This window comes from Hyperolius riggenbachi, chromosome 1, assembly GCF_040937935.1.
Source record: "Hyperolius riggenbachi isolate aHypRig1 chromosome 1, aHypRig1.pri, whole genome shotgun sequence".
NCBI lineage: Eukaryota > Metazoa > Chordata > Amphibia > Anura > Hyperoliidae > Hyperolius > Hyperolius riggenbachi.
Window position 1 is genome coordinate 85,980,948 of NC_090646.1, and position 144,179 is coordinate 86,125,126.

Sequence of the window (144,179 nt, forward strand, 5' to 3'; positions counted from 1 at the left end):
TGCTAAGGCTTTAACTAAGCAGGCACAGAACACTCCCAGTCATGGGAGCACGATCGGGGGGGGGGGGTCGCATGTCCGGGACCCCGCGTATGCAGTGGAGCGTGACTGAGGGCAAGTGAAGAATTTACCAGAGCTGACTGCAGGAAAACAGGCCGGCCTGTGAGGATGGTGAGGGAGCCCACAGCCTATGGGGGTTTGGGGGAAGCACCAGGTAAGTATAGATGCTTCTCTTTTTCTCCTTATTTGATCTCAGGTACACTTGAAAGGGCTCCAGAGCTGCTTTAGGTACTACTATACCACATCTTTACATATATTTTTTTTAGGACATACCCTGTTTATAATAAATGTAACTTTATACATAGGCATAACTGCATCAACTGGTAAAACCCATTTACACATAGATGGAGGATCCAATTTAACAACATTTCTCAATTGGAAAGAATACAGGGGGACTGGCACTCAATGCTGGCTGTGGCACTGTGACCTGGATCTGGGAGTGCCCCAGCAATCAGATTCCCAGGTATACTTGTAGGAGAAAAGCGTGTGCACCAAAACGTATGCTTCCAGATTTATTCCTTCACAGGGTTACATACAGAACATGCAGTACGCAGTAAGAGATGACCTAACAGGCGTTCCGCAGGATAAAATTTCTTTCCTCAGAGATCAAAGTTAAAGGGAACCAGAACTGAATACAATTATTTAAAATAAACACGTGAGGTAACTTCAAATGGTCATTAAATAGTTACCGTGCCATCAGTTCCTCTCTGCTGTCAGTTATATATCAGTTGCTGTCAGTTATAGCTGAGAAAACAACTGTGCCAGGTAATGTCCATGTTTCCCTATGGCTCAAGTGGGCCATGTTTGCTGACCAGAAAGCTGTTATGGGGTAATGGCCATTTTCAAATTGGAGGACGGAGAATTCCATTGATCACAGTGGATAAACAGGATGCAGGAGAGGAGAAAGAGATTGAGGAGTAGACTACACAGGAGGTAAGTATGACGTGTATGGTTATTTTGACTTTTAATTTTCAGTTCACGGTCTCTTTAAGTGTCTAGCAATCCTGCACCCGTAGCTTCAGGCATAAAACAAATACTTACCTTCTGTCCCTGAGGAAGCGAGCATAGCGCCCCCCCCCCCCTTGCTCCCCGCTTGACAGGAAGTATGTCACTGTTTTCCCCCAATCGATGCATGGAACAGCGACAGATGCTGAAACAGTGTCTGTCCCTGTTCTAGGCTACCTCTCTTTTTAAGGCAATAAGGAACTTTAAATACATCTACGTGGTGCTGCTATTTACTTTGTACGTTGGGTCCTGAGGGCTACAGGACTATATCAGCGGAGCACACGTTTGTCCTCAGTCGGATGCTTGTCAACTTTGCTTATGTGAAAGTGGCTCAAAACTTAATGGGCCTGATCCAATTCACTTTTCACCCTAATTTTTTCTCTTAGGTGATATTTTCACATCGTAGATATTACACCTTTTAAGCTATCAGCAAGCAAGAAAATGCAATCATTTTACCAATACCTTCTCAGCTACTTTTTCATTTGCAGAGTGCAAAAGTTATTTTAAACAGGAGATGGAAAATTATCTCCTAGGAGAAAACGTGAATTACGTAGATCTGGCCCAATGCCTGTTAAATAATGCATAAAATAACGACTGGGCATTTTTCTCAGACCCTCCAATCCAAGTCCTTCCAGAGACACTCAGACCCATATGCAATTAACTTTTTATCCTAAGTTTTCTCCTAAGTGACATTTTCAAACTAGTCAACAAAATGAATTGTAAATCCCCAGCAAGCAAAGAATACTCAAAATAGTTTTGATAGTACTTTTCACCTACTTTTTTGTACTTTTTCCATTGCAAAATGCTAAAAAGTTATTCTGAATCAAAGATAAAAAATGATCACCAGGGAGAAAACTCAGGGGAAAAAGTTAATTGCATATGGCCCTCAGTGTGAATCAGGCCAAGTGATAGGACAGATAGGTAGGACTCCAGGTGATTGCTGTTCCTGTGTTGGGTTCCAGTGTGGAAATGCCTTTCATATCATGCAAGTTGCTCATTTTTTTCTGCTCCAGAATAAGTCTCGATCATCATACTTTCACCTCACTCTGTGCAAAACAGTCTGATTGCATATCTGCTCCTGATCTACATTCCCCCTGGAGCCAATAACTTCAAACTGTGACTCATCCATCCACAGAATGGTCTTCCTCTATTCCTTTGTCTAGTTCTTTGTTGTCTTTCAGGACTGTGATCTCATGTTAAGTGGGCAAGCTTCTCTTGTCTCTGTAAAAAAAAAAATAGAATAATCATACACTTATACTATAAAATGACAGGGTACGTCCTTACTTTTGGCAGGCAGTATAATCTAAGGGTTTCTGTAGTCTTGCTCCTCCCCATGGATTTGTTCTCATATCTAGTGATTGACCAAGTGTTACGCTGGATAGATGGTGCCTGCCAAGCTTGACGAGGAGGATGGATGGTGTTCTGAGCCTCCAGCTACAGTTCTGAACATTAAAATAGTTGTGTGACTGTCACAGCTGGCAGCCTGAGGTTTGCATGTCGTGGCAGCTATCTCCGTCTTTCACGATTACTAACCATGGCCTTTCCCTAAAGCTTATAGTGTACCAAAGCCAAAGCTTGAGTCAAAAAGGAAATGCTTACCTAAGAATTGGAAAGCCTCTGGATCCTGTAGAGGATTCCTAAGATGTCCTCTGGTCCCTCATTACCACTCATGGATCCACCAAAGTTTTCAGACAAGGGCTTGTCAGATATCTGATTGGAGCCGTGCTCATCTTCAGGCACAAGCATGGCGGTGCAGTGCCTGTGCGAGTATGGCTGTGCCTGCGCTGCTAGTGTACAAGTGGCTCTGTGCTACTGTGCGCAGGCGCAGCTATGCTTGCACGGGTGCACAATGGCTGCACTCATGCTTGAAGAGGAGTGGATCTTCTGGAGGGTCCCAACGACAAGAGCGAGGGGGACCCGGTAAGCCTCAATAGCAGGGATGTCCAAACTTTTTAGGCCACGGTCCATATCACTGTTCTTGAAAGTGCAAGCGGGCTGAACTAATGAAATTAAACACAATTTTTGTCAATTGCCGTTAGGTACATTATGCCTGAGACATTTTGTCAAAACATTTCCACAGGAGATAACCCACACACCGTGTGCAGTTAGCACAGTGGCAGCTTCTAATCTGTGGCTGTTACTGCTGCTGGCATAGTGGTGGCTGCAAATCCGTGGCTGTTACTGCTACGGTGGTAGCTGATAGGGTTAGCAGAGAGGGAGGCAGAGCGGAAACACAAGGCCCCTACATGCCACACCATAGCCACGACCTGCGGCCTGCATGGAATTAGCAACTGAAGAGAGCTTTGGGGGCCACCAGCAAAGGCTCAGCGGGCTGCATTTGGCCCCTGGGCTGTACTTTGGACATGCTTGCTCTATAGGATCCAGAAGCTTCCCTCTTCTTAGGTATTTATTTTTTGACCCAAGCTTCTTTGAAAGATCCCTAACACTAATCTCTCACATTATTGTTAGCCATAACCTAACCTGATACTCTCAACTAGCCCAGAGCAACCCAAACCCCGAACTCAGCGCCATCATAAGGGTTGTGCATGAAACATTCCTATATCAAGACCAGTGGTGGGACAAAATTTAGCAAATACGAAATTACGCATCGTAATCGTAATGCAAAATTTTTGAGAAAATCGTAATTAATTTCGTATGCAATAGTAATATTTCATAATTTCGCTTCACTTTCACTACATTTTGTGCCAACGTTAATGGTTAATAACAGCACCTATCCAGTGTTCAGGTCCAGTCCAACGCGGTTACAGTTCAGTCATTGGACAGAATGCAGTTTCAAGCAAGTTGGTTTCTACAGTGTAGTTCCTATCCATTTGGTGATTGCACTGCGGTGGGCATCCAAACACTAGTCACAGTGGATTTCCCATCCCCTCAGTGGATACAGTTCCGTTCCCATTCAATAAGTGGTTGCAGTGCAATGCCAGTGCAGTGAGTTGAGACAGAGCAGGTAGCTGTGGCATTCCAATCCCAGTGCAGTTAGTTGTGACAGGGCAGTTAGCAGTGGTAGTGCAGCCCTCCTGCAATCAGTGGTCACTGTTGGTCACAAGTGCCATCACAATACAGTTCAATCCAGGGGTTTAACCATAGCTAAATTCAACACACACAAGCAATAGAACACAGCAGTACATGCATCCAGCTACATTTGAAATTGGTCAGCAGGTGCTCGTCAGCCAATCAGGATGCACTGTCATACACCCTTTACCTGCCATACCACATCTAGCAGCCATTAGCATTCAGGTGGGAGGCTTCAGTTGGACGCCATCGCAAGATTGCGTCGCTAGCAGGACCGCCCCGTGCAGGCATCACTCCCACAGGGGTCCCTCCCTAACCACTCACCTGTCCGCCATGTCCTAGAGCTGAAAGAAAACGTTTAAAAAACACACGATTGGTTCACACGATGGCCAGGGGCCCCGGACCTCTCTCACTGGCCGGGGCCCCAAGGCCAACACGTGATACCTGGAGGGGAGTGCAGGTGGGCCTGGACCTCTCACACCCAGGCTCTGGACCTCTCACATCCAGAAAACCCACCAACACTGCCTCCATACTGAATGCTAAATTCAACACACACAAGCAATAGAACACCGCAGTACATGCATCCAGCTACATTTGAAATTGGTCAGCAGGTGCTCGTCAGCCAATCAGGATGCACTGTCATACACCCTTTACCTGCCATACCACATCTAGCAGCCATTAGCATTCAGGTGGGAGGCTTCAGTTGGACGCCATCGCAAGATTGCTTTGCTAGCAGGACCGCCCCGTGCAGGCATTCCTCCCACAGGGGTCCCTCCCTAACCGCTCACCTGTCCGCCATGTCCTAGAGCTGAAAGAAAACGTTTAAAAAACACACGATTGGTTCACACGATGGTCCGGGGCCCCTGGCCATCGTGTGAACCAATCGTGTGTTTTTTAAACGTTTTCTTTCAGCTCTAGGACATGGCGGACAGGTGAGCGGTTAGGGGGGGACCCCTGTGGGAGGGATGCCTGCACGGGGCGGTCCTGCTAGCGACACAATCTTGCGATGGCGTCCAACTGAAGCCTCCCACCTGAATGCTAATGGCTGCTAGATGTGGTATGGCAGGTAAAGGGTGTATGACAGTGCATCCTGATTGGCTGACGAGCACCTGCTGACCAATTTCAAATGTAGCTGGATGCATGTACTGCTGTGTTCTATTGCTTGTGTGTGTTGAATTTAGCATTCAGTATGGAGGCAGTGTTGGTGGGTTTTCTGGATGTGAGAGGTCCAGAGCCTGGGTGTGAGAGGTCCAGGCCCACCTGCACTCCCCTCCAGGTATCACGTGTTGGCCTTGGGGCCCCGGCCAGTGAGAGAGGTCCGGGGCCCCTGGCCATCGTGTGAACCAATTGTGTGTTTTATAAACGTTTTCTTTCAGCTCTAGGACATGGCGGACAGGTGAGCGGTTAGGGAGGGACCCCTGTAGGAGGGATGCCTGCACGGGGCGGTCCTGCTAGCGACGCAATCTTGCGATGGCGTCCAACTGAAGCCTCCCACCTGAATGCTAATGGCTGCTAGATGTGGTATGGCAGGTAAAGGGTGTATGACAGTGCATCCTGATTGGCTGACGAGCACCTGCTGACCAATTTCAAATGTAGCTGGATGCATGTACTGCTGTGTTCTATTGCTTGTGTGTGTTGAATTTAGCATTCAGTATGGAGGCAGTGTTGGTGGGTTTTCTGGATGTGAGAGGTCCAGAGCCTGGGTGTGAGAGGTCCAGGCCCACCTGCACTCCCCTCCAGGTATCACGTGTTGGCCTTGGGGCCCCGGCCAGTGAGAGAGGTCCGGGGCCCCTGGCAATCGTGTGAACCAATCGTGTGTTGTTTAACCATAGCTACCAACTGTCCCTCTTTTGGAGGGACAGTCCCTCTTTGGAAACCCAATCCCTCTTTCTCCCTAAATTGTCCCTCTTTCAGGACTGATGTGCAGATTTATGTAAGTATATGTAATTTTTCTACTGAAAATTGTGTTTAATTGACTCTAAACTTTGTTCCCATCCTTTAAATTGAAATATTTCTTGTATTCAAATGTTAATATAAAGGAAAATGAACCAGGATATAAAGGACCAGTGTGGTTTGAATTATAAAATAACATTTTTTTCTCATGAAATCTTTATAGTATATGTGAGTAGAGGTGCGTACACACATGCGACTATAGTCGTTTGAAACAATCGTTCCCCGATCGTTTCAAACGACGATCGTTTAAAAAAAAGCAACCAACGATCATTAAGTCTAAGGACGGACGAGCTAGATCGTTAAAAACGAACGATCTAGCTTGGCGGATTTTTACCAACGACGATCGTTTGCAAAAGTAGTACATCGTTGGAAACGGTCGTTCGTACTAGGCTTGACATGCGCATTTCGCTATTTCTCTATGAAACTTCTTATTTTTATGCGCAAGCGCAATAGTTGCTTTACGTGATGTAACGTTCGTTCTAACGATCAGATCGTTACACACATTTTAAAACTAACTTTACTTAGGTCGTTCTTTCATCAATTAAAAGTTTGTTCGTCGTTCTCAACGAACGATCGTTGTCGCATGTGTGTACGTAGCATTAGGGTATGTTGGGTGCGTTATTAGGGTTGTGGCAGGGAGGTGACTTAAAGAGAAACTGTCACCAAGAATTGAACTTCATCCCAATCAGTAGCTGATACCCCCTATCCCCTGAGAAATCTATTCCTTTTCGCAAACGGATGATCAGGGGGCTCTGTATGGCTGATATTGTAGTGAAACCCCTCCCCCAAGAAACTCTGAGGACCGTGGTACTTCTGGCAGTTTCCTGTCTGTGAACCTTGTTGCATTGTGGGAAATAGCTGTTTACAGCTGTTTCCAACTGCCAAAAAAGCAAGCAGCAGCTACATCACCTGCCAGCAGTAAAAATGTCACCATGTGATGAATGTCAGAATGTAAATCAGGGATTTAAAATATTTTACAATGGGCAAATACTGACTAAATAATTTATACATAATTATTGTAAAAATGAAGCATTTTTTTTATTACATTATTTTCACTGGAGTTCCTCTTTAAGTGTCCCTCTTTCTGATCTCAAAAAGTTAGGAAATATGGGTTTAACGCCAAATTATAGGGGCCCCCATAGAAACTTTAACTGGTTCCCACCAATGTTTACATGTCCTTCAACAGCCTGATGGCCTATTTTTTGGGGGGCTGTCATATAACAAGTGGGGACATCATGATGCCCTCTGCCCATAACAAGTGTGACCACAACAACAATTGCTATGGAGATGGGAGGCCTAACAACTGACGGGAGGAAGGTTGTGAGGCTGGAGCTGTCAAAACCCAGGGCCCTCCTGTAGCTGTAATGTCTGCTCCCTCAGTAGTTATGCCATTGGCTAAAACATTATCAGCGATCAAATCCTGTCAGTGTCACCATCTTGTAAGTGGTCAGAGTGAGGGTCCAGTCTCTGTCATTGATCATAGTGCACACAAATTTATGTCAGTGTAGACATAGTCTTGTTGTGGTCAGAGCAGGCCTGTATTCATATTACAGGAGCCTATAGGCACAGATGTCATGGCCCTAGACTTCACCCTTTATGAACCTGCAGACCTGCAATGAACCGCACAGCAAGTGTGCTGGCTGGTCATTGCCTATCATAGGAAGTTACAGGTGTCCCTTAGCATTACGTAGCCAGAGGCACCTTCAGTATTAAGCAGCTAGTGGAGCCGCGACTGAAGGGAAATCGTCAGTGGAATGCCAAGAGCAGGGTGACTAAACTCTCATTTACGCTCCGATCGAGAAAAGCATAGGGAAGGAGGGAGGGCTAGGGGAAAGGAGTAAGCCGCACCTCCATAATCAGGCTCCTGTAGGCACGTGCTTACAGTGCCTTATGATAAATCTGTCCCTGGGTCAGAGCCACTGTCATTTGTGGAGAAAGGGTTGGGGAAGGGGGTGGAGGCTGGACAACATTACACCTGTACTAAGAATATTTATGCAGAAGTCCTAGGAGCCAGGACATTTACATTGGGATACCCAAAACATTTACACAGAAGGCCTGGTACCAAAAAAAAAAAAAATGTATGCAGGAGCCGTAGAAACCAGCACATTCATCCTGCAAATTGTATCATTGGTGGCCACCTAAAATCTAGGTACTGGTGCCCCTACCAGTACCTAGATTTAAGGTGGCCACCAATAATACAATTTGCAGATCGATCATTTACCAATGAGTCTTGGTATGAACAATCAGAAATGATCGTTAGGGACCACTAATGGGCTAAAATCTCCTAACCAATCCGGCCACTTTAGGAACAGAGCCATTTTTACTGCCCATTCACTTCTCATTGACTTGCATAGATTAATATCTACGCACCTGGAGCAGTAAGTGGTTTTTAATTAAATCAATCGGATTTTCGGATCGATAGGCAAATTGTATCATTAGTGGCCACCTTTAGAACATTAACTACAAGAGTACCAGAACCCAGAACCTTTGCAATGAGAAGTGTCAATATTGCACAGAAGTTTGGCTGGAAAGGTATTCTAGGCAGGGCAGCCATCAGGGGGGGACAACTGACACTGCAGTGAGGGGCCCTGGGCCCCCCCAAAGCACTGGAATGGCCGCATGTGCTGGCTGCGGGCCTGTGGCTTACTCACCAGCACACCGCATTCCAGCACTAAGAGAAGAGTGACATCAGCACTTGAATGTGGGGAGCAGATTAGGAGTGAGCCCACTACAGCGGACTTTCTATACTGGGGCACCACCTATATCTGGCTACCTATACTGGGGCACCACCTATACCTCGCTACCTATACTGGGGCTGGAACCACCTATACCTAGCTACCTATACTGGGGCAATACCAATACCTGGCTACCTATACTGAGAGCACCACCTGTACCTGGCTACCTATACTGGGGAGCCTAAAGCTTGCTACCTATACTGGGGCACCACCTATACTCGGCTACTTATACTGGGGCGCCTATAGCTTGCTACCTATACTGGGGGCACCTGTACCTGGCTAACCTATACTGGTGCACCACCCATACCAGGCAACCTATACTGGGGGCAACTATACCAGGCTACCTATACCAGGGCACCACCTATAGTTAAATACCTATACTGGGGGCACCTGTATCTTGCTGGTCTATACTGGGGCACCAGCTATACCAGGCTACCTATACTGGGGGCATCTACACCAGGCTACCTATACTGGGGCACCTATGCCTGAATACCTATACTGGGGCACCAGCTATACCAGGCTACCTATACTGGGGGCATCTACACCAGGCTACCTATACTGGGGTAACCGATACCTGGATACCCATACTGGGGGCACCTATGCCTGGATACCTATACTGGGGGCACCTATACCTGGCTATGGCAGGGGGACGAGCTGAGACAGAAGGGGACAAGAGGTAACATGGGGATAAAAGAGGCACAGGGGGAACAGAGGCGGACAAAAGAGGCACCGGGACGGACACGGGGTGGGGTGGCTAGTGGGTGGGCACAACAACCAGTGGGTGGGCCCAGGGAGGGGGGGGGGGCCCAAATCTGATGATGTGTGAGGGGCCCCAAATTTTCTGATAGCGGCCCTGATTCTAGGGAATCTAGAAGTCTCCTGAGGTAATCTATGAACTCTAGCACAGGACTAGCACCATCAGAGAAGTAAACAGAACTTCTGGAAGTGTGACTTTGGTACATTGCTAATGAAGTCTCATGCTGGAGGGTCCCTATTGAAGTCATTATGAACACCCACCATGACACCTGGCAGGGAATGGGTTACTCCATATGCTAAACAAGAATCTGTGAGCATTTTTGTGGTGGTGGTAATGTGGTTATTGCTTTTCAGATCTTGTGCAACCTTACGAGAACAGTTAGCAAGGGAGACATATGCCTTGCCTCAAAGTCAGACCTCTATAAAGTGATACAAATGTCTCCTCTCCACACTATAACTCATCACCGCCCCTGCTTGCTGCCATCTCAGCAAACCTCTCCTAAATACCTACAAATGACTGGAATTACTGATTCCCCAGGTGGACAGAGAACGATTATCTCCAAACAGAGGGGAGCCGTGCAGTCGTGCAGAGCAGCCAGCTCGTAAATCTGTGAGTCTCCCTCCCCAGCAGGACTGTGTAACATGACCCCGGGGGACGTATTCAGCGCAACACGTGAGCAATCGGGCTGCCTGGAACAGAAAGAGAGTGTGGCTTGATAGAGCCCAGCAGGCTGCGAGTACTACTACTGCTGCTGAGTCTGCTGAGCCACATCAGTCTGCCATGGCAGCGCACAGGCATCCATTACTTGGCTTTCTGCTCACCCTTGCTGCGGGGGTCGTGAACTGCTCTCCCAGCTGCCCCCCTGGAGACCGAGACTTGGGTAAGACAAGCATAATAAGCTGCTAATACTGCTATTACTGACCATATGCTGCATGACTCAAGTGATCACTACAAGTATAACTGCTGTAGTTATGTTTTAAGGGGGAATTCCACTTTTGTTAGGGAAAACTTAATTTACTGTATGTTCGGCAGCACGTACTGCAGGGGTTAACTTTCTGGCTTTCGTCATTTTTTTTTTTAAATAAGAGCATATGAAGCAGTTATTCCACAGGTGTCCTAAAGCTGCAGGGAATAAGGATGGGGCTAAATTCCACTATAAATTGCAGATGCCAATTTGATCCTTTTTTGTGTGGCGTTATGTGCAATTTTTAAATTTACAGTTTTTTGTTTTGTTTTTTTAATTGGTTCAGCTAGGGAAATTACATTTAAACAGGGAAAATGAGAGAAAATCGCATAGCACCACGTTTTGTATGCAATTTTTTGGTGATCCCCATCGAACAGGGCTGGCACCCACAGAGCTGGGACAAGGTCCTCCAGCATCCAAGGCTGAGACACCAAAGTGCGGCCGTCCATCCCTCCCACCCCAGCCGTCACACACTGCTTGCTATTAGAGGGGCCCCTGGGCCCCAATCCCCCCTAGCTCAGTTATCTGGCTTGCAGTCACCGTCATGTATCCCCTTTTCTTATTTCTCTCTGCTTCAAACACAATAGGGGAATGGTAGCTGAGTGAGTTTTGCGCCCCCTCCTACACTGCGCCCTGGGGCTGGAGCCTCTCTTGTCTCGGCCCGGCCTGGCCCTGGGGACACAGAACGCATATGGGCACTTTTCAGAAATTATAAAGCGCCCACGACTTTTGTGGAAGAGCCATGATTTCACAGCGATTCCTGGAGCGATTTGGCTACTGTAGCTACTGATGTGATCACTCTGGGATGACTGCCAAAATGTTTTTTTGGATAGTTTGCTCCTCAATCCCAATGTTACTTGCGGGATCCACTGGAATAACCCTGTGCGATCGCCGGCAATCGGAAAGCACAGGAAAAGCACTGCTAGTGAGTCCCAGCCCCATTGGCTAGCACCAATGAGAGAAATGTTTTCAGACGTGCTTTGACTCCACAAATCCTTGCACATCAGATCCCTTAATAGATAAACGTCCAAACTGAGTCAGCACCGTCTTCTGTATAAATAAGCTCTTTTACTAATTAAAAAGCATAATGGCAAGCGTTTCCAGAGACTGCTCCGCTGTTTCAGGCGTACTTTGCATGTCAAGGGATTAGTTCCCCATTAGGTCCACCGGTCTCTGCCTTGCTCTGATTGGCTGTTGGGGGGTAAGCTGATTGGTTGCTCTGATGGTGTTAAACTATTTAAACTGTGATGTTGTGTGTTATTGCGTGATGACTATGCTGCCTGGCTTGACAAAGGGCTATACGCCCGAAACAGCGGAGCTGTCGCTGGAAACGCTTGCCATTATGCTTTTTAATTAATAAAAGAGCTTATTGATACAGTAGACGGTGCTGACTCAGTTTGGACGTTTAGCCCCATCAAAGACTGCAGCAGGCAGTGGGTTTGTGTAAAAATCGCACTGCGCAAGTGGAAATGCTGCTTTTCGATTTACATTTTAGCACCGGCATCATTGCCATAGGAAAACCTCACGTTCCAAAAATTAAATTGAGACGCTTCCAGAGGAAATGTGCTTGAGTGTAGGTCTTGATGCTCACTTCAGGTTTTCTTTAAGAATGTGCGGTACATTATTAGCCGAAAGCTTACTCTTTATTCAACACTAAGTTAGCCAATAAATGGTATCCTGATTCAAAACTCCTGTGCCTGCACAGTACGCCGCGGACAATGTGGGCTTGATTGACAGCGGCAGTTCACGCAGGCACAGTAAGGACAGGCTCCGACGACCTCAAGGTCGTCCTCTGCACCGTGCGGGGACTAGTGTTGGGCGAACAGTGTTCGCCACTGTTCGGGTTCTGCAGAATATCACCCTGTTCGAGTGATGTTCGAGTTCGGCCGAACACCCGATGGTGTTCGGCCAAACTGTTCGGCCATATGGCCGAACTAAGAGCGCATGGCCGAACGTTACCCGAACGTTCGGCTAGCGCTGTGATTGGCCGAACGGGTCACGTGGTTCGGACCCGAACGCGCTCTGATTGGCCGAACGGGTCACGTGGTTCGGGTAAATAAATACCCGATCCACGTCATTTCTCCGCCATTTGTCTGTGGGGTTAGCTTTGGGTAGGCAGGCAGGGTAGTTCTCTCTCCAGCCAGGCTAGCGAGGGTTCTCCGGTCATTGTGTCGCTGCTGGGAAAGTAGTACACCGCTCACCCACACTATATAGCATTGTGTTTACTGCCACTCTGTGTGTCTGCTGGGAACAGTAGTACACCGCTCACCCTGTATAGCATTGTGCTCTGTGTCGCTGCTGGGAACAGTAGTACACCGCTCACCCTGTATAGCATTGTGCTCTGTGTCGCTGCTGGGAATAGTAGTACACTGCTCACCCACACTATATAGCATTGTGTTTACTGCCACTCTGTGTCTCTGCTGGGAACAGTAGTACACCGCTCATCCTGTATAGCATTGTGCTCTGTCGCTGCTGGGAACAGTAGTACACCGCTCACCCTGTATAGCATTGTGCTCTGTGTCGCTGCTGGGAACAGTAATACACCGCTCACCCACACTATATAGCATTGTGTTTACTGCCACTCTGTGTGTCTGCTGGGAACAGTAGTACACCGCTCAACCTGTATAGCATTGTGCTTTGTGTCGCTGCTGGGAATAGTAGTACACCGCTCACCCACACTATATAGCATTGTGTTTACTGCCACTCTGTGTCTCTGCTGGGAACAGTAGTACACCGCTCACCCTGTATAGCATTGTGCTCTGTGTCGCTGCTGGGAACAGTAGTACACCTCTCACCCACACTATATAGCATTGTGTTTACTGCCACTCTGTGTGTCTGCTGGGAACAGTAGTACACCGCTCACCCTGTATAGCATTTTGCTCTGTGTCGCTGCTGGGAACAGTAGTACACCGCTCACCCACACTATATAGCATTGTGTTTACTGCCACTCTGTGTCTCTGCTGGGAACAGTAGTACACCGCTCACCCACACTATATAGCATTGTGTTTACTGCCACCCTGTGTGTCTGCTGGGAACAGTAGTACACCGCTCACCCTGTATAGCATTTTGCTCTGTGTCGCTGCTGGGAACAGTAGTACACCGCTCACCCACACTATATAGCATTGTGTTTACTGCCACTCTGTGTCTGCTGGGAACAGTAGTGCACCGCTCACCCTGTATAGCATTGTGCTCTGTGTCGCTGCTGGGAACAGTAGTACACCGCTCACCCACACTATATAGAATTGTGTTTACTGCCACTCTGTGTGCCTGCTGGGAACAGCAGTACACCGCACACCCTGTATAGCATTGTGCTCTGTGTCGCTGCTGGGAACAGTAGTACACCGCTCACCCACACTATATAGCATTGTGTTTACTGCCACTATGTGTCTCTGCAGGGAACAGTAGTACACCGCTCACCCTGTATAGCATTGTGCTCTGTGTCGCTGCTGGGAACAGTAGTACACCGCTCACCCACACTATATAGCATTGTGTTTACTGCCACTATGTGTCTCTGCTGGGAACAGTAGTACACCGCTCACCCTGTATAGCATTGTGCTCTGTGTCGCTGCTGGGAACAGTAGTACACCGCTCACCCACACTTTATAGCATTGTGTTTACTGCCACTCTGTGTGTCTGCTGGGAACAGTAGTACACCGCTCACCCTGTATAGCATTGTGCTCTGTGTCGCTGCTGGGAACAGTAGTACACCGCTCACCCACATTATATAGAATTGTGTTTACTGCCACTCTGTGTCTCTGCTGGGAACAGTAGTACACCGCTCACCCGCCACTGTATAGCATTTCTGTACTGCCACTGTACTGCTGCCAGTCAGCGTGTACTTTAAGGATAAGTGAAATGAAGAAGAAATCCTGTGAAAGAGGGAGGGGCAAGGGAAGAGGTGTTCCCCCTGACGGTTCACGTACAGGCCACAGTGGAGCACCGAAGAAAACAAACTCAATACAGCCCATGTTGTCCAGGAAATCAACCCTCACAAATCCAAAAGAACAGGACCAGATAATTAATTGGATGACCTCTAAAGCGTCCAGCAGTGGGTTAAGCAGCACCAGCACATCACGCACGAGGTCCGAGTCCTCAGCCAGTTACAAGGAGCCAGTGGGCACAAAGCTGACACAACCGGCAGCGACACCACGCACACAACTGCCAAATAACCAGTCCGAAGAATTTCCTCAGGACACAATGGGGTATTCGCAGGAGCTATTCCCAGCCCAACAAACTTCCACCTTTCAAAGGTCAATGGAAGAGCCAGAAATTTTGTGCACGGATTCACAACCATTGACTGTGGGAAATGCACCGCGCACTGAAATGCAAGGCGAGTCCGAGGAGGACTTTGAGACCCAAATCCCAGAGCAAGTTGGGCAGGAGGGGTTTCAATTGCAGGAGGTCGGCCGAGAAGATCTGGAAGACGACGTTGGAGTGTGCTGCGCAGAGGTTGTTGTGGGGAGCTCTACTCCACGACGGCGGCCCACAATCACATATGACGAGTTTGAGGAGATGGAAGAGGAGGAGGGTATGGACAATGTTGACAGAAACCCAGATTTTGTATGTGAAGGAGAACATCGCCGTCGTAGCAGCACAGATGAGTCTGTTGAAGAACCCACTGCTGCATGAGTTCGCCTTGTGCCACAAGGTAGGCGGCGCGAAATTTCAGGCACCACAAGCTTGGAAGTTCAAGTGAGACGCAAAAGAGGCGCAAACAGAAATCGCCAGCAAGGCAGGTGCTCCAAAGTCTGGCCTTTCTTTGAAGACTGCAGTGAGGATGGTACCATGGTGATTTGCAAGGTGTGCAAGACCCGCCTGAGCAGGGGGAAACATATTAACAACCTCTCCACCACCAGCATGACCCGCCACATGGTATCCAAACATCCCACTCTGTGGCCGCCAGGACAGGGTACCAGCAACACTGCCTCCCTTGGGGTCACCAGACTCACCACCAGACCCTCCTCAGCAGCAGCAGTAGCCCAGCCATTGCGTGGTTCACAACAACATTCACAAACATCAGACGACGCTGACACTGTCACTTTCCGGAATAGTGCTCTTGAGGTCTCCCAGTCATCAAACACAACAACCAACAGCCGTTCAGTGTGCAGCCCTACGGTTCAGTTGTCTGTCTCGGAGATGCTTGAGCGCAAGAGGAAATTGCCAGCAAATGACACCCGGTCAGTGGCACTAACAGCCAGCATAGCCAAGCTTCTGGCCTGCGAAATGCTGCCATATCGAGTGGTGGAAACAAACAGTTAGCGTGATGGGTTAGCGTTTCCGGTCCCTGTTTATTGAACCTCTTATCTGTATTACATTTATGACTGCATGGCGGTAAAAAGCATGCTATCCGCACGCTTCTTGTCCTCATGCAAGGCCTGGGTTGTTGTGTCTGAAAGCGTGGCCTTCTCCTCCTGCGCCTCCTCCTGTTCCATCACGTGTGCTGCTGCTGGGTTAGCGTTGCCGGTCCCTGTTTATGGAACCTCTTATCTTTATTACATGTATGACTGCATGGCGGCAAAATGCATGCTATCCGCACGCTTCTTGTCCTCATGCAAGGCCTGGGTTGTTGTGTCTGAAAGCGTGGCCTTCTCCTCCTGCGCCTCCTCCTGTTCCATCACGTGTGCTGCTGCTGGGTTAGCGTTGCCGGTCCCTGTTTATGGAACCTCTTATCTTTATTACATTTATGACTGCATGGCGGCAAAATGCATGCTATCCGCACGCTTCTTGTCCTCATGCAAGGCCTGGGTTGTTGTGTCTCAAAGCGTGGCCTTCTCCTCCTGCGCCGCCCTCCTCCTGTTCCATCACGTGTGCTGCTGCTGGGTTAGCGTTACCGGTCCCTTTTCCTGGAACCTCTTATCTGTATTACATTTATGACTGCATGCCGACAAAAAGCATGTTACCTGTGCAAAGAAAACAGACATTTCCCGCATTTAGAAGACAGTTTTCCCTTTGAAATTTTAAAAACGATTTTCTCAAAAACTATAAGCTCTTTTTGCTCATTTTTTTTCCTCTTGTACCCACTCCCAAGGTGCACATACCCTGTAAATTTGGGGTATGTAGCATGTAAGGAGGCTTTACAAAGCACGAAAGTTCGGGTCCCCATTGACTTCCATTATGTTCGGAGTTCGGCGCGAACACCCGAACATCGCGGCCATGTTCGGCGAACGTTCGCGAACCCGAACATCCAGGTGTTCGCCCAACACTAGCGGGGACCCCGGCCGGTGGCTGCGAATGGAGCTGTCAGCGTGGGGCAGACAGCTGTGAGGGGCTAGAGAAAGCCCCAGCTAAGTAAATCAGATTTTCTTATTTTTCCCTGATGATTTCTTTAAAGAGAGCCCGAGTTGGGCTCAAAAAATTGAAAAAAAAGTAGGCTACCTGGTTCGGGTGGCTGAGCGGATCAGGTAGCCGCAAAAACCGCCACTTCCGCCCGCCGCTCGTGGCACTGGTCCACTTTCACTTTTGTGACCTATCGGTCACGACGCTGCAAGGAGAGACTGTGTGTCTCTCATAATCTGCAGGGAAGCGGGGGAGCAGCAGGGGGCGCGGCCAGGGAGAGAGAGCTGCCCAATGGCAGCTCAGGAAACCCTGCAGGAACACCACTGGCAGGAGTTTTGAACAGGGAATCCCTCTCCCATGTTTACCTCCAAGATAGCAACAAATATTGTCGCTAATCTCAGGGGGGCTATAGCGCGGCGATTGGGGGGGGGGGCAGAGATCGGTGGTCTGGGGACACAGAAGCATGTTATGAGGTAGAAAACATGCCTCTGTGTCCCATCTGCCCCCCTTCTGCCCACCTCAGGTTCAGGTGAAACAGTAACTTGATTTCACATGAAAGACTTTGAGTGGTGCAAAATGTAGTGTGCATGTGCAAATAAAAAAGACACAGTGCTTAAAAGCTTATTACAAATATAAATACCGTATTATGAGATTTTGCACTCTGCACTGGAGCTTGGTATTTTACTTTCATTTACACAAATTGAAATAATATTATTTAATATTTATATGGCACCGACATGTTCCACAGCGCTCTACAGAGAATAGTGTCTTGTCACTAACTGACCCTCAGAGGGGCTCACAATCTAGTCCCTACCATAGTCATATGTCTATGTATGTATGTTTTGTGTAGTGCATGCGTCGTAGCCTAGGGCCAGCTTAGGTGTAAGCCAATTAACTTATCTGTATGGTTTTGGGATGTGGGAGGAAACACGCAGACACAAGGAGAACATACAAACTCCTTGCATATAGTGCCCTGGTTGGGATTTGAACCGGGAACCCAGCAATGTAAGGGGAGAATGCTAACCACTACGTCACCATGCTGTCGAAATTTGAAATCAGCCATCCTGCTTGAATGATACAGATGTACCAGGAAGGCTGAATTGTGGGGAAACGCAATAATATTCAAGGCATAAAGGTTTTATCTTTCTCGGACTAATGCCTGGTACAGGCCATGCAATTTCGGGTCAGATTGATTATTTCCATCAGGTCCGATCTGGTATTTGTATAGAAGTGATCGGAAAATCAATCAGATTGGACTTGTCGGACATAATGGACTCGACCCCTCTATCTGACGGGAAATTGCATGGTGTGTACCAGGCATTAAGCTGGCCGCAGACAATGTAATCTTGTTTGTCCAATCTTATGTTATCTATGTAGTAAGAGGGACTACCTGAAACATCAGTGTACATAGTCAGTTTAACCATCTACTACTTAGATTTGGTAAAACTGGACTGTACAATCAAGATTGTATAGTCAATGGGCACCTTTACAGTGCTTTATTCAGTTTACGAAGATTCACTGAGATTTCCTACAGAGATTCCCTGAAATTTGGCACTTTACAGTGATTTTCTGAGATTTGGTACTCTACAGAGACTCCCTGAGATTTGGTATTCTACAGAGATTCTCTGAAGATTTGGTTTTTCTACAGAGCTTCCATGAGATTTGCTACTCTACAGAGCTTCCCTGAGATTTGGTACTCTACAGAGCTTCCCTGAGATTTGGTACTCTACAGAGCTTCCCTGAGATTTGGTACTCTACAGAGCTTCCCTGAGATTTGGTACTCTACAGAGCTTCCCTGAGATTTGGTACTCTACAGAGCTTCCCTGAGATTTGGTACTCTACAGAGATTCCCTGAGATTTGGTACTTTACAGAGATTCCCTGAGATTTGGTACTCTACAGAGATTCCCTGAGATTTGGTACTCTACAGAGATTCCCTGAGATTTGGTACTTTACAGAGATTCCCTGAGATTTGGTACTCTACAGAGATTCCCTGAGATTTGGTACTCTACAGAGATTCCCTGAGATTTGGTACTCTACAGAGATTCCCTGAGATTTGGTACTCTACAGAGATTCCCTGAGATTTGGTACTCTACAGAGATTCCCTGAGATTTTGGTACTCTACAGAGATTCCCTGAGATTTTGGTACTCTACAGAGATTCCCTGAGATTTTGGTACTCTACAGAGATTCCCTGAGATTTTGGTACTCTACAGAGATTCCCTGAGATTTTGGTTCTCTACAGAGCTTCCCTGAGATTTTAGTTCTTTTAGATCCACCGAAATCTGGTTTTCTGAACCATGACTGATCTATAGTTGGACCTGATGATGGACCATAACAGTAGTTCTCATTACAAGTTGATCTGCAGTGCGACCCGTGTTGCGATTGCTTAAAAGGATATAAATATGGCAGCCTCCATATACCTCTCACTTCAGTTGTCCTTTAAACAGCTCATGCAGTGTGAACCAGCCCCGAGTCCGATGAAAACAAGTCTCGCAAAACAAGTATAGCAATTTTTGGATTTCATGATTTACACTGATTTTTGTAGGACAGAATCTGAGGACCACCTGTGCTGATAACTGAGGAGAGAGGTCCCATCTTCTATTTACCAATATACGTAGAATGGTAAAGAGTGGAATATAAGCACCTAGAACACACCTATCCCAATTAGCATGATTTGGGGAAACTGTGGTTAAAATAATGCAGAATTTGATTTACATGGGCCCCTCTTGGAACACAACCTTGGTGTCAGTACATCCCCTCGTACTGATTACTTTTATATGTTTTAGCATAGTATGTGGTTTATTTAATTTACTGCTAAAATGTAAACATTCTTGAGAAGAAAACAGCTGTGTTGGGAATCCTGAAATTTACCGGCTGCCTTCATTTAACCTCTTTGGTTCGGGAACTTGAAGCTCAGGAGAAAAATTGTTCATGCTGAAGTTCCTGAGTTTTTGGGAGCAGAAGCTGCAGATGAAGAGTCAAATAAGGCCCGGTTCACATCTGCGTTTTGGGCCACAACGGATCCGGTGTCTGCTTCACCGGATCCGGATGGCTCAGTCCGTAGCCCGTTCACATAGTAAAAACGGATCTGATCAATGATTGATCGGATCCGTTTTCACTCAGCAAATACACAGGAGGGTGAGGGGAGGGTTCAGCAGCCGGGCGGGTGGGCTAGGGAGGCTAAATACATACCTAATCTTGTGCAGTAGCTGGCGGTAGAGGCTTCCGTCTTCTTCCGCGTCATGTGACTAGTCACATGACGCGCTGTGTAATCACAGTGGAAGAAGTGGAAGCCTCTACCGCCAGCTGCTGCACAAGATTAGGTATGTATTTAGCCTCCCTAGCCCACCCGCCCGGCTGCTGCACCCTCCCCTCACACTCCCGTCGCTCAGGATCATGTCGACCCATGCCCCCATCCCCCGTGGAACGGTCCGTTTCTTCACTAGTATTGCCCCCAATGCTTTCCCATTGCCCCCAATGCTGCAGTATTTTTATTCCGGATCCGTCCCGCTCGGCAGAACGGTCCGGAAAATTAGGGCGTGCAGCATTTTTTCCGGGGGCCGGAACGTACCCGTACCAACGGACGCATGCTTTTAGTCATCATTAATTTGTGGATATCTGGCCGCGATTGGGCCGTTATCTGAAGTTTATGTACTTCATACTACTAAGATTAGGCAAGTCAAGAGGACCTGTTTGGAAAACTGCATGGCTTTAACTTTGATAAGATCTTGTGCAGACAGACTCTGAACTTTTACATAACAGTGGCTTCAGTGAACCATAAGTCTAAACATAAAGTGTGCTTCACTTTACCTCAGCACTTATTGGGGACGCCCAGAGGTGTGAGGACCAAAAAATCAGTTAGCGCAAGTGGGTGGCAGTTGATGTCCGTGGAATCTCAGGCCATGATAGGGTTTTTTTTTTATTGTTTTTAATGGGGTTTCTTTGAGGGTATGGTTGTGGGGGATTTATATGTGCTGATTCCATTATGATCTTTGTCTTTTAAGTATATTAATATATATAACTGTGGTGAATAGTATATTATTGTGTGGTAACTGCCACATAGGGGGACAAGTGCCTAAAACAAATCAGTTGCTTTTTCATGATTTCTAAAGAGGCATCCTCCCACTTGTGGCTTTATTTTTCTTTTCTTCTTCATTTCTTTTTGTGGTTGGACATTTTGGACATACCGCGCCCCCAATCTAATAATTGATGTTATAATGAGTGTGAACTGCAATTGAGACTAGACATAGACTTTTTAATGCAAAGCCTGCATGCAGCGAGTTAGAATAATGTGATCCGTTACTGTGAACAGGCCCATAGAATTGTATGGGTAGTAAGTTGACATGCAGCATTTATCTGCAATGCAACTGAGCACTGTGAACCTGGCCTAAGGTCTAAAAACTAAAGTGGGGAGCAGGCATGGTCGGAATAGCCGATTTTCCGTTTCCGGCACAATTCCGCATTCCGACATATACAAATTCCGTTACCGTTCCCTTCTGACGGTATACCGGGGCAGTTCCGCAGAATTCCGATTTATACGGAATTCCGTCGGAAAAATGTTAATCTCTCTCTCTCTCTCTCTCTCTCTCTCTCTCTCTCTCTCTCTCTCTCTCTCTCTCTCTCTCTCTCTCTCTCTCTCTCTCTCTCTCTCTCTCTCTCTCTCTCCATAGCTGGGATTTGAACCCAGAGTGTAGTAGGTATCTGTCTTACCCTCTAGACCAGGGGTCCCCAAACATTTTGGGTTGAGGGCCGGGTCAACATACTTCAGACCGCTGGTGGGCCGGAGTAAACATAAAATAATGTAGAAGTCTTTGCGGACCAGACAGTGAAGCATACCCAGGTGACAATCTGCAAGCCAATTGGACAGCAGTGTCACCTGATGTGGAATTTGATTGGAAACCAGCAAAATTTCTGCTTTCTGGCTTCCATGTGGATGGGGGGTGCTGCACTGCTATTCCATATGTGGACCACCAATATTTAAAGATGTAGCTGACTGCATTTATAAGCAATACATTTTCTGTGTGGGGGGCCGGTAAGAAAGCCTTAGGGGGCCACATTCGGCCCGCGGGCCTTAGTTTGAGGACCACTGCTCTAGACCATCAACCACACTCAGGGCCAGGCTTTAGCATGTAGTGTGGTCAGAGGTGGGACAAGGTCCTTCAGCACCCAAGGCTGAGACAGCAAAGTGCGCCCTCCCACCCCAGCTGTCACACACTGATTGCTATTACACTAAGAGGTGCCCCAGGCCCCCCCCCCCACCCCCAACACCTTAATCTCTACTTATCTGGCTTGCTGTCGCTGCCATGTATCACCTTTTCTTATTTCTTTCTGCTTCAAACACAATTGGGAATGACAGCTGAATGAATTGTGCACCCCCTCCTACACTGCGCCCTGAGGCTGCAGCCTCTCCAGCCTCAGCCTTACTAGTGGGTAAGACAGATACCTACTACCATGCAGTGTGGTTCATGGTCTAGAGGGTAAGACAGCTACCTACTACACACTAGGTTCTGGGTTCAAATCCCAGCTATGGTATATAAGCATGCTTTTCAAAAAGTACAAATCCTTAATCATGCTACTTTTTCTATCGAATTGATCATAATGGAAGTATGGTTTATGCTACCGCCAGCTTTAGCATGTAGTGTGGGTCATGGTCTAGAGGGTAAGACAGCTACCTACTACACACTAGGTTCTGGGTTCAAATCCCAGCTATGGTATATAAGCATGCTTTTCAAAAAGTACAAATCCTTAATCATGCTACTTTTTCTATCGAATTGATCATAATGGAAGTATGGTTTATGCTACCGCCAGCTTTAGCATGTAGTGTGGGTCATGGTCTAGAGGGTAAGACAGCTACCTACTACACACAAGGTTCTGGGTTCAAATCCCAGCTATGGTATATAAGCATGCTTTTCAAAAAGTACAAATCCTTAATCATGCTACTTTTTCTATCGAATTGATCATAATGGAAGTATGGTTTATGCTACCGCCAGCTTTAGCATGTAGTGTGGGTCATGGTCTAGAGGGTAAGACAGCTACCTACTACACACTAGGTTCTGGGTTCAAATCCCAGCTATGGTATATAAGCATGCTTTTCAAAAAGTACAAATCCTTAATCATGCTACTTTTTCTATCGAATTGATCATAATGGAAGTATGGTTTATGCTACCGCCAGCTTTAGCATGTAGTGTGGGTCATGGTCTAGAGGGTAAGACAGCTACCTACTACACACTAGGTTCTGGGTTCAAATCCCAGCTATGGTATATAAGCATGCTTTTCAAAAAGTACAAATCCTTAATCATGCTACTTTTTCTATCGAATTGATCATAATGGAAGTATGGTTTATGCTACCGCCAGCTTTAGCATGTAGTGTGGGGCATGGTCTAGAGGGTAAGACAGCTACCTACTACACACTAGGTTCTGGGTTCAAATCCCAGCTATGGTATATAAGCATGCTTTTCAAAAAGTACAAATCCTTAATCATGCTACTTTTTCTATCGAATTGATCATAATGGAAGTATGGTTTATGCTACCGCCAGCTTTAGCATGTAGTGTGGGTCATGGTCTAGAGGGTAAGACTGCTACCTACTACACACTAGGTTCTGGGTTCAAATCCCAGCTATGGTATATAAGCATGCTTTTCAAAAAGTACAAATCCTTAATCATGCTACTTTTTCTATCGAATTGATCATAATGGAAGTATGGTTTATGCTACCGCCAGCTTTAGCATGTAGTGTGGGTCATGGTCTAGAGGGTAAGACAGCTACCTACTACACACTAGGTTCTGGGTTCAAATCCCAGCTATGGTATATAAGCATGCTTTTCAAAAAGTACAAATCCGTAATCATGCTACTTTTTCTATCGAATTGATCATAATGGAAGTATGGTTTATGCTACCGCCAGCTTTAGCATGTAGTGTGGGTCATGGTCTAGAGGGTAAGACAGATACCTACTACACACTAGGTTCTGGGTTCAAATCCCAGCTATGGTATATAAGCTGTTTTGAAAATCTGCAATTCCCTACTGCATGAGATGGATGGATGGGAGGAGGAGGAGGAGGAGATTTTGTGTTATTCCGGAAAATTCCGTCGGAATTATAAATTTTCCGCGGAATTCCGTTTGAGAGGTATAGGAATTCCGATTTGACTACCGGAATCGGAATTAACCTAATTCCGGCCGGAATCACGGAATTTATAATTCCGCAGAATTTTCCGAGCATCCCTAGTGGGGAGAGAAAAGTTGTTCACTTTCCTCCTGTGACTTCTACTCCTCTTCTCCTTTTTCAGCAGAGGCGTTTGCGGCAATGTCCGTCACTCTCCTTTTCTTCCATTTGATAGTGAGTTGAGTGGCCATGTAAATTAAAGCCACCCAGTGACACTCAGGCTAGGTACACAATGGTCAGTTGCATAATGCATGTGTTATGACTTTCACCTGGACATAGACTTTAATACAAAGCCTGCATGCAGAAAGTTAGAATAACGCGATCAGTTACAACACATTACTGTGAACAGCCCCATAGAATTGTATGGACAGTGAGGTGACATGCAGAATTATTCTGCAATGCAACTGACCACAGTGAACTAGGCATAAGAAACAGAAGGGGCAGGACTAGTGGTCATTTTGGATATCAGAAATGTAAGATCTTCAAAGATCTTCCACAACTGGATATTGGTTACAGAGAGACCAGAAGAAAAGAGGAACGGTGTGGATTGGAAGTAGCCTACCTGGAGACAACATGAACTAATGCATAAAGGTTATTAGATGTAGTAACATCTAATAACCTCCATAGAGGTAGATGTAGTTGGTTGAGTTAGTTGTCTACCTGCTGGTGGAATGCACCAGAATGGAATGAAGCAAGGTCACTGTCATGCCAGGAAGGGTGCCACAGAAAACCATGACCTAAGCAAATTGTCACAGCTGCTAACTAAAGGTGTCCACTAACGATACAATATTTTTCATCCAATTTTACCAAATCTATGTAGTATAAGGGTAAATTGAGTGAATATATTGATAGGATAATTTAGGCAGTTACCTTTATATTACATAGAAATGGTAAGATTGGATGAAAAACATTATATGGTTATTGGCCAGCTTAAGGGCCAGTTTAGACTAAATCCTGCTGGTGTCCATGTACGTCATTAAGTTCAGTGTTCTCCCCAGGCCCTTTTTTGGTTAGCACCCGGCTGTCATCGGCTCACCTCCTCCTATGCTGTAAGCAGAATCGCGCAGAGAAGCATCGGCCCTGCATTCTCTCATATTGCCCCACCCGGCTACTTTTTCAAGCCACCTAGCTACTTTTTCAAGCCACCCTGTTGGAAAAAATTTCTGGGGAGAACACTGAAGTTCCAGAATCTACTGTGTCCTGCATTGAAATGAATGGAAGTGTTCATCTCAATGTGTTTACCGTCAGTTGCTGGCAATTGCCTGAGCGCCACAGCCGATTTAATTTTACAATGCTGCTTGTAGATACTAGTGTCGTTTATGGTTATGTATCCCCCTAGGGGTTAAGACACTAAGCAACAACAGAATGACGGGAACCAATGCCAAACTTTTTCCTGCACAATAAAAGAAAAGTGTAACGAACGGTGGAGCACAGAGAGGATCTGATTACCGGTGATCTGCAGTATCACAGGGAATACAGATATATACCAGATTATAAGTGATCTGCAGTATCACCGATATACCAGCTAACCTCTGTACACCCGAGTAGAGTGTAGTGTTTGGTGTAACAGTAACACTTAGAGGACTAAGCCTCAGAGCAGTAAGGAGTACTGCACGGATTCCTTCCGAAGACCTAAACTCTCCAAAGCGGGAGGAGTCAGGCTGAGAGTAGGAAGGATATCTGAGCGTGACACTCTGGAGGAAGTGTCACTAACAGGACGGGGAACCGCCTCTAATAGTAAGGTCGGTTCTCGAGGTCGGACAAGCCAGGTCGTAACACACGGACAGATAAAGTACAGATTCAGAAGGCAGAGGCGGAGTCTAAGGTACAGGCAGGGTTCGGCAACAGGGTATCAGATATATCGAGGTACAAAGTCAGGAGGCAGAAGCAGAGTCTAAGAACGAGCCGGGGTTCGGCAACAGAGTATCAGAATGGCAAGGTACAAGATCAGAGTTCAGGAGGATAGTCAGGCAGGCAAAAGGTCATAACAGATAATCACAATCAAACTAGTACTTTAAGCTATCAACAGAATCTAGCTAAGTGTAGGATTACAGCTCCAGCTGGTCCCGGCACACTTAAGGACCTGACTAAGGGTCTGAGTGCTCCCACGTTGTGTTCGCAACGCCAGACAACCAGCAACTGAACAGCCGGCAGTATATATACACAGGCATGATCCCAGCACCTCCCTAAGTGCTGGACCAATCAGGAGTGGAGCCAGAGTCAGCTGACCAGCCTGGTCAGCTGACTAATTTCTGGGTGTCATAAAATCCCTGCCTCAGTGCGCGTGCGCGCGTCACCCTAAACCTAGAGGGACTATGAGTCCCAGCCACACCAGCACTGTCTCTGCCAGCTGCGGGAGCCGTCGCACTGCACGTGGCGGCTTCTCCGCGTTCGCCGCAGTTCTTGCGGCATGCGATGGCTTCTCCATGCTGCGCCGCCATGCCGGACGCGGAAGCAGCCGCTCTGCTCTGAGAGCAAGCGGCTGCCTTTCCGTGTTTTCTCACAAAAAGCGTTTAAAATCAACTAAAGGAGACCCGAAAACCTAAGCAATGAACTTTCATGGTTTAGGCAAGCAATTAGAGCCACCTTGTTCACTACTTTATTGGTGTGAACTGGGTGGCCACTGAAAATAGCAGAAGTTTCCATAATGCCTGATTAGGAAGCTGGAGAAAGTTCATATGCCGGCTATTGTTTGGGATGTTGTTAGAAAGCCAGAGAATACCGTAGATAGGACTATAAGCCCAGGGCGCGTATCTGGGTAATATAGAGCATATTGAAAACGCTGAAATTTCGCCCTTCCCCTCTAAAAAAAAAAAAAAATATCCTTTTTCCTGTACATTTGTTAAGGTTGCCTTTGGTTTTTGGCCCAGGATATTGCTGAAGTTAATTTTTGGAAAATATCCTTATTTCCTCTCTGTCCTCTTTTCTAACACTAAACTTAAGTGCGCCCTAAATACATAAGTTAAAGAGGAACTTCAGCCTAAACAAACATACTGTCATCAAGTTACATTAGTTATGTTAATTAAAATAGATAGGTAATATAATCTCGTACCCACGCTGTTTTAAAAGAACAGGCAAATGTTTGATTTCATGATGGCAGCCATCTTTTTGGTTGAAAGGAGGTGACAGGGAGCATGAGACACAGTTCCAACTGTCCTGTGTCCTGAGCACCTCTCCCAGTTGCTAGGCAACGTGAATAACATAGGAAATCCCTTCATGCTCTGCACAGCATCATGGAAAAAGCCCAGGCTTTTTTTCTTTGATGGGTGGAGCTTAGCTTAAAATGCAGCTAAAAATGATGCTTTGGTATAAAAACAAAGTTCTGATGCTGTGAAACTGTTAAAGAAAAACCAAGCCTGTTTAGTAGATTTTTAGTCCGGAGGTTCACTTTAAGTAGCCATGCTCTCCAAATAACAGAATGAATCTGGTCTGAGTGATGGGGAGGCACGGGGCAGGCATATGGTGCCCATGGTGCTGTGGCGCCCATGGCATGAGCCATTCCTGTACCCCTCTAGATACGTTATATATGACACTGATTATATATAACACTGGTGACCAGAGTTAATGGGAATATACGTGTGGCTGAGGCAAAGGGACATTACTCTGAGTTGTCTTACAGTTTTCTTCTAGTTAGCTTGTAAAGATGGTCTTCACTTCTTACTTTACACTCAAATTTCCACTGACTTGAAACTGAGCCAGTCAAGTCCAGTAGCTGTTGGTTAAAAAAACAGTCCCCGAGTAAGTATCAAGTCTTTCTATATTACTGTCTCTGGTTTAATTTAAGTATACCAGGGTTTTATTTTATATTTAAACATTTACAAACTAGGTTGAATGTATTACAGTCCCTAATCAGTGGCAGCCTTTTAAGTGTCCCGGAGGTAGAAAAAGGTCAATAGTTCACGTGTTTTATCTCTCCCTGCCCTCAGAAGTTGTGTTCTGCCAGTAAAACTTTTATGGCTGTAATTTCCTTATCAGTGATGTTTACTATATTCCCGACAAGCTAAGACAGAAGCTGTCACTTCCATGCCTAGAAATGAACTCTTTCAGGCAGCAAAATTAAGCAAGTAAAACAGCCTGGTTATTAATTGCAGTATTTGCATAGCACTTTTCTCCTGTTGGACTCAAAGTGCTTGCAAGGCAGCTACTAGGGCACGCTCTATAGGCAGTAGCAGTGTTAGGGAGAGTGGCCCAAGGTCTCCTACTGAATAGGTGCTGGCATACTGAACAAGCAGAGCCGAGATTTGAACCCAGGTCTCCTGCGTCAGAGGCAGGGCCCTTAACCATTACATTATCCAGCCACTGCATATTAATATGTTTTGTACTGTACACACACATGTTTATCTCATCATGTCACATATGACCTCAGGCACACTTTAAGGGTGAAGTGAATGTAAACTATGACCAGGGCCGGATTTGTACTTTTTACCGCCCAAGGCCAACTATACCGTCTGTATGGTTGTTATCTCTGTGTACCCCAATGAGAATTCTACTTACTTTCCATCATTGGATGTCACAGACAATAACTATTTTAGTAATACGTGTATAGATTATTAGTTATGTTTTCCTTAAGAACTTTTATGTTATGTTTGCCATCTCATTAATGATGGACCGATTGTGTCACCATGAGAGTTAGGCTGATGTTTACCTGCAGGATAGAGCTTACAGGTCATGCAGGGACGGCACAAGTACAGGACAGAGAGTTCAAAGGATAAAGCTGTCTTTGTAGATAGGGATGGCTGCATAAAACAGCTTTACTGCCCCTCACTGAGCCGCCCCTACATTTCTGGTGCCCTAGGCCATGGCCTATGTGGCCTTGCCAGAAATCCGGCCCTGACTATGACATCTCATGTTAGCTAGCTGGGAAGGAACAAGCGTTGCAGTTCTCAGGCTTGGTAACGTGCCACTGTAAGTGATCTGGCTGTTACAGTATGAAAGTAAAAGTGATTTTTTTTTTTAAGGCGTTAGAAGAATGTCTCACATATTTCTCTGTATATACAATCTGATGGATGGACTGTGAGCTTGTTGTGGGTGAGCACTCCCATTTGAGGTATACATTCCAAGATGGTGGATGATGTCCAGATGGATTGTTTGCTTCAGAGTGCACCATGCCTCATACAGTGGGTTGCAAAAGTATTCGGCGCCCTTGAAGTTTTCAACATTTTGTCATATTACTGCCACAAACATGAATCAATTTTATTGGAATTCCACATGAAAGACCAACACAAAGTTCCACATGAGAAGTGGAACGAAAATCATACATGATTCCAAACATTTTTTACAAATAAATAACTGCAAGTGGGGTGTGTGTAATTATTCAGCCCCCTTTGGTCTGAGTGCAGTCAGTTGCCTATAGACATTGCCTGATGAGTGCTAATGACTGGATAGAGTGCACCTGTGTGTAATCTAATGTCAGTACAAATACAGCTGCTCTGTGAGGGCCTCAGAGGTTGTCTAAGAGAATATTGGGAGCAACAACACCGTGAAGTCCAAAGAACACACAAGACAGGTTAGGGATCAAGTAATTGAGAAATTTAAAGCAGGCTTAGGCTACAAAAAGATTTCCAAAGCCTTGAACATCCCACGGAGCACTGTTCAAGCGATCATTCAGAAATGGAAGGAGTATGGCACAACTGTAAACCTACCAAGACAAGGCCATCCACCTAAACTCACAGGCCGAACAAGGAGAGCGCTGGTCAAAAATGCAGTCAAGAGGTCCATGGTGACTTTGGACGAGCTGCAGAGATCTACAGCTCAGGTGGGTGACTCTGTCCATAGGACAACTATTAGTCATGCACTGTACAAAGTTGACGTTTATGGAAGAGTGGCAAGAAGAAAGCCATTGTTAACAGAGAGCATAAGAAGTCCTGTTTGCAGTTTGCCACAAGCCATGTGGGGGACACAGCAAACATGTGGAAGAAGGTGCTATGGTCAGATGAGACCAAAATGGAACTTTTTGGCCAAAATGCAAAACGCTATGTGTGGCAGAAAACTAACACTGCACATCACTCTGAACACACCATCCCCACTGTCAAATATGGTGGTGGCAGCATCATGCTCGGGGGGTGCATCTCTTCAGCAGGGACAGGGAAGCTGGTCAGAGTTGATGGGAAGATGGATGGAGCCAAATACAGGGCAAACTTGGAAGAAAACCTCTCGGAGACTGCAAAAGACTTGAGACTGGGGCGGAGGTTCACCTTCCAGCAGGACAATGACCCTAAACATAAAGCCAGGGCAACAATGGAATGGTTTAACACTAAACATATTTATGTGTTAGAATGGCCCAGTCAAAGTCCAGATCTAAATCCAATCGAGAATCTGTGGCAAGATCTGAAAACTGCTGTTCACAAACGCTGTCCATCTAATCTGACTGAGCTGGAGCTGTTTTGCAAAGAAGAATGGACAAGGATTTCAGTCTCTAGATGTGCAAAGCTGGTAGAGACATACCCTAAAAGACTGGCAGCTGTAATTGCAGCAAAAGGTGGTTCTACAAAGTATTGACTCAGGGGGGCGAATAATTACGCACACCCCACTTTGCACTTCTCACGTGTACACCACTTTGTATTGGTCTTTCACGTGGAATGCCAATAAAATTGATGCATGTTTGTGGCAGTAATGTGACAAAATGTGGAAAACTTCAAGGGGGCCGAATACTTTTGCAACCCACTGTATGTACTGCAAAGACAAACAACTGTTCCTGCTGCACACAGGCTGGAAACTTCTTTAGAAATATTTAGCCTTTGCCTTTCCTCCTTGCATTCTGAACAACATATTAATCCAATCTAAACAGCAGCAGCAGCAATCCCACACACAGAGCCTGAAACTGACCCCCAGACACAGCTGCTTTTGGTCATGTGACCAACATTTTTAAACTGAACCGAGTAAAATTACTTAAAATAAACACATGATGTACCTGCAAATGAATACTACATACTAACCTTATTATGGTCAATACAGTAAGTGAGGAGTAGCCTTTCCCATGAGGAACATAACCTGCAAAAGTGACTGGACAGAGGTGGTTGTCTCTTCTCTACCTACAAAACAGGGCTTTGGAGTCGGAGCATTTTTGGGTGCGTGGAGTCGGTGGTTTCGTAAACTGAGGAGTCGAGTCTAAGTTGGAGGCGGATGATTTTTGTACCCATTCCATAGCCTTACAAGGTCTGTGGAGTGAGAGCAATTTTGGGAACCTGGAGTTGGAGTCGGTGGTTTCATATACCGAGGAGTCTGAGTTTTTTGTTGTTGGGGAGGATTGTATATTTGCATTTTAAAATAATACTGTACACTTCTTCCTTAACTCATCATTGTGTACAGCAATGCGTTTTTCTGGCTGCATTAGACACAGAGGAACACTTCCTAAGCCCCGGCTCTCACAATGCATCTGCATGACCCAAATTCAATATGCCTACCGAGATAAATACTCCCTTTTCTACCGAATACATAATGAATTATCCCAGAGCTCATTCCTTTAGCCCAACCGTAGCCCAGGGGTATAGCACAATTTAATGGCCCTGTCACGGCAGGAGATATTTTTACCCAGTAATACATTGCAGCGAGATGCTGAAAAATTGGGGACATTATTTTGGTGTTCCGTTATGCAAAATGGAAGAATAATTTCAAGTTTTTGCAGTCTCGGCTCATTTTCTTGCGAGGATAATTACACACTATTGTGGTGATGGGGTTACAGGATATACTAAATACAGCAATTGCTGCAACAAGCGAGACGGGACATCTGCTATCTGCTGTTATGGCTTCAATGTGCTAGTGGGGATGGCCACCTTAATTACACCTTGTCCAGATAACGAGACATTGTTGGGACTTGCTTTAATGACCCTTATCGGGATTCGGGAATGCAGAGGATGAGCCTGAACTGTCCCAAACCTCAGATTTTTTTCAGCTCCCTGCATGTTGTATTTTTTTTTTTTAAGAAATATCACAGTGGAAATAAGCATACTGTGGCCCTTATGCAATTAACCTTTTCCCCTGAGTTTTTTCCTAGTACCAAAAATTAGGTGGAAAAGTACTACCAAAGTTATTTTGCATATTTTCTTGGTTTCTGGTGGCTTAAAGGACAAATGTAACAAGAGGGATATGGAGGCTGCCATATTTATTTTCTTTTCAACAATACCAGTTGCCTGGCTATCCTGAGGATCCTCTGCCTCTAATAATTTTAGCCACAGCCCCTGAACAAGCATGCAGCAGATCAAGTGTTTCTCATATTATTGTCAGATCTGACCTGAATGCAAAAAGCGGTGCACAGTCAGCAACAGGTGAGCTGCCTTCACTGGGGGGCACCTTTCTACCTATAATGGGGACACAATTCTACCTATACTGGGGGCACTATTCTACCTGTTCTGGGCCACCTCTCTATGTATACTGGGGGAACATTTCTACCTATACTGGGGACACCATACTACCTATTTTGGGGGCACCTTCAGGGCCGGGCCGAGGCAGAGGCTGGAGAGGCTCCAGCCTCAGGGCGCAGTGTAGGAGGGGGCGCACAATTCATTCAGCTGTCATTCCCAATTGTGTTTGAAGCAGAAAGAAATAAAAAAGGGGATACATGACAATGACTGCAAGCCAGATAACTAGAGATTAAGGTGTTGGGGAGGTTGAGGGCCCTGGGGCACCTATTAGTCTAATAGCAATCAGTGTGTGAAGGCTGGGGTGGGAGGGATGGAGGGGCGCACTTTGGTGTCTCAGCCTTGGGTGCTGAAGGACCTTGTCCCGCCTCTGGGCACCTTTTTACCTATACTGGGGCACCTTTCTACCTATACTGGGGGTCACATTTCTACCTATACTGGGGCACCTTTCTACCTATACTGGGGGTCACATTTCTACCTATACTGGGGCATCATTCTATCTATTCTAGGAGGATAGAACATTTTGAATTAATTATGCAGGAGTTTAACTGTATCCAGAGGAGAGCTCATCAGAGAAGGATGTCAGTCATAGCTACTCGTTTATCAATTGCATCTTTTGATCATTTCCCCTGCTTTACCGACCAAATGTTTTAGACCCGGTCTAAAAACAGGTCTGAAACATTTGGTAATTATTAGTGAATTCCCTCTTGATGCAACTGATTTACACCAAACCATCAGTAGACTAAAAAACATCAGTATTTAACACAGTAACAACTGAGTCTAAATTATATGAAAAACACCATAATAAGTGTCCCATCAGATGCAGAATAACTGCACAGTAACAAAAAGAAAAGATCATCTGTATGGGCAAGGAATCAAACCAATCAGACAAAAATAAAGCTGAACATATTCACAATTCAATTTATTGCACTTTTTGCACAGTGACACTTTACTAGTGTGGCACCTTTTTTGGCATTTTAAATGGATCACTTTTTACACTTTATATTATATACCCTGGGTTGGGCTGAGTGAGTACAGTCCACCTGTGGGTTAGAGGTTATGGGTATGGTCACTCTTTTTGCAATTCACTCTTTAGGATTGCACCCACCATGTCAGTATCACTTGTAGATTAATGAACTGGACACTAACATATGTATTTTTATTCTCACAGTACATCTGTAATCGATTTTGACCACATTTGTATGAACACTCATTGTCCACATTGCAAGAACCTTCAAATATGACTCAAGTGGATGATCCAAAGAAGATCACTTCTCAGCACCTTATCATGCATTTTTGCACTTTTCATAATTGTTCTTCACCTTTTGCACTTGCTGCATTTAGGAGCAGCCTTAAATTATTTTTTTATGTATATATGTAGCCAGCAATATGCACACATATTTTCCATATTTTAATGCACATTATTATTGTTGTCCTGGTATTCTACATTTTGACCACTAGATGGACTTTCAATTATTTATTCATCTACCTATTTCAATTATATATATATTTTTCTTTTTATATACATTTGTACTCTTTTCTGTAGTTTCAAGCTATATAGGCTCAGCATCTTGTATTTTAATGTTGCAATAGCTAAATATTCATTTGTTTATGTATGTCAAATATCGCTGCTATGATTATAAACATTGGTCCTCCGGTTGACAGTTCACGTAGGCGCGCTGCTTGCTCCAAGTGAGACGAGCGGCGTCACTGCGTGCGTGCGTGCATGCGTGGCCACGCATGCTCCTTCCGACATTGACCTTTCCCCCGGAGACAATTTACTGACTATATTAATGCGCTCTATTGCCGCTACAGTACCTCTTGAGAAAGCGGCGTTGCCGCGATACGCGTGGAGGGGCGCACTCGGGGGACCAATTGACTGATACTGAAGCACCAGCAGGTAATTGTATATATATATTTTTCTTTTTCTTGGCTGCACCTTATCTTATCAAACAGCGCTCTTATGGCAGTTCTTTTTCCTTGCTTGATACAAGCATTGTGAATCACTATACTAAGAGGTCTTCTGTGCCTTGTAATCGGTCCGCTGTATGATTAAATTACTACCGGTACTTCAGATTGTTTTGCTCCTGTGTATACAGATTTTCTTTACACTGGATGGCAGGTGTGAGCTTGCTCTATTTGTTATTTCTGTCTGGTGTTACATTTCAACTCCTTGTATTTTACATGGTGTTTTGATTGATTGTTATTCAATTATCGTATCAGAGTCTCCCAGTGGGTGTCACCCTATTTTAAATATTTTTATCCATTTTTTGTCTTAGTGTATCAAATAAAGATTATGTTCAGCTTTATTTTTGTCTGATTGGTTTGATTCCTTGCCCATACAGATGATCTTTTCTTTTTGTTACTGTGTAAAAACCATCAGTAGACTAGTCTAAACTGCTTAGTGAATTGAGGCCATTGGGACATTTTTTTGGGAATGCCACAACCCCCTGATGTAATTGTATTGTTGCAAAAAGTTCTAGAGAAATATTTGCAAGACTAGCTATAGGGCATAGAGTTCTAAAATGCCCCATGTAACCACAATATGTAATTAACTTTGAACAAATACTTGGACCCATATGCAATTCACCTTTTCTCCTAGGTGATCTTTTCACAACGTGTCATAAAATGCCCTTTAAGCCACCAGCAAGCAATAAAATACTCAAAATAAATGTGATAATACTTTTACACTATTTTGGGGGTACTTTTTAATTTGAAAAATGCGGAAAACTTAGTTTAAAGCGAAGATGAAAATTATCTTCTAGGAGATAACTCAGGTGAAAAAGTTAATTGCATGTGGGCCTTGGTGTCAGGATCTACAGTGGAAGGTCAGGTCTGACTGATGATGATTAATAAAATCGCATTCAAGCCTAAACTTGTTGCCTTGTGAAAAACATTTGGACAAAACCCAGGAAGGCCAATGCTGCAGATAAGCAGGACTGCGCTGTCTGATCCAGTTTATCCTTCTCTTCCTTCATAGTGCAGCTCCGTAAAGAGACCACAAGGAACTCATTTATTAAGCTGCTGACAAGTTCTGTTTTTTTCTTACCATGTGTTTTTCAGGATTCTCTTTGGTATTGCTTAACAGGCTGTTTTATAAAATCCTTCCTGATCACTGACTGTCTCATAGGATCAGATCAGCCAACAAGAGATGTGCACAGCAGTACGTGTCACAGGCGTCGCTAGCAGACATAGGGACCTGATTAACGCGGAGCTGAACTCCTCTCTGCTCTAAAAGATAAGCAACAGCATAATGACCTTTAAAGAAAAAACGTTTCTTTGTCACAGCTGATACAAATCCTGCAATGAATCTGCAGTGTGTCTACTTCCTGCTTTCATGGAAGCAGACATAGGGTTAACATCCTGTGTTTACAAATTAGTTCCTCTGACAAGGCAGCCAGCTTACACATCCAAGAAATCAAATTACACTTGGGATTAATCACAGATGAGGGGGAATTAGACAGACAGGCTAAACTATCTAAATACATATAGGGTGCATTTCTCTATGTTTTCCTTCTGCCTTCTGCAAGAGTTCAGGTCCACTTTAAACACAACAAAAATACACTTGAATAAGAGACATAAGAATTTGAAAATCACCAGCTTAACTTTTTTTTTTTTAGCATTGAGCAGAACAAGAAAGGTTTGTTCTACTTCCAGGTTCTTGTTATTGTCTCTATTCTCCTTGTGGGGAGATCACCAGAACATGTGTCCTCAGGATTGTTTTTCTAAAAAGGCCACACAGGCCAGGACTAGAGTGGATGCTGCCCAGTGGGACCGAATTTACCATAAGGCACTGTAGGCACGTGCCTACAGGCGCCTGATGATGGAAAGGCGGCTCCCTCCCCTCCCTGAGCACCTCCTTCCTTATGCAGAGTCCTGATGAGGGCATAAATGAGAGGTTACTCACAATGCTCTCAGTATTGCACTGATGAGATCTCCCTTCAGTCAGGAGCACCTCTAGCTACTTAGGAGGAACTAAGGTTCCTCCAGCTACCTAATACTATATTAATATTGAGGATTGATCTGGCTTCCTAATACTAAGGGGCACCTCTAGCTGCCTATGGCGGGCAAGGGAAGGAAGTGAAAGCTGGTACAGCTAGCACACTTGCAGTGCAGTTTGGTAGGGGTTTGTTGGTTTATCGAGGGCGAATTCTAGGGTGTCAAGTCATGTGTGCCAATAGGCTCCTGTAATGTAAATCCAGGCCTGGTTATAAATGTGCAAAAAGAGGGCAACAAATTGTGTAATGGCTATGGGTTCTGGCTCTGACACAGGAGACCTGGGTTCAAATCTCGGCTCTGCCTGTTCAGTAAGCCAGCACCTATTTCAGTAAGGAGTTTGTTGGGCAAGTCTCCTTAACACTGCTGCTGCCTACTGAGTGCGCTCTAGTGGCTGCCTCGCAAGCGCTTTGAGTCCGACAGGAGAAAGGCGCTATACAAATACTGCAAATATTAAGTGTGTGTGTGTGTGTGTGTGTGGTGGGGGAGGTGGGAGTACTGCCTAAGGGGGGGGGGGGGAGGACATGTAAGGGGCATCTGAACATGAATGTTACATGTGGGTGAGGGCCATTTAGAGGGAGGGGGTGCCACATGGAGCAGCTGCATATGAAGGGGAAGCAACAGGAAAGTAATCCTGAGATGGATTTGTTTGAGTTTACTTAGTATACAATGTGGGGATAATTGTCTGCTACAAAGGCCGCAAATAAATGAATGGTGCTGAGTGGTGTACAATGCTAAGCGTAGGTTTAGTCTGTGATGGTGTGTAGTGTGACTTTATATTGTTAAGTGAACTGTTTCTAATTTTTTTCCCTTTTTAATGTTTTCCAGGTCGATGTATGGATCCTGATTCAGAAAAAGGTAGGGTATCTATATCTTTTAAGGTGCCCATTAACAGTACAATTTTTTTTCATCAGATGCAATCTTTCGACATGATTTTTACGTTCAAAAGTAATTGGAAGGTAATTTTCAATTGTTCCCATAAACTGGTCGATTTGGGCATTTTCTCTCTTCTAATTTGATTGTAAATTACAGGACTGGACACAGGGGTACCAGGGCAGGACACAGTAGGACCAAGAGGAAACACAGGGGTACCAGGATGGGATGCGGGGAAACAGAGGTACCAGGATGGGACACAGGTGGACCAGGAGGGGACATAGAGGGACCAGGACTGGGGACAGGAGGGGACACAGGCAACAGGAGGGGAAAAAGGGGAACATGAGGGGACAAAGGGGAACAGGAGGGGATACAGGGGTACCAAGATGCGACAGGGGGACCAGGACAGGACACAGGGGGACCTAGAGGGACCAGGACTGGACACGGGGACAGGAGGGGGATACAGGAGCAACAGGAGCCAGGAGGGGACACAGTCGGACAGATACTGGGGACAGAAGGGGATACACAGGGAGAACAAAGGAGGACAGAAGGGGACCCAGGAGGACACTGATTGGGGGAGAACATCTACAAGATGCTCCTGGAACATGGACGCACCAGGTTTAATATTTTTTTTTCTCCCTGGTGTTCGCCCTCTAAACCTGGGGGCGTCTTATATTCTGAAAAAATGCGGTAATTCTTTGTGCACATAAGATAGCTTGATTTTTTTCTTTTCCATGATTTAGGCATCAATTTGAATTTACAATCACCCACTTAGCGATTGTTTTTGATTATTATTTTTGTTTAAGACCTCTTGCCCGACGGGGTTTCTTTTACATTTGTTTTTATATTTGTCTTTAAGTTTGAAAACTTGCCTCTGTGGAAACAGAAATCTAATCCTCTTGTGTTTTTCTTAGGACTTTGCACTGATAATTTCCTGGGATACTGCGATGACCTGCCTTACAGCAAAACCAAATACCCTAACTTATTAGACCATCGGTCCAGAGGGGAGACGGAGTACAGCGCTGAGTACATCCTGCTGAGTGTGGTGGACAGTTTGCTGCAAGGAGAATGTAACCCTGACATTAGGATTGTGGGCTGCTCTGTTCTGGCCCCCCGATGTGAGAAGAACAAGATCGTAAAGCCATGCAGAAAGGTCTGTGAGACTCTGAAGAAGAACTGCCTTCCTGCCTTCACTGCTATAGACATGGCGTGGCCTTACTTTCTGGACTGCGATCGCTTCTTTGCCAGTGATGAGGAAGGCTGTCATGACCCCCTGGAAAAATTAAGAGGTAATTCTATCTATCCTTCTTCTTTCATCTATCTATCTATCTATCTATCTAATGTCCGAAGCAGTGGTAAAATGCATGCGCCTGGCAATTTTAACAATACTAGTGGCAGGGGTGCAGCGCACACATTGCCATGGTAATGTGCAGAACATGCATTGTGTGCCACCAGTTACCATAGCAAAGCGCACATTATCTCAGTAATGAATATTGCGCTAAAAGAGTAATGCATGCTGCACCCCTGCCGTTAGCATTGGTAAAATTGGCATGTATTGCCTTTGCAGAGAAATTTTGCCGCTGCTTCGTGCACCAGGTGTCTCACAAGTATACTTTTTATCCCTCTTAAAGGGGCACTACAGCGAAAAACTGTACAATTTAAAATATGTGCAAACATATACATATAAGAAGTACATTTTTCCAGAGTAAAATGAGCCATAAATTACTTTTCTCCTATGTTGCTGTCACTCACAGTAGGTAGTAGAAATCTGACAGAAGCGACAGGTTTTGGACTAGTCCATCTCTTCATAGGGGATTGACATGGATTTATTTATTTTCAAAAGCACTTAGTGAATGGCAGTTGCTCTGTACAACTGCCAAAACTGTGTAGCTAGCAGGGAAGCTGACCAGCATCATTGTTTAAATCCTTTTTAGGGAATATCTTTATAAAGAATAAAAGCCTTGCTGAGAATCCCCTATAAGGAGATGGACTAGTCCAAAACCTGTCACTTCTGTTCGCTTCTGTCAGATTTCTACTACCTACTGTAAGTGACAGCAACATAGAAGAAAAGTAATTTATGGCTCATTTTACTCTGGAAAAAACTTACTTCTTATTTGTTTGTTTGCACATATTTTAAATTTTACAATTTTTTTTGCCACAGTGCCTGTATACATGCTAGATTAAAGTCGGCTGAGGCGGTCAATATTGACTGCTTCTGCCAATAACCCGACGTGTGTACAGCAGCCCCTGACTGTCGCCCAGACAGCGATCAACCAGACATATCAATGTAGCCAAGCGACGGCTGTCCACACGCCCACTATTGGACGGGCGCTCAATGCCTTCCACTCTGTTTCAACCCACAGACCATCCAATCTTGTGGATGCAATCGATGTGCTGAAACTGCTGGAATTGGGCAAACAGACAGGCCAGGAGGGAACGTGCTAGCAACCCAAACACTTTAATACAGAATATTGCAGGTAGCTGCCACCACTTCTGTATAAGGACAGAACCTGCGCTGCCTATTCTAAACCTGCGAATAAAATTTAAACACCCTAGTGTGAAAGCATACAATACTTCAGGTAGCAAATCTTCAGAAAGGCTAGAATTCTTTCTGCAATGCTCAAATCAGGTATGTAGCGATAAAAATTACCGTAAGTCGTTTAATTGTAAATGCAATATAAATAATATATACAGACAATTATTATAAGTAACATTTATGGAGATGGTAACCACAGTGTAAAGTAAAAGGGAAAACAGAGAAAATGAATACTTAAAGGGGTACTCTTGCATGCGCTAACAAACAAAAACTTCCACTTACCTTCAGCTTCTGTCGGCCCCCTGCAGCTGGAATGTCCCGCTCCGTCCTCCTCTAATGCTCCGTTTCCCTGCCACCGGCACTGGTGTAATTATTCGTCTAACTAGAGCATCTAACTGAGCATCGGAGGAGGACAACACGGGACATTCCAGCTGGAGGGGGGCGTTAGAAGCCGAAGGTAAGTGGCAGTTTTTGTTTGTTAGCGCATGCAAGAGAACCCCTTTAAGGTTTTGGCAGAAAGATGTCCTTTGGGTGGAAATTCAAGCAAAATGAAAAGTTCCTTTGTTCCAAATGTCAGTCAAAATGGGGGCCAGTCTCACGGTCCTCTCCCTGGCTCCAGACTTACGTGATGTTACGAAAGGGAGGATTTTAGCTGAAAATGCAATGGTTTCCTTTATACACCTCCGCTCTGAGGGTAGAACTCAGGGGCAGCACCTGGGATGAAGGGGAAATATTTAATTGCTGCCATTCTTGCACTGTTAATGGCACAAGCCACAAACCTGGTACAGTTGGTCATTGGGTGACTGGAGTTCAAATTCAGAAAAGGAGGTGGAGCCACAGCCAATCAGATTTGTTTAATTTCAATACAAATTATTAATGCCAAAGACTGCAAAGCTCACAAACTTGGTCATTGAGTAATTGTATGTTAAGGTTAGAAAAAGTTGGTGCAGCCCACACCAGCCAAATACATACCCAGGGAACACCGAGCCATCAGCTAGTTTACAATAATCCAGCTTTAGAGTGTACCTGAGACGGTATGTAATACATAATTTATACTTACCTGAGGCTTCCTCTAGTCTCATGCGGGCCATGGGTTCCCTCGCCATCATCCCCAGCCGTTCCGTTGTTCAGTTCTCCACTCCAATAAATTGGCCATTCGAGGCCAGTCGTGCTTCACTGAGCATGCATTGGCTGGCCGTACGTATGCCCCCGTTTTGCTCTTATCACCGGGAGCACTTTGTGCAGGCACAGAATGCTCCCAAACTCTGGAGCACGATGGGGGCACGCACGGCCGCGCCTGCGCAGTGGAGCACAACTGAATATTTTATTGGAGTAGCGAAGGGGAAAATGGAGTGGCCGGGGATGATGGCGAGGGAACCCATGGCCCACATGGCACTAGAGGAAGCCTCAGTAAGTACAAATGATGCATTACATACCATCTCAGGTGCACTTTAAAGAGACACTGAAGAGAAAAAAAAATATAATATAATGATTTGTATGTGTAGTACAGCTAAGAAATAAAACATTCGGAGCAGAGACCTAAGTCTAATATTATTTCCAGTACAGGAAGAGTTAAGAAACTCCAGTTATCTGCAAAAAAGCCATTGAGCTCCACGACTTTCAAAGTTGCAGAGAGCTCTGTCTTCTGAAGCTTATTATCTCAAGTGTCTGTCACTGTATTGTTTTTTTTTCCTGCAGAGAAGGGTTCAAAAGTTCATTAGCCTGCTCTGTAAAATCATTTAGAATGCTCGTGTGTAAACTGCAAATATTAGAGAATGATGCAATTTTATAAAAAAAAACACTATATAACTGAAAATAAAAATATGAGAATATTTTGTTTGCTACTAATGTTCTAGTAATTATCCGCACTACACAACCAATTCATTATATCAGATTTTTTTTTCCCCTTCAGTGTCTCTTTATAGCTGAATTATCGCATTATCCTTTATGTGAGCAACTGTGGTTTCCCATGTTGCATCACTCCTGAATAATGGTTTAGTAAGTAATGGTAAAATAATAAGGACTTAGGGCTCGTTCCCACTATCGCAAATCCGCATGCGTCCAACGCATGCGGATTCGCACATGTAATGTAAGTGGATGGGCCTGTTTCCACTGTAGCGTTGTTGAGGTGCGTTTTTTTCAGCGGTAAAAAAACGCACAAAAGAGTCAACGAATTCGCCTGCGAGTGGAATGCATGCGAATCGCCGCTAATGTATTTAATAGGGAAATCGCATGCGGCTTTGTCATGCGGATTTCCCCGCGATTTCGCGTGCGATTTCGCATGCTTTGCTATGGAGCTTTACTCAGGCAGTGACATGGTTAAAATCGCCTGGCTCCTTGCCATGCGAAATCGCATGCGAAATCGCGGGTAAATCTGCATGCGGAAACGCAGCCGCATGCGATTTCTTCAGCGGTGGAATCCAGGCGATTCCGCACCGCTACAGTGGAAACAAGCCCTTAGACTTTGTGTCACAGGTTGATTCAATATCACATCACCTAGAGCAGCAGCAGTCATTATAGCAGACTGTGAAAGGCAAATCTGTCTCAGTGAAAACGTTTCCTTTCTCTGTGAATATGGTTATTCATGGAGAATTTTACCAGCATTTACTGTACGCGCTCAGACAGTTTTCCTGGATGTTCAGCAGGTATTAAATCCAGGAAATATCTGTGAAACTGATTAAGTCCTATTTTGGTGCAGCGTCTAGTAGACGAAGCGTCTAGTAGAGGGAGTATATTATATTAAACTATGTTACATTGAAGTTCACACCCGGCGCTAAACCTTTCTCCAGAGTAATCTTTCCTTGTAGTTTTCTCACCTCATCTGTACAGCACTTTTTAAAGCACAGCGAGCAAAACATATTCATAAATAAACTAGCACAGACTTAAAGTGACACTGAAGTGAAAAAAAACAAACGTATGTGTAGTACAGATAATTAATAAATTAATAGAACATTTGTAGCAAAGAAAAAAGTCTCACATTTTTATTTTCAGGTATATAGCCTTTTTTTTTTTTTTTTACTAGTATTGAAACATTGTCATATTTGCAATTTAAAACCACACTGTATTTTAACCTATTTTGGTTCTTGGCCGTAGTTTCTACGTCCAGGAGCCATGCGCGCTCCCGCGGCCGATCGCGCGCGTGCACGCGCACTCTCGGCCGCTGATTCGGTAGCCAGGGAATCAATGTATCGGTCTATGGTGCCCGATCACTGATTCCTCTCCCCCGCTGAAAAAGCGACAGCTTCTCTCGGAAGCTGCGCCTTTTCTGGCCGTTCCCTTCCCGATGCATCACTGTAAGCGTATGTTACGCTTAGAGTGACGTCATGTAAACAAACTATACTAAACTAAAGTAATACTACACCTGTAAAAAAAACACACATTTACATTATAAATCTATTGTTTACCTCCCACCCTCCCAAAACTACCCAAATAAAATGTTTACTATAAAAAAAACCATTACAATAAAAAAAAAAAATGTAAATATTTACCTAAGGGTCTAAACTTTTTAAATATCAATGTAAAGATGAAATATTTCTATATTTTTTTATTTTAAACTTGTAAATAGTGATAGATGCAAAACGGAAAAAATGCACCTTTATTTCCAAATAAAATATTGTCGCCATACATTGTGATAGGGACATAATGGGCAAATACAATACGTGAGTTTTAATTATGGAGGCATGTATTATTTTAAAACTATAATGGCTGAAAACTGAGAAATAATGAATTTTTTCAGTTTTTTCTTATTCTTCCTGTTAAAATGCATTTACAGTAAAGTGGCTCTTAGCAAAATGTGCCCCCCAAAGAAAGCCTAATTGGTGGCGGAAAAAACAAGATATAGATCAGTGCATTGTGATAAGTAGTGATAAAGTTATAGGCTAATGAATAGGAGGTGAACATTTCTCACGTGAAAACGACGGAACCTGAATGGGTTAATATGTATGTCTTGAGAGTATATCACTGTTATTTTTAAAGACTTGTAATTAGTGACAGATGCAAAACTAAAAAAAATACATCTTTAATTACGAATAAAATATTGTCACTATACATTTTACTAGGGACACAATTTAAACGTAATAAACGGGACAAATGGGTACATACAATGTGTGGATTTCATCCATAGTAGCACTGTGCCGCAATAGCAGCATAGGGGGCGATATACAGGCTGGGAACGCGAACAATCACTGATCCGGTGACGGCCAAACCGGAAGTGTTCGCCGGCGGGTCCTGGACCATCGGAACGGGGCTGCGAGGGCACCGATCGGCTGCAGGGGGCTGAGGGAAGCCCCAGGTGAGTTAATCTCTTTTTTTACTAGGCTTCAGGTTCACTTTAATGCACCTCCTATTTTGTTTTTGCAGTTAATGTTGAAGTCACGGCTGAAGATCTCCTCCCGCCAGTGTCACACACCATCATCCAGTTCAGCTATCACACCTACACACAGATGGTCAGCATCCTGAAGAAAACCGCTGCCAGATGCTCCCACATCGCCAGGACATACAGCATCGGGCGCAGCTTCGAAGGGAAGGATCTCACGGTCATAGAGTTTTCTACCAACCCCGGGAAGCATGAGCTACGTGAGTGTCTGTCCAAATGAATTACAGGAAATGGAGCGAGGTCAATGGAAGCGTCCAAAGTTTAATATACAGGTAAAACTCGAGAAAGTAGAATATCATGCAAAAGTCCATTTATTTCAGTAATTCAACTTAAAAGGTGAAACTAATATATGAAATAGACTCATCACATGCAAAGCGAGATATTTCAAGGATTTATTTGTTATAATTTTGATGATTATGGTTTACAGCGTATCAAAACCTCAGAATCAAAACCTCAGACCATTAGAATATTGTGAAAAGGTTCAATATTCTAGGCCAGTGATGGCTAACCTTGGCACTCCAGCTGTGGTGGAACTGCAAGTCCCATGAGGCATTGCAATACTCTGACAGCTCTAAGCATAACTCAGGGAGACAGAGGCATGATGGGATTTACAGTTTTGTCACAGCTGGAGTGCCAAGGTTAGCCATCACTGTTCTAGGCTCAGAGTGTCAGTCTATTCAGCTAACTAAACCAAAACACCTGCAAAAGGTTCCTATTTCATATATTAGTTTCACCTTTTAATTAGGAGCTGTTAGCCATACTATGCCCCCAAAAAACACATGTAAGTAGATAAATACTTGCTCTACTTACACAACAGATGTATTGCATTGTCCACGTTTTGGTTTCAGTGAATTCTAATTAGTAGATTTTGAGAATTCTGCTCCTGGCAGAGGCCATCTTTGGGACCCCCAGGCTGAAGCCAATCCTGATGTAATTTTCTCCCTTATTTCCCGCAGCGGGGAGGAATAAAGGCAGCGCACACCAACTCCCGTCTATACTCTCTGCACTAACGCTGTATAGGGTAGTGCAGAGAGTATAGACAGGAATTGCAGTGCCTGGAACCACGTGTAGGTGAGTTAGTGTTCCCTGCCTTTATTCCTCTCCGCTGCAATCTGCAATGCTGTGGGGAGGACGGGGAAGCTGCGGGGTAAGGTCCTTTTAAAAAATACTAAATGCCTGGAAGCTCTGCTGGTCCATTTGGCTGCAGTAGTGCCTGAATCAAACCAGAAACAAGCATGCAGCTAATCTTGTCAATAATGTCAGAAACACCTGATCTACTGCATGCTTGTTCAGGATCTATGGCTGAAAGTGTATGAGGCAGAGGATCAACAGGACTGCCAGGCAACTGGTATTGCTTAAAAGGAAATAAATATGACAGCTTCCATATAATTCTTACCTCAAGTTCACTTTAAATTGATTTACTGAAATAAATGGACTTTTGCACGCCGTTCAAATTTTTCGAGTTTCACCTGACTGTATGCTATTTTTGATTACTGTTCAGCCGATAATTTTCCTTACGTGCAAATTTTGCAGACCCTGGAGGGATAAGGCTCTTGTGGCAGGTATGTGACGGGTGCTTTTTTTTACTAGACTTAAAGAGACACTGAAGCGAAAAAAAAAATATGATATAATGATTTGTATGTGTAGTACAGCTAAGAAATAAAACATTAGGAGCAGAGACATAAGTCTAATATTGTTTCCAGTACAGGAAGAGTTAAGTAACTCCAGTTGTTATCTATGCAAAAGAGCCATTGAGCTCCACCACTTTCAAAGTCACAGAGCGCTCTGTCTTCTGAAGCTTGTTATCTCAACTGTCAGTCATTGTATCTTCTTTTTCTCTGCAGAGAACAGTTCAAAAGTTCACTAGCCTGCTCTGTAAAATCATTTAGAATGCTTAGTAGTGTGTAAACTGCAAATATTAGAGAATGATGCAATGTTATAAAAAACACTATATAACTGAAAATAAAAATATGAGAATATTTTATTTGCTACTAATGTTCTAGTAATTATCCGTACTACACATACAATTCATTATATCATTTTTAATTTTTTTGCTTTAGTGTCTCTTTAAAGCAATTCTTGCTATGATTTGACACGACCCGGGAATGGCGGCTAAGTTTATAATTGGGTTAACCCTCCACTAACATTATTGCATTTCTGAAGCTCAACACCCCCCCCCCCCCCCCCCCACACACACACACACACCTTTTGTGGTGTAACATGAATCTGGTCGGCCTCCCTGCTTACACAGGCCCCCTTCCAAAGATTTCATTGCAGCTGTGGGGGGGAAGGGGGGGGGGGGGGTTAATGGGGCCCGATTCTGTGGCAATGTGGAGAGCTGAGCCGCAGAAGTGTCATGCATTACCTTGTTCCAGCGGTTACGCAGACAAGAGCCATTAGGAGATAGACTGTACAGCGGCTACAGCGAAAAGAGAGGAATGAGAACATGTTGTTCCGCTGCAACAAGGTAATTTATGAAGCTCTTCTCATTGCCACAAGACTGACCTATCCCTCCCCTCCCACGGCCCCAGGGCATGCAGGGGCTATTGTTTCACTTCTCCTCTGTAACTCAGATGGGACATGAGACGACTTTGCCTGCCGGGCAACCTCACCAATTGTTACAAATGCTGGCATTTTCCTGCATTAAATTGCAGCTGGAAGGCACAGCCGGCGGACCTGGAGGCTGAACTAGCCAACAAAAGTGCTGTTCAGCCATCTGTCAGTAAGAGGTCTTACCTACCCCTTCCCTATTTCTTATATCACCTCTTGTTGTGATACCTGGGGGGGTGAAATCTACTGGTCATTAGCTATATTATAGGCAAGTTCCATCAGGCATGTAGCCAGGGGTGGCATACTCGTTGACTTGTGGGTCATAGGGGGATCTTAAATTTGGCAGAGTGGCAGGACCAGTATAGGTAGCCGATGTTTTCCTTAACACCCCCCTTCCCCTCCTGACTGGAAACCAAATGCACCCCTTGTCTTAGTTTGGCCCACAGTTCAGGTAGGCAGGTGTGGTCCCAAAATTAAGTAGCCCTCTCCAACAGTATAGGTAGTCGGGTCTGCACCCAGTACTAGCAGCCCCCTCCTTAGTATAGGTAGTAGATGTGCCCCAAGTCTTGACATCCTCCTTCTCAGTATAGGTAGCCAGGTGTGCTCCCAGTATTAGCAACTCCCTCCCCAGTTTAGGTTGTCAGGTTTGCCCCAGTATTAGCAGCTTTTTCCCCAGTGTAGGTAGCCAGGTTTGCACCAGTATAAGCAGCTCTCTCCTCAGTTTAGGTAGCCAGATGTGCCCCAGTATTAGCTGCCCCCTCCCCATTTTCGGTAGTGAGATATGCCCCACTATTAGAAGCCCCCTCCTCCAATACAGGGCTGGATTCAGTGCCTTCCTCCCTTTCTATGCAGAGTTGGTAGCAGGTTACTCACCCACTCACAGCTTCCAGCGCCGTTCTTCATGGCTACAGTGTGTCGCTCTTCATGTGATCCGCTGAGGATGGGTCACATGATGCCATTGTAGTCATGTAGAATGATGCTGGAAACTGTCATTTATGCTCCTGTGGCAGCTCTGATTAGAGAGGGTGGGAAGGAGGAAGGGAGGCACTGAATAATGCCCTGGATTGGCAGGCTGGATTAAAAAGCCATACGGGCTGTGGGCTGTAGTTTGCCCATGCCTGATCTAGCTAGGGAAACCCCTGGGCACAGACACTAGCGGAGATGAGCACTGGTACCCTAACCAATCACACCACAGCAACTTCAGATACGACCTTACTGTAGAATATGGCTGAAAATGCAGCATCTATCTGTTTCTTTTTTTCCAGAGATGCAGAAAATCTCCTGTTTGTTGTTTTTACAGTAAAGCCGGAGTTCCGTTACATCGGCAACATGCACGGGAATGAAGCGGTTGGCAGAGAGTTACTAATCTATCTGGCGCAGTATTTGTGCTCAGAGTATCTTCTGGAAAATCCCAGGATCCAGACCATCATCAACACCACCCGGATTCACCTCTTTCCTTCAATGAACCCCGATGGCTATGAGCTGGCTTCAGAAGAGGTAAAACCAGCTATGATAAATTATCATTATCCAGATTAAAGCAATCTTGTAGTGAGAAAAGAAGGGGTACTCACCTTTGTAGAGGACAGGTTCTGTATAGAATAGCCCACAGCTGCTGAACTCCTGTCCTCGAGGGCTACATCCATGCCAGTGCTTAGGGAGGACTGGGAAATGTGTTCTACTTGATGAACCACACCTTTCCTGATTATGTCCCATCAGTTAATTTGAGCTGTGCCAAAAATGTATGAGGACCTCGGCCCTTGAGGACTGAAGTTTGGCATTCCTGCCACAGAGCCTTCCTAGAGTCCTCTCTTTTCCAGATGATGCTACGCTATCGCTAAATACTCCAAACACGAACAAATCCATACTCTGCAACTGCAAGTCTGGGCTTGCACACAGTATAGATGGGTGATCCCTGAGGCTACATAGGAAGAGGGAAGCCGCATAAGTGAGTTAAGTACCTCACACAGGCACTTTTTCTTTGCTACAGGTGTACTTTAAGTTTTATAATCAAGGTTCAAAGCATGAGGAGTAAATGTCTGCAGTTACATAGTTACATAGTTATTTGGGTTGAAAAAAGACACGTCCATCGAGTTCAGCCAGAGAACAAACTACAACACCAGCCTGCTCCCTCACATATCCCTGTTGATCCAGAGGAAGGCGAAAAACCCTTACAAGGCATGGTCCCATTAGCCCCAAAAGGGAAAAATTCCTTCTCGACTAGTAATTGTAGCCATGGATGTCTTTCAATGTAAGGAAAGCATCTAAGCCCCCTTTAAATGCAGGTATAGAATTTGCCATAACTACTTCCTGTGGCAATGCATTCCACATCTTAATCACTCTTACTGTACTTACTGGCTGCCTTTACTGCAAACAGATTGAATCGATTTCAGCAACATCTGTGGAGCTGCCGATGCCGCCCCCCGCCAGCTATACATTACCTGCTCCGGCCGGCGCGAGTCCCCCGGTCTCCGCTGTCTTCTTCTCCGGTCTGGGCTCCTCCAGCTTCACTTTACTTACTGCCGTGGGAAGTTTAAACAGTAGAGGGCGCTCTACTGTTTAAACTTCCTGCCGGGACAGGAAGAAGTGAAGCCTGCTGGACTCGGAGCCCAGCGCGGAGACGGAGCAGCGGTGACCAAGGGACTCGCGCCGGTGGAACAGGTAATGTATTGCCGCTGTATCGCGTCGGTCGTCGGGCATTCAAACGCCGCTATCGACGCACTCCCGACCCACCGGCGATCAAGCGCAATCTTCCGCACGAACGGGAATCGACGGGAACGATCGATTTCGGATGGAAATCGATTGTTCGGTCAGCGTTTGCGCTACGATTTCACAGCCGATTCGATCACAGTGATCGAATCGGCTGTGTATCGGTGGGAAAATCGGTAAGTGTATGGGCCCCTTTAGGCATCTTTTCTCTAGACTAAATAAACCCAGTTTATCTAACCTTTCTTGGTAAGTGAGTCCTTCCATCCCTCGAATCAATTTTGTTGCCCGTCTCTGCACCTGCTCTAAAACTGCAATATCTTTCCTGTAATGTGGTGCCCAGAACTGAATTCCATATTCCAGATGTGGTCTTACTAGAGAGTTAAACAGGGGCAATATCATGCTAGCATCTCAAGTTTTTATTTCCCTTTTAATGCATCCCAAAATTTTATTAGCTTTAGCTGTAGCGGCTTGGCATTCAATACGATTATTTAACTTGTTGTCGATGAGTACTCTTAAGGCCTTCTTCTACAAGTTTGATGTCCCCAACTGTATTCCATTTATTTTGTATGGTGCTAGACCATTGGTACGACCAAAATGCATGACTTTACATTTTTCAACATTGAATTGTATCTGCCATGTATGTGCCCATACAGCCATCCTATCCATATCCTGTTGCAATATGTCACTATCTTCCTGAGAGTTGATGATTCTGCACAATTTTGTATCCTCTGCAAAAATAGCAACCTTGCTTTCTACTGCATCTACTAGGTCATTAATAAATAAATTGAAGAGTACTGAACCCAGTAATAACCCCTGTGGGACCACACTGCTAACAGTCACCCATTTTGAGTATGATCCATCCACCACATTTCTTTGTTTTCTGTCCATTATCCAGTTCCATATCCATGCACACAGACTATTCCCCAGTCCTTGCATCCTCAACTTTTGCACCAGACTTTTGTGGGGAACAGTGTCAGGACTTATCTTTAGTAAACCCATGCTGATACTGAAAAATAAGATTATTTTCTACTATGAAGTCATGTATAGTATCTCTTAGTAACCCCTCAAATAGTTTGCATACAACTGATGTTAAGCTTACTAGTCTATAATTTCCTGGATTTGTTTTTTTTTTGCCCTTAAATAATGGGAAAACGTGGGCTGTATACGCCAATCTACTGGGTATCTGCCAGTTGAAAGAGAGTCACAAAAGATAAGATAAAGGGGTTTATCTATGACTGAACTTAATTCCCTTAGGACCCGAGGATTCATGCCATCCGGTTCAGGTGCCTTGTCTATTTTTAATTTATTTAGTCTTGCCTTCACTTCTTCCTGCATTAAGTATTTAATATTACAATTGGAAGATTGAGACTCTTCTGCCTCTGTAATTTGCAACAGTGCTGTTTCCTTTGTGAAGACAGAAGCAAAGAAAGCATTTAATAACTGCATTACCCTGGCCATCCACCATTGAGTTCCCACCCTCATCCTTTAGGAGTCTTATACAGTCAACCTTTCTTTTTTTAGAGTTGATGTACTTGTAAAACTTCTTTGGATTAGATTTGATATCCCTAGCAGTTTGATTTTCAGCTTCAATCTTTGCCAGCCTAATTTTTTTTACAACTTTTATTGCACTCTTTATAATTGCTTAATGCAGCCTCGGTCCCCTCCTGTTTTAGGACCTTATAGGCATTCTTTTTCAACTTAATTTTATCTCTAACCTTTCTATTCATCCATAGAGGCCTTTTTTTATTACTAGATGTTTTGTTTCCATATGGATATATATATATATATATATATATATATATATATATATATATATATATATATATATATATATATATATACACTACAATATTGATTCAGAATAAGTTTAAAAGCTTGCCATGTCCCTTTAGTGTCCTTCCCTTGTAGTGCATTATTCCGGTTCACCAAACTTAGTGCCTGCCTGAGTTGATTGATTTTTGCTTTTCTAAAATTCATAGTTTTAGTGGTCCCGCTGCCCCGTGGCCTATCAGTCACCAGATCAAACGTTATCATGTTGTGATCATCATTTCCCAAATGTTCTTGAACCTGCACATTTGATACATTATCTGGCCTATTTGAAATGATCAAATCCAGTAATGAATTCCCCCTAGTTGGTTCCTGTAAAGAGTAGCAGAGATGCCGCCGCATGGGCAAGCGGCATGGCGGCCATCTCCGCGTTCCAGCCTGCGGCTTCTGACGCGCAGCTACATGCTGCTGCTTCGCCGGTCCTTCTAGTGCGCACAGATTAAGAGCTACACGCGCCAGGCGACAGGACCTTTATGCAAGTAAAAGGGGAGTCAGCTGATCAAGCCGGTCAGCTGACTCCAGCTATGCTCTGGATTGGCTGAGTGACTGGGGTGGCGCTGTGGAGCGCTCTGGGTATTTATAGGACTTGCCTGTCAGTTGCGAGTTGTCTGCTGTTGCGAATGCTTACGTGTGAGCGCTCAGACCCTAGTCAGATCTTACAGTGTGTTAGAACCAGCCGGAGCTGAGAATTCACACTTAGTCAGATTCCGTTGATAGCTTTTAGTACTATTGTATTATAGACTTGTGTACCATTCTTTAGTCTAGTTCCCAGGTGTTAAAACCAAGGACTTCACACCTAGACTAGGATATTGCTATATTGCTACTGTTCATTAGAGATGTGGCGAACTGTTCGCCCGGCGAACATCTCTGGAGCTCTTAGTACTTCCTGGTCGCACTGTCCCGGAGTAGTACGCCTGCGCTGCCCGGCTGAGCGCGTCCTAGATTGCGCTCCTGTTGCCGGGCACTCTCTGCGCATGAGCGTGACGTCATTCATTTTACCTAAATGGACTCTGCAGTGTCTTTATCCAAAATTCCTCTCTCCTAAGGAGTGCTTGTCTTTCCTCTCCCCTTCTAGGTTAGTAAACCGTTTCAATGATTAGAAATATTAACTGGATTCATCTCCCAGAAGTGTTTAGAGACTGGCGACTCCAAACTAGATGGCTCTCGATTCTGCTTACAACATATTCTGTATTGATCTTAGATTTATGTTCTCCTATACTTTCGTTAACAGGAAGCGTAATCTCCCCCACATACAGTATTTTTCAGACCATAAGACACTCTAGACCAGGCATGGGCAAACTTGGCCCTCCAGCTGTCAAGGAACTACAAATCCCATAATGCATTTGCCTTAATGAGTCATGACTGTGGCTGTCAGACTCCTGCAATGCATTCTGGGACTTGTAGTTCCTTAACAGCTGGAGGGCCAAGTTTGCCCATGCCTGCTCTAGACCATAAGAAACATGTAGGTTTAGAGGACAAAAATTAGGGAAAAAAATATATTAAACCTGGTGCGTCCATGGAGCAGGGGTATCTTGTGTACCTTCTGCCCCCAGCCTGTCTCTATCTAACCTACACCATCCAGTTACACTAACCCCTGCTGCTCCCAGTATCTACACGAATCCCTGCATACACTGATTACAACATACCCTAAACACTATATACACTAAACTACAGGCCTGCCTGCACAAATGCTGGATTTATTTCATTCTCAGGGGCATCAACTTCCTCCATTCAGCAGCAGCTTATACTGTTCAAATCTTGTACTGTACACTTTTCATGGCATACTCAGCCAATCATCTGCCAGACCCTTCTCCATGGGGGTCTTGAGTCAGGGGCATGCTGCTTGCAGTTTTGCTGATCCCCACACTGACTGTCCAGAAGGACCTGGGGTCGCTACACATGTACTCTGGCCATACGTTTTTTGGGGTAGAAAAAGTGCATCTTATGGTCCGAAAAATACGGTAGATCCTACCACATAAGCACTTGATACCATAAACTGAGGTAAGTACCCCACACGGGCACTTTTTTTTTTTTTTTGCTACAGCACGGTGGCTGAGTGGTTAGCACTTTCGCCTTGCAACACTTGGCCGCCGCTTCGAATCCCAGCCAGGTATCTGCAAAGTGTTTCTATGTTGTCCCCGTGTCTGCGTGGGTTTTCTCCGAGCACTCAGGTTTCCTCCCACATTCCAAAAACATACAGATAAGTTAAATGGCTTCCCCCTAAAATTGGCCATAGACTATGATGCATACGCTACACGATACATACATAGACATATGACTATGGTAGGGGTTAGATTGTGAGCTCTTCCGAGGGACAGTTAAGTGGCAAGACAATATACTCTGTACAGCGCTGTGGAAGGTGTCGGCACTATATAAATCCTAAAGAATAATAATTATAATAAACTACATAAGAACTATCACAGGTTGCAAAACTACGTAGTCTGATAGGGCATCCCCACATAGGAAGATTACATTGTCTTACTTTCAAAACCAGTTGACATAAACAGAGGAAACGGAAAAGAACGTGTACGTAAACGAGCCAATCGTATCTGAGATCCCACATCGGCTTTAACCAGATCATCTTTTAGTGTCTTAGCCCTAGTGTATCTCATAATACAGGGAGTGCAGAATTATTAGGCAAATTCATATTTTGACCACATCATCCTCTTTATGCATGTTATCTTACTCCAAGCTGTATAGACTCGAAAGCCTACTACCAATTAAGCATATTAGGTGATGTGCATCTCTGTAATGAGAAGGGGTGTGGTCTAATGACATCAACACCCTATATCAGGTGTGCATAATTATTAGGCAACTTTCTTTCCTTTGGCAAAATGGGTCAAAAGAAGGACTTGACAGGCTCAGAAAAGTAAAAAATAGTGAGATATCTTGCAGAGGGATGCAGCACTCTTAAAATTGCAAAGCTTCTGAAGTGTGATCATCGAACAATCAAGCGTTTCATTCAAAATAGTCAACAGGGTCACAAGAAGCGTGTGGAAAAACCATGGCGCAAAATAACTGCCCATGAACTGAGAAAAGTCAAGCGTGCAGCTGCCAAGATGCCACTTGCCACCAGTTTGGCCATATTTCAGAGCTGCAACATCACTGGAGTGCCCAAAAGCACAAGGTGTGCAATACTCAGAGACATGGCCAAGGTAAGAAAGGCTGAAAGACGACCACCACTGAACAAGACACACAAGCTGAAACGTCAAGACTGGGCCAAGAAATATCTCAAGACTGATTTTTCTAAGGTTTTATGGACTGATGAAATGAGAGTGAGTCTTGATGGGCCAGATGGATGGGCCCGTGGCTGGATTGGTAAAGGGCAGAGAGCTCCAGTCCGACTCAGACACCAGCAAGGTGGAGTTGGAGTACTGGTTTGGGCTGGTATCATCAAAGATGAGCTTGTGGGGCCTTTTCGGGTTGAGGATGGAGTAAAGCTCAACTCCCAGTCCTACTGCCAGTTTCTGGAAGACACCTTCTTCAAGCAGTGGTACAGGAAGAAGTCCTCATCCTTCAAGAAAAACATGATTTTCATGCAGGACAATGCTCCATCACACGCATCCAAGTACTCCACAGCGTGGCTGGCAAGAAAGGGTATAAAAGAAGAAAAACTAATGACATGGCCTCCTTGTTCACCTGATCTGCACCCCATTGAGAACCTGTGGTCCATCATAAAATGTGAGATTTACAAGGAGGGAAAACAGTACACCTCTCTGAACAGTGTCTGGGAGGCTGTGGTTGCTGCTGCGCGCAATGTTGATGGTGAACAGATCAAAACACTGACAGAATCCATGGATGGCAGGCTTTTGAGTGTCCTTGCAAAGAAAGGTGGCTATATTGGTCACTGATTTGTTTTTGTTTTGTTTTTGAATGTCAGAAATGTATATTTGTGAATGTTGAAATGTTATATTGGTTTCACTGGTAAAAATAAATAATTGAAATGGGTATATATTTGTTTTTTGTTAAGTTGCCTAATAATTATGCACAGTAATAGTCACCTGCACACAGATCTCCCCCTAAAATAGCTAAAACTAAAAACAAACTAAAAACTACTTTCAAAAATATTCAGCTTTGATATTAATGAGTTTTTTTGGGTTCATTGAGAACATGGTGGTTGTTCAATAATAAAATTATTACTCAATATAAACATAGCTATCCTTGAATTCCTCCACAAAGACAATGATATAAATTGTGGCCACATTGCTCCTCATGACTGAACCACATAGTTGTAAATAGAAAGAATCTTCAAACAAAAAATAATTGTTCTTTAAAACCATTTCAAGCAATGTCAGGATAAAATAAACCTGGATGGCATCAACTGAAGAGTCTGCAAGCATAACTTCACATATAGCAGCTATACCTTCCTTGTGAGATATACATGTGTATAAAGACTATTATAGGCCTCAATTCACTAAGCTTAACTCCTGTCTTTAATAACTCTTCTGAGCTGTTTTACAGTTATCACCATGGTGATATAATTGTGATAACTGTAAAACAGCTCTGAAGAGTTATTAAAGACAGGAGTTAAGCTTAGTGAATTGAGGCTATTCCGGTGTTACCGGTATACAATTATCATGGGATAACGCAATAGAGCTTATTGTGTTAATGAAGTCAGCGCCTGGTATCGGCGCAGCTATCGCTGCAATGCTATATTCCACAGTCACGTGCCAGTAATTCGGGTGCTGGCAATAACCAGACGCTGAATTACGTGTCCTACCCGAGTTGCTGCGGCCCGTAGAGGGCATAGTATTTAATGCTGCCGGGCATTTCAGCGGCAACAGGGTGAAAGGGTGAACTGTAATTTGGCATGCCCTGCACCCTACTAGCCGGTGGCGTATTATTATGTATGTCTCCAAGGTGGTTTTGTGGGATTTTTATGCAGTTTGGGACGACCGTAAATAACTGGTGTCACTGGTTTTGTGCCAGGGTCTTACATTCATCTTTGTTCAAATTGTTATGTACAAACGGTAATGCACTGAACTGAAAATTCCTTTCAAGTTCCATGATAACTTTTTTAACCAGCTTCACAAATGAACAGCGTCTCATTGAGGTTTGTTTAAGCTTGCAAGTTTCAAATCTATATCACTATATCTATACCAATTGCTCTTTTGGGAAGATGTCACTACACTACTCTTATCTGCCTGTACTTAGACCTGAACTATTTCCATCATATACAGTATAATCATACAACCTTGCAAACTTAGAATCTAGGCCAAAGAAATCAGAAGAGGCTGTAGGGCGGAAGGATGGACATTTAGAATGCATGGATATCTCATATTCAGTAGGATTATATTCAGAAATATAAATAACATTTATATTGCGCTTTTCTCCTAGCAGACTCAAAGCACCAGCCACTAGGACACACTATAGGCAGTATCAGTGTTAGGGAGTCTTGCCCTTACTGAACAGGCAGAGACGAGATTCAAACCCAGGTCTCCTGTGTCAGAGACAGAGCCCTTAACCAGAGCCCAATCCAGCCACTGATGTTCACTACCGGAGACCAAATTAATTCTGTTTTTGATCCCTAAAATAGTTGAGGGCCCCCTAACGAAGCAGAAATCCAGGGAAAACTAGGTCCCAGGAACAATTACTCCTAGGAGTCACTTCAGACTCCTAAAAAAGAAGACCCTGATACAGAAGAGCCAGTAAAGCAAACATTTTGTAAAAAATGAATGCTGAAAAACAAATGACCATATCCATGTACCTGAAAATTGCTCTGACTCCTCAACTCCAGAGCCCTGGGCTCATTGCTGCACATGCGTGAGTGGTAGAGAATGCGTGCTTGCGTATGCGCAGTATAGAGCTGCCAATCTTCAGGCTCTTGAAGACTTTGGAACCCTCGCGCAGCGGCAGAGAGCAGTCTCCGACCCATTTGAGGGACACAGCGCTAGAATGAAGGAACCGTAGGAGGAACGGGAAGGCTCTAAGCAGTGATCCCCAACCCTGTCCTCTAGCCCCACCAACAGTGCATGTTTTGTGGAAATGCACTGAGGTCGTTAATCAGCTCTGCTGAGACACTAATTACCTCACCTGTGGATGTTTGCGGTTTTCTGCAAAACATACTGTTGGTGGTACTTGAGGACCAGGTTGGGGAACTCTCCTCTATAGGGCCCACAGCCTTATCTCTCCTCAGGTGAGTATCTGTTGTTTTGTTTATTTTTCAATTTCACTTCAGACTCACTTTAACATGCTGAGATCAGTCACGTGATCTTCCAGGAGATATTTAACCCACAAGTGTGTATTTCTCTTACAGGGTGCTGGCTACAATGGTTGGACAAATGGGAGAATGACAGCTCAGAACATTGACCTCAACAGGAATTTTCCAGATCTGACTTCTGAAGTTCATAAAATGATAAGAGTGCGCTCAGCTCGGGTTGATCACATGCCCATCCCTGAATCGTATTGGTTGGGAATGGTAAGATTTTTTTTATTTCTGTATTTATTTTTAGTTTACAATCCAGACTTGTATTTACTGTTTATAACCAAGGGCAACTTTACTCCTCTCCTGGCCCTTCTGCTAGCTTTTCATTTAGTTTTCTCTCTTGTTCCCTACCTGGCCCTACAACCATTTTGGTTCCTAACTTCTCATCTGGTGGTCTGCAGCCTCTGGTGTCTCCTTGTGTTGTACTTGAGTGCAGAATGTACTGTAGATTGTGATCCTGTCCCTTCCTTACCCCCATTGGTGCTATTGCCACTGATGTCAGCCATGTAGTGTTCTGAAATGCAGAGTGCATAGCAGAGCGTTCTATTGTGCCATCCTTCATTGATCCATCAGCCACTGCTGTCCCCCTGTAATGTACCAAAGTGTGCTTTGGAGTATCCTTCCCTCCTCTCCACCACTGGCTCTAAAGCTGCTGGGTTTCCTCTGTAATGTACTAAAGTGAACAGTGTACAGTGGAAGCCCTGTAGAGCAGGGCTTCCCAACCTTGTCCTCAAGTACCACCAACAGTGCATTTTTGCAGAAAACTACAACCATGCACAGGTGTCTCAGCAGAGCTGATTAACTAACTCTGTGGAATTCCAGAAACATGCACTGTAGGTGGTACTTGAGGACAGGGCTGGGAAGCCATGCTATAAACCAACAGTGGTTTCCTGCAAACCACCATCCCGTCCTTCTGACTGTTAGAAAACCCTTTTTTTAGGTTGTTAGATACCACGTGGGGCGTGCGTGTATGGAGAGGAGAATGCGCCCAGAGCAACGGAGGGACAAGCGGAGGCCTCAGACTGGTAATGTATGCTTTACATGGGGGGGCACACTGACATTAGGGGGGCACAGTGGTGAGGCGGCGGATAGTTTTGTCGGGAAATGCACGCCGTTCCTGCCGCGCACCCGACCAACCAACTTCAGGCCAACATCTTGCAGCATGCCCTATCAACAATGCGACCAATTTCTGGCCCGAAATTTGTCGCTTTGTCGGTTGGGCATGCACTTGGTGGCACAGATTTTCATTCTATTCAATTATAATAATCGAATTGGATGATCGATCCACCACCAAGTCGCCTAATTTATGGCCACCTTTACTATTCAGCTAATCTCCCCATTCTTTCCTCTAGCCCTAACCCTCCTTATCCTCACCAACTGCAACTGATAGGCTTAACCTATAGTCACCTGTCATTAGGCCTGAAAAATTGAATTGAGCGATTTCTGTCCAAAATCACGATTTCGATTCGCGATTTCCTTCAAATCAAGCATTGTTCCCTTTCTCTGTGCGCCTCTGTCCCCATCTCTTTGTGCATCCTCTTTGTCTCTCTTTGTGTCCCTTCTGGGTCTCTTCCTTGCCCCGTTTGTGTCTCTCTCTGTGCTCCTTTTGTCTCTCTGTGCCCGCCCTGTCTCTCTTTCTGTACTAGCCCTGTGCCCTCTTTGTGTGTCTCTCTCTGTGGCCCGTTTGTCTCTCTGTGCCCCCTATGTGTATCCTCCGTGTCCCCTCTGCCCCCCAAGCTGCTGCAGTGCTGGACATACCTTCCAGCACGAGTCCAGTGATGCACGTCTATCCACTTCGCCTCCTGCAGGCTCTAATGCATGGCATACTTCCTGTATGTCATGTGACATACAGGAACCAGGAAGTATGCCGTGCATAAGAGCCAGCAGAAGGCGATGGTGGATGGACAGCGTTGGACTTGTGTTGGAAAGTACGTCCAGCACTGCCGATGCTGCGGGTCGCACGCTGGGACTTGGGGTAAGTTTGAAGCTGCTTCTTCAAACTTCCCCAATGTGGAAATGATGACATCACAGAAATTGTTGCTTTGGCGATTCCGAAATTGTGATCTTGGTGATCACGATTTCGGTTTAAATTCGATTTATCTTTCAGGCCTACCTGTCATCATCTGTTTGAGTTTCCATTCATGGCACCCATTTTCACATTACTCTGCCAAAATCTTCTTGTCCTGAGCACTGGCACCCAAACATTCCCGTTTGCCACAGACTCACCTTCTCCCAATCCTCCTGCACTAAAACAAACTGTGTCACACAGAAAACAGTCATTTCTCACTTCCTATCAGTTATGAGCAGCCAGTGCAATAATAGGCTTTTAACACTGATCACTATTGTGTCTCTTTTTATTAGATTTGTTTGTTTCCCTTTAATCAATACCGGTTGCCTGGCAACCTGCTGATCATTCTGGCATCAGTAGTGTTGGAATCACACACCTGAAACAAGCATGCGGCTAATCTAGTCAGACTTCAGTCAGAGCACCTGATCTGCATGCTTGTTCAGGGTCTATGGTTAAAATTATTGGAGGCAGAGGATCAGCAGGACAGCCAGGAAATACACATTGAATAAAAGGAAATAAATATGGCAGCCTTCATATCTCTCTCACTTCAGGTGTCCTTTAAGGGCTTGCACCCAGAAGTCATGTAAAACTCTAATGCATCGTGTTTACCAATATAAAGCTAAAATCCAAAACCAGCTAAATGGGGTGTGTTGAATTGGGAATCATGTAAAGGCTCAGATACTGCCAAAATATCCCCCTATACACTTCCTCCTATAGCCCTCTTCAGACTTCAGATTTATTACATCTGCATTTCCGGTCATGTAATCGGAAACACCACTGATTGTACTCTGATTGCTTTCTGGGTACTGATGCTGCGAGCTGCAGTGCGTCTTCTGAGGTAGGTGTGAGCATGGGAGTGCGCAAGACACATAGGACGTCTTCTCTGAGTTTGAGATGGGACTTAAAGAATGTTAAATAGACACTGAAGCAAAAAAAAAATGATATAATGAATTGGTTGTGTACTAGAACATTAGTAGCAAAGAAAATATTCTCATATTTTTATTTTCAGTTATATAAACATTGCGTCATTCTCTAATATTTGCAGTTTACACACTACTCAGCACTAAATGATTTTACAGAGCAGCCCAGTGAACTTTTGAACCCTTCTCTGCAAAGAAAAAGAAAATACAGTGACTGACAGTTGAGATAACAAGCTTCAAAAGACTTTGAAAGTCGTGGAGCTCAATGGCTCTTTTGCATAGATAACTGGAGTTTCTTAACTCTTCCTGTACCGGAAACAATATTAGACTTATGTCTCTGCTTTGAAATGTTTTATTTGTTAGCTGTACTACACATACAAATCATTATGTCATAATTTTTTTCACTTCAGTGTCTCTTTAAAGAGAGTAATGACAAATCGTAGATTTCAGTAAATTATCCAGGATATACACTTTTACTGTAATTTTCCTGGTTTCATCATCAGGAACACTTCCAATATCGATATATTATTGAATATTAGTATGCAGCCCAACCCTCCCAGTGATGCTTAGCCTAAGCTGTTTAGCTATGCAAAATTCTCCTCCCAGAGCATTCTGGGAAACCAGCCATTACTTTCACTGGCTTCAAAACGCTCAAAAACAAGCATCCAGCAGAATTGCATCTGAGAGAACTAAAGATGTCGCCACCTGTGATAAATTTCAGAAAGTGAATCAGGGAGAGGGAAGATCTTGCAAAGGACAAACACTAGTAATAAATATTTAAGGGTAGAGAGGAGGGGGAGTACACTCCAATTGATTACTCAAACAACTGTAATTGTAGTAAAATATACAAAAGATTGTTATTATTCATTTTCCAAAACTTTTAAAAAAGTTAACCCACAGGGTAGCCGGCCAACCCTCCAAAGGACGAACACTGATTGAATCATTAATAAAATGATATTGTATAAACGACAACAATTCATTACGTTAATTTCTTTACAGTTCCTCTTTAATGTACTGTGCAGTAATGTGAAGGTTAGATAAAACCTTTGCTTATTAAAAATAAATTCATTAATATTTACGGTGTGCAACTTAGACCAACTTACAATGTATTTTACAAAGCAAATGAAATGTTTAAACCACAAAAAATCCACTGCTGGCACATTATCGCTTTGCATGACTTTATAAAATAAGCCCAGTAAGAAATAATCCTTTGTAAATACTGTATGTACAATGTAACGGTGCAATATTAAATAAATCCACAAGATGGTGCTGTTGCACCATGCGACACTTGAAATTATCTGTCCACAAGATGTCACTATTTGCCAAAACATATGCTCTGGTGTTCTTCTCCCTTACAGCAAAATGCCATATAAAGTTCATCGCCTGTAAACAATTCAACAGTTCTTCTTATTGAAAAGCTTTTTGTTTTCCATGGAAAAACTTACAGTACAAATATATTGCATATGAAAAATTATGTAGAGTTTGTTAGGTAACTTATAAAGAGATTTTTATTGAAAAAAGTTATGCATCACAAATTTGAATTTATTGCTTCTTAAAATATCCCCAGTGCAGTAGCAAAATGAATAAAAAATGTGTAAGATTGCATAATACATATTCCTACACACCAGCCGGCAGAACTTCTTTTTTTTATTGCAATACAGGATATTAGCAGGCATCATTGGAGCAGTCAGATATAGCCAGGACACAATGGGCTTGATTCACAAAAGAGTGCTAACTGATAGCATGGCCGTTTTTGCGCGATCGCGAGTTTTCATGCGAAACGATAACGGTTTCTCACGCAAACGCGAATTGTATTTGCGTTTGATACCCCTGATCTTACACACGATGCGGTTTTTCGGTCAGTTTTCCGTCTGATTTCCGATTCGCTTTCCGATTCGATTCTGTTATCTTTTCTTATCTACTTCCATTCACTTCTATGAGAAATCGATAAGAAAAACGTTCGAAAATAATATCGGGCATATGGTAAATTATCTATCGAACCATCTATCTAAAGGTGGCCATACATGGTACAGTGAATTTAGTTTGATTATTCCGTAGATCGAATATAACGATTTTTCCAGCATGTCCGATCAGATTTTTCTCGAAAAAACTGGATAATCGTTCCAATTTCTTGATCGAAAAAAAAATTATTTTCAACTTTCATTCGATTCAATCATTTAGATCGAATAAACGGGAAAATCGAATGTTTTTATTGTATAGTGTATGGACACCATAACACAAAATTGTATGGTGTGTACCTAGCATAACACTTACTGATACTCATCTTTCACTGTCTTTGTCTCATTGAGATAGTGTATACTCTGTACAGCGCTGCGGAAGATGCCTGTGCTATATAAATACTAAATAATTATAACTCAGTTTCCAGCTCCCAGCCCACCTCACTTCCACTAATCAATCTCGTCAGGCACCCATTCCACCGCCGTACTGCTGATGACTGTAGTGAGGCTGGATCCCCATGCCCACATGGTTACCACCAAATGCACATAGTCCTGCTGGTGCGAATCTGTTATCACTTTATAACTGTCCAACTAAAAATAAGCTGGGTGCTATTTTCAAACGTATCTTCAGGTATCCCCAAGAATCTTCATTGGAGATACCATTAGTGGCCCAGGAAACATGGACAGGAGTAGGGTTGCAACGGTATGATAACTGTCTAAAAAAAAATACCACAGTATGACGGTATCATAGTATACGGTATTATACAATTATTTTATTATTTTGACCCGGCCCCCCTTACATTAAATAATGTGCCCCACCCCAGTATGGTAGCCAGATATGCCCTACTCCCTTGGCATACATATGCTTAAAGCTACATACTTACGGGGGACAGTTGTCCCCCGTTGCATGCATACACGCGACCAGGGAGCGACAGCTCCCTGCCGGCGACAGCTGTCCACACGTCTCGCCAGAAAGGCAGAGACGCGGCGGAAGCTGTTTGTGAATGGAGCATCCCCCGGCCGGATGCTCCATTCACTCGCGTAGGTCTCCTGTCGCTAGCCCGCGTACTCACGCGGGACTAGCGACAGTTCCGGCGAAGTCGCGGCGACAGCTGTAGCCGGCGATTGAACATGTCAATCGCCTGGCGACAGCTCCGACGGGCGACGGATCGGGGCGCGCGCGTTATACACACCGGCGACCTGTCGCCGCAACACACGCGTGCCACGTGGCTGCAGCGACGGCCGTACCCCGTGTGTATGGGCCTTAAGCCACCGGGAGATTTGGGGACAGGGTAAAGCTGTTCACCTTGCTCCTACAAAAGTCCTGGCGGCATTTAATACTATTCTTCCTCCAGGTTACCATGGATAGTGGTGAAATATGTACAGTAATTCGGCTTCCAGCTATTACAGTGCTTTTATAGTAATTTGTGCTCTTGTCTATTGATGGCGCCCAAATTACTAAATTACTCACTGAGCGCCGCTATAGCCATAATTCCTGTTAAGGCCTAAGGCAGCACTGGCTGTGCCCAAATCTCTGGCTCTGTCTTTACAGAACTCCACTCCCCCCCCCCCCCCCCCCCCTATGGTAGCCAGGTATAGATGCCTCCAGTATAGCTAGTTAGGTATAGGTGCCCCCAGTATCAGTAGCCATGAATAGGTGTAGCCAGTAATAGGTGCCCACAGCATAGGTAGCCAGGGTTAGGTGTAGCCAGTAATATGTGGCGCAGCATAGGTAGCCAGTGATAGGTGTAGCCAGTAGTAGGTGGCTGCAGCATAGGTTGCCAGGGATAGGTGTAGCCAGTAGTAGGTGGCCGCAGCATAGGTAGCCAGGGATAGATGTAGCCAGTAGTAGGTGGCCGCAGCATAGGTAGCCAGGGATAGGTGTAGCCAGTAGTAGATGGCCACAGCATAGGTTCCCAGGGATAAGTGTAGCCAGTAGTAGGTGGCCGCAGCATAGGTAGCCAGGGATAGGTGTAGCCAGTAGTAGGTGGCCGCAGCATAGGTAGCCAGGGATAGATGTAGCTAATAATAGATGGCTGCAGCATAGGTAGCCAGGGATAGGTGTAGCCAATAATAGGTGGCCGCAGCATAGGTAGCCAGGGAAAGGTATAGTCAGTAATACCGTATGTGGCTGCAGTATAGGTAGCCAGGGATAGGTGTAGCCAATAATAGGTGGCCGCAGCATAGGTAGCCAGGGATAGGTGTAGCCAGTAGTAGGTGGCCGCAGCATAGGTAGCCAGGGATAGGTGTAGCCAATAATAGGTGGCCGCAGCATAGGTAGCCAGGGATAGGTGTAGCCAGTAGTAGGTGGCCGCAGCATAGGTAGCCAGGGATAGGTGTAGCCAATAATAGGTGGCCGCAGCATAGGTAGCCAGGAATAAGTGTACCCAGTAGTAGGTGGCCGCAGCATAGGTAGCCAGGGATAGGTGTAGCCAATAATAGGTGGCCGCAGCATAGGTTGCCAGGGATAGGTGTAGCCAGTAGTAGGTGGCCGCAGCATAGGTAGCCAGGGATAGGTGTAGCCAATAATAGGTGGCCGCAGCATAGGTAGCCAGGGATAGGTGTAGCCAGTAGTAGGTGGCCGCAGCATAGGTAGCCAGGGATAGGTGTAGCCAATAATAGGTGGCCGCAGCATAGGTAGCCAGGAATAAGTGTACCCAGTAGTAGGTGGCCGCAGCATAGGTAGCCAGGGATAGGTGTAGCCAATAATAGGTGGCCGCAGCATAGGTAGCCAGGAATAAGTGTACCCAGTAGTAGGTGGCCGCAGCATAGGTAGCCAGGGATAGGTGTAGCCAATAATAGGTGGCCGCAGCATAGGTAGCCAGGGAAAGGTATAGTCAGTAATACCGTAGGTGGCTGCAGTATAGGTAGCCAGGGATAGGTGTAGCCAATAATAGGTGGCCGCAGCATAGGTAGCCAGGGAAAGGTAAAGTCAGTAATACCGTAGGTGGCTGCAGTATAGGTAGCCAGGGATAGGTGTAGCCAATAATAGGTGGCCGCAGCATAGGTAGCCAGGGAAAGGTAAAGTCAGTAATACCATAGGTGGCTGCAGTATAGGTAGCCAGGGATAGGTGTAGCCAGGATAGTTGCAGCTGGTATAGAGAGCCAGGTGAGGGGGGACACAGCGGCGGGGGTTAACAAATATTCACTTGCTGGGGATCCTGTTTGCATATGTACTTCTTTTTTCTTCCTGTCATTGCATTCAATCCTCTTGTAACCCCCTGGGCGCTGTTTCAGGGAGATGGAGAGCAAGAGCAGGAAGGAGAAAGAAGTAGGTAGTACACGTGCGCAGGACCCGCTGGCAAGCGAGTAACCCCGCCACTGTTCTGCGCCCGCCACTTTGTTGCATCCCCCTACACGCCGGTATCCCCCATGCTTGCGGTGCCTTTCTGGCACTGCAAAGTATCTAGTTCCGGCTACTTTATTGTAGCCGGAACTGCTACATTCCGGATCCGCAACTTGTGCCGCCTTGTGGCCACCGCAGAGACCCGTACTGTCTCTTTGCGGGACCCGGACCCCCGGACACTTGCGGACTCGAACCGCAAGTGTGAATGGGGCCTTAGAAAAGGATTAAGCCCGTGCCTGGGTCATATTTATACAGAGTGAGAGGTCATTAAATTAGAAGCTGTGTGTTTGTTTCATGCAGTGAGAACTTCCCTTTAATAAAGGCAGTTTATAGGTGATATAAGTAAATAAAACACTCACTGTAGATGCATGCAATGCGACTGCAATTACACAGCCAGGATTTTGCATACCACACTAAGCAGCCCTCACTATGATCTGATATGACCAGGGGAATGTAACACTTGATAAACAGCAATATTGATCCATCTAATACAAATTTGCTGGATTATTGCCTCCATGCCTTTCCTTCAGGTGAGTTTGTGGTCGGCTTTGGCAGAAGTAGCAGCTTCTGCTTACAGACTAGGCCCAAGGCACTCACCTTGGTTGCCTTGTGCTTGATCTGGCTCATTTTATAAACCACAGAATAAAACAGATCATGTGAAAGTGGAATCTCATTTCCTAAATACTGTTTTTGTCAAATGTAAAAGAGGCAAAACATTAACTGTATCTAAAGTGATGGGATGTATTTTTCGCCTGTTCTCTTTAGTCATGGTATTTGTGTCTTTACCCAATCAGGTAGCTCCAGAGACAAAAGCAGTGATGAAATGGATGAGGCAGATCCCCTTTGTCTTGTCTGGCAGTCTACACGGGGGTGACCTGGTTGTCAGTTATCCCTTTGACTTCTCCAAACATCCCTTGGAAGAAAAGATGTATTCTCCCACTCCAGATGAGAAGGTAAGAGCAATGGGCTGTGCATGCTACTTAAAAAGACACTGAAGCGAAAAAAATATATGATATAGTGAATTGGTTGTGTACTATGAATAATTACTAGAAGATTAGCAGCAAAGAAAATATTCTCATACTTTTATTTTTAGGTATATAGTGTTTTGTCTAACATTGCATCATTCTCTAATATGTACAGATTACACAACACTCCGCATTCAAAATGATTCTTTCAGAGCAGTCTGTGAAGTAATGACCTCTCCTCTAGCAGAAGAAAAGTAAATAGTCCAGGAACAGTTGAGATAATAAAAGTCAGATAACAGCCCTCTCCACGACTAACTTAGTTGGAGAGCTTAATGGCTTGTTTGCATAGAGATAACAACTGGAGTTTCTTAACTCTTCCTGTACTGGAAACAATTAGACTGATGTATCTGATCTTAATGTTTTATTTCTTAGCTGTGCTACACATACAAATCATAATATCATAATTTTTTTTTCGCCTTAGTGTCTCTTTAACTGAATGGCATTATTATTATTATTATGTATTTATATACAGCTGATATCTTCTGTGGCACTTTATAGAGTACATAGTCATGTCATATGACAACTGTCACATGTCAACTGTCTCCCCTTAAAATGCATTTACTATAAAATAATTCTTAGCAAAACATACCACCCAAGCGAAGTCTAATTGGTGGTGGAAAAAAACAAGGTGTAGATCATTTCGTTGTGATTCATAGTGATAAAGTTATTGGCGAATGAAAGGAAGGAGTGGTGAAAATTGCTCTGGTGCACCCCTCAGTGAAGTAGTTAAACAGACTAAAAAAAATGCCTCTGGGGGGTACTTACCTCGGGAAGTGGAAGCCTCTGGATCCTATCGAGACTTCCCCCGTCCTCCTCCGTTCCATGGTGGTCCCTCCAGAGGTAAGTACCCCCCAGGGGCACTTTTTTCTGTTACAGGTTTTCGTTAAGCAGCGCTTTGCTTTTTACAGGTGAAAAATAATAGATTCTGTTATATTATAAAACATAATATGTATTTCATTTTCTCACTAGCTCTCGTATTCCTTCTGCTTCAGGTATTTCAGATGCTAGCGAAGACTTACGTTGCTTCACACGTCAAAATGTCGGACAAATCCACAGAACGTTGCGGGGGAAATTTTGTCAACAAAGGCAGCATAATTAATGGTGCGGAGTGGTACAGCTTCAGTGGAGGTAGGTTTGCCTTGGTTACAAAATCCCACATTTGTGTAAACTTTACATTAGCAAATGTATGTTAAGGAATCTTCGCATTTATCGATTTTGCAGTTGGATTCTCGGCGCTTTTGATTATTTCGCTCAAATCTGCCAGAAATTTGTGTCACAATGGGCTCTATTCACAATCAGGCATGCGGTAAAGGATTTTGTACCGCTAAATTACCGGCAGCAGTAATGTCCGCATTTTTTCCACATTCACTAAAATTTGTCCGCATGTTTTCTGCATGTGGGTATATTGCGGAAAAAAGATAACAGGTGTAAACAGGCATTCAAATTAAACATGCGGAAAAAAAGATGCATTAAAAAATTGTCCCCCCAAAATTTAATTTAAGTCCATCAAACACAGCATTTAAGCCTCCAGACTCCATTTAAGTCAACTTGAAGCAAATTATATCACCAGCTACTTGTAGGTGATAAAAAAAATTCGGTATTTAAGGCACAAATAATGCGCCCCTTTTTCATTGTGAATTTGGATAAGATAGTCGTCCTTTAAGTCATTAAACAAAATCAGGACTGTTTTGAAAAAGTAGCACCAATTTCCGAAGGGAACTACACAAGCTTAGAATGAATACCTCTATAAGTAAGCTATTACCTCCCAAATAGAGTAAAATGTATGTGAAAGGTCCAGGCTGGCATAATGACATCTACCCTGTCTTTTACTAGTTGTATGGAAAGGGTGCTGGACTTCCATAGTGTAGCGATCCCCCAAGAGGCTCCCATCAGCAGAAATCTATATAGCTTGAGGAAGGCACTCAGGACATCTGAGTTGAGGGCAAGAAGTAGGGCCTGCTGTATGTTCATATACATCCGAAAAGGGAAAATCTGCAACAACAAATCCCTCCATTCCAGTGGCATAACTGCAATTCATGGGCCCCCCTTCGAAACTTTGATGGAACCCCCAATGTTCACACCCCTTCCCTTGCCTCCCCTTGGTGCCCTTCACGGCCTTGGGGCCCATCTCATAAGAGTCATAAAACAAGTGTATGGCGAGGAAAGGAACAACGTTACTTAAAAACAGATTGCATCCTTATGACTACCTGCATGAGAGTGAAAGCCCCACTAGTGGGATAAAATACACACCCAGCATTCAAATAAAATGCACCTGTCTACCACTGGAGGAGGTTGGTTTCCGTAATGGCTTGCATGCAACTTATTAGGTACTCATCCCTCCCACTGCAAAGAAGTCATCCCCTATGGGAGAGGCCCTATCACTAAATAATCCTAAATGATGCATATGCATAGCCTTGGTGCGCTACCAAGTAAAAATTAAAAATTGCGCAAAGGTGGATCAGGGCATCACCAGGCCGCCTCCAAATGGCCACCAATCAGAGGTGCGCTGAGCCCCCTGAAGAAACTACAAACGTTTGTGGCCATTCGGAGGCGGCCTGGTGATGCGCTGATCCACCTTTGAGCAATAAAACAAGTGTAGCCCTGTTTAGTAGAAGGGAGGCATTGTGGCAGCTCTGGAATGCAACATATTGTGGCTGGCACTGCACTACTCCTCTCTCCCTCTCTCCTCTCAGTGATAGGCTGGCTCAGTATTACAGGTAGAAGCAGAGTACCTCTAAGGCCACACTATGATGCCCCTCCCACACACAATCTTTTAGCAGTCTTTGCAAAGGGACATTTTCCAGAAAGGGGGTGTGGCAAACCAACAAAACCTGGCTTTTATTGCACGAGTAGTCAGTTTTTATACATTTTTTCCTGCTACTCTGTTATAACTTCATCTGCCTGTGCTGAGTGTGTGGTTTTTATTTTTACTTCAGGGGTCTGCTTTAAGAGTGTGAAGTGTCATTCTTACTCACAGAAGGAGGGACAACAACATTCATATTAAGTTCAAGTTATATACAACCCTGTTTAAAGGAAACCTGAGATGTGTATTTATACTTTCTGGGAATCCCTACAGCCCCATGAGGTGCATGGGGTCCCTTGCCATCCTCTCCGGGGGTTATGTTCTTTTATAATCCCGCTCGGTGATATGGCTGGCTGTGCATGCAACACACACATATTGCTCACTCCCAGCTCTAGCAATTTCCTACCTTTATCTGGTCAGCGGGTGCCTGTCAGCCAATCAGGTTATACAACCTTTGCCTGTCGTACCAAATCTAGCAGGAATTGCATAAATTAGGCAGCATTCAGGCGGGAGGCTTTGGTTGGACGTAATCATAAATGATGTCGCCATCAGGATCGCCCTGTGCAGGCATCCCTCCCACAGGGGTCCCTCCCTAACCACTCACCTGTCACCCGCATCCTGGAAGCTGCAAAAAAAAAAAAAAAGAATTAAAAAAAAAGAATTTAAAACCACAAACACTGGTTCACATGACAGTTGGGGGCTGCGCATGCACCCCCTTTCTCGCTTTCTGCCACAGTAGCACGGAGGGGGTACGCACGCGGTCCGTGCATGTGCAGAAGCGCACGACTGGGGGGATTACTAGAAAACAGAGTGGCCGGAGAGAACGGCAAGGGACCCCACGTACCTCCTGGGGCTGGAGGAAGGCCCAGGTAAGTATAAATACACCAAGAAAATCCATCTCAGGCACCCTTTAAGGAAATAGCAACCCCCCTGTTTTTTACTCTCTTCGCATATTTTGAGTAATTTGTATGGGGAGCAGGAAAAAAAAGGGCGCAGGAGAAGGGTGGACGAAAAGGGTGTCATTATAGACTCTAATGCAATTATTGTTAATACGGCGAAAAAAACAGAAAGAAGGGTGCCATGATAAATATCGTTAAAACATCAGAACATTAAAGTTTTTGAAGTAAGTTATCGTTTTAGAAGCTTGCAACGTTATAGTTTTTGTCATATTATTTCGTTTGTATGTACATATTTTATGTTCTCAAAGATATTATACTTTCTAAGTGAAAAAGGGGGTTTCTGCAGAGGGAGTGGTTAGGGTTAGGCAACACCAGGGGGAGTGGTTAGGGTTAGGCACCACCCGGGCGACGGTTAGTTTTAGGCAACACCGGGGGGGGGGGAGGAGGGGGCTAGGCGCCACAGGGGGGGGGGGGGGATGGGGTTTAGGGTTAGTCACCGACAAGGGAGTGGTTAGGCACTGGGGAGAATTGGAAGGGTGGTTAGGCACCACCAGGGGAGTGGTTAGTTTTAGGCACCACCAGGGGAGGGTTCTGTGTGAGAGTAGGGTTGGGTTAAGTTGTATTGTTGAATTACCGAACGATTTTTAACGTTAATATATTTTGGTTATTATTTCCCGTCTGTTTTAACAACGGTATTGATCGTTAACCAAGTTTGACAACAATGTTTATCGTTATCAGATTTCTTTATCCATCCGGTGCCATTTCGTTATCCAGCCGGGCCCTTTTTTCACGGCGCCCTTTTTTCCGTGCACGCTTTCTATGATATGTCAACGCTGGCTTCATGCAATCCTCTTCTCTTCCAGGAATGTCAGACTTCAGCTATCTCCACACAAATTGTTTTGAACTCACCCTGGAGCTGGGATGTGAGAAGTACCCGGTTGAGGACGAACTGTATACGGCCTGGCAAGACAATAAAGAATCTCTGCTGAGCTTAATTGAAATGGTACAGTGCGCAGTTTTTATGCATGCTGAGTTATGACACAATATTTCAGCTGTCTGTCAGTTCTCAGTCCATGTGAATGCGGCTGGGGCAGGAGGGGGTGCGCTGCGGGACGGAGGGAAGCGGGCTAATCACCGATGCGGAGGAAGTACTAGATTGCTCCATTCATGGACTGTCCTTGCTTGTTTGTGACGTTCAGGCCAATGTACAGGGCAGAGGAAGAGGGAGGGGATCCAGTAATTCAAACCTTTATGGAAAAAAAACAAGAAATCACCATGTAAGGGAAACAAATTCCAGATACAACCTGTGTCATTATTCTTTTCCTCGGCCTGAATACTGCCAGTCTAACATTCCTCCGCACCATCGGGGATTCTATTTCATCTCTTTCCAAATAGCATCAGTTGTCAGAGAGACCCCTCTCTGCAATGAAAGCTACAGCATACTTTCACATCGAGTTCCTGTGACATGCTCATTTATTACGCACCACCCAGGCCTGAAGTGCAGGCCGTTCTGCTGAGGTGTCCACTCAGGCATTGCTTCAAAATGCAATGGCTTAAATCCACGTGCACAAGGGGATCAGAGATGGATTAAGATGTAATGGGGCCCTAGGCCAAGTAGTAGATTTGGGGCCCCCATATGGTCCTTTTGGTAAGCTGAAGTGGAGAGAGGTCAAGGAAGGTGGCTGTTGGGCCCCTTGACACCGACTAGGTCCCAAGCACCTGCCTAAGTTGCTTGCTGGATGATCCTGCTCTGCATGGGATAGACGGGCCAGACTTATGAAAGCTGCGATAAGAGGCAGTATAAATCCAGGTAATTCTGTTTACAAAAAAAAAGTGCCTAAGAGCGTGGAACTGCTATGTCCTATTAAGTTTTTACAAATGCGTTGCCAGGCAATAGCAACAGTGGTCGCTGGATGGCAATGCTGTGTATAATCCTGTCATTTTATGGAATTTAGGTTTAATGAATATGTCAGTCAAGCTATCCGATTCTTTGATTAAATCTCTAATTCAGAAGTTTATAGGACAAGAACTATCCTATAAGTATCAGGCAATCAATATTAAAAGTGGAGCGATAAGTATCGGGCAATCAATATTAAAAGTGGAGCGACTGAAAGCCTGCTTAAAGAATATAAAACTTAGCTTCTAATTGGTATGATAAAATATGGTAGTTATTGGGCTGACAAAACATGCAGGTGCTGTGTAGACAAGAATCAAACGAAAGTGCAGACAGTATTTGGGTTGAGGGGACGGCAAAAGATACCTTTGGCACCGGTGCACTATGATGGACGGAGATGCAAAGGACCCACCATACATACAAACATGCAGCACTGCTAGTATTGCCTCATAATCTCTAAGGGAGGTGTCTGAGAGGGTCTTGCACGACTGTTCTGAATGTTCTCTGCTATAGACAGTATACTGTCAGTGATAATCCCTCCAAACCATCCTTATTGCCCTATACATATAAATACATCTCAGATTTCAACATGTTTTGTTCCTAGAGGGGCTTCGTCAGGGGACAATGACATTGATTCATGTGCAAAAATACAATGCAGTGAAGTGCAAAGTTCAGTTTGTATGCTGATAACTTGAACAAACGAACAGAAAAAAATATGTTATACCTATTTAATTCTGAATCCAATGATACTTTGTGGAATTTTTCTTTGACGGAACAACTAGATACCACTACCCCCACTCATATCTTTCCAACATTGTTGGAAATCACATGGACTAGTTGGATAGCCAGAGCAGTTAATGTGTACCAGAGAGGAGAAGTGTCTCTGGTATAATGTTTACCTGGGGCTTCCTTAACCTCCTTGCCGGTTATCCCGAACTCAGTTCGAGGTAACCTGCGCAGGAGGATTTCTCAGGCCCCGCTGGGCCGATTTGCATAATTTTTTTTCCTACACGCAGCTAGCACTTTGCTAGCTGCGTGTAGTACGCGATCGCCGCCGATTCGCCGCTACCCGCCGCGCCGAGCCGCCCCAGACCCCTGCGCAGCCTGGCCAATCAGTGCCAGGCAGCGCTAAGGGGCGGATCGGGATTCCCTCTGACGACCATGACGGGATTTCCTGCATACTCTGATCGCCGAAGGCGATCGGAGTGGGTGGGGGGATGCCGCCGCTCAGCGACTATCATGTAGCGAGCCCTGGGCTCGCTACATGATTTAAAAAAAAAAAAATTAAAAAGTGCGGCGCTGCCTCCTTGCCGAATTTTTTAGACCGGCAAGGAGGTTAAGCCCCCTTGAGGCTGCTCGTCCCTCACCATTTCCCTGGGTGACTCCTGTCACCTGCAATTGTCCCTGAAAGCCTGGACGAATCGCTCTCTGTCGCGCATGTGCGGCTGTCCAGGCGCGCTCCCCCACCGCTCTCCCGTCCCTGGAAGCTATCTGTTTCATACCAGGTAAGTATGGAGCCTGAGACACTTCTCGTCTCAGGTTCACTTAAAGTGCATCCGAGATGAACTTTTACTCATTGCATAATTGTGTTCCTTTCCTATTGTTTATAGGGCATTCCTCAAGCCGAATACTTTTTTGTTTTAATACTCTAATTCCCTATAAACTAAACAAACCACGCCCACAGGTTTTCAGAGCCAAGGCACTTTCAGACAGTAGCAAGGGCTCATGGGAGCTCATTCTGGGCATGCGGAGGAGGTGGTGTTACTAGCCATTGATATCAGAGGCAGTTGTAGGAGGAGGGGGGATTAGGTTTTTTTGCTCAAGATGCAGATAAGCTTGCCTGTGTGTAATGTTTACAAACAACATGGCTGCTGTCATTGTATCACAGGAAGAAATAATCATATTCTATTAAAGATTTTTGCAGCTAGATTTGCTGTGTAAACTATCTAAACTTTAGGTAACATATATAGACAAGTTACCGTACTTGTTATAGTTAGTTTTTCATCTCGGATCCGCTTTAAAAAAATAAAATAAAAAAATGGAGTGTCCTTTGTGTGATGTAGGGGCAATGTCTGGTGGAGCACTTGGGTTACTTGGAAAAAATCTTGTACAATTTTATACTGCCATTTGATCACTTCCCAATTTCCCAATTTCTAGCTGACCTAATTAATCTGTATCACATGGGGATTTATTAGCTGGTCACCAGCCTTTGCTGCAGGGCTTACACCACAAGCAGTGGCTGCAGCAATCATGTTGCTTGTTTTTTGTCTACAATACTTTCAGTGTATGAAACAGAGCAGGTTAGGATGGAGGAAAAGCCATGAACATGAAACCTATACTGTATCTGGGAAGATTCTGGTAGATAAGTACTTTACATAGTAAGTGGTGATCCAAACAAAGATGTCTTCATGACCTGCTCTTAGCATCGGGCATATACAGTATTTAATTGTCATTAAAGGAGAAAGGTTCTAAAAATGTCTTGCTGGCTTTTAGATTGGACAGACCGGCTTCCAAATTCCATATTCATTTGTCCATGCCTGCTGTTAGAACAATTTTCCCAAATATGGACTCTTTTCTAATAAATTTCTTTTCTATTATTCGCTCCCATGAGCCAAGTTAATGGTGTCATACCTAAGCCCACATATTCTAATAATTTTATGGTTCACAAAACATTGCATGATACAAAAAAAGTGGCTGGATAGTGTACTGGTTAAGAGCCCTACTTTTGACATGAGAGACCAGGGTCAGTACCTATTGAGTAGGAAGTCCTTGGGCAGGACTTTTGAACACTGCAGGGTGAACCCTTGAGTGCCCCCTTAGTAGCTGCAGCTCTTGAGCACTTTGAGTCCAACAGGAGTAAATCTTAGGATATTATAAAATGTCTTAACATGTTTGTTAGGATACAAATTGTTTTCTGCAACCTTGCAGCGAAGTGGCTTTGGTTCAGCATACTAAAATTTAAAGGATTCATCTTGAATGTGTTATGCTGCAAGGGAGACCATGCACTTTTTCCACAAATCCGGCCGTTGCTACAAGTTTATTACAGCCGTGATCATGTTGGTTTTTTATGCCCACCACACCAAATTTTTGCGGTTCTCCTTAACGTTTTTGAGTAACTTGCCTAGCCTTTGGTTGGAACCTGTTCAGCAGGGCTCGATTTACCATAAGGCACTGTGCCTACAGGCGCCTGGTGATAGAAAGGCGATTCACTATGCTCCTTGAGTGCCTCCCTCCCTCCTTCCCTATGCAACTTAATACTGAGGGTACCTCTGGCTACCTAGTACAAAGGGGTACCTGTAGCTACCTATGACTGATAATGGAAGTAAGGGAGAAGTGACAGCTGGACCAGCTAGCACACTTGTGGTGCGGTTCAGCGGGGGTTTGTAGGCTCGCCAAGACATCTGTGCCAATAGGCTCCTGTGACGTTAATCGAGCCTGCAGTTCAGACAACTTTAGTGAGCAGCAGCAATTTAGCCAACAATTTGGATGGGTACCTAGGTACTATACTGTCTACAAAAATAGACTGCCTTCTCTTTTTTATTGCATGTGACGTGAGAGTCTTTTTTAAAGGAACAGTAAACAGTGAGTTCCAGCTTGTTATGGTGGGAACCCAGCCTGGAGGAACATTGGACTTGTTCCAATTACGGACTGTGACATAGTTTATCTCCTTATATACAGTATAAGATTGTGAGCGCGATCTTTGACTGAGATTGTTTTTTATATATTGCAATGCACAGCAGTATTAGGATCGCGAACTACATTTGCAATTTTATTGATTTTAGTTTTTTAGGTGGATATCCTAAGCACAGACTTTTTCCCTTTCTACATTAGTGCTGCTGGCTAGGGATGGCCCTGCTTACATGGAGAAGCATGTGATCAGTTTGATCAGCTGATAGATTTGCAAGGATGACTTCCTGGTTTAACACATGATCAGAACCAGCAAATCAGAACCTTACAAATCTATCAGCTGATAAAACTAATCACATGCTTCTCCATGAGTTCTCCTAAGCAGGGCAATCACTACTGCTGGCAGCCAGGTGCACTGGACCCCCTAGTTCAATATCTTGTAACTCAGGAACAGTGCATTGCACCAACATGGGGCATAGTGCAAATGGAAGCCAAGATTTTTGGTTTTCCAACATTATGTAGATTTCAAAAGGCTAGTAAATATCTTTTAATGTACATGGGGGGAAGTTCAAAAACAAAAATCAAACAGATACTTAAAGGGGTTCTCTTGACCTTTTAAAAAACAAAAACTGCCACTTACTTGGGGCTTCTATCGACGAATAGAAGTGTGGCTGAGCAGCTGTGGCCGCGTGCTCAGTACAAACTTTACCTTTACTGGTCCTGCACAGCAAGCTCCCAGGGCCGCAAAGCCACACTTCTATTCGCCTAGTTAGACGAATAATTACACCAATGCCGGCGGCGGGGAATGGCGCATCGGAAGATGACGGTGCGGGACATTCCAGCTGCAGGGGGCTGATAGAAGCCCCAGGTAAGTGGCAGTTTTTGTTTTTAAAAAGGTCAAGAGAACCCCTTTAAAGAGACCCTGAAGCAAAAAAAAAAAAAAAAAAAATGATATAATGGATTGGTTGTGTAGTATGGATAATTTTTTTTTTCATAACATTGCATCATTCTCTAATACTCTAATCTAAATGATTTTCCAAAGCAGGCTAGCGAACTATTGAATTGTCCTCTGGATAGAAAAAGAAAATTTAACAGCTGACAGTTGAGATAACAAGCTTCAGAAGACGTTGAAAGTCGTGGAGCTCAATGGCTCTTTTGCATAGATAACTGTAGTAGCTTAACTCTTCCTGTACTGGAAACAATATTAGACTTGTGTCATTTCTCCTAATGTTTTATTTCTTAGCTGTACTACACATACAAATCATTAAGTCATAATTTTTTTCACTTCAGTGTCTCTTTAAAGATAGGAAAGGCTCCAGGTACTATAAAGCCTTCCCATTGCTTTCACGGTCTGATTCTTCCAGCGATCGCTCCCCCATTCAAATCCCCTGCCGAAGGAGGCTTCGTAAGTCTTCGGGAGCCCAACTTTTCCCAAAGACGGGCGGCTCTGTACTGTGCATGCATGAGCGTGCAAGAGAACGTGCTCGTGCAGTATGGAGCAGCTGTCAACTCGGCTCCCGAAGACTTCTGAAGCCTCCTGCAGCGGCACAGAGTCAATCGATCAGTGACAGCGCTGGAACGAGGGGACCGTGAGAGGAGCGGAAAGGCTCTACAGGACCCAGAGCCTTCCCTTTCCTTAGGTAAGTATTGTCTTTTTTGCGCTTCCCATTAACTTTAACATCCTTAACGGTAATTATGAGTTCAGCTCGGAGTGGAAAAACCAAGCCAGGAGTGTTAACCTCGAGCTGAATTCGTGGTAGCCACTGCGAGGTCTGTGCAGAGCAAATGCGCGCAGTGGGCGTTTTAACTCACCTCTCGGGGGATCCCGACGTCGGCCGTCATTCTTCTTCCTCTCCTTCGAAGATCTGTTCCCCCCCTGGTGAAATCGCCGGCTGTTGTCATGACGATCTTGCCGGGAAACAGCCACATACACGCTAGCGGTGCAGAGCGTCTGAGGTCAGCCACTATGCGCCTTCGTGACGTCAGACAACGCCGCCGGCGTGTATGCGGAACCCGGCGAGATGGACGGAAACCGCATGGAGGCTGACACTGGACAAGTAATGTATAAATGCACTACACACTGCATTGTCTCATCGCTCGTTCGCAAGTAGCCCGCCGTACCGCCGCGCAACCAACCAACCTCGGCCCGACATTTTCCAACATGTGCGATCGACTGGCCGGCCAATTTATGTCCCGAAATTGGTCACTTTGTCGGTCGGGCATGCACTTGGCAGCACTAATTTTCATCCAATTCGATTATAATAATCGAATTGGATGGTCGATTGGTTGGTTGGTCGCCTAGTGTATGGCCCCCTTAAGATTTACCTGCCAGATAGATAATTTCCAACATGTTGGAAATTATCTATCTAACCATCTATCTGCCTAGCAATTAGGCATTGTTCTACTCAGCAGGAGATAACCAGAAGACCATGCACCAAAGATAATGACAGTCTCCACAGAAAATAATCTAAAGGTGGCCATACACTGGTCAATTTGCCATCAGATCGACCAACAGATAGATCCCTCTCTGATCGAATCTGATCAGAGAGGGATCGTATGGCTACCTTTACTGCAAACAGATTGTGAATTGATTTCAGCATGAAACCGATCACGATCTGTGGAGCTGCCGCTGCCCCCCCCGCATACATTACCTGATCCAGCCGGCGCGAGTCCCCCGGTCTCCGCTGTCTTCTTCTCTGCGCTCGGCTCCAGCTTCACTGAACTTCCTGCCGGGGGGAGTTTAAACAGAGGGCTACTGTTTAAACAGGAAGTAAGTGTAGCCAGCCGGAGCCCAGCGAAGAAGGAGTAGCGGTGACAGCGGGGACTCACGCCGGCCGGAGCAGGTAATGTATTGCTGCTAGTGTCGGTCGTCGGACATTCAAACGCCGCTATCGACTCACTCCCGACCCACCGGCGATCGAGCGAAATCTTCCGCGCGGACCGATCGACAGGAACGATTGATTTTGGACGGAAATCGATCGTTCTGTCAGCGTGATCGAACCTGCTGTATATCGGCAGGAAAATTGTTAGGTGTATGGGCCCCTTAATGCAGAAAATCTAATTAAAAATTTAAAGGGGCCCATACACTTTTCGATTTTAGCCATTGATCGATTCTATAGAATCGATCAGAAATCAATTCTATCAAATTCTCCATTCGATCGATTTGTGGCTGATTTTGATCATTTTCAATCGATTTGATCTATCTGACAGGATGGAAGATGGCCCATAGAGTTGCATTGGATCTAATTGTCCAATAATGCATTTAGATAGATTTTCAATATTTTCATTCTGAAATCTATTGGAAATCTGTTCCTAGAGTGTGGCACACATCAGATAGATTCCTGTCAGATTTGACTTGACAGGCATCTGACATAAATCTATCTGATGGTCGAATCTGCTGTAAATCTATAAGTGTATGGCCACCTTAACTGAAGAAGCATGCAAAAAATTGAAAGAATCATAATGCCCAGGGGGTTAAACAGGGGGTCAGTCAAAGCTATTAGATGGTATAATACGTAGCTTTGGATGTAATAGAGGCCAAAAAGTAAATATCAAAACAATGATGAAAGTGAGTGTAGTAGGAAGTAATGACGATGATATTTTTCTGTGTTTACTTGGGCTTCCTTCCACGACCCGATAATCATTTGGGAGGTTAATGGGCATCTGACTGAAGGTGGTAAGAAACTGGAATTTTGATTGATGTGAACGACTCTGTGTACACAGTAAAATGTGGCCTAATAAGTTGACAGTGTAGAGATATGGGAAATAAATATTTTTTTTGTCTTCTGGCCCTTTTTGAAAAAACAAAAAAAAAGTATTAGAAAAAAGATGCTGAAATATTTTTTCTTTTAATGTACTAAGTTATTGCTGTTTTACAACTTGCGTAAAGCTAATGTAAACATCTTATTGAAGTCTAATCGCAAACAGACATGCTCTCGTATCGAGTTACATCTCTGGGTCCTGTTTTTTTTTTTTTTTTATTCATCCCTTTCGCTGCCTCCACAAAGTCTAGACATGGTTTGAGGTTTATGATTATGACCGACCATTGTCCCAGATTCACCGACCATATTTAATTCCGTAATTATTAACTGCTACTGGGGATGGTCTATCTATTATGAATCTTGTGTTAGGGTGCTAAAGGTTAAGTGATGTTTCATGTTATTGTAACTGGAGTTGTAACTCCAGGGGAACCATTTTGGAAAATGTGCTCAGCACATGGAGTATAGATCACCGCTGGTCACAAGTGAGATGTCAGCGTCGCCGGGTCGATTTGCATTTCCCCTCGCTTGCATATTTTGGTTAGTTAAATGGTACATGCAACCAGGTTAAGCGCAGAAGGATAGACGCTCGCTACGTGAAAATAGAGCTTAATGATTTCCTTTAGAGAGGAAAAGAGGATGGATGTAGTGAGGAAACGCGTTGGACAGCCGAGAATTTAAAGCTTTTACCTGCAGGCATTTGAAATGGATAGCTTTTATATGGAGAAATGTTCCCGCAACAGCCAGAAATAAGTAATAACAGATATAGTCACATGAGTTTTCATATATTATATATATAAAGAAAAAAAAAAAAGAGAAATGTCTATTACTCACATATGTACGTGAGGCTGCATATTTGCCTTAAAGGAATGTATATTTTTTTAACTTATGTTTCATTTATTCATTGTGCTTAGCAATGAAAAATAAATTTTTTCAAACTTTTATGTATGTCAAAGTGAATGGGAACCGCATTTAATAAAAAATGAAGCAAATACTTACCTAAGGAGAGGGAAGGCTCTGGGTTGTATAGAGCCTTCCGTCTCCTCTCTCGTTGCTCTCTATCCTGTGCTGGCTCCCCCCGTTTCAATCCCCCACCGAAAGGGTATTTGGAAGTCTTCGGGAGCTGTGTCCTCCCGAAGACGTGTGGCTCCATACTGCACAGGCGTGAGCGTGCAAGAGAGCGTGCTTGCGCAGACTCAGTACAGGGCCGCCCTTCTTCAGGAGCACTCGGGCTCCCTGATGACTTCTGAAGCCTCCTTCGGCCGGGTAAAGCAGTATTTGACTAAATTAGTAAAATACTGCTACCGGGCGAGCCAGCACTGGAACGAGGGGACCAGGAGAGGAGCGGGAAGGCTCTATAGGACCCAGAGCCTTCCCTCTCCTTGGGTAAGTATCTGTCTCATTTTTTTTAAATGTGGTTCCCATTCACTTTAAGGGCATAATAGATTTAATTTTTTTTGTTATTATGGAGAAGCGTGAGCAGAAAAAAAAGAAATTGTCAATTCTATTGCAGATGACATTGGGCTTGATTCACAAAAGAGTGCTAACTTTTAGCACGGCCGTTTTCGCGCGAATTTTCGCGTTCGCGCGCAATTAACCGGTTTCGCGCGAATTTGCGCGAAAACGGCCGTGCTAAAAGTTAGCACTCTTTTGTGAATCAAGCCCATTGAGTTGACGCTCAAACGTGCAGTGATATTACTGCGCACAGACAGCGCATGGCAATATTACCGTTACTACCGGCAGTGTGTACAGCGAGTTATGCTATTAGCTTGACCCGCAGTACTAGAGTAGCGCAGCCGTCACTACGGTAACGGACATTACTGAATGGTGTGTGGTAGATTGTCTATTTATTAATATATACACCCAAGCAATTAAGAGTTTTCAATCATTTTTATCATAATTGAGGAAAAATTTAACATACCGTATTTCCCCGAAAATAAGACACTGTCTTATATTAATTATAGCTCCAAAAGATGTGCTAGGGCTTATTTTCAGGGGATGTATTATTTTTTGGGGAAACACTGGTCGTTTTCCTATACAAAATGTATATACTGCATGCCATGCTGAAACACAAGCAGCATGTACAGAGCTTGTGGTTTGCAGATATCAAACATCGGAATATTCAGAGTGGGAGGGGAGGGGATGGGGTTAAGCAAAGCAGCAAGATGCGCGAGATATACTAATGGATATAGTGTGATCTTCTCACTCTTTGAGATATGGAACAGTCTCACCCGTCTGCAGCTGTATCTTCAGGTGCATAGACACACCCCACTTGTCAAATCAGCCAGAACATACACACTCCATGCAAATAGGGTCCTGGCCCAGATTTTTTACCATGGACCCAGTGCTAGAAGGAAAGAGTGCTATCCACTATGCTGACCATGCAATAGTCCTTGGACTAAGATGAGATCGATCGGCGATCGAGAAAAAATCTTCCGCACGGACGGATCGTCGGGAATCGACGGGAACGATCGAATTCGGACGGAAATCGATCGTTCTGTCAGCAGTGTGCGTGGCGATTTCACAGCCGATTCGATCACTGTGATCGAATCGGCCGTATATCGGCGGGAAAATTGTTAGGTGTATGGGTCCCTTAAGGGACAGTTAGTGACCAATACTATGTAAGAATCCTCCAGAGAAAACGCGGAAACACCGCCGCATGCGCTTCTGGCAAGGCGGCGGATTCCACGTCCAGCGTGACCACTGATGTATGGACTCACTCGTCTTTGTGTCTGCCTGAACACGGAGGAACCGCCGCATGCGCTGGTGGCATGGCGGCGGATTCCGCGTGCAGCACAACAGGCATTTCACAGCAGGGTTCTGGTGTGGCTGGGAGCTGTAGTCCACATAGGTTTAGGTGGACGCGCGCGCTGAGAGGAAGAGATTTGTACCAGTCAGTGGGGGATCAGCTGACCAGGCTGGTCAGCTGACGCCAGAAACGGTTTCCATTGGTCCAGCACTTGGGGGAGGCGCTGGAGAGCGCTGAACTATATATACTGGTGGCTGGGCATTTGCTGGTTGTCTGCCGTTGCGATCACTACGTGGTAGCACTCAGACCTTGTCTGTATCTGTGTTATTAGACCAGTTTCCAAAGGTGTTGATGGCCAAGGATCTCACACCTTAGTCTAGAAATTCTGTTTTCATCTGTATTGTTATCTAGACCAGTTTCCAAGGTGTTGACAGCCAAGGAACTCACACCTTAGTCTAGGAATTCTTTACCATCTGTATTATTCGTATTATCTAGTCTAGTTCCTGGAGTGTGAGAATCTTGAAGCTCACACTTAAGTCTAGGCATTGTTGATTATCTGTTATGACTTTCTGCATTCCTGACCATTCTCCTGATCTCTGATTTTGTACCTTTGTCTTTCTGATTCTCTGTTGCCAAAACTCGGCTAGTCCCTGGATTCTGAATCTGCCTACTGTCTCTGTACTTTATCTGTCCGTGTGTTAACGACCTGGCTTGTCCGACCTCGAGAACTATCTCTCCTGTTAGGAGATAGTTCACAGATCTGTCAGTGACACTCCACTTGGTGTCACTCACGTTCTGTCCTTCCCACTCGCTGTCTGACTCCTCCCCCCGGGAGAGTTCAGTCTACGGAAGGAACCAATTGCCAAGCAGGATTCATATCTGCTCTTGCACCTGCCTTCAGTGTGTGTTCCTCAAAGTATTACTGTTGCACCAAAACACTCTTGTCACTCAGGTGTCCGGAGGTTAGAGATATATCTGATTATCGGTGATACTGCAGATCATCAATAATCTGGTATATATCTGCATTCTCGGTGATACTGCAGATCACCGGTAATCAGATGCTCTCTGTGTTACACCGATCGTTACAGGAAGATGTCAGAGCTATACTGTATGAATACAAAAGAGATTATACATTTAGATTATACACATCCCCCCTCCCTTTTTTTAAACTGCCACTGTAAAGAAAATAAAAACATTACAAATTAATTTAGAGGAACTGTAGAGAAATCACATAATGAATATAATTGCTTATTTTTTTCAATATTAATTTATAGATTATTTAGTCAGTGTTTGCCCATTGTAAAATATTTCCGCTCCCTGATTTACATTCTGAAATGTATCACTGGTGGTGACATCTTTAGTCCTGCCAGGCGATCTGTACGGAATGTTCGTTACTGAGAGTACTATGCACAGAGGCTTGCTTGGCAGTTGCTTGCTTGGCAGTTGGAAAAAGCCGTTATATCCCACAATGCAATGAGGTTCACGGACATCAAACTGTCAGAACCATGGCCATGACATCACAGTGTGGGTGGGTTTCACCACAATATCAGCCATACAGAGCCCACTGCTGATCTATTTGAGAAAAGGCAAAGTTTTCTCGTGGGGAAGGGAGTATCAGCTACTGATTGGAATGAAGTTCAGTCCCGGGTTAAAGTCCCTCTTTAAGATAATATTTTATTAAAGGCACGCAAAGGAAAAATAATCGTGCTTGACCTTTGGCTTTAACTAACAATGAAGACATTGATAGAGATGGTGGCCTCGGCGGAGCATTGAAGGCTCTCAGTACAGAACATTAATGTTGCTTGTGGTGAGCTTTAGAAGAACCTAAGTACTGCAGTTTAGACCACCGAGCTCCTTCCATTTTACAGCTCTCTGGTGAAAATTCTACTTGGTGAGCACAATAAAGCCCAATAAAATCCATACACATTACACATTAAAGCTTTCAAAGATTGGAGATTGAGCGTGGAGACAGCAGGGGAGTCTAGCCGGCATACAAGCGGAGCAAAAACAGAAGGCTGATTAAATATGGAGATAATGTTTAGTGAATTACTCCAGATACTGCTCAAATTTGCCAAGACCAATCAAGGATTATTGTAGGCAGATCCACAGCAGGTCCACTTACCAGGACAAGAAGTCGTTGCCGCATCGATTATCTCAAAGTTGGATGAAACAGTTTCACATAATCATTTTACATCCTTGTAAAAGGTTGTTTAGGCAAGTGCAGTACTTAAATAAAGTGTCTGAGATGATATTAAAAGAAAAAAAGTTTTATATGCTGAGCAAAAGGGTCTAGTGCAGCTAACTTTATTACATTCACTCAAACTAGACAGAGGTGGGCTTAATCAAGAGGACCGCTCTCAGACGTGTCCTGAATAACTGATGTCAACCTCTCCAGAGTTCATTAAATTAGTTCTTATGAGTTTAAAGGATACCCAAAGTGACATGTGACATGATGAGATAGACATGTGTATGTACAGTTTCTAGCACACAAATAACTAGGCTGTGTTCCTTTTTTTCTTTCTCTGCCTGAAAGAGTTAAATATCAGGTATGTAAGTGGCTGACTCAATCCTGACTCAGATAGGAAGTGACTACAGTGTGACCCTCACTGATAAGAAATTCCAACTATAAAACAGTTTCCTAGCAGAAAATGGCTTCTGAGAGCAAGAAAGAGATAAAAAGGGAAATGTCTTTTCAGTGAGGGTCACAAAAGGAGGATTTGCTAAATATTGATTTCATTTCTTTTTTGTGGTGCCCAAATTTATGCACCTGTCAAATTTTGTTTAAACAATTATTGCACAATGTCTGTAAATCCAATAAACTTAATTTCACTTCTCAAATATCACTGTGTGTGTCTCCTATATGATATATTTACCTGACATTTTTTATCGTAACAACCAACGATTTATACAGGAAAATCATGACAATTAATAAGGTTGCCCAAACTTTCGCATCCCACTATATGCTGTGCTCCTTTTCTTTTTTCCCTGCCTGAAAGAGTTTATAATTAGCTATGGAACTGACAGTTTTTCTCCAGTCAGGCCTCAGTCGGCTCACTGATAACAAATTTCAGCTATAAAACACTTTCCTAAGCAGATACCTGGGCTTTTTATTGTGAGAGGAAAAAGATAAAAAGTTCAATAGTTCATGTATTTTCTCTCTGGGACTCTTGAGACGCTGCAATTGAGCGGAGACTATAAAACATTAAATCTGCTTTGTAAATGTTTATACATAAAATAAACCCTTGAGATATCTAAATGAGTAATTTTTAGGAGTAGAAGGACAGATCCAATTGTTTATCTCATTAGTTTATTTTCATCTCTGGTTCACTTTAATTTCCCTTATTTATTATTTTTGTTTTTAGGTACACCGTGGCATTAAAGGAGTTGTGAAAGATGAACATGGCAATCCTATTCAGAACGCCCGGATTTCAGTGAAAGGAATTCGCCATGACATCATGACAGGTACTCTTAGAGTTTATTCCTTTCAAGGTGATAACAGGCAGTACACACTAGAGCAAAATGGATCTTCCATGATGCATCACTTTTTGTACTGAAAAAGACAAGCATACATCCAGATCCTCTGGTTAAAGGGAGTCTAAAGTAGGAGGAATATGGAAGCTGCTATCTCCTTTTCCTTATAACCAATGCCTGGCTGTCATTCTGAGCTTTTTGCTTTAGTTGTTTTTAAACCAGCAGGGACAACCATCAGAGTTGCTCGGATACCCCCAATCTAGATTCGAGTGATCACAAATTCGACTCTGCCCACTTTCAAATTGACCCGTGATCACGAATAGAAACAGATATCCGACTCGAGTTCGGTTTTGAGTCGAATAACTGCATGTAATCACGAATCACGAGTCCTGATTCTAAATTAACCATAAATACTTACCTGTACTTTAAAAAAAAAGTTTCCACACCAATATCCTCGGAAATGATCCCTTGCCAATATCCTCTATCTTGTGATCTTCAATTACATTTTGATTGATCTCCGCCGGCCGCCGCCACACGTCGCTCCCCGCCGCAGCTCTCAGCTATACTAATTATAGCTGAGAGCACATCCGCCTATGCGGACTCATTGCCGCCGACTCTCGCTGTCCTCCCTGACTCCAACACCTTTCACCCTCACCCATATGGGTACACTGGGTGCCAGCATGGGTGAGGGTGATAGGCATGGGCAGGTGGCAATGCGTCCACATAGGACACTAGTATAGCTATACTAGGCTATACTAGCTATACTAAGCTGAGAGCAAAGCTTCTTTAATTTTCCCTCCAAGGATCCCCAATGGTGTCTTATCGACCAATGGGGATCCTCCTGATCCCCATTGGTCTGTTAAGGAACCAATGGGGAGCCTTGGAGGGAAATTTAAAGATGCTTTGGCTCTCAGCTATACTTAGTATAGAGGGAGAATGCGTCCTATTGCGGAAGCATTGCTGCCGGCTCCCGCTGTCCTCCCCACCTGTCCACGCCTATCACCCTCACCCATTCTGGCACCCAGTGCACCCATAGCTGCACTGGGTGCCAGCATGGGTGAGGGTGACAGGTGTGGGAGGCAGGGAGGACAGCGGGAGCCGACGGCAATGCGTCCGCATAGGCGGATACGCTCGCGGCTATATTTAGTAAAGATGAGAGCTGCGGCGGGGAACAACAAGTGTGGCAGCGGTGCGGTGGAGATATTCAATAAAGATGTAATTGAAGATCGCAAGTTAGAGGATATTGGCGTGGGACCTTTTTTTAAAGGCTACTTATACTGGGGACACCTATAGACCTGGCTACCTATTCTGGGGACACCCTATAGACCTGGCTACCTATCCTTGGGACACCTATAGGCCTGACTATCTAAACTTGGGACACTACCTAAACTGGGGGGTACCTGTCACTACCTGAACTGGGGGGCTCCTGTCACTACCTGAACTGGGAGACTCCTGTCACTACACAAACTGGGAGGCCCTGTCACTACCTAAACTGGGAGGCTCCTGGCGCTACCTAAACTAGGGGGCAACTGTCACTACCTAAACTATCCATGCCAGCCAGCCCAGCATCACCACTAGAGGGGGGTGGGCAAGTGGGGGTCCCCTTCTTAGTGGACTCCCAGATGCCACCATAACCCCTGTCCCCTCCGGGAGTCGTCTGCTCACCTCCTCCTGGGGAACCGAAGGTGGGGAAGAGCCCCTTGTCCATGGATTGACCATGGCGAGGTCTGTGCTAAATGGAACTTGTCCTGTTAAACCGCTGTATGGATTCTGCCACCATGCTGAAGATCAGTTCCAGGTTGTTGGCAATCTTCTTACAGCCTCCGCTATCTTTATGCAGAGCAACAATTCAATTCTGTTTTGAAGATCCTCAGAGAGTTCTCTGCCATGAGGTGCCATGCTGACCAGCATGAGAGAGTGTGAGAGCGATAACACCAAATGTAACACACCTGCTCCCCATTCACACCGGTGACCCTGTAACACTAATTAGCAGCATGACCCCGGGAGGGAAAATGTCTTATTGGGCAGAATTTTGACATTCTTCACTTGGGGCGTACTCACTTTTGTTGCCAGCCGTTTAGACTTTATTGGCTTTGTGTGGAGTTATTTTGATTGGACAGCAAATTTACACAAGCTGTACAAATTTACACAAGCAGAGGTGCCTGGCTCTTCTACTGACCACATATGCTATTGCTCCATTGTTATTGCCTGATGAAGCGGGATCAAACCTGCGAAACGCGTTGCATATTTGGAGTTCATAAATAAAATATATTGACTGTCTTTACTACAGTCGTTGTGTGTCTACTTGGAGGAGGTAAGTCCACCACTACCTCCTCTATTTATCAAGAATTTGTTTTTTTAACCTCATTTAGCTTCCTTTTATCCTTTTGGCGCCTCTGTTCTCCTGCATAACAAGCTGTACATTGACTACTTTACATTGTATTGAAGTGTCTGTCCCATGAACAGGGCATAAATGAATATTTGTTCTTTATGATTGTGCACATGTTGGGGATGATTTACTAAATTATCGTATCTAAATTATCATAAAATTGCCATGTGCAGACAGTGCGCTGCATTTTTCCCGTTATTTTTGCAAACAACGTAACTCGCACTGTGCCCATAGTGCAAATCTAATGACATACACAATGTACACATTGCTTCTATTACGCAACCTGTGCATTGTGTATACAAATTGAGTTGTGCTATATGAATCAACCTGTTTCGTGAAATGTTCATTGATTGGTATTTCTTTGTAAAAAGAAAAAATAGTGACTACAACATATACTGTACCCGGATAGCAGGTGCAAGCACTGATAATTTGAATATTAGACCTAAAAAGAAAAGCACAAACCAGTATATGGTGCAGCATATACTGGTTTGTGCTTTTCTTTTTTATTTGCTTGTGTTTGTGCATGGCTGCAATGCTACAGTACGATCCAGGCTGCACAGAAATGTGGACAGAGGAGCACATTATAAGCACTGAACTTGAATTAACTGGTAAGGCCTATGCTTCCTGTGCAAGCTGTTGCATGATTATTGCATGCAAATCCCTGCATATTGAGTACTGTGCATTTTGATATAGCTTAACACATTGCCTGTGCTCACTTGCTGAAGTGGTGAAAATAAAAAATGACTTCCAATTAGAGGTAGTCCACACTAGGTCCGGAAACGTATCCGTGGCTGCGTTTTTCAGCCCTGATGAAAAACGGAGTCCCGGATACTAATGTTAAAAATAGCAGCCAGCCTCACCCAAAAAAAACCGGATCCATCTGTGTTTGCGGGGACCCATTTTCAAAACTTGAACGGAAGGTCCGGAATTGCTGCATTTTTACGGATACACGGATGGGTAGTGAAAAGCAACGAGAAAACTCATCTCCATCTCCACAGGCAAAATAGCACCAAAAACTGATGAGAAAACGGATAGCCTGAACTTTATTATTGGCCCAAAAAATCCTCCCACTACCTTCCTAATGATAGAGACGTTTTCTGTTCGTTTTTTGGGGTAAAAAACTGAACGGAAACTGATGCACTTTTTATGAAAACGGATCATTTTGCGGTCTGGTGGTACTTCCCCTGATCCCGGACTGCAGCGTCCGTCCTGCAACCGTGCCTAGTGTGGACCTAGCCTTACTGTCTGAATTAAGATACAGTACATTAGTATACTTTATGTGCTTGGGTATGACAATTTCTGCTATAGTAAACTTCAAATATAGTAAACTACATTGCCCGCTACCTTGGAGTTTACTAAAAAGGGATTCAACTGTAGTTCTATTATTGATTTTTTTTTTTAATATTGTGTTATTGCATTGTATGCTATGTTCCTTCCTAAATATTCTTTATGGAACATCTTCTGTAGATGCTATTTCTTCACTTATTTATAACATATATTGTAAAATCATTCAGTATGTCCTTTTGGCCAACATTTTTCCTTTATTCCCTCTAAAGCTGAAGATGGAGATTATTGGCGAATCCTAATTCCAGGTGTTCACATCATTTCTGCTGAGGCTTTTGGCTACTCAAAGGTCACCAAAAAGATCACCATACCTGCTACAATGACTAAGCCTGGACGGGTTGACTTTGTTTTGCAGCGGGTAGATGTGAGTAAACGCAAGTTTAATAAAGTTATTCCAGAAGACATTTTTGATCGACCTGATCCACTGGACTCTTACGACCCACATGCCCAAGGACAACGAGAAACTGGTGAAGGGGACGAACAATCCCAAGACGGACAGAAACCATGGTGGTGGTCCTACTTTAGCATGCTTGGGCATAATAGACCCTTGTGGTTACTTAAAAACAACTGAAGATAACTGTGTATAATTTTTGCTGGTATTGTCCATATTTTTGCTTTTAGTAGTGTGAGGTTAGTTTGTAGATTACTATAGTAAGTTTTTTGTCTTTCTTGTATTTTTTCAGCAGTTCTGTTTTTGTAGGGAGCAATTGTCGTTGTCCAGTTTTTGTTTTTTTTTCACGGGATTTTAAATGATCTTGTAAAAAGTTAATATTTTTATTACAATGAGTACACAAATGTCATAATATGCCAAATACAGATGGAAAAGTTTTTAATAAACTTAATGTTACCAAAATTATTATTATTATTTCTGATAATGTAGCATCTAAATCGTCTATGAAGTTGTACACTATACAGTACAATGTAAATAAAGTTACAATACAAACATGAGATACAGATAATGCACAATTGAACAGGTCAGGTAATAGATTGCACATCTGTAGAAAATACATACCCACATTACACAGACGTGATAACACACTAGGCAAGCTAGCCATAACATTTACCTAATGTGTCTAAGTCATCCTAAAATAATCCTTACATTTGTATAGCGCTTTTCTCCTGTCCTGGACTCAAAGCACCCGAGAGCAGCAGCCACCAAGGGCGCACTCAAGAGGCCATCTTGCAGAGTTAGAAAGTCTTGCCCAAGGACTTCTTACTGAATTGGTACTGACTCTAGCCAGGATTCAAGCCCTTAACCAGTACCCTATCCAGCCACATGATATTAGATATAAGCATGTTGACAGACCTCCTATAGCCTTTAGTTTCCCATGTAATGGCTTAAAGAGACTCCGTAACAAAAATTGCATCCTGTTTTTTATCATCCTACAAGTTCCAAAAGCTATTCTAATGTGTTCTGGCTTACTGCAGCACTTTGTACTATCACAGTCTCTGTAATAAATCAACTTATCTCTCTCTTGTCAGACTTGTCAGCCTGTGTCTGGAAGGCTGCCAAGTTCTTCAGTGTTGTGGTTCTGCTATGAACTCCCCCTTCCAGGCCCCTCTCTGCACACTGCCTGTGTGTTATTTATTTAGGGCAGCTTCTCTCTGCTCTCGTATCTTTTACAAGCTGGATAAATCGTCCTCTGAGCTGGCTGGGCTTTCACATACTGAAGAATTACAGACAAGGGCAAAGCTGTTTGCAGGAAGAAACGAGCAGCCTGAAACTTCAGTGCATGAGAACAGGGGGAAAGAAACACACAAATGATCTCTTGAGATTCAAAAGGAAGGCTGTATACAGCCTGCTTGTGTATGGATGTATTTTCTATGTGTGGACATACTGTACATCAACCTACTTCCTGTTTTGGGGGCCATTTTGTTTGTTTATAAACAAACTTTTTAAAACTGTTTTTAACCACTTTTAATGCGGCGAGGAGCGGCGAAATTGTGACCGAGGGGAATAGGAGATGTCCCCTAACGCACTGGTATGTTTACTTTTGTGTGATTTTAACAATACAGATTCTCTTTAAAGCAAAACTCAATGATAAAGCCACACAAACACACACACACGATAATCATGGGCGTCCGCAGAAAATTTTTCGGGGAGGGGGGGCAAAAGTGGGGGGGGGGGGAAGAAGTGGGCCGAAAATTGAGGGTAAGGTGTGCAGCGCGCGTAGCGTGCTGAAAAATGGAGTTACGTTGTGCGGCGCGCAATGTGAAAAGTGGGGGTGGTCATGGACCAGAATGTGGGTGTGGTCACGGGTGGAGACAAATTTACATGAACTTAGCAATCGTGGGACATTAGATTAGGACAGTCCAAATTAGATTAGGACAACTCAAAAGTCACTTATCAAAGTGCCAACAGCAATTTAAACTAAATACAAACATTTTAACTCGTACATGAACATGATGGAAAATCCAAGTTGAAAATAAACTGTGAAGATAAACAATTTCATCCATCTTACTACTGAAAAATGTATTCATTTTTTTTAGAACCACCCAGTTTTATTTTCTGTTTTAAAAAGCTAAAAAAATAGGTTTAATGCTATTGTCTCATATGATGATGATGATTCAGCTTTTCCCATAGTCTCGCAGTTAGCAATCATGTGACCCCCAACAAGACAAATTCAGCAATCATGTGACCCCCAACAAAACAAATACAGCAATCATGAGGCCCCCAACAAGACAAATTCAGCAATCATGAGGCCCCCAACAAGACAAATTCAGCAATCATGAGGCCCCCAACAAGACAAATTCAGCAATCATGAGGCCCCCAAGACAAATTCAGTAATCATGAGGCCCCCAACAAGACAAATTCAGCAATCTTGAGGCCCCCAACAAGACAAATTCAGCAATCATGAGGCCCCCATCAAGACAAATTCAGTAACCATGAGGCCCCCAACAAGACAATTTCAGCAGTCATGAGGCACATAAATAGACAGCATTTCACATAAATAGGCAGAATGCCCCCTTAATATGGTAGACACCTCTCACCTGGCTTCTGAATTCTCCTCTACTGGCTGGCCTGGCAATATTGTTTTTGGCTGGATTGGGAAGGATGTGTGGGCTGAAAGGCCTGGCAGTGATGCTGTGGCCTGACTGGCGGTGATGCTGTGGACTGGCTGGCGGTGATGCTGTGGCCTGGCTGGCGGTGATGCTGTGGCCGGGCTGGCTGAGATGCTGTGGCCGGGGCTGGCGATGATGCTGTGGCCAGGTTGGCAGGCAGTGATGCTGTGACCTGGCTAGCGGTGATGCTGGGCTGTGCTTGGCCGGTTGAAGTAAATGCTGGCCTGACTGATGGTAGTGCTGTGGCCTTTTTGACAGTGATTCTGGGCTGGTTGGCTAGTGGTGATGCTGGGCTGGCTGGCCTGGATAGTTTAGGTAGTGACAGTTGCCCCCTAGTTTAGGTAACGCCAGGAGCCTCCCAGTTTAGGTAGTGACAGGGCCTCCCAGTTTGTGTAGTGACAGGAGCCTCCCAGTTCAGGTAGTGACAGGAGCCCCCCAGTTCAGGTAGTGACAGGAGCCCCCCAGTTCAGTTAGTGACAGGTACCCCCCAGTTTAGGTAGTGTCCAAAGTTTAGATAGTCAGGCCTATAGGTGTCCCAAGGATAGGTAGCCAGGTCTATAGGGTGTCCCCAGAATAGGTAGCCAGGTCTATAGGTGTTCCCAGTATAAGTAGCCAGGTCTATAGGTGTCCACAGTTTAGATAGCCAGGTCTATAGGTGTCCCCAGTATAGATAGCCAGGTCTATATAGGTGTCCCCAGTATAATTAGCCAGGTCTATATGTGTCCCCAGTTTAGATAGCCAGGTCTATAGGTTTCCCCAGTATAGGTAGCCAGGTCTATGGGTGACCCCAGGATAGTTAGTCAGATCTATCGGTGTGGGGTGGCAGCGGAGAGAAGAGGGAGCGATGGGCACAGTGGTGGGAAAGGGGGGATGTCTCCACCCCTTCCCTCACCTTGGGCCTCCCCCCTTTCTCGCTCCCCCCTCCAGAATCCAGTGGTGCGGGCGGCAGCTGCGGGACACTTAGTCTATTCTCCCGACACGAGTGAGCTCTCTCTCTCTTTGTGCCGCTGCTCTGGACTACTACTGGTCTAGTTACAAATTAGATAAAAAGATTGTTACAAAGTTCTAGATCGATAGGTGCGCTCATGTTTTTATGACCTCACTGCTGTAAAACAAGGCCTTTCTTGTGCTTGCAAAGTTTCTCAGCCAAACCAGCAGGTGGAGCTGTAAACAATATACTGTACTGTATTTTACTGTATTGTATATTACGTTTATATTTGTGGCATTTAATATTGTCCTGATTTGTTTGTGTATATGTGTATTTTTTATTATTATTATTTTAATTTCAAAAGAGCAAAGGCAGCCCTCCAAAGCGTTTGTCAGCGGCCTCATTCTTCACTTTGCAAAAGAGGTCATAATTTGTGGTAAGAATGAAAATCTTTTAAAGCCTTACGCTCGAAATCCCTGGAGTGAATAGAATTCAGCGTAGCGTAGATAATTTGTTTGCTTTGCAATTATTTTCCGTCAGTGGAGACAAATTGATTCATACTATAAAACTGACTGTCACTGCAAGACAGCTGGCTCGCCAAACTGCACGAGGATTTGACTAGATAAAGTGAGTGTTGAAACTCTGATATATATGTCGCTTCACAAACTAGGTTGTGGGTAATTATAACGTTTGATAGAAGTGAGCCACCATCCATCTTTTTATGGGTCATTCATGCCCGTTTGAGAATTACGCCCGCATGGATGGCTGCCTTATCTCTAAACGCTTTCTTTTTTTTTTCTTTTTGGAATTAAAGCAATCTAAAGACGCTCAGACCGCTCATGTGCTATATTCCAAATGTGTTACATTGGCTATATAAATAGTACCTTTAATGCCTTATTACTAATTCATGGAAATGACTTAGTTTAAGTGGGCCACATTTCACAGTCTCTTGCACTGTCATAGCTTATGTCTGCAAGTAGAGAAAAAAAATAAGATAACTTTATGTTAAATCAACATAACCATCTCAACTACCTTGACTATTTCCTAGTTGTAGTTTTTGTGCTAAGTAGTGTAAAATCAGATCACATCATGAGGTTGATTCATAAAACGTATCTCATGAATTGGCTTATATATTTTTCACCTTAAAGCAATATTAAAGTGAAAATAAAATTAAAAAAAGATACTCACCTATGAAGAAGGGTGGTTCTGCAACAGAGCCTTCCTATTCCTGTTCCTCTCACGGTCCCCTCATTTTAGTGCCATCACCCCGGTTAGCAGTATTCGACCGATGAGTCGATTATTGGTCTGTGCCGCCGCGGGAGGCTTCGGCAGCCAGAGTGCTCCCAAAGATCGAAGGCTCTGTAGTGTGAATGCTCGAGCACTCACAAGCGCACACTTGTGCCTGCGCAGTATGGCGCCACCTATCTTCAGGGGCACTCGGGCTCCTGAAGCCTTCCAAAGCCTCCCGCAGCAGCAGATTCATGGCGCTGGAATGAGGGAACGGTTAGAAGAATAGGAAAGCTCTATAGGACCCAGAGCCTTCTCTCGTGTACGTATATCCTCGCTGCCCGTGAGTTTATGCCGCTAAACATCCCAGCGGCGTTAAATACATTTCCCCCTCCGAGTTGTGGTAACTCGGGGGAGGTTTAATTCAGGGTCTGGCGATCACCTAGAAGACAACTTAGGAGAAATAGTGAATTGGATTGGGCCCATAGAGTGAACCTAGCCTGTAGACTGCATGTAGTTTGCAAATACACCAAATGTAGCAGCAGCTGCATTTTGTGATTTGTAGTTATGTCCCTGATCTCACTGACCATCCCCACTGCAAAACCAAGCTTAACTATTGTGCAAGGTGGGGTGGATCTTGTTGTAAGGGTTTGTGGAGTGCACTGTGAGCATACCACCCTACTTTTTGAAAAAAGAAAGAGGGACATTTAAGCCACGCCGCTGCCATACCCATAATCATGACCCTGGCACACCCCTAGTCACAACAGAAAGAACAATCCCTGCGCTGTCTTAGGTTGATGGTGGACAGATGCATGCTGCTCCAGAAGCTGGGTGGTGCCACCTAGTCACGCTTACCATAAAGATTTCATAAGAAAATTGTGTTGTTTTATCATACCTCCCAACTTTTTGAGATGAGAAAGAGGGACACTTACGCCACACCCTTAATCACGCCCCCATCACAACCCTAGTCACACATGTCATAAAGATTTCATAATCTCATATCTTCATAATTTATATCCTGGTTAATTTTTCTTCATATTAACATTTTATAATTAGTAATATATAAATTTAAAGGATGGGAATAAAGTTTAGAGTCAATCAAACACATTTTTTTTAGTAGAAAAATGTATATATTTACATAGAAAGAGGGACAAAGTCCTGAAAGAGGGACAAATGAGGAGGAAAGAGGGACAGTTAGGAGCTATGGTTTTATAATTCAAACCACACTGGCCCTCTTTTTCCTTCATAATAGCACTTGAAAATAAGAAATATAAATTTAAAGGATGGGCATAAAGTTTAGAGTCAATTAAACAAATGTTTCAGTAGAAAAATACACATATTTACACAAATCTGTACATCAGTCCTGAAAGAGGGACAAATGAGGAAGAAAGAGGGACAAGGAGATTGGGTTTCCAGAAGAGGGACAGTTAGGAGCTATGCTGTGAGTGGAAAGGGATACGAGCTAATTGTGGATTCATCCTCGTTAGTCATTTAGATTAGAAATAGTATTCACAAGCACTTTACCACTAACATATCTAAATAACCTCAACATTCAGCAGTCATCATGTAAAGGTGTAAAAGTTTTTTAGAACAAAGTCACATGTTCTGGTTGATCAGATAAGAGGGCGTGACCCAGCTGCTTAACCGAGGGTCGTGTTTTTCTCCACCAGTTATTCTCATGACCTGGAGCAAAGGTTACCAATTACCTAGGGATGAAGGGAAAGCTGTAGAGTTCAGCTCTGAGCTGCCACCTTCCATTACAATCACCACATACAGGTAGAATGTCAGCTGTCATGTATTAATTTTATTGTATTGCCTGTCTGTTGTTATTAGGTTTACATGACGCTATACAAGAAATAATGGAACAGGTATGAGATGTGAGGCTCTCCTTGGAATGTATATGTGTTCTTATGCTGTATATATATTCACAGATTCCAACGTATAAGGATAACACGATAAATAGCGATGAGCAGAAATTACGCACATGCGTAATTATGCATCGTAATACACAAGTACGCATCATAATCGTAATGCAAAATTTCGGGGGAATAGCTTAATTCATTTCGTAGTTTATTGTTCCTAATCTTAATTACGCATAATTTCGTGCCGACTTTGGTGGTGAATAGCAAAGGTCCCATACATGCTATTGCTGTATATGTTAAGAAGAATAGTGGGTACAACTTACAAAAAGAAATGTTCAAAAAGACCTTGTAGTTTTTGAGAAAATCGATTTTAACTACTTGGCGACCGCCCCACGCCAATGGGCGTGGCCGCGGCGGCAGCCCCAGGACCGCCTAACACCAATTGGCGTCAAGTATTAGGGCTCTAATTTACATGAGATTGCGAGCACGCTGCGCGCGCATCTCATGCTCAGAGGGTGGAGCTCCGCCCCCTCTTCAGTCTCCGAGCGGCTATTGCCACTCGGGAGACTGTTAGACTGCGTGATCGCCGTCTATTTACTTGTACAGTGCTGCGATCGGCAGCAGTGCTGTACCAGGGACAGCCGTGTGACACGGCTGGCCCCTCCTGAGGCTGCACAGTGATCGGCTGTTATAGGCTGAAGCCTATGACAGCTGATCACGCTGATTGGCTTGCGGGGGGAGGGAGTGAGTGGGGGGACAGCCCCAAAAAACCATGCACATTTTATTAAAAAACACAAATATTTATATTTTAAAACAAACAAACATGGGGGGGGGGGATCATACCCCACCAACAGAGAGCTCTGTTGGTGGGGAGAAAAAGGGAGGGGGGAATCACTTGTGTGCTGTGTTGTATGGGCCTACAGCTATGCCTTAAAGCTGCAGTGGCCCATTTAGTCTGGTCTTTAGGGGGGTTTACCACTGCAGTCCTCAAGTGGTTAAAAATACAAAAAAAATGTTTTTAAACTGATTTTTCTGGGTTTAAAAACCATTTGTTTTCTTTTTGCATATTTAAAATTGATTTTCTCAAAAACTACGTCTTTTTGAAAAAAATTTTTTTACTTATTCTTCTAAACATATGTAGCAATTTTGGTAGCAATAGCATGTACAGAGGTTTTGCTATTCACTGCCAAAGTCGGCACAAAATTACGCGTAAATTCATGCGTAATTATGAATGATTATACAAAGTCAATTGAAGTACGAATATGCAATTACGTATATATGCGTAATTGCAGAAATTTACACGTAATTTCACGTAATCGTAATTAGCAGTTTACAATCATCACTAACGATAAACGTTCTGCCCCCAGTAATCGGGAACATTACCAACAGCAAGGCAATACAGGCAGTCCTCTTCTCACAAACTACTCGGGTTACAAAGTTTCTGAGATACAAACAAAGTTGTCCTCATGTACAAAATATACAATATTGTTATTTTATGACATATTTTAGCTGTTCCATGTTATAGTATTGTATAAGCGGATATAAGTAGTTTAACCTTTTAGCAACTTCAAACGAAATGTATCATTTGAAGCTGCTTGTGCAGCATAAACCTCTGACGGGATAACTTGTGTGGCTGCCTAGTGCAGGTAAACGAGTCCATGGGAGGAAGAAGCTTTATTTACCTGTTCCGGATAGCTTCTCTTCCTCCACCGCCAGGTCTGTAGTCTCAGCAGGTCTTCTGGGTCCCGGTCATATGACGTGATCGGAATCCAGGAGACCGTGTCAGCTTTACAGCACCACCCGGTGGTGAAAGAGGGGTGATGGAAGAGACTCTTCTTTTACCCCTCTTCCACCACTGGGTGGCGCTATAATGCTGAAATGGTCTCCTGGATCCCGATTACATGTCATATCATGTGATCCCAACCGAGGAGACCTGGCGGGAGCATGTTGCCGCCGCTGTGAAGGAAGAAGCCGATCCAGCCGTCCAGACAAGTATGTATGAGAGCTCCCTGCTGCCACCCCTATCCTGTCGCAACACACCCTGCTGAACCTGCCAGACTGGGGAAGGCACACTTCCCTAGAGGAAGAAAAATTCGCCCTGCAGCCAAACAATGGTTAAAACACTTTAAAAGCACATTGAAAACAACCAAAAAAAAAACAAAACAGAATTTACACTGTATGTCCAAATCCTGGGGTAGAACATATTAATGGTGCCTATTAAAAAGGGCACTCCGTTCACATCAATAGAAATGTTTTCTCTATTGGCCCCAAGTGTATAAAAAGGTGCCACGTAAATATAAAACAACCATATCACTTCTTGTCTTTACCTTTCATTTTCATACCAAGTTAATCGATTAATCATTTCTAAAATTGTTTCTAAAACTGTTCCTTATGCTTTCTCAAAAAAAAAAAAAATACGTTTATATTTCAACAACGAGCAGCTTGCGCAATTATAACCTATGTTATAAATTATTGTTTTTCAACAAACATACTTAAACTTATAGAAAAAAAGTGTTTTTTTTACATTTTGACTCCTCAATTATAATTTTTTTAATTCTATGTTAAATAAAATTATAAGCAATTATATGCTAATTTTTATTACACAAACAAAACGGGATTAAGGTTAGGCGCCCACCAGGAAGGGCTAAGGTTAGGCACCACCAGTGGGCCTTAGAGATAGGCACCACCAGGGGGGCCTTAGGGTTCGGCACCACCAGTTGGGTCTTAGGGTTAGGCACCACCAGGGGGGGCCTTAGGTTTCGGCACCACTGAGGGGGTTAAGGTTAATCACCACCAGGAGGTCTCAGGGTTAGGCACCACTAAGGGGGTTAGGGTTTGGCACCACCAGGGGAGTCTTAAAGAGTTGTCTGAAAGTAAATCATTCATGCACGCTTCACCACGTTTAACACATGACTCAACTTGCAAACAAATTCAACTTACAATCAATCTCCCAGAACAGAACCTGTTTGTAAGTAGGGAACCAACTGTATAGCAGTAGACATAGAATTGTCATAATAAAAAAAAAGAAAGTTGTATATTGGATTTTTGTGGTGCTCCTCATGGCAGAGTATACTGATTTTTTTTTCCTTTTTGGTAAGAGTCTAGTACAGAACAGCAAGGCCACTAGCAGATTCCGTAAAACGTTTGTGAGCCCTGTACTTGGTATATTATTATAACTGTGCATTTATATAGCGCTGCCATTTTCTGTAACACTGTACCGACTATATTGAAATGGCCATTCCTGCACTAAACTCGCAGCTATAAACAGCGTGTAACCATTCATCCCCTTGCACGGTTGGGCTCCACACTTCGAGCTCACTTTGGCTTTGATTGGCTGCCAGACCGGGGTATTTGTGCACATTAAGTTGTGCTTGAATGATACAACCGAGATATATTGCCTACTGGTTTTATATACACCTTTTCCCTCTGTAGGGGCTTTTATTATGACTAATGAAAAGTTATGTTTTATACTGTTAGAACTTTTGAAACCCTTGCCTGTTTTTAGTTGTTGTATATCAATTAAATTGACAAGTATATCAATTAAATTGACAAGTGATGTGATGAGATAAACGTGTATGTACAGTCCCAATCCTACTTAGACCTAGGCTTTCTTCTTTTTTGGGTTGAATGGCATTTTATTGATAATGTGTGAAAATATCACCTAAGAGAAAAAGTGAATTGGATCAGGCCCAATGTGTGATCTCTATGATATATGAAGAAATGCATTAAAAGATACCCGAAGCGAAAATAGACTAATGAAATTAACGATTGTGTCTATCTTCCTTCACTTAAAAATGACTTTTTAAGATATTCCACAGTTTTATTTTATGTTTAAATCTGCTTTTTAAGTTTTAACAGTTTTATTGTTTTTGCTCAATGACACATTCATTGAAGTATGCCAGAGCTAAAATCTATGAACTATCGACCCTTTTTATCTTTTTTTCTGCTCTCAGAAGCTATTTTCTGCTAGGAAAGTGTTTTATAGTTGGAATTTCTTATCAGTGAGTGTCACACTGTAGTCACTTCCTGCCTGAGTCAGGACTGAGTCAGCCACTTACATACCTGATATTTAACTCTTTCATGCAGAGAAAGAAAAAAAAGCAACACAGCATAGTTATTCGTATGCTTGGCACTGTACATACCCATGTCTATCTCATCATGTCACTTCGGGTATCCTTTAAATCTAAAACTATATCTGTGTGTGTGTGTATAGATATATAAGCAAATGCAGGCCTCTAGACTCGATGGGCGTATGTCTCTTTTCAACCCAAGTAACTATGTAACTATGTAAATGTATTTTAATTCTTCACATTCTTACTATGATATTTCAAAAGCTTTGTCAGCATAATCTAATTCAATTCAAAATCAGGATACACGTGTGATCTCATGTATTTAACACCAGAAACATTTAAACTTTACGAATGATTAAAAATAATGATAAGACATTGAAGTTGAAATTAGGTAATCTGGCGTACTGACAGGTATAAGAGTAAATAGGACCTTTCTGCCCATTTTTAGTTCCCATACTTCAGTTACAATGAAGTCACTAGCATTGCCTTACTATAACATAGAGCCATTGTTTCTCTTCTCTCTTCAGGAAGTTGTGTAAGAATAATCAAACAGGAGGACAAAAGTGCCCAGGGCATTGGTAATTCTTGATCTGATTTCATTTGGGGAAAATTCAGGAAGTCAACAAAATGCACCACGTAACAAGTTTAAATGCTCGCTCTCTCTCACAATGAAGGCACAGAGCTTGTCTTGTTGATACCTAACCCTACTCCCAAGCACACTATAATTGTATCATAAATAAGGTTAGTTGATAGGAATCAGGTAATATTGCTTCCATGTAAATAATGTCTGCTTTCATTCTGAACCAAACAGACCCTGTCATTACACACTGAGCTACATCTCAGGGCTTTGTATTGTAACTGACAGAAGAAAGATCCATTTCTTTCAAAATTGCATTGCCTTTGAGACCTTATTTGGGTGCCTTTTGTGTGCAGATTGCCCTACGCTTAATTTTGCGAGAGTGGCATTCTTTCAGTTACTGCACCTTAAAGAGAGACTGAAGTCTCGAAAAATACATATTTTTCTTGTAAAAATCTCTTTAACATCAATGCCCTAACTGAAATGCCGCATCCCCGCGGCTGAACACTCAATAAACCCCAAACTCACCGGTGCACATTACAGGGAGCGCTTCCATGTAGAGGCAGAGCTTTGGGCCGTAGCTCTGCCCCTACTCACGTCTATCTGCTCCGATTGCCGCCTCTCCCTGCCCTTCTCAGTCTTCTTTCACTGAGAGGGGCGGGGGAGAGGCGGCGATCAGCGCAGATTGACATGCATGGAGGCAGAGCTACAGTGCAAAGCTCTGCCTCCCCCGGGCAGCAAAATCCACGACCAGGAAAGTCGTGGATTTTTGCCCCTGGAGTTTGGGGTGATTTATTTAGAGTTTAGCCGCGGGGATGTGGCGTTTCAATTAGGGCATTGATGTTAAAGAGGTTTTTAAAAGAAAAACATGTATTTTGCGAGACTTCAGAGTCTCTTTAAGTCATTAAAAAATAGGTACTTGGATACTTAGGTACTTGGATGGTGCAGAGGAATCAGGAAATTTGGGCGCCTGGGGCTAAAGCACTGTTTGAATGCACCATATGTGCTAGTTCAAAATATCAGCTATTGGGCAGTGGGCACTAAAGAAGAAATTTGGGCGCCTGATAACTAGCGGGCGACAGGCCCACCAACCTACATTTTTCATTTTGAGAATTAGTGTTTTGAAAAATATAGTTTTGAAATTTGTTTTGTCATTTATAATTTCAAAATTTATCATTTTGAAATGTATTATCTTAGAAATTTATATTTTTTATATTAAAATTATTTGCAGCAGAGAAAGGGGGTTTTAGGGTTAGGCGTCAGGAAGGGGGTCTTACGGTTAGGCACCACCAGAGGGGTCTTAGGGTTAGACACCACCAGAGGGGAGGGGTCTTAGGGTTAGATACCACCAGAGGGGAGGGGTCTTAGGATTAGGCACTAAGCGGGGGTTGGTCTTAACTTTAGGCACCACTAGGGGAGGGTTCTGCGTGAGAGGATTAGGTTTAGTTGTAATAAAATATTGGTAATGTTTACCAATGTTTTACTATGCTCATTACGACTGTAAATATATTTTTGTTTTCTTTGTTATAGACCACATTTTGCCTTCTTTAATACCGTTATTTTAACGAATTTATGGTTCTGTCTTAGATAAAGATTAAAAAAGATAAAAATTTGTTATACACAATATCTTAAAATTTTGGCTATACCCCGCGCCCTTTTTTCCTGGCGCCCTTATTTGAAGTATGCAAGGCCTGCTGGATACTTGCGCTTCAGTGCTGGGAACCTCTTTATCTCCTAACAGAAATCCTGTCCGTCCCTGATCGCCGTTCTGTCCAAGTCCACCTTTGGCAACAGGGGACCAGAGGACAACGTAAGAAGCCTTAATAGGATTCAGAGGCTTCCATTTTCTTAGGTAATTATGTGTTTCGTGCCCAAGTGTTTTCATAAATGTGGTGCCTGAATCACTTCTATGGTGCCTAAAAGACAAGTGCTCCTTTCTTAGAGCACTTGGTTCCATGGTTCAGTTCACATCAACTGGAGTTTGTATGTTTCTGCATAAGGGTTTGTCTGTTCCAGATCTTTCTACAGAGAAAAAGCACGAGGGCATATAAACATTGATTGTAATAAAAATCTATTAAAGCTATGACATGACATTTTTATCGATCTTGCAATCAAAATATCAGTCAATCTTAGACCATAAATGTTGGTTCTTTGTTCAATCAATCCTTCCTGTTGTTTGGTACTGCATCAGGCAGTACACAGCTAGCCCCTGCAACAGTGAAATTACTAATAAAGTGAACTAGAGACAAAGCACCCTCATGTATTTTACCATATATATCGGTGGGAACATTAGAGAAAACACCTACCCTGCTCTCTGCTTCATCCTTCACTGCTCAGCCTGCTTGTTTCAGCCCTGAAAAAATGCCCGACTGAGCATTCAGTCTGGCTTTGCTCAGGAATCATTATAGCTGAGTCATAATAGCAGAGCCAGAAGGGGGCAGGCTTGGGCTTGAAAATACATCAGAGAAGACAGAATCAGGTATAATGATTCCTGAGCAAAGCCAGACTGAATGCCCAGTTGGGGATTTTATCAGGTCTAATAACAAGCAGACTGAGCAGTGAAAGAGGAAACAGAGAGCAGGGTAGGTGTTTTCTCTAATGTTTCCACTGATATATATGGTAAAATAGATGAGTGCTTTGTCTCTGGTTCACTTTAAGGTGCCCACTAATTTTCTTTTTTTTTCCAGTATTACCAAATCTATGTAGCAGAATGGTAAACTGAGTTGAATACTTTCTGAATGGATATCTTAGGTAATTCCTCATATTACATAAAAATGGTAAGATTGGAAAAAACATATTGTATCATTAGTGGGTATCATTAGACAAGGGGCCGCTGTTCAACTTTCTCTTGAGTTTTCTCCCAGGAGATAATTTTCTTACCTACAAAGTACATTTTCAGCACCTAACAACTGAAAAAGTACTAAAAAAGTAGGTAAAAAAAGTAATGTTGAATGTATTTTGTGTTTGCTAGCTGGGGGCTCAATTGCTCAAAGGGCATTTTGTTAATAAGATTAGAAAACATTGCATGTGAAAAAATCTGAATAAGGGGCTAAGATAGCTGCTGAAATCTTGTGTGATATCGAACGATGCAGAGTGGTAATACAAGTAAAGCAAGTGAGGTATGATCCAATGTTATTCATGGAGCAAGTATGGCGACATCGTAACTTGGAGCAATTTTATAGGGATTTGCTGTGAAATAGACCATTGTCCAAGAGCTTGAAAAATGGGGGAGAAACCAAGAGCCCAATATGGTGCAGTGTGTTACTATGGATCTGTTGTGAATAAATGTGATGATTATACTCACAAGGGTGTGGCGGGGAGAATTGTAACCTGACCCCGCTCAGGTTTAAGAAGTCGCTCTCTGTAAATAGGAGAAAATGGGGATACACCCCTCCACCAAGGGTGGACTAGATAATATTGAAATACGATAACAGAGGCGCCAAGTAGAATCAAATTAGTTAAAATTGTTAAAAAGGGGAAAGAGGGTGGACTCACCTCCCTTCTGAAAAAAAGGCCGGACAATGGACAGGTTACTTACAATCTAAAGTAACATTTATTGTAACTCCAAAAGTGCCAAAAGCACTTTTGGAGTTACTAATAAATGTTACTTTATTTTATTCTACTTGGCGCCTCTGTTATCGTATTTCAGTATTGTCCAAGAGCTCTTCAAAAGTGCTTATGGCATAAAACAGCACTACTGTATAACGGAGCATTGTGTATTGCAAGCTTTTTGAAACGTAAAGTTTCTTCTTCAGGTATGATCCACTACTAGATAATGCCTGTAGAACAGAGTAACCAAGCAGCTCGGGGTGACCCAAACTACTAGGAATGTATAGGGGCAGTGGCGTAGCAATGGGGATAGCCGCCATAGCGTTGCTATGGGGCCCCGCGGCAGCCCTACGTCACAGGGGGCCTGCAGCTACCTGAGTGGACTTTTTTTTTTTGCTTATTTTTTTTTCGCCTGCCGGGCCCCTCCCCCTCACCTCGGTGCCCCCCCCTTCACCTGGGGGGTCCCCCCTCCTTTAATCAGCGGCAAGAGTGCGGCATATACGGAAAGCTCTGGCGGGAGTAGTCAGCCACTAGAGGTTCAGCTGCTTCCGGGCTACGCTGTCTCCTCTGTATTGCTGCTCGCACCGCTTTCTGGTTTATTGCGAGCAGCAATACAGATAAGACACCGTAGCCCGGGAGGCAGCTGAACCTCTAGCGGCTGATTACCCCGCCGGCGCTGGAGCTTCCTGTATATGCCGCTTTCTCGCCGCTGATGGAAGGAGGGGGGACCCCAGGTGAGGCGGGGGGGGGATAGGAGTCGGGCCCCTACCCCACTAACTGCTCAGCTACCTCCCCTCCCACCCCGGCTACCTAATTGCCCACCCGGCTACCCTCTCACCCGGCTACCTAACTGCCCACTACCTAACTGGCCACCCTCCCACCCGGCTACCTAACTGGCCACCCTCCCACCCGGCTACCTAACATACCTAACTGGCCACCCTCCCACCTGGCTACCTAACTGGCCACCGTCCCACCCGGCTACCTAACATACCTAACTGGTCACCCTCCCACCCGGCTACCTAACTGGGCACCCTCCCACCCGGCTACCTAACTGGCCACCCTCCCACCCGGCTACCTAATCTGGTTGCATTTTGTGGGGAAATCAGATTTGGGGGGGGGGGGGGCATAATTTTTGTTTGCTATGGGGCCCAGTCATTTCTAGCTACGCCCCTGTATAGGGGGATAAAAGAGACCAAAAAGCCCTCCTACTAATAAGCAATGTTTGGTGAAATTTGCCTTCTTAAGATAGAAGCAATAGGTGAAGAGATGCACAACCCCCTAAATCATCAGTAGATGTGCCACGGCTAACTCAGTAACCACCTGAGTGAAGTCTTCAAAAAGATTGAGCCGGCACCATCAATATGCTCTTTTACTTTTTATTTCAAGACTGTCATCTACAAAGCAGTACAAAAGCGACATTTCGAAGCGTTAGAATGTGCCCCTTTATCAAGCCATGACAGTCTCAATGTATCTTACACACAGTTGGATTTTATAGTACATCATAATCAAATACAACAATGATAGGCTGTCAAACTATCTAGCCAATCCCCGTCCACTGTATATAAAGTGGACCTGATGGGGAACTTGTTTTACCTTGCGTGAGCCAATAGATTCAAAATACTCACCTGTGTGTTACTCCCACCGCCCCAGATCGCATCAAGCTGGCCCCTAACCGTCGCAGCAAGTAGATGTACATACCCATTGGTCAGCCGGACCTGATGGGGAACTTGCAGAGGAGGTGGCGCTGTAACTTCACTGACGCTACCAGGGAGACGCAAAGGAAGAGGGTGGTTATTCGCCCGCATCCTAGGGAGGCAGAGCCCGTACGTAACTGCCTGACGCCGGCTGATCACGTGGAAAGAACCACCAATCAGCCGGCCTTGCGTCTCCCTGTATGGCTAAAGCGGCTAAAGAGCCGCGTTGCCATGGCGATGGAAACACCAAAGGGGGAAAGCTTCTTAAAATAGAAGGAAATTTGCAATAATTCAGCTATACATAAACATTTGTGGTTACCCATAATGCACCACTACTGACTATGCAAATTATCCCTTTTCGCCCTTGTAAGCAAGGCAAGCATCCAGAACCGCTGGTGTATAGCAAGCCTATAGCTTTACATTTTACACTGTCACATCAACCCAACATGTAGTCAGCCTGTTTTGGGCTTTTGGCCCTCATCAGTACATGGCAGGGATTGATAAGGCTGTATGAGATAGGGCTTGAACCAGTACAACAGAGTAACCAAGCAGCTCGGGGTGACCCAAACCACTAAGAATGTATAGGGGGATAAGAGACCGAAAAGCCCTCCTACTAATAAGCAAAGCTTGGTGAAATCTGCCTTCTTGTCTGTAGAAGAAACTTAAAGGAAACATCCAAAAAAGTCTCACATTTTTATTTTCAGGTATACAGCTTGTTTTCATCTGCATCTTTCTGTCATATTTGCAATTACAAACTACACACGTTATTTTAAACCATGAAACAGAGCAGAGCTAATGCCATTTGAACTCCCCTACAGTAAAACCTTATCTGAAGCTGCTTCTCACTGTTTCTTTCAAATTGAAGTGCTTCAGAAGCTAGGACTGTCTCTGACCCAGTTGGTAGAGAGCTCAGAGAAGCTCTTTTGAATAGATAAAAACTGAAGTTTCTTAACTCTTCCTGTCCTGGAAACAATATGAGACTCTGTTCTTTGTTACTAATGTTCTATTCTTTAGCTGTACTACACATACAATTCATTATATCATAAGTTTATTTTCAATTCAGATTCCCTTTAACCTGGGCTTTAAGTTCCTTTCATCTACATTAAATTATTTACTACAGGCTGATCCAGTTCCAAATACTTCCTGGAAGTTTAATGATACCACTACCCCTTCCCACTGAAAATGACCGATTTCTTGCACTTAATAAAACTAAGTGGCTCTGAGCATCGTTCATCCATTGCTGGTTCACCTGTTTCAGCTTTTCCAGCATTGCCAGAATTTTCCAATAGATATATTGCAGCACTTTCCATAGAGCAACAAAGCAAATACTAACATTCCTACAGTCCATTATGAATTTGTGCAAAATCAATACTGAAGCAACCAAAGTCTAGACACGCCAACGCCAAACTATCTAGCAGGGAGACCAGATAGAAAACTATAACATTGCTACGTCAGGAGATCAAGGTAAAGAGCATCCCTTGGAAACTGCATGTCTATCAAAGGGAATGTCCATTAATTTGAATGTCACTTAAACATTTCTCCATTTTGCGGGATTGCTTCATTGTAATGCATACAGTTATTATTTATTATTTATTCATTGTATTTATAAAGCGCCAACATATTACGCAGCGCTGGACATTAGCGCTGGACATTAGTTAAGGTTACAGACAATATTTAGGGGTGACATACAGCAATATGACAATACAGGATTGGAATACAAGAAAACCAGATCACACAGCACAGTATGAGTACCAGGTAATGCTTAGTCAGTCACTGGATGGGAGCATGGAGATTAGGTAAGTTAGGTTCACTCAAATCCATAGCATTGGTTCACAGTAATGGAGGTGCATGTAGAGATGGCCCAAACGGTTCGCCGGCGAACTTCCCGGTGGTTCGCGTTCGCCATGTAAGGCGAACTTTCCCGGAAGTTCAGTTCGCCCCCATAGTGCACCATTAGGGTCAATTTTGACCCTCTACATCACAGTCAGCAGGCACATTGTAGCCAATCAGTCTACACTCTCTCCTGGAGCCACTCCCCCCCTTATATAAGGCAGGCTCCGCCGGCCATTACACTCACTCATGTGCCTGCAATAGTGAGAGAAGGGACAGCTGCTGGCAGACTTTCATAGGGAAAGATTAGTTAGGCTTTTGTAGGCTTGTCAGCTTGCTCCTTGCTGATTATTATTGCTAAAATAGCACCCCACAACAGCTCTTTTGAGAGCTAATCTTGTTCTTGTGATCTATTTTTTTTCTGTCTGTGCCCCACTGACACTTGTGTTGCATAGACAGCCTTGCTAATTCATACTGTGTGTGTGCCACTGCCAGCCAGGCCCAGCACATTCAGTGACTACCTGTGTGTGTGACAGGTGCACATTGTAATACCCAGTACTGCATATACCTACCTGTTGTGTTCAGTGAACCCACCTCATCACTGCATATACCTACCTGTTGTGCTCAGTGCACCCACCTCATCACTGCATATACCTACCTGTTGTGTTGAGTGCACCCACCTCATCACTGCATATACCTACCTGTTGTGTTCAGTGCACCTATCTCATCACTGCATATACCTACCTGTTGTGTTCAGTGAACCCACCTCATCACTGCATATACCACCTGTTGTGTTTAGTGCACCCACCTCATCACTGCATATACCTACCTATTGTGTTCAGTGAACCCACCTCATCACTGCATATACCTACCTGTTGTGTTCAGTGAACCCACCTCATCACTGCATATACCTACCTGTTATGTTCAGTGCACCCACCTCATCACTGCATGTACCTACCTGTTGTGTTCAATGAACCCACCTCAAACACTGCATATACCTACTTGTTGTGTTCAGTGAACCCACCTCATCACTGCATATATCTACCTGTTGTGTTCAGTAAACCCACCTCATCACTGCATATATCTACCTGTTGTGTTCAGTGCACCCACCTCATCACTGCATATACCAACCTGTTGTGTTCAGTAAACCCACCTCATCACTGCATATACCTACCTGTTGTGTTCAATGAACCCACCTCATCACTGCATATACCTACCTGTTGTGTTCAGTAAACCCCTTATTACTGCATATACCTACCTGTTGTGTTCAGTGAACCCACCTCATCACTGCATATACCTACCTGTTGTGTTCAGTGCACCCACCTCATCACTGCATATACCTACCTGTTGTGTTCAATGAACCCACCTCAAACACTGCATTTACCTACCTGTTGTGTTCAGTGAACCCACCTCATCACTGCATATATCTACCTGTTGTGTTCAGTGAACCCACCTCATCACTGCATATACCTACCTGTTGTGTTCAGTGGCATGCTTTGCAGACATTCAGGGGAGAAACAACTTGCCAATGAGACGCTTGGTATGTGATAGCCCGACTCGCTGGAATTCAACCCTGGTCATGTTCTCTCACCTGCTAGAACAGGAAAAAGCCGTCACCCAGTACCTGTACAATTACAGTAGAAGGAAACAATCTGGGGAAATGGGGATGTTGTGGCCCAACAACTGGACACTGATGTGAAATGCATGCAGGCTCATGCGGCCGTTTAAGGAGGTGACCAACCTGGTGAGTCGCAGTGAAGGCACCATCAGACTTGCCCTCCATAACAGATTCTCATTAAAGGATTTAAAGTTGATTCATTTCACATATACAGCAGGGCCTCAAAAGTCCTCCTGTATTGTTATTTTTGGTCACTACCTCGGGACGTGCATGCCATGCCTGCTGCCTTCCTTGGATGTGTGGTGGTGGTAGCCGTTTCTTAGGCTCCCACTCCGGACCAGATTCGAACCATGATTCCCCGGCCATTACCCGTGGTCACTCGCAATGGCAGACTTGACCTCCATAAGATTCTCGTTACAGGTACTGAACAGCAAGCAGAACAAGTATTAAAAAAAATAGATGTAAGCTTTACAATGGTAGAGAAAGAACCAATGAAAGTTGATAAGGCAGTCAGACATTACCTGAAATCACTGAGTGAGGAACAGCAATCTCGCCATGGTGTGCACCAGTCCAGCTGTTTGCGGTGCGTTACACAGTGAGTTTGGTGTGTCAGTGTGAAGCAGTACTCTAATTACACTGCCTGATTGATGTATACACATGCAAGATGTTTTAAAGCACTTTAGGCCTGCAATTTAGCATTCAATGTGATTTCTGCCCTTAAAACGCTGCTTTGCGTCAAATCCAGATTTTCCCCCGGGACTTTCGGCGTTTATCCCATGCATCCATGACACAAAAGGAGGAGAACTACACTTTATAGAGAATTTATGTGTGCATCAAACCAAGTAACACCTGACAAATCTGGCTTTGCAAATTTGGCCTAATTGGCTATTCACGAGACATAGCTCATTGAAATCTGCATTTGCTTTTGCTTGCCAGGGTTAAAACCAATACTGCAAAGCGGTTGCCCTGCAGGAATTAGTTCATGTTACATAAGCACTATCCAGGAGCGCCACGGGGAGGCTTCCCAATGCCCCCATACAACCAGGGTGCCGCGGGGCCCCAAGCGCTCACACTGCTTGGAAACCACAGCGGCATCCCAGGGGGGGAGGCTGGGAGGGGCAGGTGACCCCCCCAAAGCGTGGCCAGCGCCGGGAAGAGCCGCCCGCACCTGCCTCCCAAAATTTAAAAACAGGCACTTACCTTAACATCCATTGCGTTCAGCTACATGAGCACGACTTGGGAGCGAACACATGAGAAAGGAATGTAGCATGGGCCACTCCAAGCTTTGGAGCTCAGAGCTGGCTTTCACACAACACTCCAAGGGGGGGAAGGCAGGCGCAGACAGCCTGCTCCAGTGCTCTCACCTCCTAGAACAAGCCATCCACCACCCGCCTCCAAAGGGGGATAGAAATGAAACACTATACTTTATAGAGAATGTATGTGTGCATCAAACCAAAAGGAGGAGGACCCTGCCCAAAGCCTTACAATCTAGAGGGAGAGGTAGGGACACGAAATGTAGGGGACCAGACTTCAGCTGTGGGTTTAGAGCACTTGTGAGGGGTAGTAGGCCAGAGTGAAAAGGTGAGTTTCGAGGGCCTTCTTGAAGATGTTGAAGGAGGGGGCTGCCCTAATGGGTGGAGGTAGGGAGTTCCATAGTGTTGGAGCAGCTCTTCAGAAGTCCTGGAGGTGTGCATGGGACTGGGTGATGCAGACGGCGGTCAGGCGAAGTTCAATGGAAGATCGGAGTAAGCGGCTAGGTGTGTATCTCTGAGTAAGATCAGAAATGTAGGTTGGACAGGTTTTGTGGACAGATTTGTAGGTCAGACACAGTATTTTGAATCTGATTCTAGACTGGATAGGAAGCCAGTGGAGGGATTCAAGGAGGGGATCCGCCGTGGTGGAGCGATGGGAGCAGTGGATAATTCTGGCAGCCACATTCATGATGGACTGCAGTGGGGCTGTTCGGGTCATAGGGAGACTAGACAGAAGGACATTGCAGTAGTCAAGGTGGGAAATTATGAGGGCATGGATGAGGAGTTTGGTGGTGGCAAAGGTCAGGAAAGGGCGAATCTTACAGATGTTACGAAGGTGGAAGTTGCAGGACTTTGTGAGGTTTTCGATGTGGGGAGTGAAGGAGAGTGTGGAGTCCAGGGTGACACCCAGACAGCGGGCTTTAGAGGTAGGGCGAATGGTAGTGTGGTTAACAGTGACATGCACATCTGGGAGGTTCATGGATGGCCGGGGTGGGAAGATAATAAATTCTGTTTCATCTAGATTTAGTTTCAGGAACCTAGCGGACATCCAGGAGGAGATGGCTGATAGGCAGGAGGAGACCTTGTCCATGATAGTGGTCAATATGTCAGTGGTGTGGAGGTAGATCTGGGTGTCATCTGCATACAGATGGTAGTTAAAATCCATGGAGGAGATAACCTTGCCAATGGAGGATGTGTATAGGGAGAACAGTACGGGGCCAAGGACCGATCCTTGCAGGACTCCCAGAGGTGGTTGGCGGTGGACGAGGACTCATTGAAGGAGGTCATGAAGGAGTGGTTAGAGAGTTAGGATGAAAGCCATGTCAGGGCGAGATCGTGAATGCCCATGGACTGGAGGGACTGGAGGAGTAGGGGATGATCTACTGTGTCAAAAGCTGCTGATAGGTCAAGGAGGAGGAGAATGGAGTATTTACCTTCAGCTTTAGCTAAGGCAAGGTCATTGACCACTTTGGTGAGAGCAGTTTCGGTTGAGTGGGCAGGCTGAAATCCAGATTGCAGTGGGTCTAGCAGTGAGTTAGCATTGAGGTACTGGGTCAGGCGTTTGTGAACCAGATGCTCAAGGAGTTTTGAGGCAAAGGGGAGGAGGGAGATAAGGCGGTAGTTGAAGGGTAGCGAGGGGTCGAGGGAGGGTTTCTTGAGCAGGGGTAGTACAGTGGCATGCTTGAAGTCTGAGGGGAAGGTGCCTGTGGATAGGGAGAGGTTAAACAGGGTAGTGAGGACTGGGGCCAATTCCATGAAGTGAGGTTGGAGTAAATCAGAAGGGATGGGGTCAAGGGGGGAAGTAGTGGTATGGGAAGTCTGCAGTAGGTGGTTGACTTCCTCAGTGGTAGTAGGAGTGAAGGAAGTGAGGGAAGGATAGGGGGAGGAGGAACTGGTTGGGAGGGGTTGGGAGGTGAAGATTGAAGATTGGATATTTCCTGATGGATGGAGACAATTTTGTTGGTGAAGTGGGTGGCTAAAACTGTGGCAGAGAGGGAGGAAATGGAAGGTGGGGGGTGGGTTTAAGCAGGGAGTTGAAAGTGGCAAAAAGACGCTGGGGGTTGGAAGCTTGTGCTCCGATGAGCTTGGTAAAGTATTCCTGCTTCGCATGAGCAAGGGCAGTGTGGAACTGCAGCAGGTTAGTCTTATACAGTAGGAAATCCTGGTTAAGTTGAGTTTTCCTCCATTTCCGTTCAGTGGCGCGTGTTTCCCTCTGGAGGTTGCAAGTATGGGTAGTGCGCCAGGGCTGGGGGTTGGGGGGGTTGCAGCGGAATATTGGTGGAGCAGCTTTCTCTAGAGCTGATGAGGAGTTTGGCGATACTGAGCTGCAGCAAGATTAGGACAGGTTAGGGTGGGGAGAGTGGAGGAGAGGGCATGGAGGGTGTCAGCAAGGACGCTAGGGTTGAGCTTGCGTAGGTCTCGCTGCCATCGACCCTGTGGGTGGGCAGGTAGTTTGGGGGTGCCTTCCGTGAGGAGGTTGAGGGTGAGAAGGTGATGGTCTGAGGGTGGAAAGGGTGCGTTTCAAGGTCTGCAATGGTGGTGGATTTAGTGAATATAAGGTTGAGAGTGTGACCTGCAGTGTGGGTGGGGGTGTTGGTGTGTTGTACTAGGCCAAGTGAGTTGGTTATGGTGAGTAGCCGGGTCACAACGGAGTTCTGGGTTTCATCGCTGGGAATATTGAAATCCCCGAGGATGATGGTGGGGAGGACAGAGCAGAGCATGTGTGGGAGCCAGAAGGCAAGGTCATCGAAAAATTGAGGTGTGGAGCCCGGAGGGCGGTATAAGACCGCAACAATGGCAGGGAGGGGGTGGTAGAGGCATATGGTGTGGACCTCGAATGATGTGAATTGTAGGGAGGTAGGTGGGGTGAGGACACGGAAGGTGCAGGATGGGGAGAGGAGCAGATCCACCCCTCCCCCGGTCCTGTTGTCTGGTCTGGGGGTGTGACTGAGGTGAAGGCCACCGTAGGTGAGGCAGCCTCTATGAGTCAGAGGGGGTGAGCCATGTCTCAGTGAGTGCGAGAATGGTGAGGGATTTGGAGAGGAAGAGGTTGTGGACCGCTGTAAGTTTATTGCGGACGGATCTGGCATTTCAGAGACCGCAGGGTAGGGGGAGCATGTGTTTGTGGGTGGGATGGATAGAAATAAGGTTGGGGCGAGGATGGATGTTGAGGTTATTTGTGGACAGAGGGCTGTAAAGTGTGTGAAGCAGGTGAGCAGGGGATGCTTGTCTGGTAGCAGGCTGTGGCCCAGGATTGGGTGATATATCACCAGCTGCAAGTAAGAGTAGGAGGGAGAGAGTAAGCAAATGTGAATGGGATTTAAAAGTTTGTGAGGTTTTTGAGCTGCTGGAGGGAGAGAGAGATTTCAGGAGAGCTAAAAGTTCATGAGAAGCTGAGTAAGGTGAGGAAAGCAGAGCAGGTGAAATTAATATGGAGTGTGGTACACTGGGAGGATGCATGTTGCAATGCAACTTGTAGATGTTTGCAGACAGACAGGCAGAAAAAGTGCAGTAAACATGGTAAGGGTCTCTGATCATAACCAGGAAATTTCCAACCGTTAAACAGTTTATATGGGTATGCAGTTAGTGCAAGCAAACCTGTGTAAATAAAGAAGCAGAGTCTACTTGGCTGTGCAACATATGCCAGCAGTGGTATTTTTAGCAATAGCATTGGAGGAAGTTGTGGATGCAGAGTAGTAGTTTCCAGCAGAGTCCTGTGGCTGTTGAATCCTGTTTGAATTCCTGGATGAATTCTTGGTAAATTCTTGGTAAGTTGTAAAGCACTTTGTAATAAATGGGACCAAATGTCCGAGGCCACAAGTGACCAAGCTCCAGGCCTAAATAGGTGTCATAGCTGCCATGGTTGAATTGGAAGTGATTCTCAATTAGAAATTGGGAAAAACAGTTCAGCTGAGGATAGGAGTGGCTACCAAGAGCAGGTGTAGAAGAACAAGAAACGGGCACCTCAGTGTCAAATGACCAAACATATATGCCAATAACCCGGATAGGGCTATAGCATAATAGGTAATACGGGTAAATCTCAGAAGATCTCATATATACACTACCATGCACCTTGTCAGCAAATTAAATAGCAGATTTGTATGGAGAACAACTGACTCTTGGGTGCATGCTAGAATATTTAATATAGAAAAATTGTTGTAATATACAAAAAACACACACATATACATATAATTAGAACACGTACTACATAAACTGAATTAAAACTAGGACACAGGAGTCCTAAAAGGGCCAAACCCCCACAACCACATTGTACCCTTATGGAGGCTGCAGTCCTCCGCAAAAATAAAAAATCAGACCACCTCTAGAGCAGCAAGGAGCAGTGCTCAATTCAAATTGTATGGATCTAAGAGTGTATGTCCAGTTCCTTAATTGGCCATCCTAGAGGAGCATATAGCAAATTCATAGAATGGATGGGTTGGACTCAATCGCAGTCCCAAGAATCATATATACCTCTTAGCTGATCAAAAATGCACTGTTCATGAGCCTGAAACATCAATCTCCGAAGAGGCTGTCAGACGGACAGCGAAACATGTCAGATGTCATAGCGTCTGATACCAATCCCCACCACCCATAACCATCTACCAGGACCACCCAGAGCTTGCTACCTTGCAAATCTACCCACAGCCTGGATTCTCTCCAGCACCATCTGAACCTGCATACCCAGTGATGTGGTAAATATGCACCCGTGAACTTTACAATAGCATTCCTGCTGCTGATCGCATCTCATATCTGCATATGGCCTATGCTGTGACATGAATGAGCTTCCGTTTGCATAAAGTTTAACAAGCTTGCCACTATGTCATACTGAAGGACAGCTTTGACAGCTACTTTCATCACGCTTGCTTGCTTTCTCTGCTACGCTTGAGCTTATCTTTTGGATGCACATGCTCCTTGCCGCACATTACCACTCATTAATGGATGCACAGTATACTACAGATTATGTGATCCTGGGGACCGCGACTGAGTCCATGTAACCCATATACTGGTGATGATAGATGTTTCAGGCTCATGAACAGTGCATTTTTGATCAGCTAAGAGGTATATATGATTCTTGGGACTGCGATTGAGTCCAACCCATCCATTCTATGAATTTGCTATATGCTCCTCTAGGATGGCCAATTAAGGAACTGGACATACACTTTTAGATCCATACAATTTGAATTGAGCACTGCTCCTTGCTGCTCTAGAGGTGGTCTGATTTTTTATTTTTGCGGAGGACTGCAGCCTCCATAAGGGTACAATGTGGTTGTGGGGGTTTGACCCTTTTAGGACTCCTGTGTCCTAGTTTTAATTCAGTTTATGTAGTACGTGTTCTAATTATATGTATATGTGTGTGTTTTTTGTATATTACAACAATTTTTCTATATTAAATATTCTAGCATGCACCCAAGAGTCAGTTGTTCTCTATACAAATCTGCTACCAAGAGCAGGCCTGCAATAAATAATTTGTGCTCACTGGACTGGAACACAAGGATTCACAAATGTAAAATGGGAATTTACAAACACTGCTGAACTATTTAAATGTATATTAAACAATCTTAGCAGCAATGTATACAGCAGTTGTACCAATTAAACGTGCAGATAATGATTGCAGTCAGATTGTTAAGCAGACTTTTGCAAGAGGAAGCAGCAGTCGTACCAATTAAACGTGCAGATAATGATTGCAGTCAGATTGTAAAGCAGACTTTTCCAAGAGGAAGCAGCAGTCGTACCAATTAAACGTGCAGATAATGATTGCAGTCAGATTGTAAAGCAGACTTTTGCAAGAGGAAGCAGCAGTCGTACCAATTAAACGTGCAGATAATGATTGCAGTCAGATTGTAAAGCAGACTTTTGCATGAGGAAGCAGCAGTCGTACCAATTAAACGTGCAGATAATGATTGCAGTCAGATTGTAAAGCAGACTTTTGCAAGAGGAAGCAGCAGTCGTACCAGTTGTCAACATGAATTGTTTACCAAGGTATACTTATATCTACTGTATGCTGACAATCTTAGCCTGAGGCTGACGAATGACAGATTATGTCATTTTGTGATGTAATTTTGTTTTCTTTCTTTCTGTACTTTGACTCCTAGGTTTCCAAACATCGACGGTTGCATTGTGGTACCCAAGATTATGATTAGAGATATTTTTGTAAATATAAGAAATAACTGAGAATCCCTCATGAGGAGAGGGGCTAGTCCAACACCTGCCAGATCTGTCAGAAACCACTTAAATAGATAATAAGAACCACTTAAATAGATAATAAGAACTGTCTTTGATATTCTCTGTCACAATGGAGAATATCAAACAAATAAGCATGCTTTCTAACAGACTGAGACTGGCATTTACCTGAGTGGGTGAAATTATTAATTGCTTATCTATATATATAATAGAGTAAGTGCCTCAACCTTCAAGCAAGAAGAAGAAGTAGCGCCCTGCCCCCAGGGCCGGTTCAAGCAAGAAGAAGGGGCTGGTCCAAGCAAGAAGAAGAAGTAGTGTCATATAAAATCAAGGGTAAAGAGGGATAATTTGCATATTCAGTAGCAGTGCATTGTGGGTAACCATAAAAGTTCACTTATAGCTTAATTATTGCAGATTTGCTTCTGTTTTAAGAAGGCAAATTACACCAAGCTTTGATTTTTTTAGTAGAAGGTCTTTTTGGTCCCTTTTATCCACCTATACATTGTGAGTGGTTTGGGTCACCCTGAGCTGCTTTGTTACTCTGTTGTACTGGTCCAAGCCCTATCTCATACAGCCTTATCAATCCCTGCTATGTACTGATGAGGATCAAACGGCTGAAATAGGCTGTCACATGTGGGTTTGATATGACTGAGTAAAACTTAAAGCTATAGGCTTGCTTAACTTACCAAGGGTGAAAAGGAATAATTTGCATATTTAGTAGCAGTGCATTGTGGGTAATCACAAATGTTCACTTATAGCTGAATTATTGCAGATTTTCTTCTGTTTTAAGAAGGCAAATTACACCAAGCTTTGATTTTTTTAGTAGAAGGTCTTTTTGGTTCCTTTTATCCCCCTATACATTCCGAGTGGTTTGGGTCACCCTGAGCTGCTTGGTTACTCTGTTGTACTGGTCCAAGCCCTATCTCATACAGCCATATCAATCATTGCCATGTACAGATGAGGACCAAAAGTCTGAAACAGGCTGTCATATGTGGGTGTGAAATGGCTGTGTAAAATTTGAAGCTATAGGCTTGCTATACACCAGTGGTTCTGGATGCTTGCTTGGCTTACTAAGGGTGAAAATGAATTATTTGCATATTTAGTAGCAGTGCATTGTGGGTAGCCAAAATGTTCACTTATAGCTGAATTATTGCATATTTCCTTCTGTTTTAGGAAGGCAAATTACACCAAGCGTTGCTTTTTTTTTAGTAGGAGGTCTTTTTGGTCCCTTTTAGACCCCTATACATTCTGAGTGGTTTGGATCACCCTGAGCTGCTTGGTTACTCTGTTGTACTGGTCCAAGCCCTATCTCATACAGCCGTATCAATCCCTGCCATGTACTGATGAGGACCAAAAGTCTGAAACAGGCTGTCTACATGTGGGATTGATATGACTGTGTAAAATTTAAAGCTGTATGCTTGCTATACACCAGCAGCTCTGGATGCTTGCTTGGCTTACCAAGGGGCAAAAGGGGTAATTTGCATATTTAGTAGCAGTGCATTGTGGGCAACCACAAATGTTCACTTATAGCTGAATTATTACAGATTTCCTTCTGTTTAAAAAAGGCAAATTACACCAATACAGTGTGCGGCATTGCAGGAAGTGATGACAGTGGAACGCACGATAGAACACGGAAGAGGTGAGTCATCCTCGCCCGCTGCCTCTTACTAATCGTGGCGGCTGCTACTGTACTTAAGCAGGAGGGGAGCGCACATGGGGGACCCAGGTGAGGGGGGGGGGGGTCCTGCTGAGCTTAAGCTGGAGTGCACATGGGGGACCCAGGTGAGGGGGGGGGGGGTTCCTGCTGAGCTTAAGATGAAGATAGAGCACACATGGGGGACCTAGTTGAGGGGGGTCCAACCCCCTCCCCGCCGCTGTGCCCAATACCCCCTTCCTGCCTTCTACCCTCTTATGCGGTGTATGCTACGCCGTTCGTCGGCTAGTGTTTTGTATTTTTCATCACAATTTTAGGCTCTAAATGCCGGTACACATGATGCAACTTCTCATCCAATTGAAGGGTCAAATCAATAATTTCTGACATGTCTGGTCTGCTCCCGATCGATAACAGAATTTTGTGGAGTAATGATCTGAAATTCAATCCTTGCATAAATTCTGTGGAACTTATGTATGTTTAGCTACATCATAATGTAATTAGCCTTATCAGTAGCTGTGAATGAGAGTCATGTGGCTCTGCTTGTACAAGAAAAAACTAAAGGTGCGTACACACGTCTGATTTTACGCCTGATTATCTTTACGCCTGATTGTCTTTTCAGTTCAAACTGAGGACAAAACGTTTAAAATGCTAATTACAGCTAATTTACATGTCGTATCACTGGTCAATGGACTGGATAGAACAATGGACCAGATCAAACGACTGATCAAAAGACTTTATATTTGAATGGCAATTACTTGTACAAATGACTCCTAGTCGTTTGTACACATGTACGGACCTAAAAGTCTTTTGAACTTAGTCCAATGGATCCACTAAGTGGATCAGTCAAAACTGCTGCAATCAGTCTAACAATCGATCGTACACACTTCAAACCGTCTTTTAAACGGCCAATTTGAACGACAAGTCATTCAGAAAAATCAGAAGTGTGTATGTACCTTTAGGCTTTAACCCTTTCTGTTCTCCCTGAAAATTAATCCAGTAAAAATTTCAGGTTTTTTAGGATTTCTGCAAATTGTAATGGTGATCTTTCCCCCCCTAAAAGTTAACATGCTGTGTCTACTTTGTTAGAGCAGAGGGGAAGTTTTGAGTTTAGATCCACTTTAACCCTTCCACCCCAATGGTGTCACTAATAGTTTATAATGAGGATTCAAGTTAGGGTCATGTGTTAGACTTTGGGTTAAAGATAGTGTGAAATGGTAAGCGAAAGTATTTTTAGTGTCAGATATTGGCTATGGGGTTGATGTAAGGCTTCGGCAGAGGGTTAGGACAGTGTTATAGTATGGCTGTGGGAATTCAGAATATACTGACTCTTTCATTTGATGGTGACAAAGATCTGTGCAATAAGTGCTAGGAACGGACTTCCTGCCTCCAAAAGGCCTTCTGGGGGATCCACAAGAAGTGTTTTCGTTAAGGCTTCTTGCACACATTCCTGCCATGACACAGGTCAAATTATGATGCAGGCGTGGGAGTTTCACCCTTATGTGCAACTGCTTGAATCCAATTAGGAGGACTGGAGATTTCCTCTTATAGGCTTTTCAGTGCAGATGCCCCACAGGCAGCCATCAACGGCTCTGATGCCGCAGTCTGTTGCCTAGCGACTGGGGAGACTGTGTGCCAGCAACAGTAGGAATCAGTGGTACACGCTCACTATGTGGAAAGCTTCATGAATCTGATATGCCACATATCGGTATATCACCACTAGCTGAGCCAAACCAAATCATAATAAGCCTAGGCGAGGACTGAAAATGCCCGTTTCCTTGGTGAAGCACCATGCTGCCCTCATTAAAGCCTTCACGCTACACAGAAAATGTAAATGAAGTTTACTAGCCTAGGGCGGTGCCTCTAAATCCATGACAACGCATTATGGTAGCTCCCACGCGTTAGCCGATCGCCATTTTTTCTCCAGAAATGTACAGACACTGACATCACCGTTCCTGGAAATAATTCAGAAAATTGGATAGTTAAGCGTCGCGTAGAACATATGGGCCGAGCGAGGGAGGCTGTTTGTGCCGCAGTCTACATCTTTTTAGTAAATTGACCTTACACGATAGCATTCATGGGATAAACGCTTCATTTATTTGTGTTTACCTTTAAGCTAGAGCATTAAAATGTTAAACCGATTTGCTCTGTCGAAATTCATTGAGCAAATTATGTGACAATAACTCTCGTACAATTTAAAGCAATTTTGATGATCTTTAAAGATAGTGGATGGTATTTCTGATAACAGCTCTAAGCGCCTTTATATCACAGCTGTGGCAAGGCTTAATGTGGCAGGAACTGTCATACCCAATCAATACATGCTTCTCAGGGTTCTTTGCTTCCATAATCCCAGCAAGTAGTGACCTCATGAGCTGCAAACAGTCCTGTTGTTCTTTTTCTGTTGTGTTAATTGAGAGTGGACGGGCTCAAGGAAAAAAAATCACAAAGACTGGCAAAAGCCTAATTATGAAAGAAAAACAATTAAATTAGGGGTGAGTCTGGGTCAGCTACTGTATGGAGAAAACTGGGCCACAAGCCCCCATTTTGAATTTATCAAGCCACTTATGAATTTTTTCCCAGTGATGTAGTTTGCCTGGTCTGCAGGTGGAAATTCTGTGTTTTTGTTTTTTGTTCTTGCTGTATATATTTTGATATTTAAAGCGGATCCGAGATGAAAAACTAACTATAACAAGTAACTTGTCTATATATGTTACCTTAAGTTTAGATAGTTTACACAGCATATCTATCTGCAAACAGCTTCAACAGAATATGATTATTTCTTCCAGTGATACAATGAGGGAAGCCATGTTCTGTTTGTCACAGGCTGCTATCCTCTGTGTAAATCCAGTCCCCTCTCCTCCTCCCTCCTCCCCTCTGCCTCTGAAATCAATGGCTAGTAACACCTCCCCCTACTCCTGCCCAGACTGAGCTCCTGTAAGCCATTGCTACTGTCTGAAAATGCCACGGCACTGTGAAAAAATGTGGGAGAGGCTTGTTTAGTTTATAGGGAATTAGAGTATTAAAACAAAACAAAAAAAAGTATTTGGCTTGAGGAATGCCCTATAAACTGTATGAAAGGAACACATTTATGCAATAAGTAAAAGTTTATCTCGGATCCACTTTAGAGTCACCACTGAAATGTAAAGCTATTTAAAGGGATCTTGTCATGATGTTTCCACAGAAAACTTGTCACTATGTCATTGAATTTAATCATCCTAAAAAAAAATTGGCATAAAAAATAAATGGCACGTTAACAATAGTTTCTATTTGATTTCTATTCCATCTACTAATTCCATTCTATTCCATCTACTAAGTTTTAAAGGAAGTGACTGAAAAGCAGTGGCCCCAGTACTGATCCCTCTGGAACGCTGCTTATAACTTTAGTAGCTTTTAAATATTTTCCTATTTTCAAATTAAATCTTTTATCAATCTCTCCATTTGTCACTTCTTTACCGTATAGACATACTCACTCCTAGTGCGTCTATCTTCATTTTTATACAATGTTAAGAATAATCTGCCACTTAAAATAAAATACATTTTGCTGTGAAAACAGTACTTTTTTAGATTCCAATTACCGGGAATGCTGATTACCGATTATGTGAATTTCAAATTTTTGAAAAGTCTTTTTTTGTAATTTTGTTAATAAAGTTAGTTAAATATAATACTTTTGAGTATTGGACCAATCAGAGAATGCAGAGTTTTATTAATTGGAACAGTGGCGTAACTAAGGAGCTGTGGGCCCCGATGCAAGTTTTACAATGGGGCCCCCCAAGCACTCTATACATAACAATTGATACGGTGCACCAAAACCTGCCAATGGCAACTACAATGTCAGAGGTGCAAGAAGGGGATGGGTAGCAGTTTGTTAATGATTACTACTACTGAAAGTATCTATAGAATTATTATGAATATTATGAGCACAGGAACAATAGAAAGCTAATTCTGCAGTTTAGGGAGGGCCCCGATGCAGTTGCAAATCTCTGCACCCCCTATTGCTACGCCCCTGAATTGGAATATCACAGACATTTCAGGCCAATCTCAAGACTCGGAAATACTCAGCATTATCCGAGTCTTGTGATTGACCTAAAATTACCATGGTAATTCGTTTGTTTGTTTTTTTGCAGAAAAAAAACTTCATTCTCTGATCGGTCCAATGCTTCCAATGCTTCTGATTTGTCCAATGCTTTTATTGGGCTAAAATGACTAAGTTGCAGTAATGTGAGATTTCTGTGGAAATCTATTTCCGAGACCACTTACCGATTACCGGTTTCCAATCGGAAAAGTGGAAATTTAAATTCCATGGAGTTCAAATGGGTGTAAGGAACTTAGCTGGATCTGATGGCATTCTCGACAAGAGCTGGGCTAAGGCGTCTACTTCCGGCTCTCGGCGCTTGTTCCCTGCCGATGACGCGCAGGCTGGAACACAGGCTGCACTTCCTGATAGGTGGAGAGCGCGTTCTCAGTACGCTCTCAGCAAAGGTAAACAATAGTCAGCTGACAGCGCAGTATCAGCTGACTCTTACAGCTGACACTTAGGCAGGATCAAGCTAATGTTTGATTAGATGTGCAGAGTGTGGCGGGCCACTGAGTGTGGCGGGCCACTGCGGTAATGTGAGATTTCTGTGGAAATCGATTTCCGAGACCACTTACCGATTACCGGTTTCCAATCGGAAAAGTGGAAATTTAAATTCCATGGAGTTCAAATGGGTGTAAGGAACTTAGCTGGATCTGATGGCATTCTCGACAAGAGCTGGGCTAAGGCGTCTACTTCCGGCTCTCGGCGCTTGTTCCCTGCCGATGACGCGCAGGCTGGAACACAGGCTGCACTTCCTGATAGGTGGAGAGCGCGTTCTCAGTACGCTCTCAGCAAAGGTAAACAATAGTCAGCTGACAGCGCAGTATCAGCTGACTCTTACAGCTGACACTTAGGCAGGATCAAGCTAATGTTTGATTAGATGTGCAGAGTGTGGCCGGCCACTGATTGGTTGAATGTTGTATTTAAATGCATTGAGTGCTCCCAGTCATCGCCGTGATAGCATACCTGTGGCTAGTTGCTGGGTGTGCATTCATACTTGTATTACTGTTTCTGGATATTGACCCTTGGCTTGTTATTGATCATTCTTGTCTGCTGCATGAATCGACCTTTGCTTGTTACCTGGATACTCTTGCCTGCTGCCTGGACCGACCTTTGCTTGTTACCTGGATACTCTTGCCTGCTGCCTGGACTGACCCTTGCATGTTACTTAGATACTCTTGCCTGCTGCCTGGACCGACCTTGGCTTGTTACCTGGACACTCTGATCCAATTATCACTGGACTTCTGATTGCCGTCATTGTGGGCCTCATTCACATCATTAAGGTATTACTACGCTTTGATACTTGCCTCAGTGGGGTACCGGCGGGTTATTATCCACCATACTTCAGTCTGTAAACCTTGCACTTTAAGACCTTGGGGTAACCGTAGTCAGGAGACATTCAGTGTTTTGTTCACGCGTGGGCTTGTCTGTAGGTGAAGACCGTGGGCCGGACTCAGAGTCACGGCGCTAGATTGGGGCATAGGGACTGATTGTGGACATAACCTGTCAAGCTTTACAATGGGCTTCCCTATCTGTGTCCCCCCCTTTTATTGGGATTTTTCTGAGCATGCTCTCAGTCTTGATAATAGAACTACTATCGCTAAAGATTGTATAGTGGTCCTTTTAGCTTTTATTCTCCATCTGCTCAAATGGCCTAAAACAGCCTATGCAAATGTAATCTATGGACTGCTAATGGGTAATAAAATTCACAATTTTATTAACCCATTCGCGTTCCGTCGTTTTCACTTGAGAAATATTCACCTCCCATTCATTAGCCTATAACTTTATAACTACTTATCACAATGAACTGATCTATATCTTGTTTTTTCCGCCACCAATTAGGCTTTCTTTGGGGCGTACATTTTGCTAAGAGCCACTTTACTGTAAATGCATTTTAACAGGAAGAATACGAAAAAAACGGAAAAAATCATTATTTCTCAGTTTTCAGCCATTATAGTTTTAAAATAATACATGCCTCCATAATTAAAACTCACGTATTATATTTGCCCATATGTCCCGGTTATTACACCATTAAAATGATGTCCCTATCACAATGTATGGCGACAATATTTTATTTGGAAATAAAGGTGCATTTTTTCTGTTTTGCATCTATCACTATTTACAAGTTTAAAATAAAAAAAATATAGAAATATATCATCTTTACATTGATATTTAAAAAGTTTAGACCCTTAGGTAAATATTTACATGTTTTTTTTATTGTAATGTTTTTTTTTATATTAAACATTTTATTTGGGTAGTTTTGGGAGGGTGGGATGTAAACTATAGGTTTATAATGTAAATGTGTGTAGATTTTTATTTTCTTTTACTTTTAACTGTAGTTTTACTTTTTGGCCACAAGATGGCGGCCATGAGTTTGTTTACATGACGTCACTCTAAGCGTAACATACGCTTAGAGCGACGCATGGGGGAGGTAACAGCCAGAAAAGGCGCAGCTTCCGAGAGAAGCTTTTCAGTGGGGGGAGAGGAATCAGTGATCGGGCACCATAGCCCAATTAACTGATTGCCTGGCTAACGAACTGCGGGCGGGGCGTGCACGCGCGCGATCGGCCACGAGAGCACGCATGGTTCCTGGACGTAGTTTCTACGTCCAGGAACCAAAATAGGTTAAATAATAAAAAAAAAAAACATGAGTACATGAAAGCCTGTTTTGTATCCTTGGCTCACTTTAGTTATTACACTATCAAACGTTTTCCCGAAATAAGAAGTGTTGTGTCACCAACAAAAGACAAGGCCCTTGAGAAGGGCTAAACTTCAGAGCCTAAGGGGATGTTTTTATCCTTGCAAAGCACAACAAAAGAGTGGATGGAAACTTTAGTTATCTACATCTTTTACGTAGGAGGACTAGGTGAAAGGCAGACAAATCGGGGAAAACAGAACAGCAACGTGGGAGATGTAGACAAACACCAATGCACAGAAAATGACAAAGGGCCTCTTTAAGCCTGTGTACAGCACCAGCAAAGGAATGATAAAAATATAGATATATGTATTAGCAACATTGAATAACTTTATAGGTAGTATCCAAATGTGCACACCAAAAAGTATGCATGTCTAAAAACACAGCATGAATGGAATACAGAATTTAATTGACACAAGGAATCCACTACAGGTAAAACTAAAAGAATTAGAATATTGTGCAAAAGTTCATTTATTTCAGTAATCCAAATTAAAGCGGACCTGAACTCAGACCTCCTCTCTGCTCTTAAAGATACACAATAGCATAATAACCTTTAAACAAAAAACATTTATTTGTCACAGCTGATACAAATCCTAAAATAAATCTGCACTATTTCTACTTCCTGATTCATGGAAGCAGACATATTGTTTACAGCCTGTACTTTAAAATGGGCTTATCTGCCATAGGCATGTGACACAGGGGAGGATCAAATTACAATTTGTGGATTAGACACAAATGAGGGGGAATTAGACAGCCTAAACTCTCTAAATACATACTGGGTGCATTTCTCTATGTTTTCCTTCTGTCCTGAGCAAGAGTTCCACTTTAAGGACTCTTGCACACTATATGCAATTGCGCTTTTTCTTCTTGTGTTGATAGAATCCCATATTGTGCAAGGATTTGAATGTGGATTAGCCAATCTTAAGCAGAATTCTCCATTTTATTGGTGCTGTACTAAGTAAGGGCTCTGCCTCTGACACAGGCGACCAGAGTTAAAATGTAAGCTCTTCCTGTTCAGTAAGCCTGCCCCTATTCTGTAGGAGACCTTGGGCAAGACTCCCCAACACTGCTACTGCCTATAGAGCGCATCTAAGTGGCTGCAGCTCTGGCGCCAGGAGAAGAGAAGAGGATAGAAATGTTCTGTGTCTTGTCTAAAGGCTGAAAAGGAAAGGAAATTTGTAATACCATGCAATTAGTAAATCACTTGTGTAGCATTGATGGGTGATTTTTGATTTTTTATTAATTTTACCTTTAAGAAATTTGAGTCTACCTTTTAGTCTTGACTGGACTGATCCTTTTAATTTGCAGTGGTATTTCACAGCTATTTACTAACATTCCATTTATTCAAAGGACGGACAAATTCTATATGCTCCACTGAAATGCTTTTCATATTGAGCTGTAAGGCATCTGAGTTCATACATGCATGTAATATGCAGACAAGGACTCCCACAACAGCTGCTGCTCTCTCATTGGTGGAGAAGGTGAGCCTGCTTAGCATAAGACATCTTGTTTTGGCATTTTTGCACATTGCCGTATACGATGACCCACTTTCCATGCATGTGTTATGTCACACGACGCATGCAGCTACTAAACAACGTTCCCTTCTCCTTCTGACCTCTGGAGCACTCATTTACCAGGAGTACAATTTGTTTTCATTTATTCAATTGATGTTTGCGTAATTCATGTACGACTCCTTCAAATTCAGTTACGAGTAGATTATAACTTGTGTAATTCAACGCAAATCACTTACATAACTGCTGTATTATTTTTCTCCTTGTCTCCTTATTTTTGGTCTCGGCTCTCTTTTATAAACACAATCATCTGTGGAGCTAATATCAATCATAAAGCGATTAGCCTCCCATTGTGAGACTGTTTACCTAGACAACATAACCAAGAAAGGGTGCCCCATTCTGGGATAAGGAATTAGGGCCCCTTTTCATTAAGGTAGCCATACACTGGTCGATTTGCCATCAGATTCGACCAACAGATAGATAGAGGGATCGTATGGCTGCCTTTACTGCAAACGGATTGTGAATCGATTTCAGCATGAAACCGATCACAATCTGTGGTGGTGGTGCCGCCACTCCCCCCCCCCCCGCATACATTACCTGCTCCGCCGGCGCGACCCCCCAGGTCTCCGCTGTATTCTCCGCTCTGGTCTGGTCTCCGGGGCCGGCATGCTTCATTTCTTCTCTGTCTGGGGGAAGTTTAAACAGTAGAGCGCCCTCTACTGTTTAAACTTCCTGCCGGGACAGGAAGAAGCGAAGCCTGCTGAATCTGGAGCCCAGCGCGGAGACGGAGCAGTGGTGAACGGGGGGGATCCACGCCGGCTGGATCAGGTAATGTATCAAGCTGTATTGCGTCGGTCGTCGGGCACTCGAACGCCGCTAGCGACGCGCTCCCTACCCACGGGTGATCGACGGTAATTTCCCGCACGGAGCGATCGACGGGACCGATCTATTTCGGGACGAAATAGATCGAAATTTAGAGGTAACGTTAACGATTTGACACTAGATTCGATCCCAGTGATCGAATCTGCTGTCGATCGGCAGGGAATTGGCCTAGTGTATGGCCAACTTTACCCTGCGTTTTACGATCTGATCTGATTACGATTGCTAACGGATTGCAAAATGCAGGACACAGTAAAACAAATAGAAAGGGCAACAGCTATTTCCATTAGTGCGATCCGATTGCGTTGCGATTATTGCCCGAGCGCAGTCGTCATCCTGCCTCGTTTTGTATGCGATCGAGCTCTACTATACTGATTGCGATCGTGTTTCATAGTGGAAAAGAGCCCTAAGGCCCCCTGCACACTGCAAATCCAATTTGCGATTCCGATTTTCCCTGGATGCTATCAAAAGAAAAACGCAGAAAAAAATGCAGCGTGCAATACCGATTAAAAATCGGTAATTGGAATCACATGTAAAAATTGATTAAAAATCACAAATTGGAATCGCACTTTGCTAGCTGCGTGTTACTTACGATCGCCGCCGCTCCGCGCCGATTTGCCTCTACTCGCCGCATCAGAGGGTGCCCCCATCCCAAGACCCGTGCTGATGTGTGGATCGGGACTCCCTCTGACGTCACGACATCGATGACGTCGGTGACGTCATCGCACCCATCGCCATGGCGACGGTAGAAGCCCTCATGAAAATCCCATTCAGAACGGGATTTCCGGATGGGCATACGCGCCGGTGGCGATCGGTGAGTACGTGGTTATGCCGCAGGGAGGGGGGAAGCATACAGCTAGCGCTAGGCTAGGTACATGCTATAAAAAAAAAAAAAAAAAAAAAGGTTAAAATAAAGGAATTATAGTCAGAGGTTAATCGCAAAAATAGTCAGAAACAGACTGTATTGGGATTGCGATTTTGGATTTATCTTTTGACATGAAACACAATCGCAGGTAAAATTGCTCCAAAAAAGATTGCGATTTACAAAAAATCGAATCACGATAGTGGAAATAATTTTTCATGATTCCTATATTAAAGTAGCAACCCTAGCAATTTAAAAATCGCATTTTGCAATTTGAAGCCAATCGATCTCAGATCCCTTTTCTACTGAGAGCGATTTACAAATCGCAAATCGTCTAGCGATATTTAAATCGCTAGGGTTGCTACTTTAACATAGGAATCATGAAAAGATTTTTCCACTGTAGCGATTAGATTTTCTGCAAATCGCAATCGCTTTTGTACCAATTTTTAACGCGATTATGCTTTCATCTAAATCCAAAATCGCAATCACTTGCGTTTGTGATTTTCTCTTGCAATTGCTGGTGGAAAAGGGCACTCAGTAGAAAAAGGCCCTAATGGACTTGTCTAGTGTAAAATAATAAAACATAAAAACATGAAAATCTCCCCTTGTACTGATTATTATCAGGGCTCTCTTGGTGCCAAAATCAATGCAATATTACAATAATATTATTCATAATATATAGTATGGCAAGCAGCATGTGACATAGAAAACCCTCAGAATATACAAAAGAAAAAATAAAAATAAAAACATCCAACTATAAAAACAAAGTGCTGAAACCAGTCCAAGAATTCCATCAAAGTGCAGAGTGCATAAGTTTGCTCTCTTTTATATCTTGAGTGTGTATTGTCGGGACACATCTACAGCAGGATTAGAAGAGAAACTATTGATAACGGTGAACACAGCGACTTGTCACTTAACATGAACGTTTTATAAAGAGTAATCATTTTTGGCTAAACATCTAGAATAAAAATTCTCTGCTTCAGCTTCCCACTTCTGACAACAGATGGTGTACAATTGATTTTTTTTTATTTATACCCCCAAAGGAAAAATCAACATGAGCAATATCCAGAGCGTACACCAGGAACTATTTATAAGGATGAAGGTGGGAGAAGATAAGCAAATTAAAGGGCAAAGATGCATATCAGGGATACCATCAGGCATAGAAGTATCTAGCCGGATACTAGGTAGGGAAGTCCCTGGCGACTTCATGAGGTGAGAATGCATGCACGGTCGCAAGACGCCCAAGTAGACATATTGCGCATGCACAGCGAAGTATGTCCGGGTCGGAGGTCACCGACTGCACCGACCAGGAGGGAAAGAACGAAGGAAATTGGAGGAGAACAGAGGATGATGCCGGGGCACAGAAGATGTGGAACGCCTCTGCACAATTCCCCCCACACACAGAAAGCGTCCTTTTTTAAATGCACTACATAGCGTAATACTGTTTGATCTGCTTTATATAACCAGCTCCGTGCAAAGTGAATCAAGTGCCAACACGCATGATCCCTTCACCCCACAATCAGGGAGGCTCATCAAATTGTAACCACCTAGTTTTTCAGGTGGATCTCACACTAAAGGTAGCCATACACTGGTCGATTTGCCATCAGATTCGACCAACAGATAGATCCCTCTCAGATCGAGTCTGATCAGAGAGGGATCGTATGGCTGCCTTTACTGATTTCAGCCTGAAACCGTTCACAATCTGTTATGGTGGTGGTGCTGCCGCCCCCCCCCCCCCCCGCATACATTACCTGCTCAGGCCGGCGCACCTCCCCCCGGTCTCTGCTGTCTTCTTCTCCGCTCTGGCCGGGTCTCCGGGTCCGGCATGCTTCACTTCTTCCTGTCTGGGGGAAGTTTAAACAGTAGAGCGCCCTCTACTGTTTAAAATTCCTGCCGGGACAGGAAGAAGTGAAGATCCGGAGACCAGTGCGGAGAAGAAGACGGCGGGGACCTGGGGAGTCGCGCCGGTGGAGCAGGTAATGTATTGCAGCTGCAGCTGTATTGCGTCGGTCGTCGGGAACTCGAATGCCGCTAGCGACGCGCTCCCTACCCGCGGGCGATTGACGGGACCGAACTATTTCGGGGACGAAATAGATCGAAATTTAGCGTTAACGTCAACGATTTGACAGCAGATTCGATCCCAGTGATCGAATCTGCTGTCGATCGGCAGGGAATCGGCCTAGTGTATGGCCAGCTTCAATCTGTATGCTTCACTCGGACAACTTCAGTGAACCATACCAGGGTCATGTATCAAATTCTGTTTATTCTTCAATAAAATGTTCTAAAACATATAAAAAACTTCATTGCATGCTTTAAAAGTGTGATTCCACAACTGCGCTTCTCGTGCCAATTAAAAACGTACAAGCTTCCAGATATAGAGAGGCATATCATAGTGGCGTTCCTAGGGCCCTGGGAAGTAAGTGCATTAATCTATCTGGGCGGCGTCCAACTCGTCAAACAGCCTTGCACCCTCCGGGTCCCCTTCCGCGCTCCACCGCTCGTAACCTCCACTCAGCGTACTTGCGTCAGGCTTACTGGCTCCACCCTGCGCGTTTCGTCATTAATCAGACTCATCAGGGGCAAAAAAAAAATTGTATCATCAGTTGAAAAATTGTATAAAAATTGCACAGCCAGATTGCATAGTGTGTGGCCACCTTTAGGCCCCATTTACACTTAATAAGTTGCTCTCAGTTATAACTGAAAGGACAACTGGTTTTTAAAGTAATGCCCATGTTTCCCAATGGCTCAGTTCACACTATATGCATTTTAAACAGACTCTGAAGTCTCCTAAAAACAAGGTTTTTACTTTAAAAACCTTATTAACCTAATTGTCCCTCCTAAACGCCGCATCCCAACGGCTGACAACGCCATAAATCACCCCAAATTACCCGGGGGACATCGCGGGGCTCCTTCCGCATAGAGGTAGAGCTTTCAGCCGCAGCTCTGCCTCTACATGCGTCTATCAGCGCGGATCGCCGCCTCTCCCCCGCCCCTCTCAGTCTTCCTTCACTGAGAGGGGTGGGGGGAGAGGCGGATATACATGCTGATTGACACGCATGGAGGCAGAGCTGCAGCTGAAAGCTCTGCCTCCTCCAGCAGCAAAATCCACAACCAAGAAAGTTTTTACCGGGGGTAATTAGGATTTTACCAGGGGTAATTAGGGGTGATTTATGGCGTTGTCAGCCACGGGGATGCAGTGTTTTAGGAGGGGCAATTAGGTTAAAGAGGTGTTTAAAGTAAAAACCTTATTTTTAGGAGATTTCAGAGTCTCTTTAATGGAAAGATTTTTCATAATGCACTGCTATGGAGAAGAAAAAAAATGCGTACCAACTGATTAAAGAGACACTGAAGCGGAAAAAAAAAATTAAGATATAACGATTTGTGTGTGTAGTACAGCTAAGAAATAAAACATTAGGAGCAGAGACATCAGTCTAATATTGTTTCCAGTACAGGAAGAGTTAAGAAACTCAGTTCTTCTCTATGCAAAAGAGCCATTGAGCTCCATGACTTTCAAAGTCACAGAGAGCTCTGCCTTCTTAAGCTTCTTATCTCAACTGGCAGTCATTGTATTTTCTTTTTCTTTGCAGAGGACAGGTCAATAGTTCACTGGGCTGCTCTGTAAAATCATTTAGAATGCTGAGTAGTGTGTAAACTACAAATAGTAGAGAATGATGCAGTGTTATAAAAAATACTATATAACTGAAAATAAAAATATGAGAATATTTTCTTTGCTACTAATGTTCTAGTAATTAGTTTAGTATTCAGTACTACACAAACCAATTCATTATATCATAATTTTTTTCCGCTTCAGTGTCTCTTTTAAATGGGGTCATAGGGTTAACATCCTGTGTTTACAAATTAGCTGCTTTGCTGAGGCAGCCAGCGGACACAGCTGAGAGATCAAATTACACTTGTGATTAGTCACAGATGAGGGGTAATTAGACATGCTAAACTCTCTCAATACATACAAGATGCATTTCTCTCTGTTTTCCTTCAGTCCTGTGCAGAAGAGTTCAGGTATGGTTCACTTTAAACACTTTCAGTAATTTTACTCTAGCGGGTCTCCACATCTTCACCCTTATTCAACAATACCAAAAAATAGTCATTGAGGTTTTTTCTTTTTGCTTGTCTGGTCCACGCAGCCAACACTTCTTTGAAAATAATGCGATGCCCAGAGGCCGCGGTGTTGTACGTAAACACACTAAGTAGCGGCCCTGGTAATGTTTAGGATCCTATCCGTGATCAAAGCTCAGGAGGTGCCGTCTAGACAGGCAAGGTGTGGATTGGCAAATGGCTTTTATTAAAAGTCCTCCACTCTGGTGCCATTGTTCATTGCTGCTCTTCTTCAGACTGGCCTGTGATTGATTTCCACCGGGGTTGCCCAAGTGCCTGTGGCAAGAGTGTAATTCTTCCAGGGCCTTTCTTGTCCTGACAAGGTATGGTCCCTGCCCATGACATGAGCTGGAAGTGACACATTCAGAAGCTTACAGTGGTCTTTTGAAAAGTATTCGTTACACTTCAATGGCTGTTCTCTGAATGTCGAGGTTCAGAATTAAATATACGCTTAAGTGTTCTGGGATTTGATTTCATCGCAACACTTCAAGGGCTCCTGTAACAAAAGTATGGAATATTTTCTGTCTTCAGATTCCATTTCCGCGCAGTTAATGACATCATGCAGCTTTATTTTTCACATAAATGCTGTATTATAGAGCGCATTGGTGGGCCGGTGTCAAATGTCCAGGATTTACACAATATTTTCTGAAACTCTTTTGTGTTCTTTGTGACTTCAAATAAAACTGTGTCCAGTAATCAAGGAAAGTGATAATCAGCTGCTCACGTCTTCATCCTCTGTTTTGTCTGTCTCAGTGACTAGACAAGAGACAAGATAAGTAACATTAATATTGTACTTTTCTCCTGCAGACTCAAGGTGCTTGAGCTGCAGCCACCAGGGTGTGTTCTATAGGCAATAGCAGCGTTAGGGAGTCTAGCCCAAGGACTCGTTGCTGAATAGTCAGGAAGAGGAAGTGAGGAAGAGCCAAGATCCAAACCCAGGTCACCTGTGTCAGAGGCACAGCACTTAACCATTACACTATCCAGCCACAAGACAAGACCAGAGACAAATAGGTGAACTCCACACTTAAAGAGACTCTGGTCTCTTTTTTTTCACTGATTTTTTCACATCAGCCTGTTAAGAGTAAATGCCTAAGTGAAATCGCCGCATCCCCGCGGCAGAGGAGTGATTTATTACACAGAAAGCAACCTGCAAAGTTCTACGACTTTGCAGGTCGCAGATCATGCTGCCCTGGAGAGGCAGAGCTTTTCTTCCTGGAGAGGCTGAGCTTTAGGCTGTAGCTCTGCCTCTCTGCAAACAACCTTTGCGGATCTCCTCCTCCTCTCTGCCCCTCTCAGTGAAAGAAGATCCGCAGAGATTGACTGCAGAGGAGGCAGAGCTACAGCCTAAAGCCAGGGCTGGCCCGCCCATGAGGCGGGGTGAAACTTTTGCCTCAGGCGGCACTTCTGGGGGGGGGGGGGGGGGCGGCACCCACCCGTCCGTGGGTGTGGGGGGCCGCCCGAGCTGGAGGGGATAGCAGGCAGGAAGGGGGTATTGTGCCTAGCGGCGGGGAGGGGGGTCGGACCCCCCTCCCTCGCCTGGGTCCCCCCTCCTCCGCTCCCCTCCAGCTTTAAACAGTTACGTCGCTGGCTGCAGCTATAAGAGGCAACGGGCCGGCGGGGATCACTCACCTCTTCCTCGTTCCAGCGTGCGCTCCACTGACGTCACTTCCTGCGGCGTAGCAGGAAGTGACATCAGTGGAGCGCAGGCTGGAACGAGGAAGAGGTGAGTGATCCCCACCCGTTGCCTCTTATAGCTGCAGCCAGCAACATAACTGTTTAAAGCTGGAGGGGAGCGGAGGACGGGGGACCCAGGCAAGGGAGGGGGGTCCGACCCCCCTCCCCGCCACTAGGCCCAATACCCCCTTCCTGCCCGCTATCCCCTCCAGCTCGGGCGGCCCCTCACACCCACGGCTTGGGGGGGGGGGGGGGGGGGGCGTCGATTTCCTGAAACCTTGCCTCAGGCGGCAAAAAGTCTAGGGCCGGGCCTGCCTAAAGCTCTGCCTAATTGAGGAAGTGAAGCCCTGCGAGCCCAGGAGCTTTGCAGGGCTAATCCTCAGCTATAAATCTGTCATCTGCCGCGGGGATGCTGCGATTTCACTTAGGCATTAACTCTTAACAAGCTGATATGAGAAAATAAAGGAAAAAAAGAGTCTCTTTAAGGGCTGGTTCACACTGCAAGAGCTTTTTCTAAGCGCTTTTCTCAACTGCTAATTAAGAGTATAAGTGAATAATAATAATGATGACTATAAAAAGCTACAATTTTCTTTGGAAAATAGGGTGTTTATGGCCAGGGGCATAACATCAGTGCCCCGAGCCCCATAGCAAGATTATTGAGGGGCCCCTTACACACAACCCCAAGCCCTTTCCCCCAGTGGTGGCTATTCAATTTTCACCCCCTTCTTCCCTTCCCCCCTTGCAGAGTAAGCTCAGGGAGCGAGGGAGCTTTAGTTTATACACACCGTCACTGGTCTCCTCTTCTCACCAGAAGCTCTGCACTCTATGCTGCTGACATCCTGCGGCTCCTGATCACGCCATGCAGGGCCGTATAGCCCCCCCTTTCCCCGCTTCCCTTACTATCATGGGCTATTGTTACGCCACTGTTTATTTCTATCATGCTTAGATCATTTTGTAATTTTTTTCTCCTTTTCAGGGCTCAGATAAATTAGACAATTTTTTTTGTTCAGAGCAGAGAGCTCCTTTAACACGTTACACTTGGTATATGGGGAGTTCACATTCAATTGAATTATGTAATTATGAAGGCACATGTAGTGCTATTTTGTATGCTTCACTGGCATTTGGCACACAGTAGATACATCTGCGTATCTATATGTTATGGATTCATTTTAGACTCGCACTGATTTATCGTGTTGACATGCTAGCTGCAGAGTATGTCTGTATTGTAGTGATGGGTCGTTCGCGATTTCTTTCTTTGACGCGAATCAGAGGAGCCGATGCCCATTCTGAGTAGAGCCGATGCCTCAGCCACCTCACACAGCTCTGCTCTGTAATAAAGGGCGCTGAGGCATGCCGGGAGTTGTAGTCCTCCTCCTGTAGCTTGTAGGGGTGTATGGGGCGGAGCAGAGCAGCAGCAGGAGGGATTGCTCCACTCAGAGAAGCAGCCTGGAGTTGTCATGGAGACGGGGCGGGGCTTTTCTTCCGTATCTGAGTGGCATCTAATGATATTAAATGAAGAGCCGTTTGAGAGCCATACGAGCCGGCTCTTTAATGGGAGCCGAGCCAAAAGAGCCGATTCTCTTAAAAGAGCCGGAATTCCCATCACTACTGTATTGCATGATATAGAATAATAAATGAGGCCTAGTGTTCTGACACATAAAAGCATTTATTCACAAGCTAAGAGATGACAGCAAGCGTGTACAACTATTGGGTAATCACACATTCATCAGTGTGTCAAAAGATGACATTTCTGCATTATAGGAAACCGGAAGTGAAAGGAATGTGTGTTTCCTTTTATACAATACCAGTTGCCTGGCAGTCCTGCTGAACTTTTTGATGGCAGCAGTGTCTGAATCACACACCTGAAACAAGCATGCGACTAATCTGGTCAGATATCAATTAGAAACATCTGCTCTACAGGCTTGTTTGGGGTCTATGGCTAAAAAGTATTAAAGGCAGATGATCAGCAAGACAGCCGGGCAATCTGCATAGATTAAAAGGAAACACTAAATTTGTGAGCCTCCATATCTTTCTCACTTCAGGTGTGCTTTAAAGGAAATCTTAGTCAAAAGTGCCCACACCAGTCCTCAACGATCCACCGGTCCCCCGCAACTAACTATCAGTTTACACTGACTCGCCAGTCCATGGTAACTGCGTCTGCGCGGCCCTGGCAGTGACCATCATCTGGCCAGGCAGTGTAAACTGAAGGTTAGCTGCGTGGGACCGGAGGATTGTTCCAGGACGGCGCAGGCACAGGATGTCTGCAGGGGGCTGGTAGAAGCCCCAGATAAGTGAAGCTTTAAAAAAAAAAAGATCCACGTACCTGGGGCAGCTGTCCTCCATCGGAGAGACCACGTGACCTGCGTGGTGGAGCGCAGAAGAGGCCGACCCGGAACCCGACCTGGCGAGCAGGGGAGGACTGGGACCTTTCAGCCTGGGGGGAAAACACCAACTAGAGGCCCGTTTCCATGGCAGCCCCAGCCCAAATGACATCATACACGCACCCCACGTGCTACATGCTGGTAGTCATGTGGAACACCCATGTGGAAATACAGCAAGGACACTTCCAGGGCAGTGTGACAGGTAAAGTATAACTGTACAGGCACCGGGGGTCACATAATACATTTGGAGGGATGACAGCAAAGGGTTTCCATTGTGTCCGGCGTTCGTGATTAACGCACGTCGTTACCGCTGCGCACCAAATCAACCACATCGGCCTGAGATTTCCCAGCATCTCAGACTCAACCAATTTCCGACCAAAATCAGTCAAATCGTCAATTGGGCATGCTTGTTGCGGCACCGATTTTCACCCAATCCGATAGTAATTATCAAAACAGTTGGTTGATCGCTGAGACAACAGATGTATGGCCATATTAATTCCCCAAGATTCCCCCACCTACCCCCACACACACACACGCAGACAGAGGTTTTTTTTCTATGGACCCTGTAGGCAGGCCTCTGCTCTGCATCTTGCTGTGTGCATTTACCAGCTTACCCGTCCTCTAATTGCTCCGTAATTGCACCTTTATTTCTCTCAGCCAGCCTAATGTTTCACATTGCCTTTTACAAAAACCTGAATGCAACAGGCACTGTACCAGCCCTAAATCATTAAATGAGAGGCAGCCTGGGGGGAAATCTCCCCCTTTCCCCCCTGGCCAGTCCTCCCCTGCTGGCGAGGCCGGCTGCGCCAGCGGAGAAGACCGGGAGCCACCGGAGCTGCAGCGAGAGCACAGGACGGCTGCCACGGGCTGGAGGAAGCCCCAGGTGATTGGATCTTTTTTTTTTTCAAAGCTTGGATCACTCCTTTAAGGTGACCACACACGATACAATAAAATGATCCGATTTTATGGCAATTCAACAAATATGATTGGATCTCCTCAAAAAATCAAAAGCTTTTTTTTCATTCAACTGAAAAATTTGATTGGTTTTCCTGTTTTTTTCGATTTTTATTGATCCGGAATGCTGTAAATTTTTCAATTTTTCTAAAGATTGTATGGTGTGTGTTAGATGTGTAAATTTATTAATACACACACCCTAGCAATTTTCTCAGAGTTTCCAATCATTTTTGATCATAATTGGGGAAAAATTGAATATATGTGTGTGGTACATTGGTCATATTTTTTAAATGTTACAATCAGCCAGAGAAATTGATTGCAATTCTTGAACTGAACAGATATTTAAAAAATTGTATGGTGTGTGGCCACCTTTAGGTTCACTTTAAAGTGAACTCAAGGGAAACATTAGGTCAAAAAACAGATACTTACCTAAAAAAAAGGAAGTCTCTGGATCCTGTAAGGCTGGTTTCACAGTGGGACATTACAGGCGCACGTTAGAGCAGCCTGTAACGCAGCCCACCGCACAGTAATGAAAAATCAATGGGGCTGTTCACAGTGCGGACGTTGCGTTACATTGTAACGCTGCGTCACAAGGCAACATACTGCATGCAGTACTGACTGCTCTCACATGCTCAGTAATGTTGGGGAGGAGCGGAGAGCGGCCAGGCACATGGCTAATTAATATGCACTGCACGTTATGACGTGCAGTGTTTACTTCCTGGAGCAGCCGCTCTGTGCGGCGATTGGCCGGCGGGACCACGTAATGCCGCATGCGCACAAGAGTGCGCATCACGGCATCACTGACGCCAGAGTGAGGTGCACAACGCGGCTCACTCTGACGTCCAGATCCAGCACCACCAGGCGTTGAGTTAGGGGGACGTTATGCGACCTTAACGCCCCCTCTAACGCAACGTCCTGGTGTGAAATTAGCCTCAAGGTTCCCTTCACCATCCTCAGGACCACTGTTGCAGCTTGTGAACCCTTCAAAGAGCTTGTCGGTTTTCTGATTGTGACTGCACTTCTCTTCATGCACGAGGGCAGACATACTGCACCTGTGAGTACAGCCCATAGGCAAACGCAGAGGGGGATTACAGCTGCTCAGAATCCCCCCTCAGACCAGGGCTGATGCAGTGTCTGGGGACAGACACAAGCTGAGACACCAGAATATCTGCAGCTCACAGCACTGCCCCCTTTCGTTCCCTGCTACAGTTGACTTTGGATGGAGCAGAAGTGTGTGTACAGAGTATAGAGCAGCAGCGTGTGCACAGAGCATTGAGCAGCAGCGTGTGTACAGAGCATGGAGCAGCAGTGTGTATACAGAGTATAGAGCAGCAGCGTGTGTACAGAGCATGGAGCAGCTCTGGGGAACTTTACAGAGCCAGGTATGAGCACAGCCCTGTGCCCTGCTGTGTGAATGCTTCACTTTCCCCTTCAGTATCAATGTCGGCTGTCCTTATTATTATCTGTATCCAAATTGACCCTGATGGATGTCATTGTCGGTTGGTCAGTCGGACGGGAAATTGCATTATGTGTACCCAGCATGATGTCTTACCATAGTATTATACTGTATTGTGTGAGGCCGAGGGAGACCTTTCAGGAATCCCCCCTTGAAAATCCTGGGTTTTCCCCCGTAGCCGTGCCTGTGCAGTAAGCCAGCAGCTCCATGCTACTGTACAGGCGCAGCACGGCTTGTTAATGAAGGGGGGCGTGTGGTCGTGATTATAAGGAGGGTTCTGAATATGTTCAGGAATGAAGACACACACCCATAAGGTTAGCTGTGGATGTAGCAGTTAGAGAGCACTATCATTTTTATTCAGGAATGCACGCTGATTCAATAGTGACAGCCAATGGTACCCATTCCACCAAAAGTCCCCAGTGAATCTATTACTCCGTGAAGAAAAAGTCCTTTCCAAGGCCAGGTACAGCATGACAGAAGATAATCATGCAGCATGAATGCTAACACGTCTGCATAGATCAGTGCATGTCCATAGGATAGGCAACACATATAGGCCTCAGGATGTTTTGGACACCCATCTGCCCTTTATCAAGCCAAAGGTGCACTTGATTCTTGGCTTGATAACGGGCCAATAGACACCTGAAACAGCCTATGTGTGTTGCCTATGCAGACGTGTTAGCATCCATGCTGCATGACTATGTTCTGCCATGGTGTACCTGGCCTTGGAAAGGATTTTTTCCTCACAGAGAGATTGATTCACTGGAGACTATTGGCTGAGTTGGTACCATTGGCCATCACCTTTGAATCATTGTGCATTCCTGAATAAAAATTATTGTTTTCAGGCATCAATTGTAGTGCTGGTCATCTCTGGAATTGCTATAAGGAGGGTCCTGGGCAGCTTCAGTAGGGGCACGGAGGACATGGAAAGACTCCGGAGGATCCCTCTTTTTAGGTAAGTATCAGTTTTTTTTACCCTTAGCTTTGCCTGGGGTTCAGATTTAAAAGGAATCTGTCACAACTGATATCAGATAAGGCTGCATATCTCTATTGTATCGCTGCATGCTGAACTTGATTCAAGCTAAATCAATCCAATCTTGGCAGATTTAGAAATAAAACAATAAGAAGACATTTTTGCAATGTACCAAGTGGATGTTTGGATGGAAAAAAACACTTAAAGGACCACTATTGCGAAAAAAGTAGGCAGTTCAAATCTGACAGAACCGACGTGTTTTGGGCTAGTCCATCTCTTCATGGGGGATTCACAGGGTTTTCTTTGTTTTCTACAGCAACAACAGTAGCAAAGTCTAACTGACAAAATAGTGTGCAAGTGAGTAGGGAGGCTGTCTGGTATCTTACTATTTTGGCAGTTAAAGAGGAACTCCAGTGAACATTTTACTGTTGGCAGGTGATGTAGCTGCTGCATGGTTTTTGGCAGTTGGAGACAGCTGTAAACAGCTATTTCCCACAATGCAACAAGGTTCACAGACAGGAAACTGCTAAAAGTTCAAACTTTTCCTGTGGGAGGGGTTACTTGTGGGAGGGGTTTCACCACAATATCAGTCATACAGCGCCCCCGATGGTCTGTTTGTGAAAAGGAATAGATTTCTCATGTAAAAGGGGGTATCAGCTACTGATTGGGATAAAGTTCAATTTTTGGTCGGAGTTTCAGGAAATGCTGTTCAAAACAAACCCTGAGAATCCCCTATGAGGAGATGGACTTTAACTGCCTACTTTTTTTTGTGATAGTGGTCCTTTAAGTTGGTACCTAATTTTTCATTGTCTGAAATCAGATATCACCTTACCACTGCCAGGGTCCACTTCTATCAAAGACTGCTGGAAAAATCCAGCAACCTCACGGTCATGTGACAAGATTAGCTGCATGCTTGTTTCTGGTGTTATTCAGACTCTACGGGAGCCAAATAGACCTGATTCAAAGGAAATAAATATGGCCTCCATTATCCTCACTCCAGTTGTGATTTAAAGAGGAGGAATAATATCTTCTTATCATCACGCAGCTTAAAAGCCAGAATCATTGATAATGTAGGGTTTCCCCATGTACAGGTTTTGTAGCAGCATATGCAGCCATGCAGTGGATGTCTTTTTCAGGAAATGATTTACTTACCAAGACAATACCAAACCACAATCTACACGTATTACAGCAGCATGACTCTAAAAGAGTTACGTACATAGTTACATACAGGGCTGGAATTACCATAGGGCAATGTAGGCACGTGCCTACAGGCGCCTGTTGATGCAAAGGCGGCTCACTCCCCTCCCAGAGCGCCTCCTTCCCCTCCCAGAGCGCCTCCTTCCCCTCCCAGAGCGCCTCCCTCCCCTCCCAGAGTGCCTTCCTCCCTCCTTTCCTATGCAGAGTCCTGATGAGTGTAAATGAGAGGTTACTCACGCGCCTCTCAGCAATCCACTGATGAGATTTCCCTTCCGTCAGGGACACCTCTGGCTACTTAATACTGAGGGATCCTCTGGTTACCTAATATTTGGGGGCACCTCTAGCTACTTAATATTGAGGGTACTTCTGGCTATCTAATACTAAAGGTGCCCATACATGGTACAATTTTTCATTTTTTTTCAATTAGATAATTTAAAGTAAGATTATTCCATTAGATCGAATATAAAGATTTTTCCAACATGTCTGATTGAATTTTTAGAGAAAAAAATGGGATAATCGTTTGTTTTTCTTGATTGAAAAAAAAAAAGATTCTTTTCAACTTTCATTCGATTCGATTACTTTGGTCGAAAAAAATGGAAAATTAAACTTTTTATTGTACCGTGTATGGGCACCATGAGGGGCACCTAAGACATGCAAGGGAAGTAATGGAGAAGAGATAGCTGGGCCAGCCAGCACACTTGCGGTGCAGTTTGGTGGGGGTTGTAGGTTCATGGAGGGCAAAGTCTAGTGTGCCAGGACATCTGTGCCTATAGGCTCCTGTGAGGTAAATCCGGGCCTGGTTACATAGTTAGCTTGGGTAAAAAAAGACATCTGTCCATCAAGGAGTCTATAAGCTGAGCTGTCCTGCCTGCATTCCCGATTCATCCCTCTGTGAAAACATGTGCAACATTGTAAAATGAAAAGTAAGACAAAGGAAATGCCAAATTATTAAGCAATTGACATTCTATATCATTATCAGGCAATTTTAAAACTACAGCTATTGGTGACCACAGTTTTCAAACATTTACAGAGTGTTCAGAAGAATTGATGCAGAACATTCCAACATGTTTGGAGCTGTGTTACTGGAAGCAAAACTCAAAATGAGCAAATATTTTCAAAAGACATTGGGGTACATTCACAAGAGTCAAACGAATACAGTGTGCGTAAACTTCATTGCAGGTTGTGCAAGTTATGTAGCGCATAGTGCTTTGCTTAAAGTGAACCTGAACTCTTACACAGCAAACAGTTAAAAGTCTTAAGGTGGCCACTAACGGTCCAATTTCTAGCGAAAAATCGTTCGAGCGATCAGAAATTCTGATCGGATGAAAAATCGTTCACTACACCATCAACTAACCAATCTTTACTTCCTATCTATCACGACCACCAAGAAAATCCAAATTTTCGTTCGACGAAAATTCATTCGGGCGACATTTTTTTCACTCGTTCATAATCGATTGTGTCCACCAATGGAGATTATTTACAACCAATCCGATCAGAATTTCTGATCGCTCGAACGATTTTTCGCTAGAAATTGGACCGTTAGTGGCCAGCTTTAATTTCACATATTGTTGCTTAATAAATTCACTTATCTGCGTTTTCTCAGCCAAATGAAACAAATGTCTGATCAGCAGCTCTTCCATGATCTTTGCTGAGACATACAGAAAACACTGAGGCTTAACCCTTCCGGTGCCCTCTGCAAAAGTAAAAACAAGTAAAACTTCTTTTTTTTTTTTAGGATTTTGATAAAGGTTATCATGTTGTGGAATCTTTCAGAGCAGAAAGGAAGTTCTGAGTTTAGTTCCACTTTAACTTGTATTAGACCCACAACGCGTTACACAAGCAACGCACACACTGTGTGTACAAATAGCGTAATGGGTGTTACATCATTTACATTACATGTGCATGTAAATTTGACTAACCTTTGTGAATATACTTAAATGATTCTGAAATCTTAATTACACAAAATAACCATCAAATCTTGTCCCATGCTCCTCCCTTTTTGAGCAAACACACCTAAAGTATAGCTCCTCCTTCCCAGTCTATTGGCTGCTCTCCCTCCTGTAATCAAACACACACTGATTGCTAGAGATGAGCGTAATGACTTAATTACGATTTCGCGAAATTTTGCGTAATTAGTGTAATTACGATTATGGCCGTAAGTACATAATTGTAATGAAGAAGGATTTCGCGAAATTCCGCGTAAGCGTAATTTTCGCATTACAGTGGGTATCGCGAAATTACGTTTGCCTTGCATGCAACCGTTTGTAAGTGTAGTTACATAATGTAATTTCGCGATAGT

General features: G+C 44.3%; 1 protein-coding gene across 3 annotated transcripts; it reads left to right on the top strand.

Annotated features, from left to right (window-relative positions):
- The first annotated feature begins 859 nt into the window (after positions 1–859).
- On the top strand, positions 860–90,464 carry CPZ (carboxypeptidase Z). 3 transcript variants are annotated; one of them, XM_068267115.1, is made up of 11 exons: positions 860–990; positions 37,117–37,146; positions 38,076–38,450; positions 44,057–44,272; positions 47,923–48,119; positions 57,412–57,573; positions 66,447–66,605; positions 67,670–67,805; positions 71,243–71,382; positions 85,770–85,869; positions 89,824–90,464. In XM_068267115.1, exons 2-11 carry the CDS (start codon positions 37,125–37,127, stop codon positions 90,180–90,182), a joined length of 1,866 nt encoding a protein of 621 aa, XP_068123216.1. In that variant the 5' UTR covers positions 860–990; positions 37,117–37,124; the 3' UTR covers positions 90,183–90,464. The 3 variants fall into 3 exon arrangements, with proteins under 3 accessions (XP_068123216.1, XP_068123208.1, XP_068123200.1); XM_068267107.1 differs by lacking the exon at positions 860–990 and adding an exon at positions 7,422–7,484; XM_068267099.1 differs by lacking the exon at positions 860–990 and adding an exon at positions 10,060–10,417.
- Positions 90,465–144,179: the final 53,715 nt, after the last annotated feature.

What these genes read in the sequence shown, in the direction of transcription:
- CPZ (XM_068267099.1), top strand. Translation starts at nt 10,318, where the DNA reads ATGGCAGCGCACAGGCATCCATTACTTGGCTTTCTGCTCACCCTTGCT. An exon ending in AATCGTATTGGTTGGGAATG is followed by an intron (nt 57,574 to 66,446) that starts GTAAGATTTTTT and finishes TTACCCAATCAG; the next exon opens with GTAGCTCCAGAGACAAAAGC. An exon ending in TCGCCATGACATCATGACAG is followed by an intron (nt 85,870 to 89,823) that starts GTACTCTTAGAG and finishes TTCCCTCTAAAG; the next exon opens with CTGAAGATGGAGATTATTGG.